This window comes from Mustela lutreola, chromosome 8, assembly GCF_030435805.1.
Source record: "Mustela lutreola isolate mMusLut2 chromosome 8, mMusLut2.pri, whole genome shotgun sequence".
Lineage (NCBI taxonomy): Eukaryota > Metazoa > Chordata > Mammalia > Carnivora > Mustelidae > Mustela > Mustela lutreola.
Genome location: NC_081297.1, coordinates 122,435,863 through 122,580,041, shown reverse-complemented (window position 1 = coordinate 122,580,041; position 144,179 = coordinate 122,435,863). Strand labels below are relative to the sequence as shown.

The following is a 144,179-nucleotide window of genomic DNA, read 5'->3' as shown; positions in this document are numbered from 1 at the left end:
AAAACGGAAAGTGAACAACAACAGTAAGAGATATTTACTCAATATCTAAAACAGCATTCTTGTTACACACAGCTCATGAATTTTATGTCATGAATGAGGATTAGAGCCATTAGCAACTAAACTGACCGGTATGTAAAGTTTACTAAAAGTTTTGTTTCTATTACCTTCTGTGAACCTGTCCTTAGTAAAATTGCAAATGGTAGAACATTAGAAGCAATGGAAAAAAAAAAAAAAAAAGATTAAGGCTCATCAGTACAATTGTCCTGAGAAGTGGGAGAGGAAAAAAGCAGCAATCAAAATCATTTCTACCTGGGAGACAGCTTGGAATCATTAGGTGTAGGCGAAGACAACCTTTCATCCCTCAGTAACTCCTAAGGGCATTATCATCTGACATTCTTAGATGATAAGTTCAAATGACCCATAGTGCACTCTGTCTACATATTCAGGAAAGTGAGTATTGTAAACTTCTAATGTCAACACAGGTGTAATCAATGTTCTGTGACATTAATTTAACATTATTTAATAAAGATCATAAAATGAAAGTTAGACTTTTTAAAAATGAACAACAAATCTGGGAGTTTTATATTTCATGCCCTGTTAATAATATAATATTCCTTTTTTTTCTAATATTTTTATTTGAAAGAGAGAGAGAGCGTGAGCCAGGAGAAGGGCAGGGGGTGAGAGAGAATCCCCAGAGGTCTACCCTGCCCCCTGAGTGTGGAGCCCACTCTGGGCTTAATTCCATAACCCTGAGATCATGACTCAAGCCAAAACCAAGAGTTGGTTGTTCAACCAACTGAGCCACCCAGGCACCCCATTAACATGCATTTCTAAAAATGTGACTCTCTCTAAGAGCACCTGGGTGGCTCAGATGGTTAAGTGTCTGCCTTCAGCTCAGGTCCTGATCTCCAGGTTCTGGGATCCAGCCCCATGTGGAACTCCCAGCTCAGTGAGGAAACTGTTTCTCCCTCTCCCTCTGCCTCTTCCCTTGCTTGTGCTTTCTCTGTCTCTCAAATAAATAAATAAATTTTTTAAAAAATATTAAAAAAATAAAATATGACTCTGCCAAGTCCAACAATACCCTCAGACAGCAGCTGTTTTCATGTTAAAATAAGTTCATCATACTTTGATAAATTGGTAATGTAATTCCTGATTGGAGAAGAGAAAACAGTATCATTTAGACAACAGACTAGAATACGCTCATTCAAGCAACCAGACAATATTGGGTATTGTATAGATCTGTTTGATATCCTAAGTGGATATCCAAAGTTTTTGAGATGAGACCACTGCATATCCTTAAACCAATCAAAACCCAGTATCAAATATTAACATTCAGAAAAGAACTATCATATAAGATAATTAGATAGGATTTTTGATTAAAAGGATATCAGTTTATATCAGAGTTCAGTGAACATCTAAATATAAATGTGATTTAGAGATGTTTGGAATATAGACAAATGTCAAACCATTCTATGCTTTATTCCACAATTTATTTTCTCAGGGGAAAGAACTTATAATACTAGTATGTGAATTTAAAACTTTTTACATTGAGAGTCTTCTTACCCATCAATAAACAAATGGATGAAAACTTTGAACACAAAAATTGCTAGTACTTAATTTATAATCACTTAATTTACAGTGGATTATTACTCTGAAATGTCTGGTTTGGATTTTTAATACTTGATACAGCTAGTTATAATCACACACACACTCGAACACACACATACACCCTCTGTCACTAGCACACTACATGTCTAACCTTGCCATTTTATTCTATTATTAAAAGGTGTTCTTTGAATAATTACTTGGACATTTGAATAAAGACATAAAAAGAGTATTTAATCCCATTGGAGACATTAGCACAGTATATAGCTAAGAAGCAATGTAATTATAATTACCCAAAATATTCTTAAGCATATAAAACAAATAGCATTACCATTTTTATAATTATCCCATTATTAAAAATATATATGGCTATTTTTGCAAAAAGCATATTTGTGGGTACATCCTCTTTGTTTCATGAATTATGACTCCTAAAAAAAGAGGTTAAAAATTCAAGAATGTTTCAATAACTCGTTATGCTAACCAAAATGTTAAAGATATTTCTATTTAGTGGTAAATTTTGCTTGAAGAGTTGGCAAAACTTCCATTTTCTAAAAATATTTTAGGGATTTGCCAATATATATAATGATATCTGGAGGCTATATAAACATAATAATAGTAACTCTATAATAGACAAGGTAGTCTTTTCAACAATTATGAGGGAATAAACGTATAAACCATGCTACCTTGTTCAAAGTTAGCATTTCCTAACAAAAGCTTTTTTGATTACAAGTAAGTCGGGTTTTTACTCTACCTTAACCTTTACCCAAAAACTGGCTCTATTATTAGTTACAGTTAATGAAAAGCCTACATAATTCTTACATGCTTCCCATACTTTTCTAATTGGATTGTCCCTTATGTTCTTTAATTAGGTAGTTCCTTGAATTTTCATCACTAAAGGCATTTCTTTGGATTGAAGTGTTGTTTGAAGAGTTCTGTTAAAACCAACAAAAGTCCAGTCAAATTCCAGGAAGTGTTTTAGAACTGTTCAAGCTAATGAAAAAAATATATATGAAAAGCAAAAGAGTTAGAACAGCTAATACAATTTAAAAAAAAGATAAATGAAGTTGGAGGATTCATCTGATTTTGGGACTTATATAAGGCTACAATAATCAAGACTGTGGTATTGGCATAAAAATAGTCGAATAGATCAATGTAGCAGAAAATAGAGTACAGAATTTATATGGTCATAATAGAAAGTTATTCACAATTTATATGGTCAATTTAACCTCTTGGAAATCTGTATGTAAATAAGTAAAACTTAACTTTTACTTCATAACACATAAAATGGAACTCAAGATATAGCATAGGCTTAAATCTAGGAGATAAAACTATAAAACTTTTGGAAGAAAAAAGAAAAAAATATTTGTGACCTTGGGCTAGGCAAAGATTTCTTAGAGCACAAAAAGCAAAACCATAAGGAAAAAAAATAGATAAAAGTGATTTCATCAAAATTCAATCTTCTGCTCTTGGAAAATACTGGTAAGAGAATAAAAAGGCAAGCCACAGACCATGAGAAAATATTTGCAAAAAAAGTCTGTCTCAAAAAAAAAAAAAAAAGTGGATCTGAAAAATGTAGGAACTTTAAATTTTTTTCTTTATTATTGAGATATTGACATAAAATGTTATATTAGTTTCAGGTATATAACATAGTGATTCCACAATTGTGTACATTGTCCAATAGTGAGTATAGTTACCATCTGTCACCATACAATGTTATTATAGCACTAGTGACTATATATCCCTATGCTGTGCTTTTTATCTCTGTAACTAATTTGTTTGATACCTGGTCATTTGTACTTCCTATATGCAACCTTCACCTACCTCCCTAACTACCTACCCTCTGGCAACCACCAATGTGTTCTCTGAATTTGAGAGTTTGTTTGGTTTTTATTATGGCTTATTTTTGTTTGTTTACTGTTTGTTTTATAGATTCCATATATAAGTGAAATCGTATGGCATTTGTCGTTCTCTTATTTCATTTAGCAAGATACCCTCTAGGTCCATCCATATTGCCACAAATGGCAAGACTTAATTCTTTTTCATGGCTGAGTAATATGCCACATCTCCTTTATTTATTCATCTATTGATGAACACATGAGTTGCTTCTGTAGCTTGGCTATTGTAAATAATGCATCCATAAGTGTAGGGTGTGTATATCTTTTCAAATTAGTGTTTTCATTTTCTTTGGACAAATATCCAATAGTGCCAATAGTGGAATTATTGGATCATAGGGTATTTCTATTTTCAATTTTTTTGAAAGCTTTCCTATTGTCTTCCACAGTGGTTGCACAAGTTGACATTCCCACCAATAGGGCATAAGGATTACCTTTTCTCCAAGTCCTCACTACCACTTGTTATTTCTTGTCTTTTTTTTTTTTTTCATGTTCCAACAGATATTTTATTTTATTTTTGTTTGTTTGTTTGTTTTTATTTTTTTAATTAAATTTATTTATTTTCAGCATAACAGTATTCATTATTTTTTCACCACACCCAGTGCTCCATGCAATCTGTGCCCTCTATAATACCCACCACCTGGTACCCCAACCTCCCACCCCCCCACCACTTCAAACCCCTCAGATTGTTTTTCAGAGTCCATAGTCTCTCATGGTTCACCTCCCCTTCCAATTTCCCCCAACTCCCTTGTCTTTTTAATAGTAGCCATTCTAGGGACAGCTGGGTGGTTCAGTCAGTTAAGCATCTGCTTTTGGCTCAAGTCATGATTCTGGGGTCTTGGGATTGAGTCCCACATTGGGCTCCCTGCTCAGTGGGGTGTCTCTTTCTTCCTCTCCCTCTGCTTGTGCTATCAAATAAATAAATAAAATTTTCAAAAAATAGTAGCCATTCTGACTAGTGTGGTTTTGATTTGCATTTTCCTGATGATTAGTGATGTTGAGCATGTGTCTGTTAGACATTTGTATGTCTTCTTTGAAAAATAATCTATCTACGGCCATACCACCCTGAACGCGCCCGACCTCATCTGAAATATAATCTATTTAGGTCTTTTGCCCACTTTTTAATCAGATTGATTGATTGTTTGTTTGTTTGTTTGTTTGGTGTTTAGTTGTATAAGTTCTTTATATATTTTGGATATTAACCCTTTATCAGATATATCATTTGCAAATATCTGTTACCATTCAGGAGGCTGCCTTTTTTGCTTTGTTGATTGCTTCCTTTGCTGTGCAAAAGAAAATATAGGAAGTTTTCAAATTTAACCATAAGAATACAAAAAATACAACCAAAAATGGGCAGAAATATATCAACAGGGAATTCTTGAGAGAAGGTATATGGATTATAAATGGCAAGAAGAGATCCTCAGTATCACTAGTCATTCGTAAAATAAAAACAGATAAAACCACAAATAAATGCTCTTACAAGCACACTAGAAAGCCTTAAACAAATGAACAAGCAAGCAAACTATGTGACAATAGCAAGTATTTTTAAGGATGTGGAGCAACTAGATACTCATACATTACTGAAGGAAATCCAGAATGACATAGCCAAAATGATACGGCCAATTAATATATAAACTGCCAAGGAGCAGTTTGGCAATTTCTTGTGAAGGTCTAAAAATACTTAAAATGCAGCCCAATTCAGGACCTTGAGATCATGACCCAAGCCGAAGGCAGAGGCTCAAACCACTGAGCCACCCAGGTGCCCCTGTTCTTCTTTTAAGTCAAGTCCTGAGCTACTAAAATGATTGTGGAAAGTAACTGAACAGTCATTTGAAAAATATTTTAGTCAACTGAAAATATGTCAGCTAAACTAGTAAAATGACTCAAAAGGCTGATTTGTTGAGAGAGGAAAACAAGCTTTGTTCTAGGTTATCCAGAATTTATTACTGACTATGAAATTTTATTGTATTATTATCTAATTAAATGGGGTCTCTCTCTCTCTCTCATGCACAAGATATTTCTAATTATTGAAATAAAATACATGAACCTTAACTGTATTTTTAACATAATACTTGAGAGAGTGTGAGAACAGATAATAATATATTGTAAACATGAGATAGTCCTTCATAACTTGGCAGTAATAATCCTTGGGTTTTCTTTGCTATTGTCTGTTTTTACAAAGTCAAACTTTTATGATGTTATAGAATAATAGTAACTCTGGAAATGTAGCAGTTTATATTAAAACTGTGGTATTATATACCTTTCTCTACAGATATGTAGCTCTAGAAATAGAAATAGGTATTCTATGTTTTGTCTGTAGCAAGTTATGCTCAGGGACTGAGATTGACTTTGCCAATACTTTATTTAACACAGGTTGACTGTTGGAATTATAATTCATAAAAGTAATATTTCACAAGCCAATAGTATACAAGATAATGTCTCTTAATAAACCAAGAAAGATATAACATACTCCAAACCAGTGATAGATCAGTTACACTATTATTCTAGGAAAAGGGGAGATGAAAGCAATAAACTTCAAATTTAGGTGAGGTGTAACGTTCCATGAACTGATTTGCAGAAGAGTTGGCTCAGCCAACCAAGAGCTGACACCATGAATCGGAAATGCCTGTTGCTAGAGCAGGGTGCTAATGGAACGAAGGTGCTAAAGATGGCAGGAAAGATAATCTCCTTCATGGGGCTGCTACATGGTTTTCACTGTCCACAAAGAGTAGCCTTGCCACAGTGAGAGCTAATATCCCAAGGTCTTCAGAGAGCCATTCAGATCAGCAAAGAGTTGCTGTGCCCAGACTGAATGCTCTTAAGTCCTCACAAATTCATGGTATTTAAAGTTTAAATGTTCGTTATGTCCTAGTCACTCCTTTTTATGTTCGTGTTGATAAGCACTTTGCAGCACAATTTCAATGACATCATTCTGAGATGGTCTACAATGTAAACAAATGTACTCTTGGATCAAAACAACTTCATTTAAACCACAGACAAGTGGATTTGAAATAAAAACAAATACACAACACACTGCATCTAAATTAATGGGTGCTCTATAGTTAGTTTCTTGTTGTTTTATTTTAATATGTCTTTAATAATGAATACATAAGAAGGCATGAACTGTAAACTGAAGTCAGTGAGGGCTTATTTCCCTATTTGCCTTCATATACTTGTGCTCCTTTCCCAGCAGAACTCCAATCTGACCCTGGCCATCATGGTAATTCCCGTATTTTCAGCCTGACGTCTTCCTAACTGAATTCAGCGTATTTGATCTTTTCTTCTCTCGTCTCCTGCCCGCCTGTTCTCCTCCCTTCCTCCCTCCCTTCCTTCCTTCCTTTTGCTCTTTTCTTTCTCCCTTTCTTTCTAAGCCTCATCCAACAACTGTTCAATGAACACTAAACTGTGTGCTATGAACCTCATTAGGCCTGTGTATTTATTTTCAGTTATTTTAATATTAATGATGCATGATTTTATTTAATATTTAAAATGTTACTTAGTGGGCCAGCTGGGTGGCTTGGTCCACTAAGTACCCAACTCTTGGTTTTGGCTCAGGTCATGATCTCAAGGGTCATGGGACTGAGCCCCATGTGGAACTTCCCTCTCAGCAGGGACTCTGCCTGAAGTTTCTCCTCCCCTGCCCCTCCCCCCACACCTGCATAAGCACGCACCTGTGCGCTCTCTCTAAAATAAATAAGTAAATCTTATTTATTTTATTCATATGAAATGTTATTTTATTCATATGAAATGTTACTTAGTAACAAGGGACTTTTCCTCCCCTTTCTTTCCATTTTTCCTTCTCTCTTTCTCTCTTTTTTTTCTTTCTCATCTCAAACTCAAATAAACAAAGAGGCAATTTCTACATACCGCATATTCTCCTATCACTAATGAGAGTCTAGGCTTGGAAGATCCAGGCTATTAAGGGCTTAATTCAGGTTTTGTAGGTCTTGAAATTTAACTTTGAGGGCCTTTAAGAACAAGAATACAAAGGGCTCTTGGGTGGCTTAATCAGTTATGCCTCTGATTTAATTTCAGCTCAACTTGTGATCTCAGGGTTGTAAGATTGAGCCCCATATTGGGCTCCTTGTCCAGCAGTAAGTCTGCTTGAGATTCTTTCTCTCTTCCTCTGCCCCTCTCCACCCCATTTGCGCTCTTTTTCTCTAAAAATAAAAAAAAAAAGAAAAAAGAGAAACACAGAGAAAGAAAGAAGAAAAATTTTTAAAAGAAAGAAAAAGAATACAAAATTATGAATTCAAAATGAAATATGAAAACAAACATTTGCTTAGAATAAGGAAGGAAGGAAATTACAATAGATTATAAATCTTACAGAAAAAAGATCATAAAATCTATAAAAAATGCTTAATTTATTGCCTATGATACTTTTTGTCTCTTTATCTTTTGGTTGTTTACTCTTTGATCACCTTTTTCACAGAACAATGATTTTACAATATTATCTATAGAGATTTATTCCTATAGGAAGGCTTGTCAAAGTGGATTTTTCTTTATAATTGATAATATAGAAAAGTTTCATCTCAATTCTGTTGACTGACCTATGAAATCATGCTGCAAACCACATAGATACACGGTACTCCACCAAACTTCTCTCCCCTTAACCAGATTTCCAAAACCCCCTCCACTACTCCCAGTGCCCCTCTACCCATGCTTCCCACCCCACTCCTATATTCCACACTAGAAGACAATCTACCTCAAAGTCAGAAAGGAAAGAGATGGTCGCCTAACTAATTGTGAATAACATCCCATAATTCTCCTTGCTGGCCTTGGCTTGCATGATTTTTGTAACAAAATAGCTATGAATGAAAAAAGAAAACAGGAGATTATAATTAAGAAGGTGATGGCTAATATTATGACTGATATTATTAACTAAAGGTATTTAGAAAATTAAATGAGGTAGGGAAAGCTTTTTTATTAATTAAATTAAATCAAGTGGGGAAAGATTTTTTGAATAAATCATTTACTTATTCAAAAAACATTATTGAATTAGAATGAGTACATAACCATGAAAGATATGTAACAGTATTTCTAAATGTGATTATATTCTCAAAATTAACATACATTAAAATTGACTTGTTTTTGTTTTTGTTTTTTGCATTTGACATGAAATTATATGAGTTTTAACACATGCATAGCTTCATGTAAATACTACCACAATCCGCGTACGTGATTGTTCCATCACTCCAGGCTCTACATCGGATCTCCAGAACTTATTCATCCATAACTAGAAGTTTGTCCCTTTGACCAACATCTCCTCATCCCCAGGACCCCTAAATCCTAGCCCCCAGCAACCACCCATTCACTCCCTACATCTATGAGTTCAGTTTTTTTAGATTCCACTTACATATAGCTGAAATCATACAGAATTTGTCTTATTTATTTATTTATTTATTATTTCCTTTGGCATAACGCCCTCAAGTTTCATCCCTGTCTTTGTAAATGGTATATTTGGATGCCTTCCATCAGGTTTATTTCTAGGGTGTTGAATTCTTGGTTTTGGTTTCTATAACTGGATATTGAATTTTGTTAAATGCCTTCCTTGTATAAGTTGATAAGATCATATTTTTTTTCCTTTAGTCTATGAACAGGGTGAATTACATTGAATAATTTTTCACATATTGAACCAATCTAGAATTTTCAAGATAAATGGTGCTTGATTATGGTGTATTATTCCTTTTTTTAGGTTCCTGGATTTGATGTTAGTATTATGTTGAGGATTATTTGAATCTACGTTCACAAGGAATATTTGTCTATGGTTGTCTTTTTTCATGCTTTTCATGCTAGAATTATAATATCAGGATATTTCTGGCCTCATAAAATGAGTTGTATTCACTCTTATTCTATTATTTGGAAGAGATTATATAGCATTGGCATTATCTCTTATGTGTTTCATGGAACTTTTCAGTGAAACTATCGAGCTACAAATGATGTTTTTCAGAAGATTTTGAATCACAAATTAAATTTATTTGTTTTATAACTATTCAGCTTATCTCTTTCTTCATGGGTCAATTTTCATACCTTGAGACTTTCAAAGAATTGCCTTATTTCATATTAGTTGTTGTATTTATGTGTTTAAGTTCTTCACATTTTTGTTTTTCATTTATTATCTGTAAGATCGGTGGTGATATCCCTCTTTCATTTCAGTTGTTGGTGGTTGGTGTCTTTTCCATTTTTAATTTGTCAGTCTAGTTAAAAATTTATCAATTTTATTAATAATTGGAAACATAAATATATAGAGTATGTATTGCAAATAATATAAATGTTTCTATATAATTTTATGGTCAGTGCATATATTCATACATTTATTTATATTTGTATAGATAAATATATGTAGATGTAAATATAGATAATTTAATAGATGGACATGATTGGGGCAAAACATGAATAATTGGTGAATCTGATCCTTGTACTACTTTTGTAACTTTTCCTTAAATTTAAAATCATTATAAAGATAAAAAGTAACAAAATAAGGTAGCAAAAACACTAAATATTGAGAAGCAAGAGGAAGAGAATCAGATTACTCTACCATCACCAGAGCATTTTAGATTTTATGGAGGAATGGTAGAGGGTGGGATTTATTCAGCTGTGCATTGTGAACCCTTACATACAGTGCTAGATGTTAATTAATATTAGTTAATTAATATTAAATAATTAATTAATATATAGAAAAACTGAAATTAAAAAATTTAAATTCCTAAGTATATTTTAAAAGAATTGGGAAAAGCAGACTGTGTGCTTTGCTTGTGTGAGACTCCGCAAGTCTCTTCTTGCTTTGCTGTGTTTGGCAGTTTGTCCTCTGCCATTGCTTAGGTCAGTCAGGGTCAGGGCCACCATACCTACTTTCAGAAATGAAGGTGGGATATCTGTCTGTAGCCCTTATCCTAATTTTACCATTCCACCATTTTATTTTATTTATTTATTTTTAAAGATTTTATTAATTTATTGACAAAGGAAGAAATCACAAGTAGGCAGAGAAGCAGGCAAAGAGAGAGGGGGAAGCAGGCTCCCCGCTGAGGAGAGAGTTCAATCCCAGGACCTTGAGATCATGACCTGAGCCGAAGGCAGAGGCTTTAACCCACTGAGTCACCCAAGCGTCCTCCATTCCACCATTTTAAATTGCATTCTAGAAAGGTGGTGAGGTTTTATAATACCTTCAGTAATGTACCGAATTAGCCAGATTCCCATGTCCTCATTTGAAATAATATTAAAAACATTTAGACCTTTCTGTTTGTTTACAAGATCTATAAGCGAGAATAGCTAACTGAAATCTAGTCACCCCAACCTGACTGACACCAGTGACTTTAATGCAGTTGAATGAATCTCTCTTTGCCTTTTCTCTGTCCCTGTTTGTCTCTATCTCTGACTCTCTCCCTCTCTCTCATCTATCCATGTATCTGCTATCTGTTCACTACATACTGTGGCATACATACGGATGCCACATGTTTTCTTAAGGAAAGAATCAGTGACTTCTGTGATGTAACTATTACCTGGGTTGCTAAATTATTCTAGTCCAAATATATGTCTAATCATAACTCAATGTATCAGTAAAAAATGTTGCATTTTAAATGTTCACCTGTGCACTAAAAGAGAGATGTGAGGTCTGTTTTTGTTAAATGTGTTACCAACACCAGTAATTTCTCTTAGTTTCAAATATACAAGGTTTTTTTTTTTAATACTGATTTAAGCAACTGTACTGTACCTACCAAATTTCACTAAAATATGTAATTTTGTTCAGACTCATTCATATGCTTCCTACATAGAACAACCCAGTGTATTTAATGCAGCGCCTTCTCCTGAACTCAGAAATGACCTCAGATACTATTTTACATTGATTATCAACCTATGACACTGGTATGCATAAAAAATTTAAATTCATAATGATTTATTTTAATTACTAAATATTGAAGTTCAGTTTAGACAACATGGAAAGATACATGGTCCCACACTGAGAATACATTAGCAGTTTTAATGTTAAAGGTAGTAAAAAGTGACATGGGCACTGTCCTTGCTTATAGCTATGGCTGGAAATTAACTTTTGTATGTGACAAAATTTGCTAAGATGTAGAATATACGAGAAGAATCCTAAATAACTCATTAAAAAAAACTCATTTGAAGTTTTTATTTTTTCTCCCCAGAATAAATGCATATGTGTCTTGTCAAAAAAGAGACTAATTAGTTTTGAGCTATTGCTTTGAAGATACCAGGCACTCTTTCAGGAGAATGATGGTGAAATTTTATCTTACATCTCATAGGCAAATGTATTCGGATGGTGAGGATTAATGGCTTCTTGTCATTGAAGCTTAGAAAATTAACCATTTCTATCTAGAAACGAATGAACTGGAATATTTTGGTGACACTATATCTCACATGCGAATGCCCTTTATTTACAAAATAAGTACTCCTTACAAAAATTCATGTTTATGTTTGGGAAGCATTAAAATGTGCCCTTTAAAAATATTATTTGCCTCAAGTCTATCAAGCTTAATGACTGTGACACATATCGAAGAAAAAACAAAATATTTCAACAGATTTTTTTCTTCCCCCTAATGCTATATAAGCAGTTTTCCCACTTGTTAAAAACTGTTTTGTCCTCCTAAAGTTTACTTGTCAGAAACAATAAAGAACAAAAAATGATCTTATACTTTAAATTATGCTAGCCTTAGGCAAAATATCTTTGAAAGCCTACTGCCTCCTTCTTTCCTATTTCTAAAGATTACTGGCAATCTGGAGATACATTAAAAAGCCACTTCCACAATATTGCAGAAATTGGGGTAGAAGATGCACAAAGAAAGTAATATGTATATTAAGTCAAATTTATAAATCAAGGGAGAAGTGTGCTTGCATAGGGTAGCAACAGAGAGAGGCAGAGTGGAGGAAGTCGAGCAACATTGAATGTAAGAGCAACTGTGAGAGAGAGAAGGATCTTTAGGATGATATTCTTTTCTTCAACAAAACCCAAATGTGCTCAAACAATGATCTTCAGGTTTCTGTATCATCAAAGAAAGAGGTCAACACATAGTTGAAAATGCCTACTGACCACCCACTGGCTTTGACAGTTCGACCCTAATTATTTCATTCTCTGTTCCCAGGTGAGAGTGAGACCCTGGCAGTAAGGTAGGTTGGATGAAGTGAGCCTGATACCTATAAATCAAGCCACTATAGGATGTCGGTTTTACCTACAGATACAGGTGTTGTTGGCATTGAGACAATGTATGATATCAAGAATAAAGCTAAGAGTGGTGCAAATGTATTATTTGGTGTGTAAAGGACCACCCAAAGTAATATGTGATGTCTCAAAGTTTGTTTTGATCGTCAATAGTACTTAGTACCACAGGGATCATTTACCTGAACCAGAACTAAATACCAGCAAAAGCTGGTATAGCGATTTAGGAAGTGGACACCTGGATCACACTGTGGTAAACAGACTTTCCTGCTGTTTGGGAAAATCTGCTTTGAAGGTTTAAAACCAAGGATTGGGAAAGGCCATTCCTGAGGCAGCAGGAAGCAGGGTTGTAGAGGATGGAAGGCTGAGAGAAGACAAAAGCTTAGAAATTTCACTAACTTTTCTGTTACTGTTCTTGAGGAGCTCAGGGTAGGGAGATGGAGCGTGAGGGGGGTTGACAACATTCATGGAGCCCCAAGAATCACTGAATATCCTTGAACGCTCTGGGGTTTTTAAACAGGACAGCTGATATCATGTAGATATCTTGTTGAGGAGGGAATTTCTCCTGACTTTTAGGACACACTGGTACACATTTTCTAGAGCTGGGCAGCAGCGATGACATGTACCCAGATAGGGATGGATGAGAGATTAATCAAGTACATTCAAATGAAACTTCCATTCTGGAGATTATATATGAGTCCAATCATTATTCCTAATCTGAGTTACATGAATGATTTTCTAGAAAGAAGCACCTATAATCTCTCAAAGGATGCCTTAGGAAATGTCTCTACAGTGTTAATAATTGAATTTTAAAGAGAAATAAAGTGACTACCAGTTGGTATAACTAATATATTTTTAACATTTAAGGACATATAACTGGAATAAAGGAGCATGAAGAAATAGTTCTTAAAAAAAATTAAACCTCATAATCATTGCATTCAATTAAATTACAGGCTAGTGTGTTCTACTTTTGTAGCTAAATCAGGGATGCATGTACTATTTTGGGAAGCTGGGTTATAAGCTTAATACGCTGGTGTTTACGGGGTAGCATAGTCCTGAAAAGCCTTGTGCATTACCTTTATTGCCCTGTAATTATCCATTTAAGTGTTTATATGTTGTCCACTTTTCAAGACATCTTGCAATTAAGGCACATATTTTAATATCTTAATCATTTTATGGACCAACATCAGCCTAGACCTTTCCTATTCACTTAACTAAGTGGGCAATCAATACATTTTATTAAATGCATCAGAGTATGACTCAGCTAAACTTACTGGTGTACTTCCTAGTGAAAGATCACGTGACAATAGCTCACTCACACTGAAGAAAAATACTCAGGTAAAAATAACGAAAGCTCTTTGTTCTTAAATTTGACAAGGCAAACCTATAAATTGAAGGCAAATTTCATATGTAGTTATGTCCTTAAATGTTGTAATAAATGGCACAGGTGGAAGGAAATTAGTAACAGGAGCTACATATTGGAAGTCAAATGAGATGCAGAAAATGTTAAGGTCAAGCTTGACTAAAAGATGATGAGGTGCACATAATGTACAGGGATATGGCTAGATATGTAAATGAAGTCGGGTAATGGGTTACATTAAAAGAGAAGTAAGGGGCGCCTGGGTGGCTCAATGGGTTAAAGCCTCTGCCTTAGGCTCAGGTCATGATCCCAGGGTCCTGTATCAAGCCCCTCATTTGGGCTCTCTGCTCAGCAGGGAGCCTGCTTCCCTTCCTCTCTCTCTGCCTGCCTCTCTGCCTACTTGTGATCTCTGTTTGTCAAATAAATAAATAAAATCTTTTAAAAAAGAGAGAGAGAGAAGTAATTGGAGCACCATATATAAGCATTATAATGAGATGCCTAAGCCTTAGAAAGTTAGATTTTAAGAAAGAAAGCAGCAGCCAGGCATAGAAAAGCACATTTTGATCCTTGTGATCTTATGTAATCACTGGAAGAGGCTCTTCCCACCCTCAGAGTCCCAAGCATGCTTCTTGCCCTGTCCCCAAAAAATCACTTTATGATTTTCTTATTGTGGAAAATTGCTTATAGTTCTCTAATAGCACCTACCAGTAGAAAAAGTTGATTTGGTCAAAAGGTGGCTGATGTGATTGAATTAATTAAAACTGCACTTTGACTAAGGTAATTTTGTGTGGATTTTTTTTTTTTTTTTTTGCATTTAAATGACAAATGTTATGGCCAATAATGGAAAACAAAAATAAAAACACTAAGCTCCTTCTATTGAATCAAATTAATACTGAGACTTTTATCTTAACAAAAAGTACTTTAAAAGATTCCAGTAGCAGAACTTAGAATGATGAGACACAAATTAGTTCAATAGAGTACTTAAATCTAATTTATCAACTTTAAAACTATAATATTTTTAATTTGGAAAATAAGTAAATTTATAGAGTAAGTACTGTTTCCAATTCTCTTTTCTCAGCTAGTTCAAGTAAATAAAAATAACTTATCCTTACGTGTGTAATAAATACATGCTGTGTAAGGGAAGCAAAACTCTATTTCTGCCCCCTCTGGGGTTTTCAACTGGGACTCTTACACAAAAAGACAGATTACCAAGAGAAAAACAAATGATTTATTAATGTGTCCAGTGCACATCACATGGGAGAAACCTAAACCAAAAGTAACTCAAATTGTAGCTTAGAATTCCAGTTTATATAACATCTTCAACAAAGAATAATACATTTGTAGAGGATTGGCAGGACAGAGGAAAGCAAAGTTAAGCTTCCAGGGACAGCAAACTATGGCAACATAAATATATGGGGGGAAGTAATGGAATGAGATTTGTTTTCAGATTCCTCTGGTGCCATCTCGGGGAATGATAAGTTTGTCTCCTGTTAAAGGAAAGACCTGGGAAGATGTACACCCCCCCTTTCCGCAGGAAAGAGGGAGATTTTTCTACATTTGCTGCTTCCGAATTGTCTTTAACTCAAAATGATTTTTATGTTAGAGAGCATATTTTGGGGTGACATATTCTGGTTTCTTTCAAGAAAAGAAAAAAAAACAATTAAAAAGAGGGAAATGAAAACCATATTCAATTTCAACAAAGAAAATGTCTGTTAAAACTTTGGCATATATCTTTAACTTGATACAAGTTCATTTCCTGGATATTTGTAATATTAACTCCATTGCACTGCTCTATTAAATGAATCATATTATTTGAAATGCTTGGAGGCAAAGGCTTTGGTGTCAGAATGAAGTTCAAATCTTGAAGTAGTTATATAGCTTCAGATTATTACTTGGCTTTGTGGCTGTTGTCATTTGCATGTTAGTTTATTTCCTGTGTGGCAGATCGAAATGTGTTTTTATTAAAAATTTGATTTGATACTGTAATTTTTCATTCTAGAATTTCCATTTGATACTTTCATTATACTTTCTATTTTTCAGATGAGATTTTCTGTCATTTCATTCATTACAAATGTATTTTTTAAATCTAGTTCAGCATGGTTAAAATAAATGTTTTAAAATCCTTGTCTGATAATTTCAACATCTGTAGCAACTTGGAGTTGTCCCCATTGATTATTTTATATCTTGAGAATAGGTTACATTTTCTTGGTTGCTCATATGTCAAGTGATTTTGCACTGAACACTAATTTTAAATGTTATATTGTGGAGACTCTGGATCCTGTTGGATTATTTTCAAGGCTGTTGAATTTTTTTTTTTTAAAGCAGGAAATTAATTTGATTTGATTCAAACTACAAACTGACTCTTGGGTGGCAGCTTAGGCCACAGCTCAGTTCTTCCTTCTCACCAGGTCATAGCTAGGCATTTTTTTTTTTTTTTTCAACTGCCTCATGCTTAGGTGGCTAAAGATTTAGCCAAAGTGTTAGAAAGAATTTATACAAAGAATTTGGGGCACCTCCTCTTTTGGATTTTTTTTTTCCTTTACTCTCCAACACATGTGATTGTTTTGAAATCCTTTTCTTCTTCAAGTCAGAAAAAATGACTTATCAGAGTTTTAGCCACATCTGAGGCAGCACGACTTCCTACCTTTAGGCTAAACTTAGAAAACACACACACATACACAGAGAGAAAACTCACACTTTGTGTTTCTTGTGTTTCCTTCTTTCAAGTGTCAAATTTCCTTTAGAATTTGCCTGACTTTTTTCACTCTCCAGAGCCTTCAAGTTTTTATTTTGATTTTTATTATCTCATCAGAGTTTATAGCTATTATTTTTGATATTGTCAGTTGGTTAAGAATTTACTTGCCTGCATAAATATATATATATATAATTTTTTTTTTTAACTGTCAGGGAGAGAGAGAGTGAGAGAGGTTGCAGGGGGGATGGAGGGAGGGGGTGGGAGGAGAGGGATCTGGGCTGGTTACTATGAATAGTATGTTGTTTAAAGACTGCTTTCCTAGAAAATGTATAATTGAAGATGCCGAGTATCAGATACTCAAAATCCATTAGGAAAATATATGCATTACTAAATTTGCATTGGTGTCTTAGAGATCCTTAATGATATAGAAAACACTAGAAAGAGGGAGAGAGAGAAGGAGAGCAAAAGTATAGTGTAGGCTATACTGAGTAGCCACAGTTTGGTTTAAGAATCTGGTTTCTTTTGCTGTGCAGAAGCTTTTGATTTTGATGAAGTCCCAAAAGTTTATTTTCGCTTTTGTTTCCTTTGCCTTTGGAGACATATCTTGAAAGAAGTTGCTGTGGCTGATATCGAAGAGATTACTGCCTATGTTCTCTTCTAGGATTCTGATGGATTACTGTCTCATGTTGAGGTCTTTTATCCATTTTGAGTTGATCTTTGTGTACGGTGTAAGAGAATGGTCGAGTTTCATTCTTCTACATATAGCTGTCCAGTTTTCCCAGCACCATTAAAAAAATAAAGAGGCAACCCACGGAATGGGAGAAGATATTTGCAAATGACAGTACAGACAAAAGGTTGATATCCAGAATCTATAATGAACTCCTCAAACTCAACACACACGAAACAGGCAAACATATCAAAAAATGGGAGAAGATATGAACAGACACTTCTCCAATCAAGACATACAAATGGCTCTCAGACACATGAAAAACTGTTCATCATCATTAGCCCTCAGGGAGATTCAAATCAAAACCACATTGAGATATCACCTTATACCAGTTAGAATGGCCAAAATTAACAAAACAGGAAACAACATGTGTTGGAGAGGATGTGGAGAAAGGGGAACCCTCTTACACTGTTGTTGGGAATGCAAGTTGGTGCAGCCTCTTTGGAGAACAGTGTGGAGATTCCTCAAGAAATTAAAAATAGAACTTCCCTATGACCCTGCAATTGCACTCCTGGGTATTTACCCCAAAGATACAGATGTAGTGAAAAGAAGGGCCATCTGTACCCCAATGTTTATAGAAGCAATGGCCATGGTTGCCAAACTGTGGAAAGAACAAAGATGACCTTCAACGGACGAATGGATAAGGAAGATGTGGTCCATATACACTATGGAGTATTATGCCTCCATCAGAAAGGATGAATACCCAACTTTTGTAGCAACATGGACGGGGCAAGAAGAGATTATGCTGAGTGAAATAAGTCAAGCAGAGAGAGTCAATTATCATATGGTTTCACTTATTTGTGGAGCATAACAAATAACATGGAGGACATGGGAGTTAGAGAGGAGAAAGGAGTTGGGGGAAATTGGAAGGGAAGGTGAATCATGAGAGACTATGGACTCTGAAAAACAATCTGAGGGGTTTGAAGTGGCGGGGGTGTGGGAGGTTGGGGTACCAGGTGGTGGGTATTACAGAGGGCACGGATTGCATGGAACACTGGGTGTGGTGAAAAAATAATGAATACTGTTTTTCTGAAAATAAATAAATTGAAAACAAACAAACAAACAAAGCCTCTCTGGAAAAAAAAAAAAAAAGAAAAAAAAAGAATCTGGTTTCTTAGGCACTGGAAAATGAACTGTTCCAGTAACTGCTGATAACTTGTAAAAACTGTAGCTAGCTGCCAAAATGGATATTGGGATGGTCAAGCTTCTTCTTAACTGTATTCAACTTTTATGGTGGATCAGCAAATTCCATAAGATTTCACCATGCTCCTCAGTTGCACAGACTGTGAAAAGGGCCATTGGAACCCATTTTGGTCTAACTTTCTTTGGAGGAGTCCCAAATGTGATTCCTCCTCTCAAAGGCAACTGGCCCAAGGGATCCAGCTGGCCCAGGCCCAGTCTGGCTAATTCAGTCCCTGAGGAAATCAGTGTAGCTTGGCTCTGGCTACTCTAAATATTTAAATGTTTGTCATGGGGAAAGTCCTATTCTTTTTTCCTTTCTCTTTTACTTTTTCTTCCTGGATGACTTCACCCATTCCCACAACTCTATTGCCTCCATATGCTAATGACAACCAAATTTATATCAGTAACCCTCATTTCTCCCATGAGTTCCAAATTGGAACATCCAACTGCCTAATTTACATCTATTTTAAATATCTCACAGATATCTCAAATTTAACATGTCAAAAATTAAACTCTTAATTTCTACCTCCCTCCTCCTCAAATCTTCATCTTCTCTAAACTTTCTCTAATGAGTTGTTCAAGTCAAAGACCTAGACTAGTCTCATTCCAATTTTAAAAACTTCTAGAAATCTATGGGAAAAAGAGACAACCTATTAGACAATGAGGCAAAGAATATGAACAGATAGTTCACAGGACAAATACATAAAAACATAAAAATTTACTTTTATTAAGAAAAACACACTTATTTTAAAATATCATTTGTCACATATCCAATGGAAAAAAATTCTAAAATTCTGAAAATTACCATAATTGTGAAGTCAGCACACAAATGATGGGGCATCTCTGAAAGAGGTAAATATCTGGCAGTGTCTACCAAAATTACTGATGTGCTTAATCCTTTAACCCAGAAAACCTACCTCATGTAACCTAAATAATAAATAGGGTATTATAATATACAGATACAGTTGCTATAAGGGGGTGTGGCTTTCTTCAGAACCAATTAGAAACAATGTGAATATCCAACAATAAGGATCTGGTTAAAGAAACTTTTCTCTTTTATCCTGAAGAGAAAGTCACAGTTAAAAAAACAATCAGGGAACTTCCAAGTACAGATAGGGAACAATTTTTAGGATATTTTTGGAAAAAGAAAGTAAAAAGAGTACATAACCACGTATATGTTATGCCACTATATAAAAAAGATAGGAAGGTGATATGTATAAACATACTCGTTTTTATTAACTTAAAAACTGAAAGAACAAATGAGAAACTAATAAAAATGGTGAAATGAGGTGAAGGGACAGAGAGGGGAGTGAGGTTTCTTGGTATACATACCAAGAAACCTCACCAAAAAAAAAAAAAAAAAAAAAATATATATATATATATATATATATATATATACATATATATAGCAGGCTCCCTGCTGAGCAGAGAGCTCAATGTGGAGCTTGATCCCAGGAACCTGGGATCATGACCTCAGCTGAAGGCAGAGGCTTTAGCCCACTGAGCCACCCAGATGCCCCACTTGGCATATATTTTTAAAATAATTCTGTCTTTAAGTCATATAATACATTAACGGATCACAAACTTTATGTAAGTTAAATTACTAAAACTCAACAGAATAATAGAAAAAAAGTAACAATACATTGGAATCTAGAAAAGCTCATCTAGGATTCATTTAACATTAGAAATCTAATCTAATCTAATTCTCAACACTAATGTTTTTTTGGGAAAATTTATATTATCATTGTTAAAGTTTTAAAAATAAAGAATGGTGTTTTAGAATTTGATATTCATTTTCAAAACACATCTCTTACCATTTTCTCTTCTATATTATCCCAAGAATTCACACAGTATGGTTTTCCAACTCCCATAAATTAACAATCAAGCAACCAGTACTTGATGAAAACCATACCTGTTAGTTTAGCAAAGTTAGTACTGAAAAGTAACAGTCATTAGTAGCTATTTGTAAGAATTCCTGATATCCTCTGAATGGTCATTTTCTTAATCAGTGCTCTAATTATATTAAGAGATATAAAAATGACTGACCATGAGTTAGAAATCTTAGAAATTAAGGAATAGATGCTAAAGAACAGACGATAGGACTTATACAACAATAAGCCTGCATATGAATAAACAGGAAGACTTGTTAAAACACCAATTCCTGGCCTTGCCCTCAAAGATTCTGATCCCGTGGGCTTGGAGTGGGGCCTGAGATTGGTGTTTCCAGTATACTATCCAATAATCTGTTGATGCCTGTTAGAGAGTATTTTGAGTCAGACTGAACTGTATCATAGCACTAAAACTCTACAAAGATGAATAGACAGAGGACACTGGGAAAAGAGAAGATGAATTATAAGTGACAGAGAAATTTATGGGGTGTCTGGATAGCTCACTCAGTTAAGTGTCTGCTTTTGGCTCAGGTCATGATCTCAGGGTCCTGGGATGGAGCCCATGTCAGGTTCCTCACTCAGCAGGGAGTCTGCTTCTCTCTCGCCCTCTGCCCCTCCCCCTCATGTGTTGTTCTCTCTTTCTTTCTCTCAAAAAAATAAATAAAAGCTTACAAGAAGAGAAAATTCTTAATTGGTTAGGTATACATCAGACTTAATGATCCATATTACAGCAATACAAAAGTAGTTGGAGATCTCTTAAATTGCCATATATATATTTTAACTTCTTGCATTCTTGCACTTCATAGACTTCTCCATGTGATAGGACATCTTCTATCTGCCAAAATTATTAAAGGTTTTATGGACAATGTGAATGTGCCTTGAGTTTATTCTGTGGAGACTGGGGACTCATCGAAGAATTCTAAATAGAACACTATGTGAGCAAAAAAAAGCTCTTCCCTCTGCCTTCTCAGTTTCTGTGACTGGCGTAAGACAGATTGATGAGAGAAAAACGCACAAATTTTATTTAATAATTTTGCTTGCACATGAGATTCTTCAAAGGGAAAATGAAGACCCAAAGAAGCCTTTAGGCCCCCGAAGTTGTGTATCTGTTTGAACAACAGATGATAGAGTATGGAGATGTGACAAGTCTAAAGGGTTTGGGATAAAGGAAGTAAATTGTGGGGCAGTGACTGGGAGATACATTAGGGTGAAGGGCAACCCATGAACTGTAAGGTTTATTTTAATAAGTTTGTTTGTACAGGTCCATTCCAGTGTCAACTCCCCGTCTCTGGTGATAAACATGTTCTTTCCTTCTTGGTACAAGGCACCTTACTCATGGGAAATTTTATGACCTGCTTTTAGGTAGAGAGGAGGAGGTCAGAAAGCCTTTCCTGCATCTGCTGTTTTTCAAGTACCTGCAGCACAAAATAATCAACATGCCAAAGTAGTATATTTTGGAGTGGCATGTTCTTGAACCTTTCACATGATAACATTGTATTTTACTTGGATCAGTATGACAGCAGTGTGGAAGACGGGTTGTTAAATTTAAGTCAGAAAATGCACTTATAAATCACAAATGATAGAGCATACTTAAGTGGTCAGTTAATTTTTGACAAAAGTGTCAATGTAATATATTATGAAAAAAATTGTCTTTTCAGAAAATGAGTCTAGAACACTTAGATTTCTGTGTGGTAAAAAAAATAAAAAATAAAAAATGAGCCCAGACCCTGACTTAACATCACATGTAGAAATTAACTTGAAGTAGAGCATAGACCTATCATAAAACTCAAAACTATTAAATTCTTAAAAGAAAACATGGTATAAAATATTTGTGCTGTTGAGTAGGGCACAAATTTCTTACATAGGACATTAAAAAGCACAAAATGTAAGTGAAAACATTTGATAAGATGGACTTCATTAAGGTTAAAAACTTAAAACTTACACTTTTCAGAAGATACAGTTAAGAAAGTGAAAATATATGCCAGTGATTACAAAAAAATGTAAAAATAAATAAAATACATATTTGACAGATGGTTTGTATCCAGAATACATTTTAAAAGAACCTCATACAACAAAACAAACATCTCATTTAAAACAGGTCAAATGATTTGAATAAGCACTTTACTAAGAAGATATCTGAATGGCCAATATGCTCATGAAAAGATACCGAACATCACTGGTCATCAGGGACATGCAAACTGAGACCACAATGAGATCCTCCTCCCCACCCATAGGAATTGCTAAAGTTAAAACAAAAACAGTTAATAAGGGCATGCTAGAGCATGTAAAACTTACATGCTTGGTGAAACATTAAGCATACAGCCACTTGGGAAAATAATTTGATAGTGTCTTTTAAAGTTATACATATACTTTCCATATGACTTAGGCACACTCTCACTCTTTTCCCAATAGGAAGGGGAAAATATGCCCAAATAAAGACTTGTATGCAAACATTAATAGCAGGATTGTGAATAATAGCCAAGACTGGAGAAAAAAAAAATCAGTCCTTCAGCAGATAAACAAAGAAAATATGCAGATATCTATACTATGGAATACTTCTTTGTGATTGTAAGGAGTTAGAGGGGCATAGGGGTTTATCAAGGGAAAGAAATATGACCACACAAGCTTGTAAGACACAGCAAGCTTTTCTGAGTGGCTTTTAGACAGGATTGCCAGAGAAGAAAGTCCTTCACAGGATGAGACTGTTTCTGAGGTTTACAGCAAAGGGGCTACCATACAGGAGGGCAGGAGTACAAGGGACTATAGCGGGAGGTTAGAGAGGAAACGTACATGTCTAGCTGATATGTTTCAGCACCATAGTGGGGAGTCTCTAAATCAGTGACCAGTCACCTTTCAATGGCAATAGCAGCTCTGGATTTTATAACCCTAAGGCTCTATCTTAATAATGACCAGCAGATACTGGGTGTAATTTCTCAAGAGATGTAAAGCAAGCAAATCCTAAATACCTAAAAATCTGTTTGTCTGTTATTGGAAAAAAATTGGATGTGTAAAAATAGGAGTTTGGTGCCAGCAGACTACTGAGGTAATATATTTCAGGCTTCCATGAAGAAACGAACAAACTTAGGGTCCAAAAAACTTAGGGTCCATCTTTGGCTCATATATATAATGGTAACAAGAAAGGAGAAATGGTAATACATTTGACATCATGCACATCTCAAAAATATTATTATAAGTAAAATAAGTTAAATGCAAAAGAACATGTATTGGTTAATTATGTGACATACTAGAAAAGATGAGGCTAATAGCAGAAAACATATTTGTGGGCTCAAGTCCAGAAGAGCGGACAGACAGTAAAGGAGAGAGAGAACTTTGGAGAGAGAGAGGACTTATCTTTATGTCAATCAGGGTGGTGCTTACACAATTACATGGCATCACTCATACTCATAAAACTCCATTTAAGCAGGAAAGTCTTCTTGTTTGTAAATAGGGAAATAAGAATAATTAATGATGAAATTGATTTTAAATAAGAATGCTGACTCTAGCAGAAACATGAATTCAAGTTCATTTTTGGCCATTTTCCTATTTTGATCCTTTCCAGTGGTAAGAATTGCTAGCCCTGAAGACACAGACAAAATATGTTCATTGATTAGTGCCTCAAGAGAAAGCATGTTCTTCAAAAGGAGATGTGAGACAGGTAAATTTCAAAAAGGTAGACAGGAAAAGTATTTTTATAGGTTATTTATAGTAAAGTTTCCTTTGTTCAGGCGTGATAACAGGTATCCTGGGTAAGCAGCAAAACTAGTCATTTCCGGGAGGATGCACATGGTGCTTTGTTGGATTGCTTCTGAATGAGCAGTACAACATACCTCAGATTAAACAATAAATTAAGTGGGAAGTTGTAGAATACCAGAAAGTAAGTTCTTAGTTTACAACCTGCACCTGACCTTTCTGGTGGAACAGTTTACTTCTTATTGCTCCTCTCTGCACTATGAGGCTTCTGGGAGACTGGGTGATACTCATCGCAGATGCTTTTAAAATCCTCCGCATTATCTTTGGAATGCAACTTTTAGTCCAATTTGCTTATTTAAGAAATTTGGTTCTACTAAAATTAGGAGATTACATGTATTTAAAAAATCAAGAGCCACTGTGATCTCTTCTTATCCAGAAATGTATGCACAGTGCCTTCTATGCAGTCTCAGCTCACTTTAGCACAGATATAGCCTAGCTTAGGTTTTCCAAAATTTCTCTGGAGCAGGACATTGTTTAATTGTGTGGCTTCAAGGAGTATCCTCAGAAACAAACAAAATAAGACTTCATATATTCTGAGATATGAACACGATTAGTAGTTATATTCCATAGATTTACTGCATTCCTAATCCATTTTAGAAGGTATTCTAAAAGAACAGATAATTGTGTAGAATGAAGCAGCTATGAAAACGTAAAAAGACCTTTTGAAGGTATGTGGTATATAGAGTATTCAAAAAGTATAAAATGGGGGTGCCTGGGTGGCTCAGTGGGTTAAAGCCTCTGCCTTCAGCTCAGGTCATGATCCCAGGGTCCTGGAATGGAGCTCCACATTGAGCTCTCTGCTCAGCGGGGAGCCTGCTTCCCCCCTCTCTCTCTGCTTGCCTCTCCGCCTATTTGTAATCTGTCAAATAAATAAATAAAATATTTTTTTAAAAAAACTTAAGTCTTATCTGCAAAGATATATTTCATATTATTTTGAATGTCTTCTTTCTCTACTGTGAATTAAGGATGGATAGTTCACCTTATTTCATGGTAGACATCTTAATTTCCATAAATGATAGATAAAATCAACCATAAGGTCACTCTATGTTTTGCTATTCATGAAGTCAGGAGATTTGGGTTCTGGTCTAATTTTATATCATCTCAAGTTAGTCTCTTTAGCTCTGAAAACCAATGCCCTCATATCTAAAATGAGACCAATGATATCAGCTCTGTCTGCCTCATGGTGAGGTTATGAATAGCAAGTGCCTTCGAGAGAGCTTTCAAACACTGTAAAGCCATCTATAAACAGCAGTGCTTAGCTCTAAAGTGCCATAATAGTAAACATACCATACCAGCTCATTTTGATTCATTCATGTATTCAATAATTCAGTTCTTCTTCTTTTCCCCTACTAAATAAATACTGAGTATCTCCAGTGTCCCAGGGATTATCCTATGCCCTGAAGATAAAGAGATGTAAAGGACACAGAGTTAATCTTTCGGGTACCCAAAGGGCATCTAGGGTGGGAGACAGACACATAAGCAGCTTATCAAAATACAAAGTCATAATTGCCTTACTAGACATAATAACAGAATAATAAAAAAAAATAGGAGTCCAATAACTCTGCCCAAGAGAAATGTTTCATAACAAAAATAAGTAGGGGTGAATTTTGGTAGATAGATGCAATTAGAAGTTTGATTTCTGGTTAGAGAATACAGGTAGAGATTAAGACTCAGGTTAGAGTAGAAGGTCCGGGAAACCAGTTTTTTTTTTTTTAAAAAAAAGGTTTTATTTATTTATTTGATGGAGAGGGAGAGAGTGATCACAAGTAGGCAGAGAGGCAGGCAGAGGGAAAGGGGAAGCAGGCTCCCCACTGAGCAGAGAGCCGGATGCAGGGCTCGATCCCAGGACCCTGAGATCATGACCTGAGCGGAAGGCAGAAGTTTAACCCACTGAGCCACCCAGGCACCCCGGGAAACCATTTTTTACTGAGGTTTTGCATGAAGGATATGTACTTTAGTCAAGATTGCTACAAAGGCTCTAAGCTGAATAAACAGTCATCAATGATAGGCCTCTGAATGGTTTAGATTAACGAATTCAACCATATAATTTTACGCCTTTAGTAGATGATTGACAGCCAGCCTCACCCTAGCAGCCATAGGAAATAGCATTCTGGGGCTACTGCAATGATAAATGTATGTGTGGTTCATCAACAGGGATTTTCATGCTTAATCGCAAAGGCTTACAAAAACCCCAACTGAATCTGAGAATTGATATGGAATAATAAAGACCAAGTATAAGTATAAAACTTCCTGAATGATCTAAGTGAAGGGATTTAGACCATGCCAAAATATACCTCTTTGGCATTTTGATTATTTTGAAGATGCTTGAGAAACAGCAGATGCAGGAACCTAATGTTTTCAATCTAACAGTAGGACATAAAATTTCCCATGAGAAAGGTGCCCTCCGTGTATCAGGAAGGGCAAAATAATCTTATCACCAGAGACTGGGAGTCCAATGGACCTGTGCAAACAAACTTACGAAAGTAACACTTATCATTCATTAATTCTACCCCCTCATCGATTTCCTAGTCACTGAACCACAATTTACTGCCCCTCACTCAAGCCCTTTTGTCTTGTCACTTTCCCATGACTTACTCTTCCTTGTGTAAAAAGGTACACAAGTACACAAACATTTGAGATTTTTAGGTTTCATTTTCGCTCTGAAGACTTGTATACACATAAAAATCAATGACTGGATGAATGAATGAGTAAATAAATAAATAAATAAATTTTAAAATGTGTATGTTTTCTTTCCAACTAATCTGTCTTACGCCAGTTTAATTCTTAGGCCAGCCACAGAAGCTAAGAAGGTAAATGGAAGTTTTCCTTCCCTCAGAGGTAGTGGGGTAGTCTACAGATTTCCTTAAGTTATCCAAATGTAGTCGACTATGGAAGTGCTTTGCAGTCTATTCCTTCCAACTTAAACCAAAGTGGGGAAGTAAGAGTTTTATTTTCCGATGTATTAGCATTTCTGAACTCAAATGCTCTGAGTTCTGAAAGATCTTAACAAGCCAAGTGAGCTGAGCACTAATGTTTGATAAAGATCTTAGATTTTACCTTACAGGCAATGAGGACATTTGCAGAAAAAAAGTGACAGCTCAATTAAGTTTTTGCAAATGCTTATTCTGGAAGCATCAAGGTCAAAAGATAGAAATGGGGGTGAGGCTGAAGTTGACAGGAGAAACGTAGAACAGTTAAAAAGAAACTTGCTGACTTTGAAGTGAGATCATCCACGGAGGGAGGGGTAGAAATGGTGGTAAAAGAGGGATCTGATTATGAGAAAATACTGTCCTCACAAGTACTTCTAAACAGGATGTGATGAGACTGGTGTGGAGAAGGATGAAGAGGAGGAGTTAGACTCTGGTTTTGGAATCTATGCAGTTCACAGTACCACTAACTAAGAAAGCCCCATACAAACCTGGGAAGAGGTGGGGTATGGCAGCAGAAGATAATGAGTAGTTTGAATGTGCTCATTTTCAAGGCATTTGTGGGATATTCAAGTTTAGATGCCACCATGATAGTTATAAATATGATTCTGATGCCCAAGAGAAACATCTAACTGGAAATATGTATTTGCAACCATCAACTTGGTTCAGGTCATGCAAGAAAATGGAATGATTTTATTTTATTTTTTTTTAAGATTTTATTTATTTATTTGACAGAGAGAGAGATCACAAGTAGGTAGAGAGGCAGGCAGAGAGAGAGAGAAAGAGAGAGAGAAGCAGGCTCCCTGCTTAGCAGAGAGCCTGATGCGGGGCTCGATCCCAGGACCCTGGGATCATGACCTGAGCCGAAGGCAGAGGCTTTAACCCACTGAGCCACCCAGGCGCCCCTGGAATGATTTTAAAAAGATTATTTTAGGGGTGACCGGGTGGTTCAGTCTGTTAAGCAGCTGCCTTCAGCTCAGATCATGATCCCAGGGTCCTGGGATCAAGCCCCACATTGGGGCCCCTGCTTAGTGGAAAGCCTGCTTTTCCCTCTCTCTCTGCCTGTGGCTCTATCTACTTGTGCTCTCTCTCTCTCTGTCAAGTAAATAAATGACAATCTTTAAAAAAAGAATAAAATAAAATAAAAAAGATTATTTTAATTGATAAGAGGACAGCAGTAAGAGCTAACCTAAAGATGAGACACCAACAAAGGATTCTGAGAAAGAAACTTACAGAAAAAAAGGAAAGTAGTGAGAGAATTAATAAAAAGAAAGTTTTAAGAAGGAGGAGGGGGAAGATGGGTATAGATAAAGAGCCAAATGTTCCAGTGATACTAATAGATGAAAAAAAATGAAAAAGATTTCCAAAGTACAAAAATCAAGGACACTGTAGCCTTGACATAATATTTTGGTATTATAGTTGAAGCAAAATTCAAGTTTTAATTGGCTAAGTAGTAAACAGATGCTGAGAAAGAGTACAGAAAATATACATAAATATAAAGATAATACATAAATATAAAGATAATAGCTTGAGAGGGAACTCGAGTAAAGTGAAAAAGACTTCTGTAATTGATTAATCAATCATGAATTGACTTCATTTTATGGCGGGGAGAATATTGGTAATAATAGAGGACATTATGACTGGATTCTGGATCTATTTTTTCTATTGCTGAAGAAGGCAGTATATAATAGTTAAAGGTATGATTTTGGAGTTCCGCATCTTGTGTTCAAATATCACTTAACTACTTTGTGCTTTAGTTCATTTATATATACAGTGACAAAAAATGATTATTCCTGTCTCATAGGTTTGTTGTGGCTGGCACATTTTAAGTATTTAATGTGTCTTACTTATTGTATTATTAGATTATTATTACAGATTTCTTTTTAAGTAAGCATAGAGTACTTTTAAAGAATATATATGTGTTTATTACATAAGAATTTGGCTCCCAATCAATTCTTGCTCATGATTTTATGCAAATGCCAATACTGTTCTCTTTCTACATAAGGAAATTGCTTTCTCTATGATTAGTGAAAGCCTGTTAGAACATGGAGTTGTCAATCAAGCCTTCTTTAGTGCCAGAAACAAGTTTTATCCATGTTAATATCAGACTATCACTGGGGATCTCTTCTCAGTGATATACACAGGCTCTAAGCATAGAGTACTTACCCTCAGGAAGAACAAGTATTCTTCCAGTTTGAGGTCTCTGCATGAGTTTGCTGCCCCTAATCTTATTCCCTAGATATATTTTCATTTAAAATGGAAAAACTATACTAGATACTCAATTTAAAAGAGAGAGAGAGAGAGTAATGATGACCCAAATCCCAACATTCTTAATCAGGTACCTATAAAGCAGAGCATAGAGGCTAAACATGGAGGTTCCGTAATCAAACCTATTAGCTCAGATTTGGCTCTAACTATGGATAGAAAATGTGAGTAGGACAACAGAGTTGAGTCAAAGGTATTTTCTTGAGTAATTTTAGGTGATCTGATACATATTTTCTTTCCCAGGGGCCTATCCTAGTCCTACTTAGCAGCTTTTTAAAGGCAAGTATATAATTTCAATCAGGAGAAGACACAAGACGTACATTGTCACAGCAGTTGAAAGCAAAGTATAACAACCGTAATAGGGGACTTGGAAAAGCCCTACTTCAATAAGAAAGAGAAGCGATAGAAGAAGGAGATGTAGAGAAGGAGGGGAAGTGGGAAAGGGGGAGGAGGAGAAGCAAGTGGGGAGGGAAGACAAGAATGAGAGAGAGCAGGGGAAGAGGAGAGCGGCAATGCCACCATACCACTACCCAAAGACAGCACCTGCATGAGGAGCACATTGTTCAATCCTGCATTCCTAAAAAGACATCCTACTTAGCACCACAGTCTAAGTGAGTGTGCCTGATAACTCTAGTTTGTTCTCACCCACACCAATAACCCTCCTGCTTAGAGACTGAGTGAGGGTCAAGAGAAACCTCAAATAACACACTGGGAATGAAGCAGCTATAACCAAAACAGTAGTTCAGATGATATAAGTGGAAGGTAAAAAGCCATAAAATAAAGAGAGATCAAAAATAATATAAAAAATATGGTATGGTATGGAAAGAAAGGAGACTCCTTCTAGAGTTAAGAGAAGAAAGTCTTGATGCACACATGAGCATTGAGAGAAGCTGACCTTTTCGTGGCTCCAACTCTGAAATATGTGAGGCATCCTTATCTGCTGTGAGTGAAAGGGCTTGAGGAGATTCATAACTGTTGCAACGAACCTTGGAGAATCCCAGGGGTAGAGTGATGTAAAAGAATTGCTGACAGCATTGCAAAATGGACTGAGATAATTGGAATCACAGGGCTCCTATAGTTCTCACTAACTCTTCATTTCTTCAGAGGAAGAGAAGGGGTCCAATCATCTTTGGAAATTCAGTGCCTAGAATATTGCAGTGAGGAAAGTAGAATGCATGTGAGAACATTTTGTAAATTACTACATTTTAGTATCAGTTCAAGTTTCCATTGCATTTTTAAACTACATCTGTATACTTTATAAAATCTCACCACTTTTTAAAACTGGTACGAAGGAGCAGTGGGAATGTTTTAAAAAAGGAAATTGTTGGAAGTAATGAACTATTTTTATTATTACATTTTAAATTTTTTCTTAGAAGTATAAAGTCCTTTTTATTAATTTAAAGTATAAGTGATGAACTAAATAACTTCATATGCTCATAAAATTATCCTGTGTGATATGTGATATATTAAATGGTATATTATAATTTGTATCATTAACTAAAAACTTATTTGTTAAGTGACTGAAATATTGAAAAATTCAATATTTTAGCAAAACAAAGAAAATCACATATTTTATTAATAAATTTCCCCGAAAGTGGCAAGCAGGTATCAAAACACCCTTTTATTTACTTTTAAAATATTTATTTATTGGAGGGAGAGAGAGAGAGATTGAGCATGCAAGTGTGGGTAGGGGCAGAGGGAGAGGGAGAGAATCCTCAAGCACTCTGAACTGAATGTGGAGCCCAATGCACGACTTGATGTCACGACTTAGGGATCATGACCTGAGCTGAAATCAAGAGTTGGATGCTCAACCGACTGAGTCACCCAGGCACCCTAAAACACTCACTTTTAGAGAAAAGGACTATGAATGAACCCAAACTTCACAAATCTGCATGAAATTTTTTCTAATCAGTTATGCTTGGAAATACATATTTCATGTTACAGATTTTGTACATAGCTTTCCCCCAATCCCTAGGATAGCAAGAAAGAGACATGCTTTCATGAGCTACAAGATAGTTTCCTCATTTTTCTGAGTGATTATTGGGGATGGGGGTGGGAAGTGAGGAGGATCTCAGCAGTGACAAGGGACAGAAGTTGAAGAAGGGGTGGAAAAAAAATACCCCTCGCCAATTAGTATTAGGTTAAAATCAAATTTCATTTTTCTAAGTCTCAATCCACTTATGCTGTGTTGATTTTGCCAGAAAGCATTAAACTAAAATAGGACTTTAATTATTTTTTTTACTATTCACATCACTAAAAAATGTGCCAAGGCTGCTAATATTTAATTTAATAGTTTAAGTTCTGATAATTGATCATTTGTCCCCTTAATGAAAAGCATATTTTCAGCTGCTCTGATAATGTCAAAGCCAAAAGGCTAGAAGGAATCAGGATTATAACCACTTTTCAACCTAGAAATCCTTAAAGACTTCATGTCCTTTCTCTATAGCTTTTTTAAAAATTATTATTTTTTGTCTTGTTTTAAGAAGAAGTAGAGTTAACACTAACCTCTAATCTTGACAGAACTAACAGGGATGCTGTTCTCTTTACTCTAGTCTGTTTTTAAAGACATAGTAGAGGGGAAAGGCACATGTCTTCTAATTTTAAGCTATTGGGAAGGGGGAAGAAAAAAAGTATTTTACCAGTTTGGGTTCTTCGGCTGCTCTAAAAATCAAATTAACATAAGACATATTAAATAGAGAAAAACAATTTGTCACTATACAAGGGCCCTATAATAAGAGACCCAAGGACAAGTTGGACAATTAATGTTTGTATGCCATCTTCAGCTAAGGAATAGGATAAAGGCTGGTGCTTCAAAAGGGAGGAGGGTGATTCATAGGACAACAAGAGCAGATGTTTGATAATTAGATGTTTGCCCTGCTTACAGATAGGTCATTCAGATAAAAAAGTTATCCTGTGGTAATAGCCTTCTTTCTGAGCCAGGCTCCCGACCTAAATGATTTTAGGTGGTTTAAGGAAAGGTAATAATTTTTCTTAAATCCTCTGGGTCTTGATTACCTTCAGCTCAAAATAGTGGACATGCTTATATGACACATTTTGGGTAAATTTGTTCTAAATCCCTTCAGAATTCAAAAGTCAGTTATAATTAAGCCTGTAGCATAAAGTATATGGAATACATCATTTCTCATAGGAAAATTGCATTTGTTCCTTCAAGTTGAAGTGCAGTTTATTCTTAAGGTGCTGGATATGGTTTAATATAAAGTTTTACCTATGATATTCTGAAAATAATTGGAAATGTTCCTAAAATGGAATCAGGAGATTTGGGCAGTGAGAACTCTGATACCCTGCCACTCCTAGTCTGATGCAGACCAAACAGGAAGAGATGGGCTTGACTTTATACAGACTTGACCTTGCCTGTGTATACCACTCTACTATTCCAGCTGGAGGAAGAGAGGATTCCCTGACTTCCATGGGCTACAGATGAACCAATGAAAAGCCACCCTACTTCAAACCCCCTATTCCAACAGACTTTCAGTTTACAACAGCCTTACCAGCTCACCTCTTTTCTCCTCAAAAAAAAAAAAAAAAAAAAAAAAAAAAAGCCTCTCCTCTGTTTATCAGATTTACCTATGGTTTTGCTGTAGCCTCTTTGTCTCAGATTGCAATTCTTTTTATTCCTGAATAAACCACTCTTTGCTGGCAAAATAACTGGCAGGTTTTTTTTTTTTTTTTAAGGTTAACAATCTAGTTTTTAGAAAATAACATTTTTGTGGTACAATGTTTAATACATTATCTGAAGTATTTTATTGATAAAGTGATGTAATCCCTGTCCCTATTAGTGTTCTTTATGGTGAGCAGAAGAATAGCTCTAGAGGTTACTTAGGCTCAAAATAAAGATTCATTAGAAGAGCTGATGGTAGTCCAGGTAACATAGAAAAATCTAACTAATGGAAAACCAAGTGTCAGAAAGATATGAAATAGGACGGCTCCATGGGCTCAGGTAGCAGGAAATAAGGGAGAGTCAAATCACCATACTCATCCCTATTTCTCTTTTTCTTTTTGTTCTGTTTCTTTTTTCTTTTTAACCAGGCTGTTTCATTTTATTTGCAGTTATTTTCTTTGAAAATCGTATTAATGGGGTGGAAAAAATTTTATTCATCCTTGCTCAGTTCTTTGGCTGGTCTAACAGTCAAATTAACATAAAACAGATTAACAGGAAAAAAATTTAGTTTTGTGTATGGGTACCTCACATACATGAGAGGTTCAAAGGCAGAAAGGTAAAATAAGGTATATGTGCCATTCTGAGCTAAAGAATGAAATGGGTACCTGGAGCTTCAAAGGAAAAAAGGGCACATCACAGAGCAAGAGGAAGAGAAGTAAATGTTTGGAAATTAGATGTTTGCCTTGCCCTATAGATGGGTCATTCAGATAAAGTTTATCTCTGGTAATAATTCTCTTTCTGGAAAAGACTCCAATTTAGATTCTTCTAGGTAGTTAAGGGAGGGGGAAAATTTTTCTCTTGAGCCCACAAGATCTCAGTTACCTTCAGCTCAAATTAGTTCAAATACCAAAGTGGCACATTTTGGGGAAACTTGTTCTGAACCCCTTCAGTATAAATCAGGGGAAAAAAACACCATAATTTTTCAATTTGGTCTTTTTACATGATACTAAAAATGTAACCTTATTCTAGTTTAAATTAAATTCCAGTTGAAAGCTATATCTGGGAGGGAAGAACGAAAGGCATAGTCATGCTAAATGATACTTCATATAAATAATGGATAGAAGGGAATATAGGAGAGGAAAAATAATTTTCTCTCTACCCTTCTAGGACCTTGGCTATGACATTCCCTTTAAAGACAAAGAAAAAGAAACAGAAGCTTAATAACATGTATACCTCCTGTATTTATGCGAGATATCCAGGAAAACTCAAAGTAGTCCAACGTCATCATAAATACCATCTTCATGGCCAATAGACGCACAAAAAGATGTTCAACATTACTCATCATCAAGGAAATACAAATCAAAACTACAATGAGATACCACCTCATACCTATCGGAATGGCTAAACTTAACAACACAGGAAACAACAGGTGTTGATGAGGATGTGGAGAAAAGGGAACCCTCCAACATTGTCAGTGGGAATGCAAACTGTTGCAGCCACTCTGAACAGTATGGAGGTTCTTCAGAAAGTTAAAAACAAAACTACCCTACAACCCAGCAACTGCACTACTAGGCATTTACCCAAAGGGCACAAAACTACTAGTTCGAAGTGATACATGCACCCCAATGTTTATAGGCAGCATTTTCGACAATAGCCAAACTATGGACAGAGCCCAAATGTCCATCAACTGATGACTGGAAAAGGAGTTGTGGCATTCCATTTTATACATAGAATAGTACTCAATAATGAAAAAGAATGAAATCCTGCCGTTTGCAAACAACATGGAGCTAGAAAATATTATGTTAAGCAAAGAAAGTCAGAGAAAGAAAAATACCATATGCTTTTACTCATATGTGGAATTTAAGAAACAAAATAAATGAACATAGGGAGTAAAAAAGAGAGGCAAACCAAGAAACAGACTCTTAAGTATGAAGAACAAACTGAGGGGTGTGGATACAGGAGGTGGGTGGGGGTTGGGGGTGGGGGATGTGGTAAACAGGTGATGAGTATTGTACCTAAGGGTTGAATTACTAAATGCTATACCTGAAACTAATATTCCACTGTTAAGTTCACTAACTGGAATTTAAATAAAAACTTGAAGAAAAATTAACAATTCAATTACCATCTTCAGCTAATGACAAAAGAGAGATACTAAGGGTAGGAATGTCAGTTGTGGGAAGTTCTCAGGCAAAGCACAGTAAACAAGGGTGTGACTGATATGCAGATTTAAGTCCGTTCTTCTTTATTTAGGTCTCCAGAGATTTAATTATATTTCCCTCTTGGCACAGAGAAAGAAACACAAATGATTCTTACAAAAAGGTAAATTCTCTATCTTCAGAAGTTTTCAGAAATTCTCCCATATCTGTTGTGTTAAAAAAATAATAATAACAAGTTCAAAATAATCCTTATGCCAAAGAGGCATACTTTGGAATAGTATTGTAAGGGCCTGTTTAGCCGGAGCGGCCCCATAAACAACCATTTTGTTGTTTATGCAGTAAAACTTAAATTGACCCTGCCGTCCCCCGCCCCCCAGGGGAACTTATTTAAAAGCAAGTCTGGGAAACCAGTCCCAGGTAACAAAACCCCAATACAAGGGTGGGTCAGGTTAGGTAGAGATAACAGCCCAAACTCAGGGATGAGTCCGGTCAGGTGGAGACATCCAATCAGTAAAGGGAGCATACTGTCTCCCTAGCTACCAAGGAGTGTGGGCCCCGCCTTTTGGGTGCCAATTCTGACCAAGGTGATAGGCTAGTTCAAATGTCTACTATAGGGAAAATTGTAATTCAATTGGTCACTTATATGTGACCTAGCATGATTGTGCAGCTTTCTCTGTGTGTTACAATCTCATTCGCCACCTGTGTGTGGCCAGGCCAACCACATGGCCTTTGCTCTATAAAGGTTAGTCTGTGAGGCAGGGAGGGGTGGCGCTCTCTGTAAGAGGCGTGGCCCGGGCCAGTCAGTTTGATTCTCGATGCTTGGCGCGAAATAAAGCTTTGCTTGAGCTTCGCTGTGTATCAGTCTCACTCCTTTAACCACGGACCCATTACTGGGGTCCCAACACTGGGGACCCAACAGTATTTTCTGCTCCTTTTGAGGAGTAAACATTTCTGATTTTGCCTAAGAACTGGGAACTGTCCAATAGGATTTATCTAGCAAATGAGAAATGAAAAAGAAAAAGCATGTGTGCATGGCAATTTTTTGAGAGAAAGAGAAATGTTCTGTCTTACAAAAGCATTCCTCTTTTTAGCTTTGATACGCAGGAGACAAAAACTTCCTTGGACACGTCTGACTAGTTAATAACTGTGTTAGTAATATAAGCTAAATAAAAATAAGGGACTTCTGTTTGTTTGCCATGCTCATGTAATACTGTTGGGGTCGATTTCACGTTAAAACATGTTAACCCCCTAGGGCCTGCCTGGGCCTACTTAGCCATAGTGACTCCATGTTGCCTAGGTAGACATTTTGTTGTCTAGAAAAGTTACTGCTCTCGGTTCCAGGTAACTTACTAAAACACAACACCTAAAACAAGGTAACTGTTATTAAAACACACACCTAAAACAAGGCCAGTTCCAGGTAACTATTACTAAAACACATACCTAAAACGAGGCCATTGGTAACCATTACTAAAACACACAGGTAGGAGACATCCAATCAGCCAAAGCCACAAATGGTCAACAAATGCAGATGTCTGTGATTGTGCCCTATAAAAATTAGCCTGTAAGACCAAGGGGCGTCACTCTCTTCGGAGGCAGCCCTGGCCGGTCAGTCTGACTTCTAATGCTTGGCATAGAATAAAGCTTTACATAACTTTCACTTTGTCTCAGCCTCATTTCCCTGGCCGGTCAGCCTAACTTCTAATGCTTGGCATAGAATAAGGCTTTGCGTAACTTTGTCTCAGTCTCATTCCTTTGATAACGGACCCAACAATACCACTCAAAATGTCTATGACTCTAAAATATTGAAAGTTTATTATATAGTTAGAAAATTACATTTTCTTTCTGCTGAAATATGTTAAGTTCAAACAATGTGCATTTCTAAGTGAGTTTATGTTAAGTTACTGTTATTTGTTTAGCACATAAACCGATGTGTCTTCCATTGTGAGACTCTGGTTCTTCCTATAAAAGAGATAATACCGAAAAATGAAAAATAAACAAACAACATCTTGGTTGGGAAATTTGGTTAAGATTCAGTTTTGCTCTGTTACCTTGAGCATTGAATCCATGTCTTTCTTTCTGCCTCCTAAATATTTGAGTATCTAGCCTAACTCTCTGTAAGATATAATATACACTTTATAATTGTGTCATATTCTGATGATCACTCTGACAATTTCAATGCAAAAGTCCTTCGGGCTATTAAAGCAAATGATGAAGTTTTAGAATATAGGTGAGGTTCAGTGGGGTGGAGTCTGGAGCCGATGACCAAGAAAGAATTCTTGAGACATCTTTGGTGCAAAACGGTGGCTTATTAAAGCAAGGGGACAGGACCCTGGGCAGAAAGAGCTGCTGCCCTGAGGTTGTTAACAGTAGCAGGTTACCTAAGATGGGGAGGGGGGGGTGAGGAAAAAGGGAGGCTTCAAAAAAACTTTCATATGCTAAAGAGGACTTACAAGATACCAGAGACCTTGAGGCCTTGTCATAGTCAAGTTTTTTTTTTCCCTCTAGCAAGGTATTAACATTAAGATAAGTGGGAGATTCCTAAAGACTGTCACATATATCCTAGCCAGGAGTGGGGGTGGGGAAAGTGGGTGTCAGCCTTTTGCTTTGTTCTCAGCCAGCCTTCTGTTCCCTCATCACAATGGCAAGGGTTCTGAAGGACCAGAGCTAATTTTTCCTATAAGACTGAACTTGAAGGAAATAAAAACAAGCACCATTTTCAGTCACTTTGCAAATCTTTTGTACTTAAGCTCGCTCTTTCTTCTTCATCAATCATTAGCATGTAGGCATCAATACACTCATATGTGTTCATGGTTGCTTTCCATCCTCAAGGTATTTCTGCTTTGAGAAGTATCTTTGGGAATGAATGCTTAATGTTTTATGAGATAAACAACTGAAAATAGTAACATTGCTGACAAGAATTTTCAAATTAATAGGCCTGCTCAGCATGTTTTTATTAAGGATTAGCTGAAAAATCAAATTATATTTATGCCTTTACATGTGTTTCAATGCATATGCATAAGAAAAATGACTTGAAAAAAAGGAAGAAACCAAAATATTGGCAAATGCTGGAATTCATGGATTTTGACTTTTGTCTTTATGCCCTTCTACATTTCCAGATCGCCTGTAGCAAAGACTTCTGCAAGACTCCAACCGGATTTGTAAAAGAGAAAGTCTGGGTGTTTCTAATGGAATGTTTTGATAAGTTAATAGACCTGAAAGTGCTCTGGAGGGTCTGTCTTCCTCATTCCTGATTTTGGAAAGATGAATTTTTGAAAGGTCAAGACAGTAAGGGAATTCTTTCAAGTGTAGAAAGAAATAATTTTCAGTATAAGCAGATATAAAAATAAAAATTGGGTGAGTGGAAAACAAGTTTCACTTCCTGTTATTGCATTTAGAATATATTTTTGCCTTTAGGTCATCTAATATTAGTATCTTCATCTGCTATTGAAAGACCCGCGGATCCCCTTACCCAAGAATCCAACACTGCCACTGGATGCAATCAGCAAGAGGTTCTTTATTGTTACGCAGGCGCCTGCGGGTGGTCAGCAGCTCCTGCTAGCTGAGCACACCCAGCTGGGGTGGTGCCGGGTTTTTATAGACAGGTACAAACAAGTTTTGGGTGGGGCGCAACTGATTGGTTGACAGTTAGAACTTTTGAAAAAGGCCTTAGTGGAGTTTGCTGATTGGCTTTGGGGACCCGCGCGCGCGAAGAGAGAGGCGGGAAGGGGGAACAAGCTGATTGGTTCTGAGGGCCCACGCGCGGGAGGAGAGAGGCAGGGAGGGGGAACAAGAAGGGGGAAGGTAGGAGTGCCATCATGGCGTCTTCTATTATTTCTATAAGCCAAGCAGTTACAGAAGGGCAAGAGAGCAATTAATCACGCAATTAATAACCTAATCTACGCCTAAAAGCCAGCGGTTCACAGAAAAGCAAACAAGCGGTTAGTTATCCTATCTATCTTCTAGGGGAGGGGTCTTTCACTATCATTTGTTTGGTGATTCAGTTTTAAGATTTTCTCCAATTCAGCTCCCCCCCATCACCCCGTGTAACTTCTTTTAAAAACAGAAAATTACATTAACATACTTACAAAATAACATTAGTTTAACACCAGTAATGGAGTGACTTTAAAGTACACAATAACTAACTCTTCCACTGTCCTTGGAATTAGGCAAAACGTCTTCATTTATCATGTAAAGATTCATTGTAATTGATTCTTTAAAAATCCTTTTCAGATGGCAAAATGTGGCTCTTGGACAAACAAAAAGATCAAAGGTTTACAAAGTAATACAAGCTAGATTTTAGATCCAAGAATGCCAACTAATCAACTTCCAACAATTTTTTATAAAGGCATATCCTAGGCAATTGTTTCTTGCCATAGAATCAGTTACGTCCTACCTCCTTCCTTCCTTCTTTCCTTCCTTCATCAAGGTAAAAAAAGTATTTGAAGCAACTGTGTCTCCCCATGTAAAAGAGAGATGGAGTTGCTTTGGTTAAAACGGGGGTTGCTTACCAGTCTCTCTGATGAGGGAGCAGGAGGCTGGCTGAGAACAAAGCAAATGCTGGCACCTTGCACCCCCTCTCCACCAGCTCCCCTCAGTATTGTGTGTGACATTCCTCAGGCACCCCTGGCTGCCCTAAAGGAAAAGCAAATAGTTAACTCACAGAGATCACGATCCTGCAGGACAGGAGTCTCCCTCGGTTTACAAATGTCCTAGAGATGTACAAAGAAAGAAGTCACCTTATCAATAGCACAATTTCCAGAGGCAAAAAACTCAGTTCTCAAACCCTAATGTCACCCTCCCCTCCATAAACAAATCTGAAGGAAGCTAAGGTAAAAGGAAATGTAAATATAGTTAAATCTTTTCTGAACCTAAATCTCACTAACAAAGACGCTTGATAGCAGGATTGTGACATCCCATCAGGAATCTCCCAACTATCTTGATGTTAATGGCTGGCCAAAAGACAACATTGATCAAGCCGCAAGGCCTCGGGGTAAACGGGCACCCTGTAGGCCCTCTTTAGCATATGAAAACTCCGTTGAAAGCTCCCTTCCCTTCACCTTCGCCCAACTGCAAGGTACATAACCTGCCACCCCTCACAACCCGGGCAGCAGCTCTTTCTGCCCAGGGTCCTGTCCCTGTGCTTTAATAAACCACCATTTTGCACCAAAGATGTCTCAAGAATTCTTTCTTGGTCATCGGCTCCGGACCTCAGTTCACCGAACCTCACCTAGGTTCTAGAATTTCATCATCTCGGTTCCTGCTTTTCCTACCTATGCTGCAAATACGGGGTCCAATTAGAAAATGCATTCGTAAGCTAAGATTTATCACAGTTTCCTAGTGTTATCCACATGGCATGTGTTTTGTGTTTAGTGTGGGTGTGGTTGGGAAGAAGCAACTGAGAAAGAGAAGCAGCAACTGAGAAAGGGAAGCACCTAGTCAGGCTGTAACATTCACATTTGCCTCACTCATGAGTTATTCTAAGTTCTCCATGTCATTCTAATAGACATCAAAAATGCTACTTTGTAAGTTAGCAATACCTGATAGAATGGGATCCATCCGCAAAATCACATTGTTACTCTTAAAGCAAATTAATAAATTAGTTAATTTAAGCACAAATTCTCCTTTCAAGAAGAGGCTTTGTGGAGGCCGAGAAAATTAAGGCCATCCCACCCCAGGTTTAGCATTAGCACAAGTACAGCCATCTTAGCTTTGGCAGTCATCTCAGGCCCAAGGGCTGAACTTTCCCCTACTTTATTTTAGTTCCAAGAAAGTACCCCACCCTGCAACACCCCCGCAACAGCTAATCAGCTTACTGCAGAAAACTCTGAAACTTCTCCTCCCCCCACCCAAGCTTCTTGTAATGACCCATAAAAACCCCTGCCTTAACTAGCCTTGGGGTGCAAGTCTCTACTCCGCTGCCTTGGGTATACTTGGACCCAAGCTTGAGCTTGTCAAATAAACCCTCTTGTGATTGCATCAGTGCTTGGCTCCTTGGTGGTTTCTGGGACATGAAAACTTGGGCATAACAGCTTTTGTTGAAACTGTTAATTTGGCAGTTAACCAACGGAGCAGACCATGACTTTAAGCTGAAATTGACAGTATTTAAGTATATTTTAAATGCAAAAAACACTGGAACTATTTTCACTTTATGGAAGACACAGGGGAATAGGATGGGATATCTCAAGTATCAATAAATATTATTATAATTTGAAACTTGATCCCAAAGTAAAAAATTTTTAGAGCTGCCATGTAAGTGTGGGCTCAACAAAAATGGGAATAATCAGAGTATTATTCTATATGAGACCATCTGTTGTCACTACTTCCTAAGGATGGAGCCAGTGGCATTAGGTTTAATGTCTAGAATGATCATGAACTTCATTTAGAACCAGCTTATTGTTGCAATGTGAAATTCTCTATATTTAAATGATATAGAGGGTCTGTATAAAGCCCTGTTTGGGGGACCTCAGCAATTTGTAGCATTTGTGTAAAACTTATTGACAACCACCAACCTTCACTATTCTATGCTAAGAAACCGATTACAACTCCACATTCTCATTTCTTGAACAACCGAAGTGTATTTGTGTATATTTTTTTTCAAGATTGGAGTGGTTGAGGACATGTTTCTTGTTCATAAGGGTAACACCAGGAAGAAGTTATATGAAAAGTGGTATTGATATGAGTACTACTTTTTAAAAAATGGACTGCTTAGAAAAAAAAATATATATATTGATCCTCTTGTTTGAAAACCAATTTCACAAATGAGGAGAAAAGATGCCATTTAATGTTATTGCTAGAGAAATTGTATCATTCAAGTCCCCAAAGTCGAAATACATGTCTAACACTAAGGGAAATGTTTGTTCTGTGTTTTCTGTGTATTTAAGTGTCTCAATTATAATCAAAGAGAAAGATGCACTAACTTTATCCGTTTTTGCTTAAAATTTCTCTTTCCATATTTTAGATCCAGTAATCAGAATAGCATATGTTCAGAGAATGTTGCAATAAATGATAAGTCTCCACATTGTATTCATGTTTTTGTTTTTGTTTTCGTTTTTGTTTCCAATGAGAGTTGATCCCATTTCTAGTTCTGAACGGTTACATGGACTTGTTCATTTTTTATGTTGATAATAGACTCTTACTTTTAAAAATATTAAATCAACCTTTATTCAAGAGCAGTTTTATTTACTTCATAAAACCAGTATCAGCATTATTAAGAGACACCTTCAACATTTTTCACACGAAAAGGTAAGTTTCCTATTGAAGGTAAGTTTCCTACTGAACAGCCATGTGCTTGCTTACCATTTACAGAAATAATCTCAGTAAATTCTCTTGAGATTTTATCCACTTAAGAAAGGGCTTTTTAAAGGTTCTGGACTTGGGAGGCAAAACAATCGGCATTGTCCATTAGGCTTAGATAAATGTTTGTACTTTATAGCAGTTTCCTAGCATTCTCTTTTTAAACAATGCCTCATCTCAAAATCAACGTTGTACTCAACGATGCTTCTATTTTTGTTTTCCTTGATCAGTACCAGGGGAAGAAGACTATAATAGGTCCTTCAGAAAGCCTGTTCAGGGTGACATGGAACTCAAGGGAAAGTTAATCATCTAATGGTTTCAAGGCACTTTAAATTCTTGCCACCCAGTTCACTTTTGTAAACAATCGGTGCATGATGAGTGCCTGAAGGGCTGAAACAGATTGCACATTTCTGCTATTTTACAAGAATAAAGCTGTTCACATGTACAAAGCATGTGAGTGGAGAACTACCCCCTGCTTTTGCCACAGCACCACTCCAAAAACAAGACAAATGAAGCAATGTAAAACAGGTAATAAATATGAGTGTATGTGCAACTTTGACTTTCTTTCTTTTTTTTTTTTTTTCCTAAAGATTTTTATTTATTTATTTGACAGAGAGCACAAGTAGGCAGAGAGGCAGGCAGAGAGAGAAAGAGGAGGAAGCAGTCTCCCTGCTGAGCAGAGAGCCTGATGTGAGGCTCTATCCCAGGACCCTGAGATCATGACCGAAGCTAAAGGCAGAATCAGGCTCCCCTGACTTCCTTTTAATATGAGATATCTAAAAGAAAAATATGCAATTGTGCTGAATAAGGACATACTTGAACTATATATATGTGTGTATATATATATATAATATATATATAATATAATACATAAAAAGGATATACATACATACATTCACACACAAAATGGGGATTTGGAATTAATAGTTAATTGGGAAGAAATAGATATTAAAATCATTTCACTTTCATGAAAGTAAATTCATACAGGGAACATCACAAAAAGTAAAAGGAAAACATTGAAAATAAAATGCATTTTTATTTAATAGCATGGTAACTTGGAGGCTGAAAATGCTTCAAATAAAGAGTTATTTATGCAAAATTTTCTTTCTCTCCTAAACTTTTATTAATATTTAAAACTTGAATTTGTTAGTTTTTCACTGATACATTTCAAAATAGAATTACCCATTTCATCGTTTTCTATTCCTTGAACCAAAATAAAATCCCTTAACAAAAAGTCTTTTGGTAATGAATCACTAGCAATGAATAGCCAAGGCCTTGTTTAAAGAACCTCAATAATACCAAAAAGCAGAAGAGGATATGAAAGGAAAGAAAATCTGGACTAAGTATGGCCTAAAAAATTAATTTAAGACATTCTTTTTTCCTCTTGCTTTTTCCAACAAAGTAATAACAGTTGGGAGTCTTTCACGCAGAATTGGCCTCAAGCATTCCATGAAATCCAGAGAATGTAGAGACAGAGAATTGAAGTTGAAATTGTTTCAAAGACCTCAACCTACACTGTCTTCAGTATGCAAATACAAGACTTTAAAAATGGGATTAGGAAAGTCTAGTTTTTGTGGGGGGAGAGATGGAATCCCACATCATTACTCAGACTTAGGACAGAAAACATACTTTAGAATTATGAAATCTAAAATACTTCACCTTATCCCAATGCAAAAATTAAACATATCATTGTGGTAAAAATCATGTATCATTAATAGAATCTCTATTAATGTGACCGTGAATAATGGTCATTTTAAAAAATGTATGTCCTCGGGGTACCTGGGTTGCTCAGTGGTTAAGCATCTGCCTTCAGCTCAGGTCATGATTCCAGAGTCCTGGGATCAAGCTTGGCATCAGGCTCCCTGCTCAGTAAGAAGCCTACTTCTCCTTCTCCCACTCCCTCTGCTTGTATTCCCTCTCTCCCTGTCTCTCTCTGTGTGTCAAAAAAAATAAATAAAATCTTTAAAAATTAAAAAAATAAAATGTATGTACTCATTTAAAAAATTATAATTTTTAAGTTTATCATTTATCTGGACAAAGGAATTACATTATAAGATCCCATTTTATATTGTACTAAAGCTACATACTTTATATGTAAATACATAAACATGGGTTACAGGGCACTCTGGGTGCCTTTGGTTCAGGTCATGATCTCGGAGTTCTGGGATCAAGCCCTACCCACATCGGGCTCCCAGTTCCATGGGGAGTCTGCTTCTCCCTCTGACCTTCTCCCCTCATATACTCTCTCTCACTGTTTCTCTCTCAAATAAATAAATAAAATCTTTAAAAAGAAATATATGGGTTACAAATAAATACAAACATAACATATTCACACTCCAAATCATGTATGATACCACATACAATGTATTGTGTCTGTTTATATATACATATTATATATGTATTATGCATGCATGTGCATATACACATTATATATGCTTATATTATATATATTTGTTATGTGTGTGTATATATATGTTATATAAATCTCTTATATATATGTTTTACTAATAGATACCAACTTCTTTCAGATTAAGACACACAAAAATGATTTTTTAATATAATGGCATAACATAAAAAAAAGGACTAAGGCTATCATGAAAATCAATTAATATAACTAGTCAAAACTTACGGCTAAAAGTAAGATGTCAAGAGCCTCAATCTTAGAATACGTATATATCATTCTCTGAAAGGGTGTTCAGGATCTGTTAGGCCCTACAATCTGTCCCAGAATCTAATTATTTCACTTTGCTTATATGTAAAGATATAAAAATAATAAGTAACCGTTTAAAATAGAACTAAGATTGTGTTATTAAATTATCAAGTGTAAAATAATTTTTGCAGTCCACCGAATACTCCTATTTCTAAAATTCCAAGGAATAATAATAGCAAACATGACATTTGTTATGTGTTCGGCATAAACTTACACTAACTTATTACTCACAATGACCTATGAGGTTTTACAATTGACATCAATAATAGTTTCCACTCTGGGTGACCTGGGTGGTTCAGTAGGTTAAGCGCCCACATTGGGCTCAGTTCGTGATCTCAGGTCCTGGGATGGAGCCCCGTCTTGGACTCCCTGCTCAGGGTGGAGTCTGCTTCTCCCTCTGCCTGACACCCCTCTCCTTCTCATGCTCTCTCTGTCTCCTTCAAATAAATAAATAAAATCTTTAAAAAATAATAATAATTTCCACTTCTTTCAAACTGGATTGGCTGCTGTTGGGAGAGATAGCATGGAGTGCAGTTTGTCATTATTGAGCAATGTCCACTCTCTTCCCAAGGAAAACAATTCCCGAGGGGGAGAAAAAAAAATCTCCCCCCAAAAAAGAGAATAATATATAGGTATAGGCTCTTTATGTTTACAGGTCCAATAAAACTATAAAGCCAAATAGGCTTCCAAGTTAAAACTGAGCATATCAGTTATCAAAGTTTTATTGTTTTGTTCAATGGATAGTTCTTTAAATCTAAAGATGACTATTTTGACAGGTCCTAAAATGTAACAGAAAAAAAAATTGAAGTTATTATTTTATGAAAAATTCTTCCTTAAGACAAGTAAAAATAAGACATACGAATGTTTCTGAGGTAACAAATCACTTTCTTGTTTTAGTAAATAATTTAAAAAATGGATAGGCTGCACTGTATAAACGTCATCCTAACAGGCTTAGAAGCCACTACTAGACTGCAGCTACTTGGTGAGGTCCCTAAGCACCCTGGAATGCTAATCCAATGGTCAGTTGTTAGTCTTGATCTTTTTAACAATAAGCATCGCTCACAGTTGATTACTGCCTTTCCTGAGATATATTTGTTACTTGGTGTTCAGTGTACTATATTCTTCTGGTTTTTCCTCCCACTTCTCCTGCTGCTCTTTTTCATTTTCCTTAGTTGATTTCTCCTAATTTTTCTGACCTCTTATAGTTAGAGCTCTATGGTTCAGTCTTATCTATATTCTTTCCTATATATACCCTCTGTTCTTCCATATTCATGCCATCCTGTGTGCCCCAAGCCTTCTCTTACTCGGATTGTTACAATAGCCTCCTGACTCATTGCTTCTTATCTTGGACCTTCACTATTTATTTTTGACAGTGCAAACAGAGTGATTTTTTTTTTTTTTTAAGATTTTATTTATTTATTCGACAGACAGAGATCACAAGTAGGCATAGAGGCAGGCAGAGAGAGAGAGGAGGAAGCAGGCTCCCCGCCAAGCAGAGAGCCGATATGGGACTTGATCCCAGGATCCTGAGATCATGACCTGAGCCGAAGGTAGAGGCTTTAACCCACTGAGCCACCCAGGCGCCCCCAGAGTGATTCCCCGCCCCAAACATGCAACATCAATTTAATCTTCTGCTCAGAGCCCATCAATGGCTCCTATCACACTCAGAATGAAATGTAATCCTTATGACAGCCTCTTGGCCCCCACCCAATGTGTCCTACTGCTTTCACCTTGGTTATTCTGCCCCAGCATGTTGATTTCCTTGCTATTCCTTGAACACAGCAGGTGGCCAGCAGCTTTGAATTCCCACCTTAGATTGCCTCTCCCAGATGATCTTAGGGCTCATTCAGTTCTACTTTGTTTACTCTTATCAGTTCTTGGATTAAATATCATTGTCTTAATGAGTCTTCCCTGACCATCCTCTTTTAACTTGTATCCCCATAGCCCCCTGCATCTCTTCCCCAGGTCCTGATTTCTTTCTTTTTTTCTCCACCATCACTTACCACCATTTTCCATTCCATGCATTTTAAATACTTACTATTCAGTGTTTGTTTTCCCTCACCAAAAGGCACACTCCATGAGAGAGGTATTTCCATGTGCTTAATTTCCCCTTTCTCTCCAGTGGCTAACAGACCAAACAGCATATTCTGATTAATAAATATTTTGGGGCACCTGGGTGGCTCAATGGGTTAAAGCTTCTGCTTTCAGCTCAGGTCATGATCCTGGGGTCCTGGGATCGAGTCCCGCATTGGGCTCTCTGCTTCGGTGGGGAGCCTGCTTCCTCCTTTCTCTCTCTGCCTGAATCTCTCCTGCTTGTTATCTCTGTCTGTCAGGTAAATGAATAGAATCTTTAAATAAATAAATAAATAAATAAATAAATAAATAAATATTTTGGAAAATAGTGAAGGCAAAATAATATACTCTACTACAATGCTAGGTATGGACCAATTGTTTCTTCTTTCATTAGAAAATGTTGAATTCATGGTATCCATACATATTCCCTCATACAGATTTCTCAGACTCATGAGAATATATCCACAAAATTTAAGCAGGGGAAACACTAGCATACTACTACTAGCATAGATTAATGGCATGGACTTCGGGTTTTACAGACTTGGTTCAAATCCTGGCTCTGACATGTACTAGCTCTGGATCAGCAGGCAGTTCACATAACCTCTCTAAGCCTCCATTTCCTCAAATGCAAAATGGATGTGAAAATCTCATATGATTGCCGTGAGGGTTAAATGAAGCAAATCTTACTTAATATAATTATTTAATTATATTATAGTTTTATGTTTAATGTTACTATTGTAAGACCTCTATGACCAGGATCTTGTGTTCGTAGATGGGAACAGAGATGGTGATTACTTAATTTAGAGTAAACTTGGCTGATCCAAGAGAAACTCAAACCCGTAATAGCCCCCGAGCTTCTCTAACCTTTTGAACAATTGTCTTCCACTGGAAAAATGATGCTACACACTAATTTTAATTCTGTTCCTGCTAAGAGACCATGAGGTAAAAGGAGGCTTCAGAAATAAAGAATCATTTCAACTTCATAATTGGCTGTTCGGTTAGTGCAGTGACTTTTTCAATGAATGCTTCGCAAAATGTGATGTTGTCTAATACAATTCCATGGACACAGACTCTTAATTCACATTAATGTGTAAGAACTACTTAATTAGCATGTAAAGTTTGAAAAAACCTCAAGTTTACATTTGTTCTTTGCAATTGCTTTTTTGGTGCTCCTGAGTGACATGATTGTAAGGTTTTTCAAATAGATCTTGGGACTCTGTTTTTCTTTTCAGCTGGGACTCTGTTTTTCTTTTTAGCTTTACTGATGTATAAGTGACAAATAAAAATTGTAACGTATTTAAAGTAAGCAATGTGGTTATTTGATATATATTGTGAAAAGATTCTCCCCTTTGGAATTAACACACCTATCAGCTCAGATATTTGTTGTGTGTGTGTGTGTACATTTAATTTCTACTCTCAGCAAATTTCAATTATAGAATATAGTGTTATCAACTTAGTGTCCATGTTATAAATTGGACCATCATCCTATTCATCTTATAACAAAGTTCATACCCTGTTCTTTGAGGAGGTCATCAAGAGGAAACAACTGCTGGTTGTCTCAAGAGTTAGACCCAGGCAACAGAAAGCCTGTACCCCCTCCCTTACCCATGGAATGGACACTCTGTTCACCATTCCCATGGTGGGAGCCATTTTAAAAAATGTAGCCTTGAGGGAGCACATGTGTTATTGAGACAACCTGGACAGTATATGTGACTGAACCCAATTAAAGCCTCTATATAGACTTTTAAGATTCTGGCAGGCAATTGTGGCTATCTACTTGTCTTGCAGTCACTGAAGACAAGCCTCAGATGTATGCGAGTTCCTTTACTCATTAAACCTGCCACCTACCAAGCTTGAGTGGTCTGTCTCTTTGCCCTCTCCTTGCCCTTCATATATAGGGGCCATTTTCAGTTTTTGCTTGGACAACTTCTTGAAGCTGCAAACTACCTTTTTCTAGCCTCTATCTATTTCCCCCGCTTCTCAGCCCCTGGCAAACATTTTTCTACTCTCAGTTTCTGTGAGTTCAACTTTTTTTTTTTTTTTTTTTTTTTAAGATTCCACATATAAGTGATCCCAAGCATATATCTGTCTTTCCCTGGTTTATTTATTTATTTTTTTCACCAACATACCCTCTAGGTTAATCCATGAATTTCAAAATGACGGAATTTCCTTCTTTTTCAAGATTGGATAATATATCATAATTTTTGATCTATTTATCCATTGATGGACACTGAGGTTGTTTTCATACCTTGACTATTGTGAATAATGTTGCAATGAACATGGGAATACAGGTATCTCTTTGAGAAAATAGTTCCATCTGCGATTCTATTAAACTAAGGCTTCCCTAACTTCTTTGTGCCTAAAACCCTTAACCTTAAATTAAGCAGGATAACCACATATATCAATTTATTTAACCAAGAATATCTGGAAAGAATCAAGGGTTTCTCTAGTTCACATATTAGATTCATGTATTACAGCAAGGAAATATATTTTCCATTTAAATAACTTTCTTCTGAAAACATCAATAGTAGAAGATTGAACATAAAAAGTTACACAATGGAATATCATATTGATTTGGAAACTTCCTTGACCTACCTATAGATCCTGAGAGATGGCTTCATTGAAGCTAGAAATCCTATTTTCCTCTAATTTGATTTTATTAGTGAGTCATGCCTGAGACAGTCAGCATTTATGACACAGAATTGAACTATTATGAATAAACAAAACATCATCATTACCCAGCATATGGAAGAATTCAAAGTCAAAAATTTTACTAGAGAATTTTATAATGTAGCAATGCTTAAGTCATTTACTCCTCTAGAATTCACAAATTAATGTACTTTCTTTTAACTCCCAAACAATATGTTTTTTTTAAATTTCAACTTTCCTTTACTTCTGAAGCAAGATTTGGCTAACTTGATACTTATTTCCCTCACCTCACTTCAAAATGAGATGGTCCTATTAATGAAATTACTCTCCCCTGTCCTTTTTTACCATTGGATCATACTTTACTACACGGGCTTATGGACTATGGTCCTCATTTACTTATTGTAGTCTATGAGTAAGTATTTCCATAACTTCAATTGCCCTTCAATTCTATTTTCAGACATAGAGCTTCTCAATTCTGTTCTACTATAAAGCATCCATTGAACACTTACATGTGAAGCATGGTACTACAAACAGAGACAGCAAAAGGGAAATTTTATAAATCATATATACATACATATTTATAACATCTTCATTGCCCATAGGATCTCAGGTATGTTACAAAATGCTTATATAATATAAAAGGATAAAAGAATCTTTTAACTTCTCTTTGAAGCAATATAATATAAAAATTATTTTAAAAATTCAGATAGCAAGCAGAAAAATACAACTAAAAGTTCATAGTCCCCTTAAGAATCTCTAAATATTGGGGCCCAAACTGAAGAAATTCCTTTAGTTATTTGTCTTGATAGGGAGAAGGGAAAAAAAAAAATATATATATATATATACATATATATATATATATATATATATATATATATATATATATGTATATATATATATCCCTGAGGACTTTTTAACATTTGGAATTTTCATAGATACTAGATATTTAAGAATTATGGTTTATTTTTAGGATGAGTGCCTGGAAGTTTACTATTCTGGTTTTTAACATTTATTTTTTATTCTGTGTTTCTAATTAAGAACATATCCATGAGTTTTAGTATTCCACCCTTGAGTTAGATTAAGGGCGTTTATAAAATAAAGGAATGATTGGTGGCCTCACTTATATCTCCTTGGAGCCGGGATTACAAAGATAACGAGCCCACAGTGAAATGGGAGAAAAATATAATTCAATACAATAGTACTTCAATACAACCATACTTGAAAATACCTCCAAACTGGATTTATTTATTGAACAGCCATCACTGAATGCCTCCTATGTATCAGGCACAGGGGATGCAAAGAGAAAGTAAAACACTCCCTGCTTCCAGCAAACACAGCATTATGCTCCCTCTTGAAAGCCTCTGTTCCCAACAGCTGTCCCAGGAATAACAGAACAGAGAAATATGACTCATAATGACTCCCACAAGGGGTGATTTTTCTCCTGCAACTTTTACAAAGAAAAGCAAAATCAGAGTCATGTGGACTATCTTTATTCTATTTTAATTTAAAAAAAACTGTCATAAACAATTTTTAAAATCATGATTGCTTGTCTATAATGATACTTAATTAATAAGTCTCCTAATCATTACAGTACATCCTTGGCTAATGAAATCTGAAATTCGAGTGAATGAAGACTTGGAATGCCACTCCCAAAAGGTCACTGGTCATTGATTTAATTGTTCAGTGCTAAGAGCTGTATGTACTATATATATATATATACATGTGTGTATATATATATATATATATATATATATATATATCCTACTACTAATAAAAACCTTTGATAAAAGAAGCATTTCTTTATTCTTAAGAACAAAGAATACTTTCCTCTGTAAGGAAAAATCTCATTAGTAGTTCAAAGATAATAAACTAGTAACTTGATCAAACTGTTCCCAGAAGATAAAGTGTCAAATATATAAATGCTATTCAACTGTGAACACCTTTGTTTTCTCCCTTTGAAAAAAATAGATTCTCTTAATAGATTCTGACAGGGAATAAAAATGGAACACCATGAAAAGCACCATTCATTTAATGAGTTTTTTTTCTTATTGGAAACCCCAGTGTCTCAGAGTTCTGCTGACGTTTGTGCCTTTTGATTTAATGGGGCAGCTTTGTCTTTGGGACAACTTGCTCTGACACAGAACCACTTTATACTTGCCTAATTAGAATTCAGAAGGCAATGAGAAGTTGGAGATCCCTTACACAGTTTGCCAAAATCTCCCATTCATGGCTATAGTTCAAAGTCTTTAATTCAGTGAAAATTTTAGTGAGAATCTTCCAAATCTGACAAATCATGACATAGCAACCAAGAGCACACCATTTTGAAACATAAAGTGTTGCCCAATAATATATATCAATGTGACTATATGTAACAATGTAATAGATGTATAACCATGTAAAATTGGCTGGAGGATAAAAATTTCAAATAGATGTTCACTTGAACCTCTTATAGAGGATCAACTGAAGAAAAATTAATGATAAAAACTGTCTAGTCTTTTAAAATAATTTGTAATAAAAGGCACATCTTAATCAGTATATTCAGGGTCCCTGTTGGTTGTCACTTTGTCTAAGGCTCTTATTTCTCTCACCCCCTCCATTGGTACTGTTCCTGGATCACACCCAAGGCATCTGCTAAACTGTGCTCGAGTCCTTAAATACGATGACACAGCGATTAGTGGGCCAGAATTCTTAGTGCTGAGACTGGACTGTGTAACAGAGTCCAGTGTGGCTTACCCTGGCTCTCCTGCTCATTTGCTAAGCAGATGGTCAGGATTAGGGGCACATCTGTGACCATGAAAGAAATGTGTTTTCAGTGCAACCCCAACTGGCCTAAATAGGGAAATGAACCCCCGGTTCTTGCCTTGTTTAGCTCTTGCTTTAACAAAACAAGATAACTGGTCCAGGTGCTAAGTCAATAAACTAAGGAAATACTAATTATGCCCAAGAAGAAAATAATCAGATTCAGGATGGTATTTGGTTGTGGCAATATTTATTCAGGTCAATGTCTTAGAAAGAAAAAGCTAAACATTTCAAAAGTAAAGAACAGAAGACAAATGAGGTCATACAAAAAGGACTTAACTGCTTTAGGCAGTTATGTGGAATGGTGAAGAGAGGAGAGACACTGTTTGGAAGTCCAGAGGAAGCTGCACATTGATCTTAAATCTAGATAGTCACCATAACTGTGATGTTGAAATTATTCGAAGTGCTAGACACTGTTTGGAAGTCCAGAGGAAGCTCCATGTTGATATTAAATCTAGATAGTCACCATAACTGTGATGTTGAAATTATTCAAAGTGTTATATATTATTCAATTTAATTCTCACAAGATTCTCCAGAGATGATACCTCTCTCTGCATTTTACTGGCTGAGGAATCTGGGATTTAGAGAAGTTGACTCCTTCAAGATAACAAGTATCTCCTAAGATGAACATTCTTCAGAAATGAAAAGAGTATGAAACAAAGAGAGATAAAGTAAAGCCAGCAATTTAAAACAAATAGTATTATTGAAGTGCCAACATTGTAAAAGAATTAAAGAAGAGTCAGGAAAGTATGAGAGTACATTATAAAAGAAGTTGCTGAAGATACAAGGTGAATAGGGCTCCTGGGTGGCTCGGTCTGTTGACTGTCTGCCTTCTGCTCAGGTCATGATCCAGGGTACTGGGTTCGAGCCCCATGTTGGATTCCTTACTTAGCGGGGAGCCTGCTTCTTCCTCTCCACCACCCCACCACCACTCCTGCTCTCTCTTACGCGTACTTTCTCTCTCACTGTCTCAAATAAATAAATAAAATCTTGGGGGGGGGGCGGATACGAGATGGGTTTGGAACAGGTGGACCTGTTCTGCCAAACATTTACATTTATTTACATGTCTCTGCACAGGAGTGACATGTTGGTGTTGGTGTCTGTGGGTGAAAATGTGCAAGGCACCTTCTGCATGTGGGGAACATATGCTAAACCAGTTGGTTCTGAAATCGATGACAGCAAGGGGGGCATTTTGTTGCGTAATAACAATAAAAGCAACAAGAAGTAAAGCTTCAAGATGTTGAGTACGAAGAGCATGATAAAGAGTCAAACTATTGTTGAGATTTGGACACTGTTTCAATTTGGGCAAAAGGCAGAAATGGTTGTTCACACCAGAAGTATTTATATACAGCTAAAGCTAAAGATCCTGGGGCACCTGGGTGGCTCAGTGGGTTGGGGCCTCTTCCTTCCGCTCGGATCATGATCCCAAGTCCTGGGATCGAGCCCTGGTTTGGGCTCTCTGCTCACCGGGGAGCCTGCTTCCCCACCCACTTCCGCCTGTCTTTCTGCCTACTTGTGATCACTGTCTGTCAAATAAATAAGTAAAATCTTAAAAAAAAAAAAAAAAAAAGCTAAAGATCCTAATAAATCTCAGCATTTAGACTAAATTAATGTTATCTAGGTCTAGGTAAATAATGTGCATACCTATATATACATAATATTATTTTATCTCTTTTATCATTTATATAATACATATATATAGCCATATGTACAACTAGCTATCTTATAAATAGAATAAATATACATAGAAGGTTAATGTAGTTATATGTCATTTATGTATAATTATTAACCATACTATAGTTATTCATATATAATTTTAGATGTTGTATATCATATATACTATTTATGATATGATTACCCATTGGAGTTAACAGTTTCTATATTCTCTTTTTTTTTTTAAGATTTTATTTGTTTATTTGACAGATAGAGATCACAAGTAGACAGAAAGGCAGGCAGAGAGAGAGAGAGGGAAGCAGGCTCCCTGCTGAGCAGAGAGCCCTATGCGGAGCTTGATCCCAGGACCCTGGGATCATGACCTGAGCCAAAGGCAACAGCTTAACCCACTGAGCCACCTAGGTGCCCCTTCTATATTCTCTATATCATCTTCTTAGATCAGAGAGGAAAATTATGATTTACTTGCTTTTAATTACTCAATGTAAATACAACCATATTATTTTGCTATTAATACCTGTCTCTCCTACTAGACAGATCCATGTGGTCTGGAATTAGTGAGAATTTTTATGTTCCATTGATCTCTCACAGCGCTGAGGTGCAAATATTATTGAACCTGTAATTTAAAAAAAGAGACCAAACAATTCTTTAGTTATAAATACCTAAAACTAAATAATTGATAATTGATATAATTGATAATTGATGTAAATACCTAGAAGAATTGGGAATTGAGATAATTGATAATTGATATAAATAACTAAAACTAAAGAAATAATTACAAAATAGAGTAAATTCCCGCTTAACAGTTACCAAGAGCTAATAGACCAATGATTTATCAGAAGAAACCCGGCATCAGTGAAGGGAAAAAAATACCTAAAATAGCAAGTTGAAAGTTCGACACAAATTTTAAAATAATACAGTCCTTTTGATTACAAGTAGGACCTCACTTCACAGATATTGAACTTGTGTGTGAAACACCTGTCAGAGTAAGATCTTTTTGAGATAAAGATCTAAAACTAGATAATATAGTTTTGTCTCATGGATGACTGGGAATATTTTCCTAGTCTAATCTACTCTTTCTGAAAACTTGATTTGTGGAGCATTACCAGAATAGCAATGTTTTCATATTTGGAAGTCTATAGCCCATAAATAAACCACACGTAGGAAGCTTAATTAACAGGTTGTCCTGATAGACACTAATATGAAAACCTTAAAGACTGGATATTTAAGAATAAGTCAGATGGGGGCAGGAGGTCGTTCACCTATTATATGCTTAATTTGACATGGTTAACCCAAATATGATGGGCTTTATTATCATATTCTTGGCTCATTCTCACTTTTTTGTGCACTCATCATGATATGTGATGATGAACAAAATAGTTCCTAGACCATTATTTCAATGGTGGGAAAATACATAATTTTTCTTTTGCTGTTTACTTTATGAATCTTCCACAGGAACCATTCTGCTCTGACATCTTCAGTTTTATTACTCTCTTTTGACCTTTCATCAAATGACCCAGCATTTTGTTCTTCAAGAAGATTGACATTTTGTGATATGAATACAGCATTTTTCCTCACCATCAGCCTGGCAACTTTTCTTCTATACCTTTCTCCTTGTTTTTCCTCTTTAGCTCCAGGCAGAAAGGCCTCTTTTAGAACTCATGCTTCATCATATATTTGCTTTCCGTTTCTCCCCCAGTCATACCAATAATAAATTGTACCAATCGTACCAATCACAAAACCCCTTCCTAGCACATATTGTCTTCTGACTACAAATTTTGTTTCTGCTTCTCTCTTTCTCTCTTTCAACTCAGTTTCCCAAGAACTGCACCACCTTTCTGTTATCTCTTAAGTCTTCTCTGGTCCTGCCTAGGGATTGGCTTTAGTGCAGAAGAAGGGTAAAAAGAATTTACTAGATGGAGAAGATTAGCATAATACCATTTTGAGGGAACCCCCCCCCCCACCTGTTGTTCAGATGATTGTTGGAAACTTTGGCCTTCACCTCACTGTTAGCCTGAATCTTTGAGACTCCTTGGGCAATAATACTCTGATCTATCAACAACTGGCTCAAGATCCCAGGTCTATGTCAATAATGACTCCTATCATTTCTGTGGCCTTAACCCACTCTGGTACCTAATAACTTTTCTGCATTCCTAATCTTTAACCAGAGTCTTGAACTCTCACACTCCATTCAATTCCTTTCAGAATGCTTTCAGTATTCCTACTAAATGCCAGGGATTGTGATCTGTCCTGAGAACACCAACCTGAAAAACTATCCATGTCTCTTCAAGGATTGATGCCTTTGTTTCTTGTCTACTCCCCCACTGCCTTAACTGCATGCCAGCTGTCTTCCGTCATCGCTGCTCTGCTGAAATTGTTCTCTCGGAGGTTGCCAATGATTTTCTTGATCCAAAATTAAATCTTTTTAAAAATTTCATATTCTGTTTGTTCTCTTGAAGGTTGCCAATGATCTCCTTGTTCCAACATTGATTTTTTTTTTTTTATTTAATATTCTCTTTCTCCTTGACTTTCCTCCTATTATTGGTTCCATTGAGCATCCATGTGCAACTCTCCTGCCTCATCTTGTCTATTACAATGCATTGGTTGTACTCCAGCCTCTACAACGGCTCCATTTTATGTTCCATGATATTATTTTACTGAACTGCCTGATCAAGTTGGCCTAATATTAAATCCTGATTTTCTATTTTCACTTTGCATGTCTCCCCATAACAAAAAACAACAGAAAATCTAACTTTAAGACTTAAACTAACAAGAAACTATATTTTATTCCCCCTCATTCATTCATTCATTAAACATCTTGAATTTATCTCTAAAACTGTTGTTTTACCTAAACTTTGTACCTAAAAAGTGAGGAGACAGATTAAATTTTTAAGAACACTGACCTTTAAAATTTCTGTGGCAGTGTAAAAGCAAATCCAAATTGTCTTTCAAGTTCCACATTTCAATGGATAGTTGCTTGCTTAACTGCAGCATTTCTACCTCCACTAAAATGTTCCAGCACAAAATTCTCTCAGTGTTAACCCATCTATAGTATAATGAATGGTTTGGCTCTTCTAATTCTGCCTCTTTTTCATATATCCACATTTTGTTACTGATACCTTGAACATAGATCTAAATTCAAAAAGTAAATAAATTGTAAGCCCAAACTTTCTTCAAAACAATGCCATTGTTCTAGTTACTTAGACCTAGGACCCTGGAATGATTTTTTTTTTAAGGGGAAAATATTTAGAATGTTTATTACAAAAGATTCATGTTCAGAATATGTACACATATCTTACAAATTAATAAAAATAAACAAAGCTTCTTCTTAGAAAAAAAAGTGGCAAAGGAAGTAAACAAAAAAATCAAGGCAGAACACAACAACATTAATAAACACATGAGATGATTGTCAGTTGCATTAACAGAGAAAGCAATTCAACAATACAGCTAAATTTTAGAAAGGAAGATCAGTAGGAAACAAGAATTATCATTTATTATTAGTGGTTAGATAAGTAAGACAAACACTTTGGAGAATTATTTAGTATAGGCTTGTTAATTGCAGTCTTATTTGAAATAATTTTTATTTATTTGTTTATTTATTAGTTTGTATTAGTGACATTTTATTTAGTTATCTATTTTTATTTCTTTTCAGCGTAACAGAATTCATTGTTTTTGCACCACACCCAGAGATTATGCTGAGTGAAATAAGTCAAGCAGAGAGAGCCAATTATCATATGGTTTCACTTATTTGCAGAGCATAACAAATAACACAGAGGACTTGAGGAGATGGAGAGGAGAAGGGAGTTGAGGGAAATTGGAGGGGGAGATGAACCATGAGAGACTATGGACTCTGAAAAACAATCTGAGGGGGGCCCCTGGGTGGCTCAGTGGGTTAAAGCCTGTGTCTTCCCCTCAGGTGGTGATCCCAGGGTCCTGCGATCGAGCCCCACAGTGGGCTTTCTGCTCGGTGTCGAACCTGCTTCCCCCTCTCTCTCTGCCTGTCTCTCTGCCTACTTGTGATCTCTGTCTGTCACATAAATAAATAAAATCTTTAAAAAGAAACAAAAAAACAAAAAACAACCTAAGGGTTTTGAAGGGGGGTGGTGGGAGGTTGGGGGAGCCAGGTAGCTGCAATGATTTTTGAGTTTGCTCTTCTTTCCCTTCTAGGTAGAAGGATTTGTCAAATCCTCTTGGTTCACCTTTAGCAATAAAAGCAAGCATGAGGGGCGCCTGGGTGGCTCGGTGGGTTAAAGCCTCTGCCTTCGGCTCAGGTCCTGGTCCCAGGCCCCTGGGATCGAGCCCCACATAGGGCTCTCTGCTCAGCAGGGGGCCTGCTTCCTCCTCTCTCTCTCCCTGCCTCTCTGCCTGCTTGTGATCTCTGTCTGTCAAATAAATAAATAAAATCTTTAAAAAAAAAAAAAAAGCAAGCATGAATAATGCCGGATATTGGAATATAGCTTGGAAGTTTACATTGCCTCCTCCCACACATTTCTCATCAAATGGAGAGGAAATGGAATATGTAAGGAAATAACAGTATTACTTTACATAATCCTGTGGGCTTGGCATAATTGTCCCATTTCCCATATGGTAAGTTGAGGCTGGGTTAAGTGACCCATAATTTAAGATTTACACTAACCCTAATATGCCATACTACACTCCTTCAGAATACACAAATTTGCTTTTTCCTTCCCATATTTACTAATTATATATAGCTTTGGTCCTTTTATCGCCAGCCTAAACTAGTAGATGAGTTTATTTTGTGTCACTACACTTTTACTATGGATACAATTAATTCTGCTCACTGCTATCATTCTTTGTTGTATTCACATTCTATTTAAAATCGTTTTTTTCTGATTACAAAATGAATGAAGAGATTTCAAAAACCCTTAAAGATGTTTTATTTGTTGTCTTTTGGCATTTATTATTGTGGAGTAAAATTTTGAGGTACTTTTCTGTTTCTTTGAAGTATCTTTCAGTGATTTATTTTTTCCTAATTATTATGCTTGTATAGATTCATCTACATTTGCACACACCTATGTCTAATCATTGGACTGTTTTTGTCTATGTTTTCAGTTACAAGTTGTGTTTGTTTATATTATATTTACGTCTCTCCTTCCCAAACTCATGTAACAAATATATTTGAACTCCTGCATTTGTTCGATTTTGCTATTTTTTTATTTTAATTGTGAAAAGGGGGATAAAAAGAAAACAAGGCAAAATAATTTGAAAATTAATCGATACAAATTTCACCTTAAAAAAATCAGAAAAAAATCACAACAACCATAAAGTGAAAGATATAACACAGTACAATTTTGGACAAAACTTAATGAAATAGAAAGGAAAAAAATGGAGCAAAGAGCTTCAACAAAGCCAAAAGTTGGTTCACTGAAAATATGAATAAGATCAACAAACCTGTGGCAAGACTAATAAAGGCAAAGTCACCCTAAATTTTAGGAAACAGATCTCTTGGGAGTGATTTAAATACTCCATTGTTTTTACTAGCTAATGCTTATATTATTTCAATTCTCAAGATGGTATCATTTAACACCTGTTTCTGTTTAATAAAATGTAAATTATTGTGGGATCTAAATTTTTTAAATTTAAAGATAAATTTGAGACTAACAATATGGAAGCAAAATATTATAGAATAAAATCTGCCAAATACATAAAGAAAGAAAAGCTATCTTTCAGTTTCTGCTCCTAAGACTTATTTTTTTTTTAATTGTTTATTTATTTGACAGACAGAGACCACAAGCAGGGAGAGAGGCAGGCAGAGAGAGAGGAGAAGGAAGCAGGCTTCCCGCTGAGCAGAGAGACCGATGTGGGGCTCGATCCCAGGACCCTGAGATCATGATCTGAGCCAAAGGCCGAGGCTTTAACCCACTGAACCACCCAGGTGCCCCCACTCCTAAGACTTTTTAAGCTTAAAGTTGTCTGGAGGAAAATACAGTAATTTGGTTTATCTAGGAGATAAAAAATTACAGCTCAACAAACCTTTGTTGAGTGTACCAGAATACAGTGAAACACTTGAAAGCCTTCTCTCTCAAGTTCTTGAAAAGAGAGAGGTTCTGGTCAAGCTTCAGGAAAGATGTGAAAACATAAGATTTGTACACAAAGGAAGATCCATATGAGAATTCTATGAATCAAAAAACCTAAGAACTATATCAAGAAAAAACTTTAGAGTTGAAGACTTTATATAGTACGTGTGCATGTGTGTGTATCTGTGCTAAAAAGACTAATCCGTGCCATGTATTGGTTCATACAAAGGATGCTGTTGTTTGTAAATCCTCAATTTCTAGATTTAAAAATATATATATTTTATAGAAATTATACATTTAATATAAAATATAAATATATAAATTATATATTATAAATTATATATTTTATATAATATATATATATTCCAGTATGTGTGTGTGTGTGAGAGTGTGTGTGTGTGTGTGTATATATATATATATTATGTTAGTGTTTATTTCTTCATCTCATCAACTACATATATAATACTATCAACTGTATATATATGTCATTTGTTGTTCCTTTCTTCTGTGATGTCTTTGGGACACTCCCTAATGGATTTCATTTAATTAAATTTGGACTTTTTATGGGGAAAACTTTCTAGTAAATCTCTTATTTTCACCATTGATAGTGGCAAACCTAGTTGTTGGTGTGCTTACTATTCATCACAACACAGGAATTAGCATTCATGTGCATCATTAAAGAAGAGAGACGAAAAATGTCTCACATTTATGAGCACCAAGGTCACAGTTTTCAGTTGTCCTAGCACTAATGAAATTCGTGGCTTTTGAGCAGTACCACCTTCTGTACAGGAGGGAAATCCTGCCCATCTATATGTAGACTCCAACTCTACAAAAACAACACTGCACATTTATTTTACTGAGAATTTATTATAATTTGTGTGTACTAACAAAAGATAAGAGCATATTAGATACTATGCAAGTAGACCAACTTTTGCTAAAGCCAAGATCTTTATGGTGTGCCTGTGCATGTGTGAATGTGTGTGTAACAGAGAAAGAGGCAGAGAAAGGTTGAAAGAAACATGGTTGTAAAATGTGTTACCCCTAGCTTATTAACATTCTAGAGTGTGGGTGGTAAATTTAAATGATATTTCAATGCTATTGAAGCATTATCTTGTTAACTGCTAATTTTCTTTAAAGATTATACTTCTGCCATATCAAGTCAGAAATAGCTAATTCCATGAAGGAGGGGAAAGGAAAATAAAAGAGGTTTGGGGATGGTATATTCATGGAGTCCTAAAAATATGATGGTCCACCATTCCCTTTATTTCATGAACCATATGTTCTGCTTCCTATTTAGGGTTAGCTGTAACACAGATGACATCTGGAAGGCTTTAACTGACCTTATTTTTTTGTTTTTTAAATCTCTGTCTTAAATAAACCTGAGGTATTAGAGGTGGTATAGAAATGTATGAGCTACAGGCATGCTTTGTGACTGGCAGCAGTACTAAAATTTCAATGTAAAAGACATTGGTTTTATATTTCGTATCCAATTTACTCAACATAGATGAGTTTTGGAAACAGTGTTTTGACGAGCTCAATTAAATAAGCTAGCAAATATACATTAATTTCTTAAACCAAGACATTTCTTATTTGTAAAACACAAAATAAAGGTAATGCTCATTTTAAACCCCCAAATCAGAAGTGAGGATATAACATAGGAATTCTGAAATAGGAAAATGTGTTTGATAGCTAAATTTGTCATAAATCTTGCTTACATGTTTAATGAACAGTGATTTCAATCAGAAAGCACCCTGGATATCATGACATAATCATGACCCAGATATGTGAGGTTAACTTTTAAATGTCTCCAGCTGTCTCTAATTAATAGACATCCCTAACCTTGGAATTGAAAATAAGCACAACATCAAGGGGTTTCATTAGTGTGAAGAAGTTTAAACACAGCATCATTAAATGGTGTCTGAGGAAAACCAAGCCTAAAAGGCATTTACTTCAAAAAGTTAAAAAAAAAAACAGGGGACTTAGGTGGCTCAGTTAGTTGAGCGTCTGCCTTTGCTTCAGGTCAAGATCCAAGGGTCCTTGGATCAAGCCCCATGTAGGGCTCCCTGCTCAGCAGGGAGTCTGCTGCTCCCTCTCCCTGCTTGTGTTCTCTCTCTCTCTCTCTCAAATAAATAAATAAGTAAATAAAATCTTTTTTAAAAGTTTCGGAAAACCAAATAGTTCTATATATTTCATTTCCTCAAGAAGATATCACCATATATGAGGAACATCATAGAAGTTTTTATAATACATAAATAAAAATTCTTTTTTTTTTAAGATTTTATTTATTTATTTGACAGAGATCACAAGTATGCAGAGAGACAGACAGAGAGGCAGGCAGAGAGAGACAGGAAAGCAGGTTCCCCGCTGAGCAGGTAGCCCCATGCAGGGCTCGATCCCAGGACCCTGAGACCATGACCTGAGCTGAAGGCAGAGGCTTAGCCCTCTGAGCCACCCAGGCACCCCCATAAATAAAAATTCTTAATTTAGAGTCATATTAGAAATTTTTATAATACATAAATATACATAAATACATAAATAAAATAAAATAATAAATACATAAATAAAAAACATAAATACATAAAAATAAATAAATACATAAAAATATGTAAATAAAAATTCTTAATGTCAACTTCCTCCATAAAAGATTTTTATATACCTAATTAATGTTCTAGTATCAATTTTATAATTAAAGTCAAGTTTAAGACAATCTAAATTCAAAATTTGCTTTAAATAATGTGTTGGAGCATGTTTCCCCCCAAAACTTAAAAATAATATCCTATTTCATATTTAATAAGGGTCACTAACTAATAAGTAAAATGTGTTTCTTCCTCAGAGTATATAGAATATTCCACAATTTCCAAAAGAACTGTTTTAACTCAGTGACCACTAACTACATGTAGATATTTAAATTTCAATTAATTAAAATTAAATAAAATTTTAAAATTCAGCCACTAAGTTTCTTGTTACACACATATGGCTAGGGGTTTGCTGTATTGGACAGCACAGATACAGAACATTTGCTTATGGCAAAAAGTTCAATCAGCTAAGGCTGCAAATAAAGCACAGAAAAACTTCAAGGGTAAGCATACAGAACTTTATGAAGTATTAAAAATGGCAGGACTTTTTTTTTTTTTTAAGGCAGAATTATTTCGTTTGGAAAGAAGGAAGAGGTTTAACTTTATGATGGTTTTTAAATGGCAAAAGCAGGCAGCTGTTCCTCATATACTGGCTTGAGATAGGGGGAACTGATTTAAAATATAGTGAAGGGATTTAAGTGAAACTGAAAAAGTGAGGGTTCTTTCAAAGGGGAATGACTTACAGGAATCTTCCCATTCATGGCTTTCTATCAGAAAGCCACATATCTAGTGAAATCTGTGAATATTTATCAAATCAAATGCCTGGGTCTCTTGTCCCAACTCGGAGAGATGGAGTTATTTAATCAATCAGTCTTTATTGGGTAGATACCATGAATCAGGTACTGCACAAGAGGAGAGAAGGTATACAACAGGAGCAAGGAGCACTGAACACCATTTATCTATCTCCTCCCTTAATAATATTACATTCCAGAAATAAGGAAGATAAGGAACATATAAACAACTGAATAAAATAGTTTCAGGGAATAAAAGGGTCTTGAAAAAGAGGAAGTGATGGTGGGTAGTATTTGAATTGGAGAAGTCAAGGAAGGTCCCTCTGAAGAGTTGGTATTTGTGTTGAGAATTTCATAAAGAGAAAAAGGTAATCAGATAATCTAGAGGAAGACTACTACTCCAAGTAAAAAAAATAGGAAGTGCCAAATCCTCAAACCCCAATACTTGCTGGTGGGAGTGGGGGAAGCTACCATGTCTGAAGAATAATGAAGGAGGGGAAGAGTAACCTGAGATGAATTGGAGAAATATGAAGAGGCCAGCTCATGTAGGGCCTGTAGAGATTATGATACGGAGTTTATGTAATTCTGGTTGCAATAGGAAGCCAAAGGAGGATTTAACGAGATTGTCCTGGCTCTTTTTGACAACTGGGATGTGAAGACATGAGCAGAGGGACAGTGCAGTGAGAACAGTCAGTGAAAGATACCATGACAGGACTGCAGATTTAACAGCAGCGATGTCAATAAAATGTCAGATTTCATCTGACATTGGGGTAGAATGGAATGGAATGGAATCCATTAATGGATTGAAAGTGGTGTGTAAGATTTTAAAAAAGAGAAGGAGAGAGAGAAAAAGAAAGAAAAGATTATTCTTAGTGTTTGACCTGAGCAAAGGACAAAGGGATGAATGGTGGGGGAACTTATTGAATTAGTGGAGACTTGGTGGGGGGACATATTTGGGCAAAAGTTTCCTTTGTGAAGTCTGAAATACCTTTTAGACATTAAAGCTGACATATGTAACAGACATTTGGTTATAGGAACCTGTTAATCCAGGGAGGATCCACAAGAAAAAAAAAATAAGTAAGGATTAAGAAAATTTGAACACCTTTGTTAAACAACTTGATCTAATTGACATTATTTGAATAGGACTGCAACAAGTACAAAATGTGTAAACTTTGTGCATGTTCCCCAAGGCAAACTTCTGCTTGGCTATAAAATGAACCTAACTCAAGATTAAAATCTTATAAGTTCTGGGGTGCCTGAGTGGCTCAGTTGTTGAGTGACTGGCTCTTGGTTTTGGCTCATGTCATGATCTCAGGGTCATGAGATCCAGTCCCAGGTAGGGCTCTGCACTCAGCACAGAAGTCCACTCAGGATTCTGTCTCTCCTCCTGCTCCTTTCCTTCTGCCCCTCCCCCAGTTTGTACATGCACACATACTCTTTCTTTCTCAAATAAATAATAAAATCGTTAAAAGACAAATATTACAAATTCTGAACTAAAACTATCATAGAATTAAATTAGGAACCAATAACAGTAACATATCTAGAATTAAACTAGTAACCAATGACAATAAAAGATCTAGACAATATGCAAATATTTGGAAATTAAGTACACTTTTGTAACTAAACTATGAATATTCTAAAAAACCACCAAGAAGTAGGAAAATATTTTCACTGAATAATGATGAAAACATAGCACATTACATTTAGCGGATATAGTAAAAGCATTTCTTAGAAACTTATACTTTTAAATCCCTATATGAAGAAAAAAATAACTAAAGCAATAATTCTAAGTTTTTAAGAAGCAAGGAAAGGAAAAACAAATTAATCCCAGAGTAAAAGTTATTTAAAAATAGTATAAGAGTGGGCGCCTGGGTGGCTCAGTGGTTAGGCCGCTGCCTTCGGCTCAGGTCATGATCTCAGAGTCCTGGGATCGAGTCCCGCATCGGGCTCTCTGCTCAGCAGGGAGCCTGCTTCCCTCTCTCTCTCTCTCTGTCTGCCTCTCCATCTACTTGTGATTTCTCTGTCAAATAAATAAATAAAATCTTAAAAAAAAAAATAGTATAAGAGCAAGCAATGAAATTAAAAAAAAAAATAAGAAAAGCAGTAGATAAAAATTTTAAAAGACAAAACTTAGTTCTCTCTAAAGGTTAAAAAACTTTCCAGATTTACCTACAAAAAAAAAAAAAAAGGAAAACACAAATTACCAAATTGAAGTAGAGATTGAATTAAATGAATTTAAACTGTCTTTATTTATAGTTAATATAATTATTTCCAAAGAAACTCCTAGGAAATCTATAAAAAATATTACTGGAACTAATAAGAAAATTTAGAAATTTCATTTCATACAACATAATATATAGAAATTAATTGTATTTCTATATGTTAATCAAAGCAATTAATAAAATTAAAATATAAACATTTATTTCAGTAACATCAAGAATAAGATAATCAGGGAGAAATTTAACAAATTTAACAGATAAAATGCAAGACCTCTATACTGAACACTGTATCATATTGCAAAGATAAATTGATAATAGAATTTCACTTATCCTCAAACTGATGTATAAACTCCAGGCACCCTTGATCCAAATTTCATCTGTCTTTGTTGTAAATATTAACAAACTGATCCTAAAACTTAAATGGTCATGCAAAGGATCTCCAACAAACTGATAAGAACAGATACTACACTTGATCTTAGCCAAAAGGCCGAGAAGCGATGGATCTCCAACAAACAAAACAATAATGTAAGGTAACAAATTTGGAGGAATTGCATTTCCTGATTTAAAGCCTTACTTTAACATGTGGTTATTAAAATAGAATAGCTAAATCTAGAAATATAGATAAGTGGACCAGAATGGAGAGTTCAAAGATATACTGATACTTACACAGTCAACTGATTTGCAACCAAAGCAACAAACAAAAAAATAAATCCTTTGAACAAATGGTGCACAAACTGTCTTTTGAAATAAAACAAAATATACTTAAACCCATACCTTATAGCAGACACTACCGTTAACTGAAGACAGCTCAAAGATCTCAACATAACTTTTAAATCTACAAAAATTCTAGAAGAAATCATAGGAGAAAACTTTCACAAACTTCACAAACTTAAGGTGGACAAATATTCTTTGGAAAGAATCATAAAGCACTAGTCAAAAAAAAAAAGAAAAAAAGAAAAAAAGAAAATTTGAACTAGACCAAAATTCAAAATATCTTATGAAAAGATTACATTAAAGACATAAGGGGACAAATTACATACAGGGAGGAAAAAAATATATATATATATTTATATTTATATATATTTATGTATGTTCTCTCTTTATATAAATATATATAAAGATTGACAAAAGATTTCTAGTAGATGTAAGATAACTGCTATATAAAATAATTGAAAAGATTAATTAAATATATGCTACCTTAAACAGGCATTTATTAGAAAAATAAAAAACATATGTCCACAAAGACTTATAAGAGAATATTAATAGTATCTTTACTTACAATAGCCAAACACTAGAAACAATCCAAATGTCTAACAATAGGAAAATGTATATACAAATTGTAATGTATTCAGAACATGTACTACCTCTCAATATAAAAGGAATAAATTATTGATACAACACAGTAATAGATTTCAAACTTCTTTTGTCTGGCAAAAGGAAAGAAACCAGACATGAAAATATATACTCTTTGAGTCCATTTACATGTAGTTCATTAACAAGTACTGCTAATTTACTTTTTACAGCAACAGAGGGAATGCTGCTGACCAAGTTTTGGGATTGACTAGAAAGGGGCACAGGTGTAAGTTTCTGTTGGTGACTGAGGCTAATAGAGCTATAAGACATGATAGGACTCATTGTAGACATCATGTCACTTGGTGATTATATACCTGGGGACAGCTGCTATGGCTATAATGGAGAGACTGACACTTGAGCAAGCAGCAGTTGAAGAGTGCAGTGGGCCGGTCCTAAAGATTCAGGCATTGGAATAACTGCGGTAGCCAGGAGCAAGTAGGGATGAAAGACTGATGCTGGAGATCTTGAGAATGAATGGATGAATTTTAATATTTCATTACTTATTCACATAGAAAATGCATTTTTTTTTATCAAGCATATGGTGTTGAATTCCACGTTCTTACATAGGCATTCTAATTCTACCACTTGACAAAAGATTCATTGATAATTTTTTTTTTAATATAATTTTTTATTTTTTATAAACATATATTTTTATCCCCAGGGGTACAGGTCTGTGAATCACCAGGTTTACACACTTCACAGCACTCGCCAAAACACATACCCTCCCCAATGTCCATAATACCACCCCTTTCTCCCAAACCCCCTCCCCCCAGCAACCCTCAGTTTGTTTTGTGAGATTAAGAGTCACTTATGATAATTTTTTTAAAAGTTTTTATTTATTTATTGACAGAGAGATCACAAGTAGGCAGAAGCAGTCAGAGAGAGAGGGGGAAGCAGGCTCTCCGCTGAGCAGAGAACCCGATGCAGGGCTCCATCCCAGGACCCTGAGATCATGACCCTAGCCGAAGGCAGAGGCTTAACCCACTGAGCCACCCAGGTGCCCCACTGATAATTTTTGAGCAACTAGTTTCCTTTTTAATATTGTTGTTAGCACATACTTCCATTATCAGGATCTGTATGTAATTAATCACCTAGAACCATACAAAAGGAGGTTACTATAAATTTAAGCCATTGTGGTTTAGATTAAAATGATGGCCTGTTCAGTGATGTTCTTCTGAAACTTTTCTATAAAACTGTACAACATATCCTAATAATTATGTCTTACTTGTTCTTGTAGCTGCATAAAAGAAATGCATTGAATCACTTAACTACTTTTCCCAAATATCACTAGAGAAGTATTTCATTCATTCATTTATTCATCCCACGAACATTTCTGGGTATTATGTGTCAGGCACTGTGCTAAATGCTGACAGTCTGGTCCAGTTTGGTTTCACAATGAAAGCTGTGTTATGTTAAAAACAATTCAGGATAATAAAAATTCAAATCAATATAATGTATTACTGTGTAGCTATAATAACAGGAAATGCTTTCTCTGTTACTTATAGTCTGTGTATTTCATCTTTAGAGCTTCAGGGCTCCTGTTAGTCCTTAAATAGTCAATGCAAAAATACTCAAGACATTATCTCCAAATGACCGTAGAACCTGGAGCTTAATAATGGACAGGACACGTTCTCTTAAGGAATGTGGGATTCACTTGTCAAAGGATAATTTAATTTCTGTCTTTTAAAGGGAATGAGGGGAATGAAACATTATATGCAAGTTTCTTATATATGCTAACAATTGTCCTAGACAATTTAACATAATTACATAACAAAAAATCTTCACAATTCCTGATTCTTTATCTCTGTTTTCATAGGAAATGGAGATTCGGACATACTGAGAGTTGTCTAACTCCATCTACCCACTGCAGAGTCTAATCTCTTCAGTAAAAGGCCATATACTTTCGTCTCATCTCATTCAGAAGCATTCTGAAGACTTCGTTAGAGTGATTCAAACAGAAATGATCACAGCATCTTTATGGGTACTTTTTGCTTTAGAGTTCGTAAAATGATTTTATATATATATATATATATATATATATATTCTCATGTGTCCCATAAAATGACCCTTGTTCTTGGCATACACATTGATAAAAGCATTTGGAAAGAATGATGCACGAGAAAGATCTTTTTGATGCCTTCTTGGTGGGAGCTAGTTTAATGTAATTAGGTTTATTTCAGAGGCAGAAAAATGAAACATGAATTTCAGAGCTTCATTAAGGAAACACCATTGTGTACACTACCCAAAGTATTTTAGTAAGATATTCTGGACCTGATTATTTTTGAGAGCTAAACACAATAAGGGAATACGCTAGAAGTTTTCTAGGTATGTCATTTCTCTCCTGCATCCAACACGGTTAATTACAGTATTGACAGGGAGGATTGGTAACAGAGAGCCACGTGCTGGAAATGATGAATATGACAAATGCTTCATCACTTCATTTACTAACATGTGGACTAAATGATGCTAGGAGTAAATATTCTAGTATAAAAATTTTCTACCATATTTGGGTTGAAAACAAAACCTTTTTATTCCAAAATAATGTTAAAGTCTACCTGGAAATTGTAAAAATAATACAGAGGTCCATGTGCCCTTTGCCTATTTTCCCTCAATGATAACATTTTACATGACTATAATACAATCATCAAAATCAGGTGGTTGGTACAATACTATAAACTAAATTACAGTCTATATTTATATTTCAACTGTTTAATTTTTAATTTTATTTATCTTAGTGTATTCTTTATCTATTGATACTTTCTTAGGAAAAGTTTTGACTTATGTTTCCATTGAGTTGTCAAAAGGTGTCAATTTTTATATTTACAGGCACAAGTTAGAAATGGAATAGAAAACTTCTTTCTAGGGGATAGAAGAAAATTCTGTAAGTTATCTCAGAGGTAAAAAAAAAAAAAAAGACATCTTGTCTACTTTTTTATGAGAATAGCTAATACAGAAAATTCTTCCTTTAGGGTTTGACTCACCATATTGAAAAGAATAGAAAGAAGGATAAAAGTACAATCTATGTTGAATATAATCTAGTTTACAAAATAATACAATATGTTAAAGTATAAACTATGTATCTTATATTGTCATTAACAAATCAATTAAAGCCTAGCAAGAATTTTTTATGGAAATTAGATTACCTATAAGTTACTGATAAAGGCTCAGTTTAGGCATTGAGACCCAGGTATTCCTTTATTTTATGGGAACTTCATGAAGGGGCTTTTGGAAGGTAAATATCTCTTGGTGATTTTCTTGTTGGAACATTTGGAGCAGAAAGCTCTTAACTGGCACCAGAAGCTTGTGTCACTGCAATTTAAATGTCCAGAATTAACTGTTAAGTCACTCTTTTATCATGATTTCCTGCTAAAATTCCCTTTCCTGTATTTTAAACTTTTGTTTGATTTTAGTTTTGATTATTTTACTTTTGTATTTTTCAATAAAGTAAATTATTTCACTTGCAATATTTAAAGTTCTCTATTATAAAACAACCATTCTAATCATTTCTATTGAAGCTTTTCCGTTCACAACAATATATCCAATAAAAAATAGAACTTTTCGTATATTAAGACATTTCCTGAGTTCTGGTATATAGCAAAGCAATGGTTCATTTCTGGAAAGATAAGATCCATAAAATCCGTATTTGGCCTCATAGGCCTTGGGCCAAATTGTAGTAATTTTCATTAGAAAATCACTTAAATGGGGGTGCCTGTGTGGCTCTGTCATTAAGTATCTGCCTTCTGCTCAGGTCAGAATCCTAGGGTCCTGGGATCAAGCTCCACATTGGGTTCCCTGCTCAGCAGGAAGCCTGCTTCTCTCTCTCCCTCCACTGCTCCCCTGGTTGTGTTCCCTCTCTCGCTGTGTCTCTCTCTATCAAATGAATAAATAAAATCTTTTAAAAAAAAGAAAAGAAAGAAAAAGAAAATCACTTAAAGGCATTGAGAGTGGTAAACTTAGATCTTTACAGTTTGTTTGGTCATCAAAGAAATTACTTTTTAATTAATTAATTAATTAATTAACTTATTTTAGAGAGGGACAGAGAGGGGAGAAAGGGGCAGAGGAAGATGGAGAGAATCCTAAACAGGCTCATGCTTAGAGCCTGATGTGGGGCTCGAACTCACAATCCTGAGATCAAGACCTGAGCTAAAATCAAGAGATGGATGCTTAACAAACTGAGTCACCCAGACATCCCCCCAAATATTACTTTTAAATTTTATTTAGTCTGCATTATTTTAAATTTTATCCCAACTCAGAGAAAGCTGTTTATATTTCTAAATTAGAGAAAAATAACCTTTATAAAGAGTAGACTACATAATAAGAATTACTCTAAGCATTTTACATGAATAATCATTCTAAAATTAAGTATTTTTTATATCCTTATTTTTTCAAATGACTGATAAGACAAAAAGAGATTGAAGAGAGGATTTGCACATTGTTTGAAAGAACTACCCCAAATCATCTAAAGATTCAATACAATTCTTATCAAAATCCCAGTGGGGACTTTTCACATAAATAGAAAACACAGTTCTAAAATTCATATGGAGTCACAAAGACCTTGGCTAGGAAAGCAATCCTGAGAAAGAACAAAGCTGGAAGCATCGCAATTCCTCATTTCAAACTATACTACAAAGATATAGTAAGCAAAGCAATATGGTACTGACATAAAAACAGGCAAAAGAAATAAAAGAATCAAAAACTCAGAAAGACATCTCCATATAAATAGTCAACTGATATTTCACAAGAGAGCCAAGAATCCGCAGAGTGAAAGAGACAGTCTCTTTGATAGATGGTGTTGGGAGTACTGGGGAAGCATATGCAGAAAAATGAAAGTGGACCCCTATTTTACACTCACAAAAATTAACTCAAAATGATTAAAGACTTAAACATAAGACCTGAAACTGTAAAACTCTTACAAGAAAACATAGAAAGCTCTAGACATTGGTCTTGACAACAACTTTTTGGATGTGAAAACAAAAAGACAAGCAACAAAAGCAAAAAGCAATAAGGGGACTACATTAAGTTAAAAAGATTCTGCATAGCAAAGGAAACAATCAATAATATGAGAAAGCAATATTTGCAAACAATAGTTCTGTTAAGGGTTAATGCCCAAATGTACAAAGAACTCTACTGTTCCATAACAAAGAATTTAAAGATTTTTTAAAAATTTATTTTATTTGACAGATAGAGATCACAAGTAGACAGAGAGGCAGGCAGAGAGAGAGGGAGGAGGAAGCAGGCTCCCTGCTGAGCAGAGAGCCCCAGGTGGGGCTGGTTCTGGGCTGGATCCCAGAACGTTGGGATCATGACCTGAGCCGAAGGCAGAGACTTTAACCCACTGAGCCACCCAGGCGCCCAATAACAAAGAATTTAAAGATGGACAGATGGAGCACCTGGCTGGCTCAGTCAGTGGAGCATGCAACTTTTATTCTCCGGGTTATGGGTTCATGCACTACATCAGGTGTAGAGATTACTTAAATAAACAACGTAACCCACTAACTAACTAACTTTAAAAAATGGGCAGATGAATTAAATAAATAATTTTTTCCCGAAAGATACAATAATGGTCAACGGCTACATGAAAAAATGTTCAACATAATTAATCATCAGGGAAATGAATATCAAAACCATGATGAACTATCACCTCATACCTGTGACAATGCCTATCATCAAGAAGATAAGAGACTGGGGCGCCTGGGTGGCTCAGAGGGTTAAGCCTCTGTCTTCTGCTCAGGTCATGATCTCAGGGTCCTGGGATCGAGCCCTGCAGCAGGCTCTCTGCTAAGGTGGGGAGCCTGGTCTCCCCCTCACTCTCTGCATGCTGCTCTGCTTACTTGTGTTCTCTCTGTCAAATAAATAAATAAAATCTTAAAAAAAAAAGAAGAAGAAGAAGATAAGAGATAAGTGTTTGCCAGGATGTAGAGAAAAGGAAACACTTGTACACAGCTGGTGGAATGTAAACTGGTGCAGCCACTTTGGAAAACAGTAGGAAGATTCCTCAACAACTTGAAACAAAAACCCCATGCTAGCAAATGACCCAGTAAACCCACTTCTGGGTATATATTCAAACGAAACAAAGACAATATCTTGAAGAGATATCTACATTCTCATGTTCTTTGCAGCATTATTTACTATAGTCAAGATTTGGAGACAAGCTAACAGTTCACCAACGGATGAATGGATAAAGGTGTGTTGTTACGTACACAATAGAACATTATTCAGACATGAAAAGGAAGTTGAGATGGATGGACTTTGAGGTCACTAGGCTAAGTGAAATAACAAGGAAAAAGACAAATACCATATGACCTCACTTATATGTGGAATCTAAAAAAACTGAACTCACAGAAACAGAAACTAGAATGGTGGTTACCCGGAATGAGGGATAGGGGAAATGCGAGATACTGAACAAATTGTACAAACTTCCAGTGAAAGGATGGCTAAGTTCTGGAAATCTAGTAATACAGCACTGTGAATATAAGTAACAGGACTATGTTACATTCTTGAAAGTCACTAATCGAGTAGATCTTAAATGTCTTCACCTCAAAAAAGAAATGGAGTTATGTGACATTATGTCACTGTTAGCCAAAGCTATGATGGTAACCAATAGTATAAGACATAAATGTATCAAATCAACACAAACTTATACAAGGTTTTATGCCAATTATATCTCAATAAAGATGGGGAAAAACACATATATAAATATTAGATAACTTGCTTTGCAACTCTACTGAAAATGGTTAAAATACTTAAATGAAAATTTGTTAGATTAATATGTGATATGAATTAAATTATATAATTTAATAATTTAACACATACACAAAAAAACCAAAATGACAGACCTAGGTGTCATCCCAACTCTGTTATATCTGCAAGTAATTCACTTACCACTAAGATTTGACATAATATAAATAATATAAACAATGATATAAACCTCAAAGGACTTGCTTTGAGGATGAAAATTAGATGAATGTAAAAAACATGCCTGACAATTAGCAGAGGGTCATCTTATAATCATTACTTTCTTAAAAGAATTTTACTACAGTGGAAACACATTAATGTTGGATTAAACAGACATTTCCAAAATCACATGTGTGGAGAGGAAACACTTGTACAAAGTAACATGAAAAATGAATATAACTGATCCACCCACCTGGGCTTCAATTTATAATTCCACTATTGAATCTCAAAGTTTAAAAATTTCCACTGTCTTTTAAGGATGATTTATTGTTTTATTCCCACTTCTCAATAAGACAAAGAGTTTTCATCTAGAACAGAATACATATTTCTAATCATGCCAATGCTAGCCGATTAAAATTTGCATTTAATCACCATAAAAAGTGCACTTATTTTGAATTCAGCTTCAAATCCAGAAGTGTAGAAAAATGGAAGGCATCCTGTTTTCTAAGACATTCTTCACATATTCTTCCCTTTTATGATAGATTCTGTATTATCCCTTTTATATCTTAAATATTTTCCCTTAGTTCATGATTTATACTCAACAGAAATATGGTGAGAGCAACATTTCAAGGAAATGATGTTCTGCTTAAGGAGGGGAGTCCTGGGGCCCCCTGGGTGGCTCAGTGGGTTAAAGCCTCTTCCTTCAGCTCAGGTCATGATCCCAGGGTCCTGGAATTGAGCCCCGCATCAGGCTCTCCACTCAGCAAGAAGCCTGCTTCCTCCTCTCTCTCTCTGCCTGCCTCTCTGCCTACTTGTAATCTCTGCCTGTCAAATAAATAAATAAAATATTTAAAAAAAAAAAAAAAGGAGGGGAGTTCTGTATAAGGAAAACTGAGGCAGTTTTGTGCACAGGGACACCTCATGGGACCTTTTCTCTGTGTTTTAAACTGTAGAAAGACTGTCTGATTTTTTTTTTTTTTTTTTTTTTTTTTTTTTTTTTTTAGGGAAAGGTTTTATCTAGTAGGCTCTACAAATCAGCCTGGAAAGAATTTAATTTATCCTCCTACATAATATTCAATATTCTAATAAGTAGTTCTAGAGCAGTATTTCAAACCTGGATTTTCTGCAACAAGAGCTTATCTCAGTGTGCTGTCAATGTCTTTGGGTTTTTGTTTTTTTTTAAGTTTGTAGGTTGGTTGCATAATATTTCATATTTTACTTTGTGCTTTCTCATCGAAAAGAATTTCCTTAATGTGTCCTTCTTCAGTTCATTGACATTTTGTAATTTCAGTCTTCAAGATCATTTATTCTTTTCTCATTTTTTGTCAGTCATTACCATGTGTGGGTGCATTCAGTGCGTAGCTCTAGGATGCAAATATTTATGAACCTTTATAATAGTGAGCATTTTTATTTCTGTATTAGAGAAGAAGAAATGGCCATAAATAGTTTTGACTGAACTTGGTTGCTCAGTAAACCAAGGAGAGGACATAAAAATTTGAACATTTCCAAGACAGTGTGGTTTGGTAGAATCATTGCTTAAATAAGAAGCTACATACAAGAATTTTATAAAGGCAGTACAACCTCTGAAGAAGGTGTAATTGGGAACCCCACTGGACTACAAGTTTAGAGAACAAGTTTTATCTCTGGCTGGTACTACTTATGACTTTGCCCAAGTTACCTAAATTTCCTGGGTCTGCTTTATGTCATATAGGAAAGGATGGAATTGAATTCATAGAACTTTAAGAACATTTCCAAAACTGAAATTTATAATATTCTTTGGTTTAATGCTTCATTAATGGACCCTTAAATCACATAGTGCTTTTGCACAGGGAAGGGAAGAGAGAAAGAAAATAAAATGTTGACTTCTGCTACATATTGGTTGATTTGTTTTATTTTCATTGTCAGAGAGATATTTAGAGAAAAGTACCTTATAACTTGCTCAAGCTCACACAGCTAGTAAATGCAAACACTCTTTTTAAGAGTATAAATCATGAACCAAGTGAAAATCAGGAATTCCAAATCAAAAATTGGCTCCCAGTCGCATTCTCCTGCTAGACAGCAGTTACTTTCAGTAGTTAATGTCTATGTTTGTTTTCCAGTAGAAATTCAAATATACTTCAGCATGTTCACCTGTGTTACAGAGATGTATCTGAGTAGTCAGGAGTTAAAAATTAGTATCTCATCTTTACATATTACATTTCTTAAAGATTAGGAAAATATATGCTTATTAGTTAGTAAATTCACTTTGTCTTAAATGGCTTAAACTAGGTCAGCATTAAGACTTTTACTATATATCTCACTTAAAATAATAATCTTTACATTTTAAGAAAGCTTAATAATAGAAATTGCCTTAGGTTCTTGTTATGTGCAGTTGCACAGCAGAATTTTCTAGTATTACTTCTTAGCAAGTTCCTCTATGTTCAGATAATATGGACAGCTCCATATCAAGAACAACTTTACAGGCTTTCAAGGTTTGTTTTTCAAATTTTGGCAAACCAAAATTTGGTTTCTAAAAAATGGTGGTTGAGAGTCTGCCTTGGGCTCAGGTCATGATTTCCAGGTCCTGGGATTGAACCTTGCTTATGGCTTCCAGCTCAGCAGGGAGTCTGTTTCTCTCTTGGCCTCTCCCCCTGTTTGTGCTCTGTCTTCCTCTCCAGAGAATAAATTAAACAACAACAATTTTTTTTTTTTTTTTTTTTTTTTTTTTTTAAAGAACATCATTAGGGCACTTGAATGGCTTGGTCAGATAGGCATCCAATCCTTGGTTTCAGCTCAGGTCATGATTTCAGGGTCCTGAGATCAAGCCCTGTGTTGGGTTTCCTATTCAGAGCCAGTCAGTCCCCAGCCTCCTCTCCCTCTCCCTTCCCCTGCTCAGATGTACACGTGCATGCGCGCTCGCTCTCTCTCTAATAAATAAATACATATACACATAAATAAAATCTTTAAAATTATAAAAAATAAAAAGAACATTATCTTTCTGTATTTTGTCCTCAGGGGGGAAAAAAGAATGTGTTGTAGTTCTAGATGTGAGGTTTTTACATGATGTAAAGATAGTTTCCTTCAGGAACATTTCTGATGAAGGTTACTTTGCGTCATGCCATCCCTTGTTTCTGTATTCCAAACCTTGTTAGGAAATCCCTTTCAGGCAGGCCTGATGACCTGAAGCATTTAACATTTGTAACCTATTTTCTTAGAACTTGCTTTTTATTTTCCGTGCTGAGCAAGCCTGTGAGTTTGACCTTTGATATATAAAAAATGCACTTCGAGAAGTTCGAACAAGGAGAATTATGGTGCTTTGTCATCTTTTATGACATCTTCTTTTTTGAAAAAAGAAGATTTTTAAGAACAGTGTGAGCACGCATACAACTGAGCAAAATACATATTTACTTTCTGTAGCACATTTTCTTCCCCCAGGTATATTTATGGATTAGCTTATACTCAATACCTTATGAATTTTTGTTTTTACTACAAAGACAGATAGTATTACTTTGCCTTCTTCTTGTCTTTATATATTCTTCTAGTCATTACTTAGAAGGCAAGAACAATTAAGTAACTTTGTGCTACATACTTCCAATATATTTAGTTTGCTTTTCAGGCTGAATATGTAAGAGTATGCATTTAAATTTCCTAGGTGAAAATAACTCGTGTCATTTTTAATAGTAAATATGTTTTGTTCATTCGAAATATCCTAAGAAAGCATTCACTCAATCTGCCCAACGTAACAAAATTTCTGGTCACTCATCATCTTCTTTCACATAAAAGTAATAACAACAATAACAAAAATTGAAAGGAAGTATAATTAAGTAGCCATATTTCCTATTCTTCTTTTCCTCCCTTTTTTCATCCTAGTTTTATTTTTCTGTATACAGGTACCATTCAAATTTTTCATTTGCATTTGGTGCAGTTACTCACTTTACTTGGACTGTACTTAGTACTTCTAAGGCAGAACTTATAAAAATTACTTTTATGAATACAGGCTTTAATATTTCACTCATTTGACATATTTATTGTGCATGTGTTAATGCAGAACATTATCCTAGATGTTGGAGATACAATGTGTATGATACTTGGCACTCTCTTTTAAGAAAATAGGCAATTAATTGTGTGGTCTATAATTTATTTGATGGGCGTAAGTACAGGGTGCTGTAGGAGAACATAGGAGGCCCACTGATCTCATTTGGAAGTAATGGAGGAGGAGGCAAAGGGGGAGAAATTGTATTTTAGCTACAACCTGGAGGGTGAGAAGGAATTAGCCAGATGAAGAATTATATTAGGAGAAAAAAAGATTCGAAGGCTTTAAGAGTTTATTCAGATATACCTCAATTTTTCTTTCACACCTCAGTTGATAAATATCAAACTAGAATGTACCTTGGAGAGCATAGCCAACCCCTCATTTTATGGTTGAGACTCATGGTCTTAATATGACTCCTCTCAAGTGATACAATAAATTAATCACATAATCAGAGCTTTGACCCAAGGCTCTTACGAACATCTATTCCCCTGAAGTTTCCCAGTAAATTCCGTCTTCATGAGTCCTCCGGCAATTTCTATAGAAACAGTTAGCAATTTAGATCTAGAATAAGATTACCTAAAAATTTCTTTAAAACACATGGTGTTTAAAGTTGTAATTTAAAAAATATATTATTGGCCTTAATCAGTTTTCTAGATTGCTAGAAAAAATTTAACTAATTTAGTGAATTATTTTTCCCATCTTAATAACTAGGTTGCATTGAACAAACCAAACAATTATATGAGGATGAATGAATGTTATTGCCATATTATAAAAAGAAATGTTCAATTATCCACAGTTTAATTTGGTCATGTCATAATGACAGCCATGAAATGGAAATCAGTTTCAAAATTAAAGAAAGATGCAAAGTATGTTTTGGTTTAATTGCTTGAATTAAATTTCAGTAAGGAACATATATGGAGGAATCCAGGCTGAGGAAATGAGAGTATTAAGCATTGATTGTCTGAAAAATGTGAAAATTATCTTACTATATTTTGTAGTGTTGTCTATTTTGGGAATTAGGATTTTTCTTTTTCCAGAGAGCAATATGATATAGGACTATGTTTTTCAAAACTTATAACATTTTAAAATACTAAAGGGGTGATTTCCAGAGATCCCAAAACATAATCATTTATTACCAGTGTCAGGATAAAAGATTTATTACAAATAAGATTGTTGCAGTCACGGGGAGAAAAATCATAACTGACAGTTTAGCCATTCTCTTAGAAGACAATGATTTCTGCTACATTTTTACTTACTAGGGACATATCCAGATTAAGTAAGATGTCAACAGGTGGTTTGTTATATTGACTCCTCCATTAACAAGTACTACAGATATATTCAGGGTATTATACTGTAGAATTTCCCTAGATAACATATGTCTGTGAAATTGGACACCAAGTATGATGTCAGTAGAAAGCTACCAGCTCCAAATGGAGACCAAAGAATCATTGAGTTATCACCCATAAAACAACAGAATGAACTATGTATCAAATAGTGAGTTATACTAATTTGCTGCCAATCTTAATAGAATAAAGCAAGATGGCATCTATTAGCCAATGGAAGAAAAAGACGGTAAGTTTACTGGACTTCCAATTACCACACCACCCACCTAGAATTGTTGGTCAACCTGAAAATTGCTCTCCTTATATTTCTTTATGGACTGCTTTTTCTTATTTTTTTTCTTTTTAAAGTGCCTTTTATTTTCTTTCACTTCTACATTTTTTAAAGATTTTATTATTTACTTATTTTAGAGAGTGAGAGAGAGAGAGAGTATGAGTAGGGAGAAAAGCAAAGGTGGAGGGAGAGAGAACCTGAAGCAGACTCAGTGCTGAGCTAAACACAGAGCCCAACATGGGGCTCTATCCCAATCTTAAGATCATGACCTAAGCTGAACCCAGGAATCGGTTGTTTAACTGACTGAGCTACGCAGGCGCCTCTCTTTCACTTCCATATTGAGTAGAAGTGTGAAAAAGTAATGATTTCTACAATAGATAAAAAAGAGATTGATAGGGACAAATGTGATACATTTTGGTCTGTAAAAGTTCTTACCAGGAAAGCCTCCTTCTTTGAGAACTGATTACACAAATTGCAACATAAAAACTTGAGTTTTAAAGTTAAGCAACTTAACTTGCCATCTAGTGCCTCAGAAACCCATGTGCTTTAGCATCTGTCCCAGAGTTTTTAGTTTTCAAGGAAATATTACTATTAGTTGTTGTATTGAAATAAGATGGGATGTATCATGTAGACAATTTGTACCTCCAGCTTTGGTCATGATCTAATCTAGTGGTATGAGATACATGTACAGAAAACAGAGTTCTTATTATAACTGTGTAAATTTGAAAGATTTACTTCTATTTACTTCTTTACTAAAGAAACTTTTCTAAGATAGAGGAAAGTGAGGTAACTAACATCTCTTTTTCAAGGACAGTGTTCAGGTGTTAGCTGATAAGTGAAGTGCTCTCAGAGTTAGGTGGCCAGATACAGCTAACTCTTTCCAGTCTAGGTAGGATTAGGAATTCTGTATCCTATTGACCCAGCCCTGTACCAACCAGTTTAGGTGTGGCCTCTGTTACACCCTAGGAGCCACACAAATGTGACTTGGCCACTAGTAGTGGACCTAACGAAATGGGGAAACATACACTTTTGAATTTTAGACAAAATATATGTGGGGATCGGAGGTTGAGCAGTCCTGCCCTATAGCAGAGAAAAATCTTGATGACTTTGCTACAGTGATTTTCTCCAGTCTTCTCGATTTACAAATATTTATTTTTTTGGTTTGGTAACACATTTCTTTACTTTATGGTAAACTCTTAAGGCAACAATGAATGTAAAGTAAACAAAAGTCAATGTCCAGTGAAATGCCTTTGGCATTTTAATATCTCTGGAAAGTTGATGATAAGCATGTACCTTCCACAAGATGTTTGCTGATATTTACCACTTACTATGGGAGCCACAGTGATATACTTGAGCCCACAAAGACCAGAAACTGCCACAAAGTCTTGCCATCTACTACAAAAATTAAGAGTTATTTTAAGAACCTGGTAAGTATGATTACAATTTACTCTGTAAAGTCTGATTTTGCGTTTAGATAGAATTTCTTGCTTTTTAATTCCAGGCTTTCTTGCACACATAAAGAATGTGAAGCAATAGCTGTGATACTAGTTCCCATCCACAGAAGAAGAATTTCAAGAGCATTTAAATACAAATTTTACATGTTATCAGATACTCTAAGTAGAATAACAAAAAAATTAATTCTGATAAATGTGATATTGTTTCATCCAATTCATGTAATCTAAAAAAAGTTTCTTAGCTGAAAGGTGAAATATCTGATGTCTTGAATGCTATTATGTTCAAAATTAAATGTGATTTTTTTGAGGTGACAGTGTGAATCCAGTTTTTGCTAGAGCACATTATGGAGGAAAAACCAGTTCTCACTAATTAGGAAAATTTAAGAAATTGAAATGTTCTTGGAATTGGTTATGACAAACACGTAATTTGTAATAGTGCAGAAACAGCCTGCATTATTATATCAGTCCAAAAAGAATTTGCAGTTTCAAAATGCATAACTACTTTTATACAGACATAGGGAAAGTAACTTTTCTGAAATGAAGCAGATGTTGAATACTTCAGCTTCGCAGTGTTTGCTTTCTAACTTAGATTCCTTTCATCAATTTGATTTTAAAACATATATGAGCTTTTGAAGTCTACTTTGTGAATCAACTGCGTATACTACGATACTTTAAAAATTTTTTGGTATATCAGCCCTTTAAATTTTGTTTACATTTTGTTTAAAATTTCTTTGAAATCTTTCATCAAAGTATTAAATAAATAGAGCCCCAATTAAGTTTGGCTTTTGAAGCTTTTATTGAATCAAAGTTTTATTTAAAATAGAATGAGAAAACAGGAAAACATTAAAATTTATCCCTGTGAAAGCAAGGGAGGAACTGAGCAAATTAGATGATGAGAGTTTACACAGTGTTTAAGATTTAATTTCATAATTGTGCTTTAGAATAGTTCCACTTGTATAAGTCTCTTTTGATTGCATTCCTATTTTTAATTTGATAAATTTACATTCTATAAAGGAACAGAAATTAAGAAGCCTTATGATTTCACAGCACCTAAGTCTGGCAAACCAATAAAAATTCACAAAGATATTATTTGATGAATTTTATCTTGCAAAAACATTTGTCTAAGAAAGGTACTCAATGAGTCAAAAATATAGTACTTGTGAAAACTCATGGGTTAAAATGTTCGCACCTTCAGTTGAGAAAAAACAATTAAGAATTGAGAACTTCCACTTCACAGAACTTAACTCTGATCTTGCTAGATGGTTCAGCACCTGCGAAGTATTTTCATCTATTAAAATGTTGGAATTTTTAGGGAGGAGTCAATTGAAGATGCCAGTTTTATTTCAGCTCTCAACTAGTCATAGTATAGATGGTATGGTTCCCCTACCTAGAATGGACTGTCTATTCAGAAGTCCAGAACATTCCAGCTTTTCCATGGGCAGTTAATGCATATTACACTAGTGGATGTTACAGTGGGAGGCATTAAAAAATTCTACACTGACACTTTTTATTTTCAAGCATTTTTTTAATTGTACACAGAAAAGTACACAAATTATAAGTGTACAGCTAAGTGAATTTTCAAAAAGTGAATATGTCTGTGTAAGCAGTGCTCATCATACACAGAACATGACCAACATCCCAGACACCCCCACACTCCCAGGTCACCTCTCACCTACTACACTCTCACCCTTAGGGGAACCTATATCGTGACTTCTAAAAACAGATATTTTTAATGCATGTTATCATGCATTAAATGCATGATAAATTCATGCATGTTATCAGTTTTGGACTTTCTATGAATGGAATCACACATGCTTTTTACATCTGATTTATTAAATGTTATTTTCATGAGATTCATTCATATTGTCTTAAATATTGGTAATTTTTAATATTTTCATTTCTGTATATTATCCCACTGTAAAATTCACTATAAATCACTTACCTATATTACTCTTGTTGGATATTTGGACTGTTTTTAGTTGGGGCTATCCTGTATAAATGTTATGAATATTCTTATACATGTCTTCCAGTAATTTATGCATTTTCTTAATGTAAACTTTCCAATCCTCATTTTATTTTTAAAATTTATTTTAAATAAATTAAATCTTTTATTAAAACAATTTTTTCCCCCCAGATGAATGACAGAACAGTTTAATGCCCGGAGGAGATCAGAAAACATTTTATACTTTTTACCATAATCTTCTACCATGAGTTTGTTTTTCCTACAATCGTATATTCATTAATTTTATTTTCTGCTCAAACTTGGCATCCAGTGTTAGTCACCTTATAGTTGAAAGGTCATTAAAGGATGTCCTCAATTTTTAATTAATTCTTAATCAAACTTTAACTGACTTTTCATAATCTTACAGAAAAGATCTAATAATCAGTGTAAATCTCAACTATAGTATACTTGATTCTACCTAATTATAGACTTTGTACTTTTGGAACAATGGAGTTATAAATTAATAAATTAGTCATATAAATAAGCTGTCCTTAAATTTATTGACAATACTTTTTCTGCAAATGCCAAGAATAGTTAAAGTAGAAAAATTAAATTGTTTCAAACCTTTTCTGGAGAATCTTCAGGAAAAGCAGTTACTCTTACATAAAATATATAGCAATATAGATTGGATATTAAACACTTGGAATGGAATTAATTCATGACTGGGAGTTTTTTTTTTCTTTCATCTGAGAAGCAGGATATTTTATTGAAATGGGATCAGTTGTTTTGATGGTACATTTTAACATTATCTATTTTTGTACATATTAGCTTTGCAAAATTTGAAATTACTTGATTGAAATCATATGAACTCCTTGAAAAAAATCAAGACTCGAGGAGGAAGTCTGTTTTCTCTAGATACTTCTGTGTTTAAGAGGCATGTTAGAAATGGAAATTAGCAGGGAACTACTAGTAACTAATTAAGTGTAGGGGAAATTCAGCCAATGTAATATCACTTAACTATCAATTTATATGCCTGAGTCACTGAATACTTAGTGATATTATGTTTCTGTTTCTAAATGTTTAGTAAAATAATTTCAACCTCTATATTGCTGAACCAATTTCAGTAAATTCAGACCTATGTAACCAATATAAATATAAGTTATGAAATAAAATGGTGTTAGATAGAATATTAGTTTCTTGATACTGGAACAAAAAATGATGGAGTTCTTCCAAACATTTTTTTTAGAAAGAACTGGAGAAAAAAAAAAACTAACAAATCAAATCAAACAGATTTGGATTCGACTCAGGATAATAAGAACACCACCACCAGTGGCAGCAAAAAATAATAATAATGATAGTCATCCACAGCACTCATTGGGGTTGAGTGTGAGCTGGGCCTCGTTTTAGCCCTGCTTTTTCAATGACTCATTTTATCCCAGCAAAAACTGAGACGTAGGGAAGTTTGGTACTTGCACCATGTTGCGGAGCTGGTAAATGGGAGACCTAGAGCCGGAGCCAAGGCGATCTAATTTCAGTGTCTGTTCTTTCAGCCCCTCTAATGGTTTTCACTGGAATCAAGAGGGATGGATCTTTAGTCGGAAATAATAGACTCGAGGTTGTCATAGCATGATTTTTGTCTTTTTAAAGTACTCCTTCATCTCATAAAGAGCTCATCGTCATCCTGCCAGGAGAGCTCCATGAACGGGTTGTCCTACATGATGGAGCGAATTCCTCATGTCTGCTTCGAGGTGACGGGGTGTGCAGCACCTCTAAGCGGGTGGTGAACACAGTCCAGTGTTGTTTCAATGTGCTTTTGGCTTTCCTGGCCCTACAGTAAATGATCTTTTTAAAACTCAAGGTTTTCGTGGTTTTTTTTTTTTTTTTTCCCCCAAGCTCCTCTCATTTTTATTCCTAAAGCACATTTTTCGCTGCCTTCTCACCGCCCACATCAAGGTCAAATACCTCTCTTTCCCACCGCTGTGCTTTTGCTCTTGCCTACACCATTTCACTCATTCCTCCTACCTGCTTCCCTAATGTCTCCTTTCATTTTAAACGAGTGTGTCTTCCACCTACCTGCATGAAGATCTAAAGATTCCTTTAGCGAATTCTAGCGGCTGGTATATAAATAGGTCCATTTTTCTCTCAGGCAAACTTACTCCAAAGAATGGTACATTTGTTTTTCCAGTAAAATATATGCCCAATACTCTATACATACTCTTCCAAATGCGAGTAATGAAATGAATACACTTCCTTACTTACTGAGTCTTAACAATGAATTACGGATTTTTTTTTCATATGAATTGATAGGAACATGACTTGAGTTTATTATCCTTTATGTTTTTTAAAAAAGATTTTATTTATTTGAGAGAGAGTGCGCACAAGTGAGAGAGCACAAGCAGGGAAAGGTGAAGAGGGAAAGGGAGAAGCAGACTCCCCACTGAGCAGGGAGCCCAAGGCAGGGAGGGCCCTGAAATCAAGACCTGAGCTGAAGGCTGCCATTTAACTGACTGAGCCATCCAGGTGCCCCTGAAAATGTATTATCCTTTATATTAAGAAGAATAATTCTGGGATGCCTGGGTGGCTCTGTCAGTTGAGTGTCTGCCTTTGACTCAGGTCGAGATCCCAGGGTCTTAGGATCAAGTCTCATGTAGGGCTGCTTGCTCAAGCAGGGAGCCTGCTTCTCCCTCTGCCTGCTGCTCCATCCCCCCCCCCCCCACAATACTTGTGTTCTCTCTCTCTCTTTCCCTCTCACAAATAAATAAATAAAATCTTTAAAAAAAAGACTTCTAGTACTATATTTTTATATTAGTAGCTCTCGTGTTTATGACTTTTGCATTACCTTCTTGTTAGCCAGCAATTATGAAATCTTGACTAAGCCATTTTATATTATTTTTGAAATCTAGAGAAATGTTTAATACAAATAAAGATGTTCTATGCAATAGATTTTGTAACTTTGGTTAATTCATTCAATAATGTTATTTGGCGCCTACTACGGGCCAGGCAATACTGTTCCCACAAGGAATACAGTGGTATGAAAGACACTGAAAGTCCCTGTTCTTAGGGAGCCTACACTCTCTCTAAAAGGGTAGATAACAAAAGAGTTAACAAAAAAACAAAGTAAGATATTTAATATCTTAGAAATATTAAAGATTTTTCAGTTACTGATCAGTGGCCCAAGGAGATAAATGAATTGAGGGGAGAGGAGTCTAACAGTACTAGGGTCAGGTACAAGTAATTTCATACTTCCATATGCAATACTTGCAATTGTAGATTTTCAAGGACCTTACAAAACATTGCTATACATGATGTTATCTTCCAGTATTTCAATGTGATCCATCCTGGGTTGCTTACTTTGGAGACTGTGTGTGGCCTTTCAGCACTGGAATGAGAGTGGGGAGAACAGGCTTTCACTCTCATGCACAAAACCTTAGGATGTAAAAAGAGTTTCTTATTCATAAAGTCAGGGTGTTTTTTTTGTTTTGTTTTACTAAGGAAACATAGACTCTTTTTAAAAAAAAATACATTATTTTATTTTAAAGATTTTGTTTATTTATTTGACAGAGAGAGACACAGTGAGAGAGGGAACACAAGCAGGGGGAGTGGGAGAGGGAGAAGCAGGCTTCCCACTGAGCAGAGAGCCCGATGCAGGGCTTGATCCCAGGAACCCGAGACCATGACCTGAGCAGAAGGCAGACGCTTAAGGACTGAGCCACCCAGGCGCCCCAGGAAGCATAGACTCTTAAAGAGTCTTTGGTGTAAAATGGGAACTATGAAATAAAAATGAGAAAAATTTATCTTTATTTATAAAACCTCTAAGTGAAATATTTAGTATTTCCTTCAATAAACTGATAACCATATCATTACTACCTGAGAACTTTTCACCAGCATAAATCAGATCTTTTTGTGTTATATTACAGTTGTTATGGGTACCCAAGTTATCATTTATTACCATCACTATTGAGAAATTATAATTACTAGATACAAAGTATGATCATGTCATTAAATGCAATAAAGAAGTACCAACTTCACTGCATTAAAATTTGCTTTAAATACCATAATAAAATCATTTTAATATAATTTGTGTTCTTTCTAATCCTCTTTTTTGTGAAATAAAAGAAGAGGATGTTATTAGGTGATTTAATGAAATGAAAATATATCAATATAAAAGAGAGCATAAATGCATCTATAAATTTTACTTTAAAATACAACCCAGGAAGGGACTTTGTAGGAAGTGATACTTGAACTGAGAGCTACAGAATGAGGAGCGGTGACTCATATGAAAAGGAAAGGAGGCGACTCCAGGACAAAGGAACAGCACAAACAAAAGTGTCCAACAGGAAAGAACTTGGTGAATGCTATGAAAGGTAGGAAAGGACAATGAGGGTGGTGAAATCTAGAGTTGTGTGTTTTCTCTAGCCATGCTCAGCTGCATGGGAGCATGAGCAAAATTGGTGGGTGATGAATTCGAACCAGGGTTGTGATTTAATCAAGAATTTGATGCATGAGGAGTGGTGAGGATATACGCTAGGTGTTGGTAACAATGGTCACTCGGGAAAATAAGCAAAATAAGACCTATGAACACGTATAGAGGTAGGGAGATGGACGAGGGTAGTGAGAATGAGGATAGTAGGACTAAGTATAGGTTCTAGTGATGTCTGAGGATTATTGGAGTTGGATATTAGAAGGAACAAGTAAGAAGTCTACTTTAGTAAGAGATGACAATCACTGTTGTCTCAATCAGTTTGCACAACTATAACAAATAACATAAACTGGGTGACTTAAACAATAGAAATTTATTTCTGAAAATTCTGGAGGCTGGAGGTCCAAGATCAGAGTGCCAGCAGCATGGTGTTCTGGTGATAGTCCTCTTCCTGGATTGTAGATGGATGTCTTCTTGCTTTACCTTCACATAACAATGAAAGACATCATGCATGTTTCTTCTTCTAAAGGTACTAATCCCATTTGTGATCTCCCCACCTTCATTACCTAATTATATTGCAAAGGTCCTCACCTCTAAATACCCTCAAACTGGGGATTAGGGCTACAACATATGAATGGGGAGGAGGTGGCAACTGTGGAGATGCAAAAAACAGTATATAATTCTGTCATATAATATATATAATATTATATATATTATATATTATATATATAATAGCTATCATTGCTAGGACACTGAAAAGGAAGCTCAGAGGACTTGGGTTTTTTCCTTTGCATGGAGTAGATGAAATGTTAAACTAAGGAAGAGCGGGTGAGAGAAAGGTTTGTGCTTATTTCTTAAATGTGAATATAAAATCATTCATGTTATCATCATCATCTTATCAATAACAGTCTTTCTGAGTACCTGTTCTAGTAGAAATACCACTAGAGGCACAATAAGAAAAAAATATATGAGATACATAATCCCTTCTTTACTAGGGGTAAGAGTGTGTGGGGGATTTAGTTGAAATTTAGATAGGTATGGTAGAAAAGGGCAACAGATTTCTCCCCAGAACAACCCAAACATTTAAAGAAAATGCAGAAATGCTTCTTAATGTCTCCACTAAAAACTGCTTTGAAATATGAATCCCATTCCCAGCTAAACTATCAAGCAAGTGTGAACAAAATAACAACAGTTTTAGAATTCAAAGACGAAGTAAGTCTCCACTTTCTAAAAGGTATCATTTGAAGGTATACTTTAGCAAAGCCAAATATAATTCAAGTAATCAATTAATTATTGAAAAGTCCTTGAGTGCACTTAAAGAAAGTCTCTGGATTATAGAATTACTGAAGTCTAAGAAATCTGCCCAATATTGTCCTTTTAACAAATATATTATTAAACCATGGGTCAACTTAATGATTTGTTGAAGATAATTATTTCTTACTCTATACACAATTGAGAAACAGAAGAAAAGCAAAGGAAATTAGAAATACCAGTAAAAAGAGATAGTGGTGCTAGAAAGATAATAATCCAAATAAGAAGTAAACAAAATGTGACATTACTTTGAGCAAATTAATTAAATAAGGAAAATATAATGCATTTGGTTTGATAAAGTTTTCCTTTTAAGTGATACAAATGTACTAATGTAGATTTCTTTTCCTCTTCAAATCCATTCCCACTAGTTAGGCAGTTATGCAGGATTTCAATATTTTATATACTTGATATTGAAAAATCCATTTATTTTAGTATTAAATAATCAACTTATCCTTAAGCATAAAAGACTCATCCCCCTAAACTGGAGGTTCTGTCTTACTTACTTCTGTATGAATATCACCAAGAACAATGCCTGCTCTCATACCCAGTAGCAGTCAATAAATATATCTTGTAATAATCATGGGACAGAACATATCTGTCATTCACTTTTTTTTTTAGACTTTATTTATTTATTTGACAAAGATCACAAGTAGGCAGAGGCAGGCAGAGAGAGAGGGGAGGAAGCAGGCTCCCCACTGAGCAGAGAGCCCGATGCAGGGCTCGATCCGGGGACCCTGGGATCATGACCTGAGCTGAAGGCAGAGGCTTTAACCCACTGAGCCACACAGGCACCTCGGTCATTCACTTTGATAGAAGTTCAAGGCAAGGGGTGAAGGGAAATGTGAAGAAATAATCTGTTGCAGGTATTCCTTAATAAAATAATAGCAACCATAACAATTATATCTTAAAGAAAATGAAGGAACAGGACACATTCCCTGTCCTCGTGGACTTCAAAGCCCAATTAAATATAAATATTTGAAAAATAAAATATGGCAGTCACTACAATGTCATTAACAAAATATAATAGCAAAAAAAAAAAAAAAAAGTTAGTTTACTTGAGAGAGGCTGAGGGGTCTGAGAAAGGAAGACCCGTGTGCTAAACTTTAACAATGAGTAAGAATTCTCAAGGGGGCAGGGGATGGAAAGTGGCAATGCAAACAGCATGTCAGGAGGAAAACAGAGGTCTCGGTGTAAAGGAGGGCTGGACACAAGACAGGAGAGGTAAATGAAGACTACGTAAGCAACAAGAAGGAGTTTAAATCTATGCTTTGTCCCTTTACACAGATATAGTTAAGACATAACAAAACAGAACCTGTGAACTTCATCATTTAAAAAAATGTTCTCTTGGAAGAAAGGCAACTTGGCAAATGAAGTGAAAGCTTATTTGGAATAAGAGTAAGAATGTAAGAAAGCTATTTAGACAGAGGATCATAAAAGAGGCATCATCTTCTTCAAAATGGTGACTCTAGATGATTTCTCATAGAGTTGGAGTTTTACTATAAAGAGCAGCTTTTCTCCTTTTAGCAAAACACAAACTAAACACCCACATATGTATGAAAAATACAAATTATTTAAGAAGGTTGTTTATGGCCTCCAGTGGTTCTTGAAACTCAATTTTATTTCATGTGTTTTTCTTAAATTTCTCTATAAATAAGAGGTTGTAGTGCATCCATGCCTGTTAGCTGGCTTTGTATTACAAACCTAGAAGCTATCACTAAAGCAAATGAAAGAAGGAAGAAAGAAAGGGAAGAAATAAACAACAAAAGATACAACAAAAGAAGAAAAAAAAATCAAATTGATGAATGTACTAGGAATTCCTGCACATTGCTGTACTTAAGCATTTATTGGCAGAAAAGCAAATATGCATTTTGCTTGCTTTCATTTTCCCAAAGCACAACTTAATTAATGCTGTCATATAGCTTTTGGTAACAGATTCATACTGTAACAGTCCTCCCACGCCACAAGATCAATGGAACCCTAGAAGCTACAACAGAAAGAAATTAGAACGTGCATCAAATTTGTGAAGCTCATAAAGAAAACACATTTGCCCTTCATGTATTTTTAAAGAGATTCTGGCTTCATTATATCTTGTAAATGGTTTCTCTGTTCAGTACAGCAGATAGAATTGAACTTTGGTAGTATTCCATTTTTCAGAAGAAGAGAATGCCGTTCAGTTTTAATAAAGATATTAGTGGTGATATTATTAGGTTTAGGTGCCCAGTTAGTCTAAAGGGGCTTTGTAGTATCTGAGAAAGAACCAGGCATATCCAATCACTAAATGTCTTATTTCCTTCTTTCCTTATCCCTCAGCATTCAAGAATCAAGTCTTATTTCCGACCCTAAAAGATTAACTTTTTGATCAGTTGTAGCTCATACTTTGTTTTCAGTAACATATTGAATTACATAGTAGAAAAAAATAAAAACAATAATTTAGAACACTATTTAGGAATATATATTCATTTAAATCAGTTTTCCTTTAAATCATATAATTTTTAGATGAAAATACTAGTCTTAGAGTCATAACACGTAAGTAATTAATTTAACCCCAGGACCAAACTCCCAATATTGATAGTACCAAATTGTATTTAGAGGAAATACATTCTCCTAGAAGGAAACATAGGCAGTGATTTCTTTTATATCAGCCATAGAAACATTTTCTAAGTATGTCTCCTCAGGCAAGGGAAACAAAAGCAAAAAATAAACCACTGGGACTACCCCAAAATGAAAAGCTTTTTGTACTGCAAAGGAAACCATCAGCAAAATGACAATGCAACCTATTGAATGGGAGAAGATATTTGCAAACGATATATCCAATTAGGGGTTAACCTTCAAGACATATAAATAATTCACACAACTCAACACCAAGAACCCCCAAATAATCTGGTTTAAAAATTGGCAGAGGACCTGAGTAGACGACTTCCCAGAGATGATATACAAATGGTCAACAAATGAAAAGATGCTCAACATAACTGATCATTGGGGAAGTGCCAATCAAATCAAAACCACAGGGAGATATCACCTTCTACCTGTCAGAATGGCTAGACTAGAAAGACAAGAAATAATGGGTGTTAGCGAGGTAGTGGAGAAAAAGCAACCTTCTTGCGCTGCTAATGGGCATGAAAATTGGTGGAAAACAATATGGAAATTCCTAAAAAAATTACAAGTAAAATGACCGTATGACCCAATAATTCTACTACTGGTTATTTACCCAAAGAAAATGTGAGGGCTAAATTGAAAAGATATAGGCACCCCTATGTTTATTGCAACATTATTTATAATGGTCAAGATATGAAAGCCACCCAAGTGACCATCAATAAATGGATAAAGAAAATATGGTATATATACACAATGGGATATACTCAGCCATAAAAAAGAATGAGATCTTGCCATTTGCGACAACATGGATGGACTTAGAGGGCATTATGCTAAAGGAAATAAGTCAGAAAGACAAATACCCCATGATTTTGCTCATGTGGAATTTAAGGAACAACACAAGGAAAAAGAGAGATAAGTGAAAAAGCTGACTGTTAAATACAGAGGACAAACTGGTGGTTGCCAGAGGGAAGGTGAATGGGGGGATGGATGAAATAGATACAGGGGATTAAGAGGTTAAATTTTTTTTTTTTTTTTTTTTTTTTGACAGACATCACAAGTAGGCAGAGAGGCAGGCAGAGAGAGAGAGAGGAGGAAGCAGGCTCCCTGCTGAGCAGAGAGCCCGATGCGGGACTCGATCTCAGGACCCTGAGATCATGACCTGAGCTGAAGGCAGCGGCTTAACCCACTGAGCCACCCAGGTGCCCGAGGTTAAAAATTTTTTGTTACAAAATAAATCTTAGAGATGAAAAGTACAGCATAGGGAATATAGTCAATAACATGTTAATAACTTTGGTGACAGATGGTGACTGCACTTGTGTTGAGCACTAAATACAGTTTAAAATTCTTGAATTGTTATAGTTTCACCTGAAACTACTAAGAATTGTATGTTCATTATGCTTAAATTAAAAAAATACTGTTTCATACAAATTAAAAAAAAATGAATCTCTCTTATTCCATATGTAGTTACTTATTGTACAACATATTCCTTCTGATTTTCTACATTAGGTATTTATTATTTGCTTTTCCAACACTAAGTCATTTCAAAATGAAATAATTAGTTGAAAACTGAATAATTAATTGTAAAAATCTATTTGTTCAATGTTGACTTTAATATGTTATAATATTGACGCAAGCACTATGTAAAAAACAAATTTAACTTATGGTTTATATTTTTGGAATCTTTGAGCACTTGGGTAGCTCAGTCTGTTGCTTGATACACACTCGGTTTTGGCTCAGGTCATGATTTCATGGGTCACAGGAATGGAGCCCAGGCTCTGCACTCACAAGCAGCCTGCTTGTGACTCTGTCTCTCCCTTTTCCCCTGCTTCTCTCCCCATGCACACAGTCGCACTCTCTAAGATAAACCTTTAAAAAAATGTTGGGCCCAATATTCTCAGATTTATTGAAAAAGTTTTTGATTTAAAAAAATGTTTGAGAAAGTATATAACGTTTTTATAGAGTATATAATTTTTTAAATAATTATTGATAGTCCAGCAACTGTTCTGAAAAGTATGATATGCTTTTATATCCATTGTTGTAAGATTTCTTAGGTGGGTCAGATTACATAGCATACATAAATGTTCCTCCAAACATAGTTCAATATTTTGGAGTCACAGGAACAATTGCATTATATGCTTTTTTTTTTTTTTTTTTTACTGTTGTGATCACACCCAGATTTGTAAACCCTGGTTTCCTTATTCAATGACTAATTTTAGCAAGCTATAGGATTTTCAATAATAGATTTTATGGCTTTGTATCTACATATTCTGTGCAGACTATTAAACTAGTTTTAATTCATGCTGGCAGTATAATTTAGAAAGGAAAAGAGGTTCATTAACTTTTTTACTACCAATTTAAGATTTAGTTTCTTTATTTCCCCTCTATTCTAAGTAATGATGCACAACTTCAAGATAGCTAAAGTGATTTTGGTTACTTTGAAACAACATTTTAAGAATTTAATATCATCAATGCATTTGTAATATTTCTAGGATCTCTGTAACATAGATGAAAATATTGACTTTTTTCCTGTAGGAAGTTATAGAAGAATCACTATTAAAAATGATCATAAAATTATGTGATCTTGATTAATACTAGTTACAATTAACTTAATATATGAAAATATTTTGTCAGAGCAATGGAATTCAACTTTTTATAGTTGAGTGTGAATAGGAAAAATGATATCAATAATATAATGAAAAATTATATTGGGTTAAGGCATTGTACAATTGCCTTATTGTATTACTTCATTATTGCATGCAATGAAAAACTGATACTCAAATATCCCAATGGCTAAATTCCTCTGTTTTCTGAAATTGTGTGAATACAATAGACAAAATCCTGATTCTTCTGAGCACAGTAAAGCACATGAAGAAAAAACTTTTTCAGCTAAGTCTTTTTTCCACAATCATAATACATATATATATATATATGCACATACACATACGTACATACACACACTTACACACACATACACACACGGCATATACATATATGTATACATAGAAAGCACGGCTCTTAATGATTTGGAATTATTTAATAGATCTATTTAGAAATATAATATATATACTATAATAATATCAAAATTTAATAAAAAATTTAATGACTATAAGTGCCCATTTTAGATTTTCCTATGTTGTTCCCCAAATCTGTTCATATGATATGTTAACATTTCACTTAAAGACTATCAGGGATAGTCTAAAGGGACTAGTTGCATAGCTGTGAAGTAGAGATTGAATTACTTTGGGCAGGATTAGCTACCCAAAATCTTAGCAATAGATTGAAATTTTATCTGGCAAACTCTTTATCTCTTTAATGAATGTAATTTAGGTGGAGTGCAATTATAGTATTGCTAGCATAGTCCCTTTTCACTGCATATGAAGCCTCTACTATCATTTTCTGTCAATTTAATTTGTGTTTTGCTAAAAGTGCTTCCAAGCACATGCTTGTGAGTGTATGTGTCACCTGCACATGTCAAGGATTTAGATTAGGGATTAACTATTCCCAAGTATTTCATATATACCAAAGAATGTTGCTATAACCTGGACTTTTGCTGCTGTATAGTTAACACAGAAGTTGCATAATAAAATAGAGGGTAGTTTGTAATAACACATAAATGACATTTAATGGATATCTGAATCTCAGTTTGTGCCCAGTTTCAACGGGAAATTCAGAGAGAAGTCTTTCTTGGGAAACCTTGGAATAAATAAAGAAGAAAAGGTTGGAGATGGTACAGACCTAAATTGAGGTGTATTGAACCTGATGATCTATGTTTATTTTACTAATGGAGTCAGCAAGTCCTAATGGCATTTCTTATGTAAACACGTACCGTATTCCAGGCACTTGAATCAACTCCTCACATGCATTACCTCTTTTAATCCTTAAGGCAAACTCACAAGGTAATTTTTATGATTATACCCATTTTATTGAGAATATTGAGACAGAGCAGGTAAGTACCAGCCATTTATAATGCCTGGAAGTGCCATTTGCATTCTTAAGAATAAATATTCCATAGACTGTGAATTTTACCTGTTGGTATTTCACAAAGTGCACTCTACCAAGGTGACAGATGGTAAAATAAAGGAAATGGAGCTGAATCTGTGTAAATGACAGGTTGAGCCTGTGTTCCTAAATATTTCACCCACCCATCCTAGGAAAGAGTGCTATTCTAGGAACACAATTTTACTTTTTTTACTTTTTTCTTTTTTATTAACATGGAATATCTTATTTGTTTCACTTAATTGTTTTTGCCTGGTGGTGGGTATTAAGGAGGGCACATATTGCATGGAACACTGGGTGTGGTGTATAAACAATGAATTTTGGAAGCCTCAAAAAAAAAATCTAAAAAAAAATTTATTGATCATATGCAACCCATCAATGTCAGTATAAATTTGCCAGTGTTAGTAAAAATTACTACAGTTGTTTCTTTCCTAGTACAACCACTGCGATATTGCTAAAGGATCTCAGGGTCTGTCCCTTTGAGCACTAGGCCACTCGATTTATTCTGGTAAATTATAGCTCTTCTTCCATACTATTTTGGGCATTGATTTCATGAAAAAAATTAAATATTGCAAAAATACTGATTATGTTTCCCAGATTTTAGAAAGTTTCTTATAAAACACTGTAGAGATCCATAATTTATAGCTCAATGTATGTGATTCTCATAACCAGTCTTATAATTTGTGCAGCAGACCCTGACCAGGAACAGTGATATCTTTTAAAAATACTATTTCTTGAGGTACCTAGGTGGCTCAGTTGGTTATGTGTCCAACTCTTGATTTCTGCTCAGTTCATGATCTCAGCATCGTAAGACTGAGCCCTGCTTTGGGCTCATTTCTCTTTACCCCTCATTCCCGTTTGCCCCTTCAGCACCTAACCCCACCCCACTCCTCATACATGCACACTCTCTCTCTCAAATAAATCTTTAAAAAAAAATCTGTTTCTTATGTAAAAGAAACTTAAGTGTAATTATTTTTACTTAGGCCTTCTTAAGTAACTCTACCTGCTAAGTTTTTGGGAGTTGATATGCTAGATGATGTCATAAGGACAAAATGAACAGAACTCTTAATGAAAAAAGGTTCTAAATAGTGTTCTAGAAATCTAAATCTGTTCTTGGATACCTCTGTTAACCATTTTTTTTTTCTGTGCTTGTTAATGTATTTAAAAAAATTTTTTTTGAGAGAGAGACCATTGACTAGGGGATAATTCCACCTCACTTTTCCATAAATTCTCACTAGACACTTCAAATTCCACAATAAAATCTTTCATTAAGACATAAATATACACTTACTTGAAAAACAAAGAATTGTTAAGATCTACATACTTTCCAGAAAACATGTCACTATTTTGTTTAAACTCAACTTCCATCAATCACTGGAGGAAAAAAAAAAATTATAGGAGGATAACTTAAAGACAAGTTCTTTTCAAAAGCTGTGAAACATCATAATGTTGTTGTAATATTCTTGTTGGAAAGAACCTCATTTGAAAAATACATTAGTAGCTTACAATATCATTAAAGTTCACTCTGATGTTCATAAGATTTTAATGAATAAACATTAGCATGAGTTGGTTGATTCAGATGTGCCACTCAGTTGACCTAGAAGAACATGACTTATTTATAAGACTGAAAAAATCCCCGTCATTTTACAGTATAATTTATCCACCAGTGAAATTTGAAAAGAGAACAATATTAGTTATTGATAGAGACTTGAATTTAAAAAGAAAAGATCATTAATATTAGAAGACCTATAAAGAGGCCAAATAAAAATTTAGGAAAGCCATTTTATTACTTGAAGCTGACATAAATAATGTAGCTCATTAATTTAGCTACTCTTGACAGTCACTACAAATATCCATTCATATCAACAGCAACACAAGTGTATATGAGACAGATACTTCCAATTGCTCAGTATTTACTGGATACTGGATATTCAGTAATGGATTGAATATTGCTTGATATGTCAATGTCTTGCTTAAAAAATAAAATATTTCCTGACCCCTTTGAAATAAGGGTGGTCATATGTTATATTTCTGGATTAATAAGGCATAAGGTGACTTCTTTTTAAAAAAATTTTAAAGATTTTATTTATTTATTTGACAGGCAGAGATCACACGTAGGCAGGGAAGCAGGCAGAGAGAGGAGGAAGCAGGTTCCCTGCTGAGCAGAGAGCAGGAGGTGGAGCTGGATCCCAGGATTCTGGATCATGACCTGAGTCGAAGGCAGAGGCTTAACCCACTGAGCCACCCAGGCACCCAGGCATGAGGTGATTTATTCGAAGAAAGCACCCCTTCTTCCTGCCTCCTGTATGCCTATGGTTAAGTGGCATGGTTAAAGTTGGAAAACTGTTTTGTGCTCCAAAGGATGACAGTTAGAAGATACAGGAAGCAGAGATGCTCAAAACAGTCCTAACTGACATAGTACCCAGAGGAAAATCAGAAAACAGTAGAGACCTGAGCACATTATATCAACCTGGGGCGTGGTATCAGTGGATTCTGTCTTTGCTGGACTGTGTGATACTGTGGAAATGCTGATTCAGCGTCTTCAGTTCTTCCAGATACAAGTAGTACAACACTTGACAAGATACTGAACTTCTCCAGGACTTTTACTATGTCTAAAATCAACAAAGTAACCTCGATGATTTGTTTTCAACTGAGGAGATGGAAGGTCAAAATTTCAAGGTTGTACTTTTATATTGCATATGTATTACTATGTTTTTATAGCTGCAAAGTTCAATTATGTACACTAAAGCCTGACAGCCTCCATACTAGTTTGAATAGGAAAACATACTTAGTTGCATTGTGATCAGCAATAAAAAGCCACAAATATACCATGGAAAAATTATCAAATTCTTTAAGGGGACATCACATTTGTAAATGTATCAAAAAGAAAATGTGGCTTTTAATAGTACATTGAAACATCATTCTAATTGATTTTTAAGAGGATTTTAAAGTTCTGTCATTTTGTGATTAATAATCAATATCACACTGCAGTTGGTAATGGAGCTGGAAAATCTTTGATTTCAAGCCCAAAGTTATTCATTTGTCTAGTGTATTTATGGATTTATTTATAGTAAACATAACAAATATAGGCCTTTATTTATAATTGGGTTCAGAAAATAATGTGAATATGTATGTGCAAATTTGGAAATCATTCCTTGCAAATTTAAATAAAGATTTTCTCTGATTCTCATTGCCCCTTAAATTTTACAGACCTGGAATGGTATATTTTTGTTTAAGAACTCAGAAGTAGATAGACTAATATAAAAGTTGGGACCCTGAATTCTTTATTGCTATGACCTTGCATTTCTACATGAAAGTGCTTCTTTATGTGTTTTTCAATATAATCACAAAATTTTATAGCCCAATCTAATAACTGTCACAGAAGTCTTAGAGGAAATATGGGTATATATAACCAGCAATCTGGAATAGCTGCTTTGATTTCAGATGAGCTTCAAAACCCTTTAGTTCACATGTAGATATTCTGTAGTGCATGATGGGACTTCTCTCAACTTCACAGTCAGTATCTATGAACACATGCAAAAAGACTAAAATGCCAAAACCAGAAAATAACAGAGTAAGCTGAATGTAAGCAAAAACTATTTGGTAAAGTTGAGAGGTACATTCCTACTTAATGCATTGTCCATGGTCAAGTGTTGAAATACTCAACCTCAGAATACTCACCATGCTTCCATCCTCTGAATTAGAACAGTGCAGGGAACCATCTTTCTCCTTACCGCCCAAGAAAGAAAGAAAGAAAAAAAGAAAGAAAGAAAGAAAGAAGGAAAGAAAGAAAGATGGAAAGAAAATGGAAAGCATCCTAACTTCAGCACTATCTTGTTGCCCTCCTCTCTAACTCCACGACATACAAAATTGTCACTCATATTCCTAAATGCTCAGGGATTATTTTTGGAGACAGGCTTTGTCCTTCTTCTCCACTCCCATTAGCTTTTTTCTGCCTCCTTTCATTCAATGATACGACACCCAGTAGGTGACGTGGCAGGAAGTAGGATATGATATGTAGAAACACATTGTAATGTGTGATGCTAAATTGCTAAAGAAAAAAAAAAAAACTTTATTGTTAGGAAAGATAGGCAGAGCACCAGAAGTGCTATGTGCTTTCCAAGATGCCCTTCAATAGATGGATGGATAAAGAAGATGTGGTCCATATATACAATGGAATATTATGCCTCCGTTAGAAAGGATGAATACCCAACTTTTGCATCAACATGGATGGGACTGGAGGAGATTATGCCAAGTGAAATAAGTCAAGCAGAGAGAGTCAAATATCATATGGTTTCACTTACTTGTGGAGCATAAGGAATAACATGGAGGACATTAGGAGAAAGAAAGAAAAAGTGAACTGAGGGAAATCGGAGGGGAGATGAAACGTAGGAGACTGGACCCTGAGAAACAAACTGAGGGTTTTGGAGGGGAGGTGGGTGAGGGTTGGGTGAGCCGAGTGGTGGGTATTAAGGAGAGAACATATTGCATGGAGCACTGGGTGTGGTGCCTAAACAATGAATCTTGGAACACTGAAGAAATAAAATTAAATTAAAGAAAAAAAAAAAAAAAGAAAGAAGGAGGAGCTGTGCTTTGGGGTAGAGTGTTTCCTATCTTTATTCTTGTAGTGTAAGCCTTGTGTAAGTTGGTTTTTCTTTTTTGTAATCTAAGTGTCTGACTTAATCTTTATTGCTGAGGCATCACTGGCATTGCCAGTCATACAACTACATCGAAAAAGGACCACCAGCACTTGCCTCCCAGGCCCCTTTGTTTTAGAGATCTTGGTTGATTTTGATAACTGACCATTTGGCCTTTCCTTTCCTTTTTTTTTTTTTTTCCTTCCTCTTCTGTGTTTTAAATTCCCTCTCTTATGTTTAAAAATAAAGATTGATCCTGCAAAACCCTAGGCCCTCACCCTTGACACCAATAAAAGCAAAACCACAGTCTTATGCACTGGTCTCTATTTGAGACCTCAGTATGTGGCCCCAGGTGTGTTGTGTAATCTCCAGGACTTGTAAGTAATAAACCATGTCTCTTTTAAAGTTTCTGGCAGTAACTGTTAAGGGCATCTTGCAACCATCATAAGAAACACAAAAGCCAGTCCAGCCACAAAACTGGTTATTGAGAGGCTGGGACTATCACAAAACAATTCTATTGTAAAGGTCACAGAGTTTCCCAGGTCAGAGAACCTGCATGATACTGAACCTCCATTCAGCAGCCCCACTTCAATAAACCACTATTGGATACAACAAAATGAATTAGGATTCTTGTGCATCAACCTGGCTTCTTGGTCTAGATCTGAGTAGGGACATGTATAATAACCTAGAGCAAAACAAATACACAGTGAAGGGGATGTGAGTCTCAGATCGATCAAGTTTTCTCAAAAAACTAAAAATAGAAATACCATACGATCCAGTAATTTCTACTACTGGGTATTGAAAATGAAAACACAAATCCAAAAAGATAGATGCATCTCTACGTTTATTGAAGCCTTATTTATAATAGCCAAGAAATGGAAACAACTGGAGATTGATAGATGGATGGATAAAGAAGATATGCATATTATAATATGCATAATGGAATATTATTCATCCATAAAAAGAATAAGATCTTATTTGTGACAACATGGATAGGCCTAGAGGGTATCAGGGAGAGAAAGAAAAATACCGTATGATTTCATTTATATGTGGAAACTGAAGAAAAAAAAAAAGGAAAAAACAAAAACAGACTCTTAAATATGAAGAACAAACTGGTGGTTGCCAGAGGGGAGGCAGGTGGGAAGGTGGGTGAAATAGACAAACTTCTAGTTACATAATAAGTAAGTCATGTAGATGAGAAGTGTAGCACAGGGCATATAGTGTATAATATTGTAATAATGTTGTATGGTGATAGATGGCAACTCTATGTATTGTGGTGACTACTGAATAGAATTGTCCAGTCAATATGTTGCATACCTGAAACTAAATAAGACAATGTATACTAACTGTATTTCAATATTGCTTTTTAAGAAGAAGAAGAAGGGAGGAAGGGAGAAAAGAAAATCTCCATTCCACCGAATTCTAGGCTCAGATTCATCACCCTTCATTCAAGGGTAGCTGAATTGTCAACAGACAAAGTAAACAAGTGAAATGAAATGAGGTCTTGGAAAAGGCAAGAACTATCATGACAAATGAGAGTAAGAACTGAAGTTTGAAAATTATTTTCTGAAAGAAATAGGACATTCAAAATATCGGTTTAGAACATCAGGTGCATGTTCTTGGCAAGATATGGAAAAGATTGGCATCTATAGAAAGGAAACATGAACAACAGCAGAGACAAGGCTGAAGGTTGGTCACTCAACAGTGAGAACAGAGGGCAAAAAGACATAAAAGACAAGATTAAACAGCCGCAGAGCTGAGATGACGTGCTCGGTTTAGAATACCGGTTTAGCAATCTTTCCAAACATGCAATCCTTTCTTACTTGTTTACTACAAGCCTGTTCAGCAAGATCTTTTGCACATGGAATCTATTTCAATTTGGCTGACTTTTTGAAAGCTAAAAAGTATAAATGAAGAAGAAGGAGAGTAGCATTTAATAGGCAGTGGAGGAAGAAAAAAAAGACTTAACTCTGCCCACCTCTGTTATTTTTTTATTCACTGACAGTTTCCCATTCAGGCAGCTCCGACGTTGTTGTCATACTCAGAAAATTTCAAATGTTATGTCTAATTTGTTTTAGCCCTTGGATCATAAGAACTATTGGTTGAAAAAGTGTGCTTGGCAGTGTACTTACTTCTGATTAATAAAGTCCTTAATATATGCACCATGATTTCTGTCATCCAATTTGAAAGAATTACTTCTAAAGATATATTTCCATACACTCTATTATGACACCAGTGAATGATCTGAAATATAATAAAAACTACAAATGGCCTACCATGGTTTCTTGTGTGTAGTTAATGTTTAATAATCATGTATTTGATTTTCATTTTTATTTTATTTTATTTAGATGAAATGTCTTGTGACATACCCAAGTCACCATTTAAAAAGTGACATCTTGGGGTGCCTGGGTGGCTCAGTGGGTTAAAGCCTCTGCCTTCAGCTCAGGTCATGATCCCAAGGTCCTGGGATCAAGCCCCACATCGAGCTCCACATCGGGCTCTCTGCTCGGCAGGGAGCCTGCTTCTCCCTCTCTCTCTCTCTGCCTGCCTCTCTGCCTATTTATGATCTCTGTCAAATAAATAAATAAAATCTTAAAAAAAAAACCTGGCATCTTTTGGGGGAAACCTAAGGGAAACTAAGAAGAACCTTTAAGAGAGCTCTCTCTATAACCTAAAAGGATGCCTTCAACTCATTCACAGTTTTCCAGATTCAGTGATAAAATGGACCATATATTTTCTGTCTTAAATGTGGGAATAGTAACATATTGTAATTACTGCTAATTTATTTTTTTCATCTCTTTCACCTAATGAAAATCATGGAGTTCTCACATAGGTGATTTGCCATACAGTTTGTCTCTGTGAAAACAATAGATATTAGAATCTTAGAGAGAAAAAAAAAAAAAAAGCAGTTTATCTCTGGTAAGAATGAGAAGAAATTGTCCTTTGTTTCATGATTTTTTTCATAAAAATTTCTGCTCTATACTTGCTCATTCTAATAAAAGAAAATCAACATGCATTGAAATGTATTAAAAGCAATAGTAAAATTGATATTTTTGTTTGTTTCTATTCTCTTATTCCTTAGTTTGCTTTTCTTTTTCTTTTTTTTCTATTTACAAAGAGGATTTTTGCTAAGTAAATAGAAAAGAACAAGTGTTTAATAATTATAGCCAATATTTTCATTGTATTGTGTTTTTTTAAGCTTATAATAATACTTTGCTTTAATAATCCTGGACAACCAAACACTTGAAAATACAACATCTTTTCTCTTAAGAGTGAAGATGATACAAAAATTTCTTTCATGATGAATTAATTTTTAAAAATTAATTTTAAAAAATCTGTAAAAAATTCATTTTAGATGGTATAGTATGATCCCATTTTATAAAATAAAAACTGCTCCCCACATAAACAAGCAAGCATATGCATTCATTTGTATACAAAGACATTTAATTATGCATTTATGATCTATATAACACAGGAAAAATTCCATGAATCACTTTTTACCCTTATCTTAAAAGCCAACATATTCACCTAGTTTTCCTCTTACCTGGTTCCTCATTTTTGTTTTTGTTTGCTTCTTTCTCTACTCCTTCCAGTCCTCTAATCTTCAAGTTCAGTCAAAGATTCATTCTTAAATTTATACTCATTTAATCTAAGATCACTTCCTTGGTGATTTCATCCATTCTTTGTCCTTAAATATACCTATAAGCTGATGACCCTTAGACTTGTATCTGTATTCTGGATCTCTTTCCTGACTCCAAATTCATATCCAACTGCTTACCTACATCTCCACTTAAATGATATATAATCACCTTTAAGTTGACATGTCTAAAATTGGACTTCTTGTTCTTACATCATCCCAAACTTGTTCCTACAATCCCCCATCTCACTTTATGACAACTTTGTCTTTCCTCTTCCTTAAGGTTAACAATTCGGAGGCATTTTTGAATCTAGTCTTTGTTCCATACCCCACATCTAACCCATCGTCAAATCCTGCTGACCTTACCTTCAAATCATACTGAAAATCCAATCACAGTAGTCCCTTGCATTTTCTGTAATTTCCCTCTTCCACAGTTTCCCTGACCAGCAGTCAGTCATAGTTTGGAAGCAGATGGTCCTCCTGATGAATCATCAGAAGGTCAAGAGTGGCCTAAAGCTATGTCACAGTGCCTGCATCATTTACCCCAGTTCATCTCATCATGGAGGCATTTTATCATCTTACATCATCCCAAGAAGGCTGAGTACAGTGCAATAAGATTCTCAGAGAGAGAGAGAGAGAGAGAAAGACCACATTCATAAAATTTTTATTATACTATATTATTGTTAATTATCTTATTTCATTATCAGTTATTGTTGTTCATCTTCTACTGTGCCCAATTTAGAGATTAAACTTCATCATAGCTGTTATATATAGGATTCAGTACTGTCTGGGGTTTCAGGCATCCTTGAGGGTCTTGGAACACATCCCTCCATAGATACAGGGGGAGGGGACTACTGTCTTAGGATTTCTAGGACTACACTAGCACAAACCTATTTCTGAATTATGGCAAGTCTTCCTGAGTCCTGCTTTACCCCTTCAGTCTGTTTTCAACACAACCAGCATGACCCTTTAAAGCCAGACGGAGATTGTTTCAGTCTTTACAAAACAACAACAACAACAAAAAACCTCCAATGTTTTTTTCATCTGCCTCAGAGCAAAAATCAAAGTACTTACTAAGACATACATCCTGGCCCATACCACCTGGTAATAACATCATTTTCTTTTTATCTTTCTTTCTATTTCATTCACAGGAATCTTCTGTCTTCAAACCTTCTAGGCATACTCTCAATTCAGAGCCTTTGCTCTTATTCCTTCTGCCTGGAAGGTTCTTTTCCAGAGGTCTGCATGGTTTGACTTACCAATTCCTCTGTAAAGATTTTGCAGCCATCCAACTAAAAATTTCTGTAGGGACTCCTCCAACACTTCCTAACCCCACCCTACTGTCCATTTTCTCCTTACCATGTGTCATTGTATCTTTTTCCACTTAATTTTTTATGTATGCTTTCCAGTCAAAATGTAAGCTTCATGAAAGAAGATAGATTTGTTGCTTTTCTCTTATGGATTCTGGGTGTCTACAACAGTTCCTGGCACATGGTAGGTGTTCAATGAATAATAATTATTCTCTCCAGGCAATAGATTGGAAAAAGTGAAAGGAAAGACTTTTAGTTCTTTTTTTCATCATTTTAAAAAAACATGATCATGGGTAAATTTTACTTTCCTTTCCACATAGACTTCAAGAATAGTATGATGCAAAACTTCTTTGTGATAAAATTGGAAGTTCTAACAACATTTTTCTCACTGGTTGATAATTTCAAAATTTAGGGTTTAAATAATTATTATACTTGTCAGGTCATATTCTCATTGATCCTAAAATAGGAAGCATTGCTAATTGCTTTCATAGCTAAAACCAGTGCTTATTGTTATACCTCAAGACATCTTGGCAACTTGGCAATTGTGATGATTTATTTATATCAGGCTAAGGAAGTTTCAGGCTGGCTTTCACATCAGGCCACTCCATAAGTGGAGATTCCATTTAAGGAGCAAAGCAGTTAAAGGCTGTATAGGAAGAAGTTCCAAAAAGAGCCATGGATGGAAGAGCCAGGGGTACAATATTCAGAATTGTAGTGAAGTAAGATAAATATTAGATGGAGGAGAATGATGACTATGGATAACAGGGTTTTGCTTAAATTGGGATTTCAGTGAAGGGCTTCTAGATGTTACAGGGATCTTAAAAAGCTATTTGGATTCTCAACTACAACTAGAACATGGTAGAAGCTGGCAACTTACAAAAATCAAAATGTAAAACAGTGACCAAGTTGGAAACCTAAATCTGAGTGACACTCCTAAGAGTGGGGAGAGAGAAGACTCGGGCTATGAAATAAGGCATTAAGGCTATAGTCAGCAAAGGCGGATAAGCTTTTGCTCATGTAGAAACCTAGTAGTCAGCACCGGGATAAACATCTATACTCTATGACCAGAAATTCAATGTAGTAATGCAGCAATCGCTTATGGGGCGCAGAACCAGCCTAGATTCTGGGGCAGGGATTGCCTTGGTTCATTTGTCCTACCTCATGTCTACGTTGCCCTGTGCCTTTGCAGGTGGAGAAGACATGGGATCAAAGAGAGCTAGTAGTGGTTTTGCTTTTTTTTTTTTTTTTTTTTAAGATTTTTTCCATTGTCACAAATTATTTTCATTCATTCATTCATTCATTCAATCAACAGTTATTCGATCATTGTGTCAGGCACTGACAATAGAACAACAAGTAAGACAGATTCAGTCCTTGACCTCATGGAATTTTGCTTTAGTTATAACTTTTTCTTTAATGTATTGTCCTATATGGGAGAAACATTTAAATACTCCTTTTAGTTTTATGTCTTGCTTTATCTTGTAACACTTTTACATTTCAGTCTGAAATGCAATGGCCTTTAGAGAAATATCACAGAGGACTAAAGAACTGCCAAATGGTCAATGGGCTCTTTTCTTTGGTTAATAATAGTCTGGACTGATTCCCAGCCCCAAACTGTCATAGATGCTCATACTTGGAAGGGATGCTAGATGTTTTCTAGACCAATCTCCTCTTTTTTTTTTTTTTTAAGATTTTATTTATTTATTTGACACAGAGGGAGAGATCACAAGTAGGCAGAGCAGCAGGTAGAGAGAGAGGGGGGAAGCAGGCTCCCTGCTGAGCAGAGACCCAGATGCGGGGCTCGATCCCAGGACCCTGAGATCATGACCTGAGCTGAAGGCAGAGGCTTAACCTACGGAGCGACCCAGGAACCTGACCAATCTCCTTTTTATATAAATCTGCAGCCCAGGGAAGACATAATGCATGCCAAAATATGTGTAAAAAATATCAGCTCAGCCAGTACTAGATTGGAAATCTCCTGATACCACAGATGAGTGGATTTTCTTCCATGATTCTACCCACTAAGTATCAAATGAAAGCCGAATTTTAGCATACATTTTAAGTTTGCCAATCAGTACATACCTTGCCATTCCCTTCATATTAGAGGATTCATGTTGTTTCTCTGGGGGAAAAAATGGCTTTCATTTATCTGTCTGTATTTTTCTTCTTTGTAACACATAAAAGGGATTGCTGGAAAAAAATGAAACCTCTGAAAACCATTAAAAATAATGAAAAAAGTTATACCCTAAATTTCAACTTGTTAAATCAAAGTTGGTAAGTTAGTCTTTGAATATTTAAAAAAACGTTAACACTTTAAAAAAAGTTTTTTGTTTTTTTTTTTTAAATTTGAAAGGCTTTGGATAAAAAAAAAAAAACAGTAAAAATATCAACTGTGTTCACAGGTGCATCCTCTATCATTTTTTCCTTTTTGTCTTTATGAGTTAGAAACCTTTATATACACAAGTAAGTTTTGAGAAAAATTGGTATTGGGAAAGGGGAAGGGAGAGGCAGCTCCTCTTTGCTTAACTGGTCTTTGGTACAGTCCTCTGTTAGTTGTTGGTCTTCCTACTGATAACTAGCAACTTGCCATGGGGTAGTTCTACACAGCAGCTGAACTGGCTCTTATTAGGGCACATGAGGGTTCTTCTGATGCCACACTCCCCTGAGGTGACCACCAGTGTCTCTCACTCTCTCATCCACCTGCCTTTATCTCCTTTTCCTTCACATTTCCACCCAGGAGAAATCAGTTCAACTGGAAGCTCAAGGGCAGTCGGGAAGGTAAAGGAGGAAGCAAAATTACAACATACACATATTAATACCCTGCGTGTCTTTTGAGATTTATGTTTTATACAGCACCTTTATTGGTTGTTCCTCAAAATATTCCACTGCCAACCATTCTATGGAGGGAGATACTTGGTATGAAAAAACTCTGCCTCTAAACACCTGAGCAGAGCTGTCTTCCAGACTTATTTGGGCCCCACCACAACCTAGTGTCAGCATTGAAGCCTACGGCCTCCAAATCAGCAGAGGCTACTGTGGATTCCATCACAGGGAAGCATCCTTGGTGGCAGTCAATTGTCTAAGTATTTATGTTTAGAACTCTTGAGGCTCCCAAAAGAATTTTCAGCAAACATCTTTTAGGACTTTTCAATGATGTGCTGATCATGGCATAGATGAATCATATTATCACCTAAATGTTTGGGTTTCAAATTGATTATGCCTAGAACATCAAAACCACCTTTCCCCATTCTTTCTGTTTTATTTTTACTCAACTGCCAACCAAATGCAAACTCAGCTAGCCATCTGTATACACTCTATCATGTGCAGACACTCTTTTAGGTGTTGTGGTTATAGAGGTAACACAAGAGTACATGGAGCATACCTATCATAGGAACAAGATGTAGTTACTGTATTAAGGAATCTCAAATCTTCTATCTGTAGGCAATTGTTAGGAGCATCAAGGAGTAAAAGGTAAAGAGACAACTGTCTCTTTTTGCAACTTGTGTTTGTTTATTGTCACTTTCTTTGCAAATGCTATGTTGTGGCTGGTACCTTCTATATGGCAACCATCCAAATTCTGCCTCTCATATAAGGCCCTGGTATGAGACTTTTACACAATCTTCTGAGGTCTTTGACCATCGTACCCCGTAATGTGGGAGATAATTCTAATGCTACTTCTTTTGTTGCCTCAGCTCACAGTGCCAGTGGTGCACCTCATGGCCTCTCCTGGCTGCTGTCTTGAAACACAGCAAAAGTCCACCGAACTTATGGGGTACCCACTCATGGGAAACATCCACATACCTGCCTCAACTATCAGTAGGATTGCAGATGGGCCCAACGCTGTCTCTTTTTCCCTCTTGTGAAGTCTTTGTCATCCTTAGGTAGGCCCACTGACATAACAGCCTGAGTAGATATACAATGGGGAATGGAATATTGATGCTTCTTTCTTGCAGACACCCCTCATTTCAACTCTTTATCGTACTTGAGTTTGGGGGAGGGATCAATATGAGCACCCTCTTTCTCTGTTCCCCAATCATCTGTATAAGTTCTTTATGGGATGAATCTGTGTTATGGTACTGAGGATAGAGCCAGTTTTGTTTCCTCTGAATAAACCTTGAAGAGAATTTGCTGCCTCTAGTTGTTGATTTCTTTATAGTTATAGTCCTTTACCAAGGAAAAAATACACAGGAATATTTGATATCTCCTATTCTCAACTGCAAACAAGTTGCCAACTCTAGCATGGCAATAAATGCCAATCAACATTCTTTATCAACCCAGTAGTAAACAGGCAAATACCAGATAATAATACATATATGAAAATAAAATAAGGTTATATGTCAGGGCATTTAGCCTGAGAGGTTATAAAAGCTTTCATTAGGAAGACATTTAACTGAGACCTCAATGACCAGAGGGGTCAATGTTATAGTGATCTGGGGGGAGGAAGGCACATATAATTATAAGCAGAAGAAATAATCGGTGAGAAAGCAAAACTTCCAAGATTGAGAATGAACCTAGAATATGTGAAGAAGCAAAATAATAAATCAGTGTGAATGTAGCAAAGTTTCAAAGTAGGATGATATGAAATTGGTTGAACAGGTAGACAAAGAGAGGTAAAGGTGGCTTATAAGAGGGTGTAGAGTTTACTTCATTGAATTGTGACATATATTAAAGTAGAAGTAAAAAAAAAATCACTGATGGATTACATGTAGGTATAGACAGCAAGAGAAAAAGGAAAATTAAAAAAAAAATTAGTCCTTGGTTATTGACTTCAACAGCTTTAAGGATGATGATACCACTTACCTAAATGACTAGAGGAGGAATATATTGTTTTTGCTGTTTGTATCTGTTTGCTAGGGCTGCCATGACAAAGTATCACAGACTGAGTGGCTTAAACAAAAGAAATGTATGTCTCACAGTTCTGGAGAATGGTGGTCTGGGACCAAGGTGTTAGCAAAGTTTGTTTATTCTGAGGCTTCTCTCCTTGGCGCATAGATGGTCATCTCCCTGTGTGTCTGTGACCAAGTTTCTTCTTTTCTTATAAAAACATCAGTCATATGGGACCAGGACCCACCCTAATGATGATTTTAATTATCTCTTTAAAGACCATATCTCCAAATGTAATTACATTTTGAAGTACTGGGGGTTAGGACTTCAACATACAAATTTTTAGGGGACATAATTCAGTCCTTAACATAGTTGTTATTAATATGTATGATGTAGTAGGAGGAAATGAAAGAAATCAAGAACTCCATTTTAAAAATTACTTTAAGATGTTTAGGAAAAGATAAGGCAGTCAACATAATGGTTACTCCATACATCATGTACTGTAAGTAGCATTGGCTTTTCTATTTCCCCAAGTGCTACCTCACAATATAACTTCCTCTTCATGGAAAATTCTTCATATGTGGTTTGTGCCCACAGTCAAATATCATCTCCATGTCAATTCCTTCTTATGTTTTTGGTTCATAGTTTTTTTCTCTTCTGAGACCTGTGACACCTGTCTCAATAATGCCTCTCTCCACTTTAATGCCTTCCATCACTTTGGGTGTGACTTCAACACTGATGGAGAAAAGTCTACCAATTTAATAGTCTCCATACTCCTAAACATCTTAGACTATTATGCCCTGAAACTCTACTTCACTTTACCCCTCTCTCTATTTACCACAGCTCTCATCCACTCAGCAGACAGTCATTGACACATACAATGTGCCATCTTCCTGGCAAGTGCTGCAGATCCACAAAGATGAGTAATACCTACTCTCTGCTCTCAAAGGGTTTAGGTCTTGAGAAGGAAGGAAAGAAGTAAAAAAAAAAAAAAAAAAGAAAAAATTGTATTACACAATAAATTTGTTACTTTTTATTTGTTCACTTACTCAACAAAGATTAAATTATAATAGATTAGTACTTTTTTAAAAAAAATTATTTATTTATTTGACATAGAGTGCAAAAGATGAAACAATGCACACAGTAAGAGAAGCAACCTACCCACTAAGCAAGGAGCCTAATGGGGGCTCAATCCCAGGGCCCTTGGATCATGACCCAAGTGGAAGGCAGACACTTAACCAATTGAGCCACCCAGGTGCCCCAACAGCTAATACTCCTGAGTGTTATCATTGCTTTACATGCTTAACAAATATTAACTCATTTTAAGCCTCACAAACATGAGCTAGGACCTTTCATAATTCCTCTGTTACAATTGGAAAAAAGTGAGTATTAAGAAGTCAAATGAGTGTCCAAGGTTACACAGCGTGTAAGTATCAAAGCTGGGACTTGACCCTAAGTAGCCTGGCTTCAGAGTCCATTCAATCAGTCATGCTGCCTTTTCTGTAAATACAATTAAGCTATGACTCTAAATTGACATCCTTAAAATGATTACTGATGTTGCATAGCATAAAGGAACAGCAACCGTGCTACCTAGTCATGCCAGCGTGAGGTCCAAAGCAACACCCTCATTAGCCTGAAAATTTGGCAGTCATTCTTATCCTGCCAATAACAAAACAGAGAGACAAAAAGGATTTCAGGCACCACAAGGGTAAGATTTTGTTTAAGGTGTCAGAATAACATGCAATAAACTTGACTAGAGCTTTAGTGAATCCACCATCTTCTCAAGAAGAGCCCTCTTTTATTATCATCGCCATGCCAGGACTTGCCCCAGAAGTGTTAAAGCACCTGAGTCTGGTGATAAAGGGGACAGGATTACTAGGAAGAAAAAGCCAGAAGAGAAATGGAGTTTGCCATTTCTGGTAACATAACAGGTGCAACTTCAACACAGTTCCCTCTTTTACCTCCCAATTAAAATGGATCCCAATTAAAATGGATTTCTCTTCAAGGAAAATCCCTGCTCTGTCTCTATACTGCTGTTTTCAGCAGCACTACTCGAAGTTAAAACTAAATTTGGAAACTCCTAAGGAAAAAAAAAATTGGACACAGGCCAAGGATAGTCAGAAAGTGAATGAAAATCTTTTTGTAAATTTTGTTGATGATGGAAAATCTGGCACAGGAAATATGTCTGGCAGCAAACCTGTCTTTTGTAACAAGGAATCAAATGTGCATGACAACATTCTTTGCTTTATAACGGATTATTTATGTCTTTACTATTCATGCTTTCAGGAAATACATTTATTAAGAGATAATCAACTTTGTATCTCTACAGTAGGCACTATGGGAATAGGAATGGATTTAGATCTGAGGTATGCATTTGGGGTAGAATAGCTGTGGAGGAGAAGGCATGTGACTCAACGCCTCGAAAGAGGAAGAATATTTAGCTAAGTGACAATGTGATACTTTAAAAGAGGAAACAACATGAACTAAGGCACTGAGAAAAGAATATGTCCGTACTAAGTACCTGGAAGAGTTTGGTTTGATTCATTTAGAGAAAGTTCAGAGGAAGCTTGAGGAGTATTGGGATACTCTGAGGTTTGTAGCATACAGTAGATGGTTAACAACACTGTGTATCACATAACCTTGGATTTGGCTCAGCTTTGCAATGAAAAAGCAAGACTCAAGCTAAGTTAGGTTGCCTCTCACAATCTGTTCCACAATTTTTAAAAAAATTCTTTACCTTTTCTATAAAAAAGATTTTATTTATTTATTTATTTATTTATTTATTTGAGAGAGAGGGAGGGCAAACATATGTGACTGTGGGGAGGGATAGAGGGAAGGGAGAGAGAGAATCTTAAGTGAGCTCCACTTGAACTTGGGGCTCCACCTCACAAGCCTGAGACCATGACATGAGCTGAAATCAAGAGTTGGAAGCCTAACCAACTGAGCCACTCAGAGCACCCTGCTGTTTCCAACCCCCCCCCCTTTCTTTACTTCAAACAATTAAATGAGGTAATTTAACTCATTTAGCAGAATATCTAGCAAAATGTTAGCTTTTATTGTTTTCATCCTCATTATGATTATTTTAAAATTAGTAAGAGCATTTAAAATTAGTAAGAGCATTAATAAGGATTTGAGTAATGTATGAGGCTGGATTTGATACTGTAGACAGTGCTAGATTTTTGAGTATAATAAAGTGATACATTCTGAATAAAGTGATAAGATTTCATCTGATAGCACATTAAAGCTAAATTAGAAAAGGATAATAAGAATATATGACTTCGACTTCTTACCAGGGATAGGCATCTTCATAAAGATAGACTCTCTAATTAAAGATTGAAATAACACTTTTTTTTAAATGAAATACCTTATATAAAAGTATTATGGATGTGAGGTTCAACATGATGACTATAGTTAACACTGCTACATGATAGGAAAGTTGTTAAGAGTTTAGATCCTAAGAGTTCTCATCACCAGGAGATCATTTTTTCCCTTTATTATTTACTTGGTTCTTTTCTTTTTATTGTATTGAAATGAGAAAATGTATTGTGGTAACCATGTCATAATACATGTAAATCAAAGCATGATGCTGTATGCTTCAAGCTCACAAGTGATGTGATATATGTCAATTATTTCTCAATAAAACTGGAAAAAATTCCTAGTTTTTCAATAATCTGGACACTTCAATTGCTCCCCTTTTCCTTTTCTTACTGTTGGGGACCTTCTTATTCATTAAACCATATTCAAAGGCACAATGAAGGGGCTTGGGAAGGAGGTAGAACACAAATTAGATTTTTCTACTTGACTGGAGACGTGTAACACGATTGACCAATTCAGGACTTCTTTATAGTTCTCATTGTATCTTAATACTCCCTTTTCCCCTAAAAGTATTTTATGGATTCCTCCCCCATGCTTTGGAGGAAGGGTCATGGAAGGAAACAACCACACAATGGATAATTGTGCAATTTCAGAGCACAACTCTCTGGTACATATTAAATATTTTCTATTTAATTAGTAGTTTAATAGATCAAATTGCATATTACTCTAATTATGCAAAGCTGTATTGAAAATAAATGATGCATGTATCTCATTCTTTTTATAAGAACACTGCTAATTACTAAATGATGGTTTAATGATTTGCTACTGGGTTAACCACATACATGGCATATTTTAGTATACCAGTTTTATATCAATCCCAAGCAGTAAACAATCAAGCAATCTCAAAATGCATATATTTAATACAGAACCATAATCTACACTAGTTGGAAAATTAGATTGTCTGATTACACTCACTTTTAGTTAAAAAAAAAATTACTACCAGAGTAACGAAATTCTGCTTTAGCCAATTCAAATTTTCTTTGAATTTTTTTCTTATCTTAAATGTTGACTCCTTATTTGCAAAATGTGAAAAACAATCATACCATGAAATTATTTGAGAGTAGGAACTTAATACATGTTTTCTGATACTTGTGAAAAAAAATAATCAAACCTCTAGCCTAATTTAAATGAATCTATTTGTCTTTGCTTTGCTATACTGACATATCAATCTAGCAGGATAGCATTTTTTTCTTAGTAGTTCATTTATTTCTGCAAGATTTATATTCATACCAATGCTGTTGGAGTCAGAGTCATTTTCAGGCTTATTGAAGACTTCCTTCAGGATTCCTTGCAATCTTATTGGTGTCACATTTTCAGTACACACACCAGTTCTATCATTCAAAAATTTTATTGCATTTTAATTTGCACAGATGGAACAAAAAAAGTAAGACAGTGGTTGAAAAATAAAACATTTCTGTTTCTTCAAAGGATTTTAAAAGATTAGAGGAATACAAAGACCAGTAACGATTTTTCTTACCTTTCTCCACTCGGCAGCGTGACATTGGGCATTTATACTCCCAGATGGGATCAGTATAGAATGCGAGCATCTCTTTGAAATCAGATATTTCTGTGGCCTGTAAGATTCTAGGGAGGGTGAAAAAAAAGAGCTGGCTGGGTGAAATGAACATAGTGAAGAATTATGGGAAATGTAGTAAGAAACAGTAACTCAATATCAGTGATAAAAGTAAAGGGGAGAAAACCAATAATGTTTGAAATGTAGAGATCCTGATATTTGAGCTGACTTTGCTGTACCACAGAAATGCTCACCTAGGAGAGTCTAAAACAGGAAACGCAGTAGAAGTTTATAAAGTTATTACATGGAAGCCACTGTCATTATGCCTCAGACACAGCACCTGGGGAATTGGAGTTGAATAGGTTTGTGCATCAGTATGGAATATTTAAACAGCCTGGTCTGAAATGAAGACTTCCGAAAGTACTGTCTCATTTCTGTCAGTCTTGCAAAGAGCATTCAGAGGACAGTAAAATTCTGATGGAAACTCTGTTTCAAACTCCAAATGTGTTATGTTTGGTTCATATATATATTTAAAGCCAACATGTTAAAACTGTGATATGTGATGTAAATATCTGATTTCTCTCTTTTCTTAGAAATTAGTATCATCTTAAAATACACCACCAGATTTCCTTGTTGCCACACTAGATTGAAAGAGAAGCAGAGATCTGAACCAGGGAATCCATTTCCCACAGTACATATTGTTCTCTCTTGTCTCCCTGATACTATGACCAACTATTGATTGGGTTTTTTTTTTTTAATCAACCTTATAGCTTATCTTATAACTTATTTTTAATATTAGAAAATTTTTTTCTTCTCTTCCTGTTATATGTTGTCACTTTCTTAGGAATCCACTAGGAATTTCAATTTGTGACAAATTTCAATTTGGCTCCCCATTGCCCACAGTCCACGATTAAGCCACTCAGCCTGACATACATTTAATGTTCTTGAATTTTGTCACATACATTCATACCTGCCATGGTGTTACATGCTAAAACAGTGGTGATGCCACTACTGGGGGGCATATAATAGTGCAAAAGGTACGCTCCCTGCTCCTAAAGATCCCAGAATATATGAAGACAAAGAGATTTCATGGAATTTTGTGATAAGTGCTCTAACAGAGCATGTTCATCAAATATTGTCACAGAAATACAGGGGACAGCAATATCAATTCAGCCTCCATTGGGACTTCTGGGAAGCTTTTGACAGAGAATATAATGCCTTCTTTGTAGATAAGAATTTAATGCTTGTGAAAATAATAATAATACTCACCATTCTTGATACTCCCTTTAAAAAAAATGTTCTTTTTCCTGGTTACGGAAGAACTGGACATTCTCGGGTCTCCCTATCCCCTCTCCATCCTCATCTTCAGGATAAAATGTCTGGAAGTTCAGCACTCATTCCACCTTCCCACTGCTTCCCAAGAATTCTCAGAGCTCAAAGAGACTCTATGGTCCTCCAGTAATTTTAGTGTATTTATCATGTGAGTAAAATGTTCTTGTGTTGGGCAATCTGGAACAATTTATAATTTGCATGAGTATATGTTTTCTGAGTTATAAGCAAATATCTTGAATAATTTGTTGTATGTGTGTGCTTAGAGGATACAGAAATAAACAATGATAGGACATTCTCTGAACTCTTAGGATAATTTCAGATTTAAGAACACAGACATAGTAAAATCATTTCCTAACATGCAGAGTAATCATTAATAAGTTCTTCTACTGTAGAAACAAACAGTATGCTTTCTCTTATATTTTATTTTTCTGAGACAACTCAAGAATGATTATGTATCTTTACTATAAAGTACAGGACAGAATTAATGCTTCTTGGTTTATTTTAGTTTTAAGTGATCTATTTATAAATCCCCAAAAAACTAGTATTTATAAAACAATTGACAGAAGATGAATGCCAACATTAGAATAAAGTATGATGCATTGCCTGAGAAATAGACTGTTTCTTTTTAAGTTGAAACAAACACTGTTTGTCAAAGTGTAGAGTTATTTATTACATTTGACCAAATATCAAATTACTTTTTTAAAAATATTTATTGATTTTTAGAGATAGAGAAAGAGAGAAGTTGGTTGGGGGAAGGTGTGGGCAGAGGAAGAGAGAAAAACCTCAAGCAAATTCCCAGGAAAGCACAGATTCACAATGAGGGGCTTGATCCCATGACCTTGAGATCATGATCTGAGCTGAAATCAAGCGTCAGATGCTTAACCAACTGAGCCACCCAGATGCCCCCCTAAATATTGAATTATTAAATTCATTATCTGAAAAAGAGTAGTATAATCTTTATATTATATTTATTCTTAAGTAATCAAATAGGATTAAATAAATACATTTTTCAAGTCTCCAAAGATATATGTGAAGTCATGTATATGTGTATGTGTGTGAATACATATATATGTGTGTGTGTATATATATATATATATATATTTATATATGTGTGTATGTGTGTATATATATATATATGTGTATGTGTGTATATATATATATATATATACACACATACACACACATATATAAAATTTTGTGGATTTTATAAAAGATTTATTTATTTATTTGAGAGAAAGAGAGAAGTGTACACAAGCAAGGAGAGGGGCAGAGGAAAAGAGAGAATTTCAAGCAGACTCCACACCATGCATAGAGCCAATGTGGGGCTTGATCTCACCATCCTGAAACTAAGAGTGGGACGCTCAGCCACCTGAGCCACATCGGCATCCCTGGGGTTTTTTGGATATTAGAAAAGAAAACCCTCAAATAAACTGTATGAATGTCTACTTAAAGCAAACCACAAAATAAATAATAGTTTTCCCAAATATCCTTAAATTTAGATATCTTAATACTTTTTATTCTCCCTTTATACATTAGGAAAAGATATCAAGTTATATTCTGATACAAATTAAAAAATTCTGGATACTTAATCTTTAAATAATACTTATTTGAACATCCAGACATTTTAAGCTATGCATTTATGTCTCATTTTCCCCATAACGTAACTTAATTTGATGGCACTAATTAATGAAAATTGATGTACTCTTTGTGAGGCACAAGTAGAACTAATGTACTTGGTCCCAAATCATCATTTGAAAGCTATCAATCAATATATTGGAAGAAGAAGCCTTGGCTCTACTATTTTAAAGTGGGACCAAAACTTAATGCAGGAAGATTGAGTGTACTTTCCACTCAATGTTGGGCTGCTTTTTAAAATACAGTTCACAATTGGCACCAGTGATTTTAGAATTCAGAGAAAAACAGGAAATTCCATTTAGATTGCCGCCTACATTCTTCTGCTGTTCCAATTGAGTTTCTTTGTATTGTTTTTTACTATTATCATGGTTACACTCAATCCCACTCTGTGGTAGAAATGTACAACTTTTAAGTGTCTATTGTTAGAATATGATACAACCTTGGTTGTGAGACATTATTAGTTACTTGAATGAGCAGAGTTGTAGCTGAGGTTAGAAGTAGGAATCTATTGTATAAAACAGTTATGGACGATGAGAAACTGACTGGGTTTAAGAGACTAATTCCAAAAAACTTAGATGGGCTTCTCTGGGCTTATAACATAGTGCCTGGAGTGTCATACAAAGCTCCTGTGGTTCCAGGGTATTCAGAGACATGGGCAGGGTACAGAAGGGGACAATTTAATAGAGCAATGATTATCATCTTGTTATCTGTCTATCCAAACCTTAACTCCAGCTGATAGACTAGGAAAAGGTCATGGAAGTGAATGGCAAGACATAAATAGGGTACAGGAGAAACAGGTACAGGAAGGAGTTTCAAGGCATGTCTTTGATTAGAAACAGTTTACTCATTTGACACATATTGATAGATGATTGCTAGGTACCAAGTATCTGTGAGAACTGGGATTGGAAGTGAATAAGGTGCAGCCTGTTTTCAAGGATCTCATCATTCAGTGAATTATTTAGACAGTTGCACAGATTGTTGTGCACAACGACGTAAAGTCACCAGTTAATGAAGGTACCAGAGATCATGGACATTTTGATGAGAGGCAGCTCATTCATTCTGAGAGGTTGTGGAGTAGGGGAATGAAAGGTGTTCTCGATTAGGAAATGGAATGAGCAACCACTGAATGGAGTATATTTGGGGTGGCAGAAGTGAAAAACAGCACAAAGTGAAAATGTTTATCCAGAATTGAGATTGCTGAAACAGGCAGATGTCAAGTCAGGAGGATTATTTTTCCATTTCTGATGTTTCTATTTCTACCTTGTACATGATAGGAAGTCACTGTAAAGATTTAATCAGGGGAGTTTTATAGGTAAAATTTTCATTTCACTTTGATTATGCCTGCAGCTGTGTGGATGATAGATATGTGGGGTTAAACCAGAGTCAGTTTGGAGGTTATTATACTGATTCTCTTAAGAGATGATGAGACCTAACCCATGAGAATGGATTTAGTTGAGTTGAAAATAGAGGAGGTAACAGATTTGAAATTTACTTAGGAAATAAAGGAGGAAGAAATAATTTGGCATGCAGATAATGCTGTGTGCTTAGCATATCCTGTTGCCCCCCCCCCCCCCAGGCTTGTGGATAGAGTACATTTTCCACCCATTTCATTGCAGTCGAGGAGGCCTTATGACTTCACACTGACCAGTGGAATATAGTTAGAATTATTATTTGTTATCTCTGGTTTGGGGTCATAAAAATCTCTGCAATCTTGCAGTTAGTTATTCCTCTCACTCCTTTGGTTGCCTGGAGTTCTAAGGAGTACTCCAAGAGCCCAGGGGAGGGCATAACACTTGACAGAAGGAGTCTGTATCCCTAAGTGACTCTAGGGAAAAAAACCCTCACTACTGACCCATGTTGCACTTTATTGTATCTACTCAGGCCTTTGTTTGTTATAACAATGACTTGCCTTAAAAAGTGAAAAAAAAAAAAAAATGAGCCAGAATGAACATGTTTCAATGGGAATGTACCATTTCAGTTTTGACAGGATGAATTTGAGGTACTTATGAAGTGATTACCAAGAAGGTGAAACCCTAAGTAGATAATGTCATTCAGGAGAATGGTTGACTAAAGAAAATAGTAAATAAAGAAAGAAATTCTGGGAGCACCAAAAGTTAGGAGTCACAACCGTAAGAAAAACAAGGATCTGAAGCTGGAGAGAGAGTCAGGATAAAATCAGGAGGGATGTGACTTACCCTTTTAAGGTTGTAAAAATTTACTTTTGAGATGATGGAAAGTCTCCAACTGATTTAATCAAAGGAGTGCTATGATAAGATTCTCATTTCAGTTCCATGACTCTTGTAGCTCAGATGACATGTGTGGGCCTAAAGTGTTAGGGAGGAGGTGAGAGGCTACCACAGGAGCCTCATGGCTAAGGTGAAGCTGTCTTGGAAAAAAGTGAAGTTCTGAGGGAAGAAAATACATCTAACGCAGAGAATGATCAAAAATGTCAAGTACAAGAGAATGTTTCATTTTTATAACATTGTGTTCAGCAATATGGCAGTCAACAGGGGCATTAGCCATCTTGTGGTGAGAGTGAAGCATGACCAGAAGTGGGGAGAGACTGCCAAGGTAGACATGCCTTGATGGAAGGCAGTGGAAAACACTGGATTGTAGTCAGAGCTATGTAGTTAGGGTTGAGTGATTTTTATTGTTGATTTTTGTTAAGAAGGAAAAGATACAAACATGTTTACATACTAAACAAAAAAGTCAGAAGAGAAACAGAGAGAGCTTGAAGATTACACAAGTAGAAGAGAAAAGTGAGATAGTGAAGTCTCAGGGTACGTGTGGCACCAAAGTCCAAATTGGTGGTGGAAAGCACTAGAATAGAGCATGAGAAGAACATCATCAGAAACTAGAGGAAAAGAAGTGAGAGCTCCCACATTAATGTCTATATGTGTGGATGGCTGAAAGATGGGACGGTTCATACTCTACTTCCTCTACCTTCTCTAGAAGAGATGAGCAAGCATATTGAACAAGGTGGTAGGAAATACATTAGATGATCACTGAGAGCACCGAAACATTAAAACCAAGGACAAATAAAAATATCTATGCATGATAGTAGAAGATATTTATTTTTATCAAAAAATTTTGAGGCCAAGGATAATGATTGCTGTGAAGTTGCAAGTTTTCATTATCATGGGTAATTCAAGTATTAGATTTCAGTTTCTGAAACCAATTCTTTTGCAGTGATTTTGGGCTTTAAAATGCAGTGATATTGTATGAACACTGTCATTGTTGAGCTACCTTTTCTATTGACCATGAATATAAACACATTTACCATATAATTAAAAAATGATTGGTCACCTAGGTGGCTCAGTCAGTTAAGTGTCTGCCTTTGGCTCAGGTCCTGATCCCAGGGTCCTGGGATTGAGTCCCACATTAGGCTCCCTGCTTATCTCTCTCCTGCTCCCCTGCTTGTGCTCTCTCTTTACCTCTCTGTCAAAAAGTAAAGAAAATCTTTAAAATAAAAATAAAATAACATTAACTGTCTAGTTACATGGGGCCCTTTACCCATCTTCATCTGGACTTCCCAGATGAAGCCCATCTGGGAACACAAGTAGACAGGAGTTCGTTCCATCAGTGCTTCTACTCACTTAGCATCCTAAAGCAAGAGCATAAGACAAGAAAAAAAAAAAATCCACCTGAAGTGGAAATCAAAGGGTATCACCTCTTTTTTCATGGGAGAATTTTACGAAATGAACATTTCCTATGAAATAAGCCACATGTGGTATTGATGACAAAATCAATACCATTATGGAAATGTCAAACACCACTACTTCTGAGAGACTTTTCCTTAAACACTCCAGTTAAGTTGGAAGCTTCTTCTTGTCACTCTCTTTTCAAACCAAACATGCCTCTGACATAGCACTCTACACAGGAGAATTAGTGTCCCTTATCTGCCGCCCACAAAAATTTAGTCCCTGAGAACTGTGACTATAGTACATTCGTTATATTTCTAGATATATTCGTTACATTTCTAGATATATAGATATCATAGTTATATTTTTAGAACTTTGTAGACTGTTTAGTACATTGTAGGCAACCAATAACTCTTAATTGAATAATTGCATTAAAAAATAAGTGACTCACTGATTACATTAAGTGGGTGAATACCCTTGTATTCAGAAAAGATAGAGATTTCTCTGGTTTAGTCTCTGTTTTAGTTCTAGACCTCACAGGTAAAGAAAGCTTCTGTTTATTTCCTCAAAACAAAAATGAAATGAAAGAAAAACATAAATTTTTCCATTATTCGTAGTGAGAATATGCAGAACATACATCTCATTTTTGCATACAATAGCTGTTGTGATATCCTTTCCTACTTGTTTAGAAATGCTACAGAAAAATTGGAGAAATAACAAAAAAGCAAAATGCGTGTTATTACATTCAAAAGTAACACTTCATTACACAGTACGATTAGCAAAGACTGCTTTTTGGCCTAGTATTCTATAGCTCAGGAAGAGAAAGTTCAATTAATAGTTAAAGTCCTGATACATTGCAACAGAGATATAAATCACAGAATAAAAAGTGCTCTTCTATTGGCTTTTGGGTTTGCTAAGCAAAGAAGCAAAAAGGAAACCTTTCTGCATATTCTTAAGGGTTACCAAATCTTTACTTTGCATTCTTTAGTTTTTATTTTGAATTCATTTTGGTTTTGTAAGAATAGCTGAGAAAGGCGATCGAATAGTCATTTTTTAGCAAAACCATTATGCCTACAAATAAAATCACTTGATAAAAAACATTGCTTATAGTATTAATAAAGAAAATACTACTTACTTCCACTAATTGTTCCTATTTTACACATTTGAAATCTTATCAAAATGAGTTCATATTGAATAAATTCTTACAAGATTAAATATTCAGAGGCTATGTTCAAATTTGAAAGTTACAAATTTTCAGAATTTGTTTCCTTCCATTATGTTTTTGGGATTTTCTTCACAATTGAAAACATCAATCAATAAACATAATATATGAACACCCCCTGCTTTTGCTCGAAATTTGCTTATTCTCTTTTCCTTAAGCACTAATGATATTACGAGAAAATTAAAGAAAGAAAAGAGGCAGTTACGTACTTCGAACGGAGGCAGTTAGTACTTCTAACTGGCACTTCTAACTCTTCTAGGCTCTTCTGGAGCAAGATTAGAAGATACCTGATTTCCTATTGGGTTTAAGAGTGAGAGCTAAAATTTTTCTTTGAGATATTGTCCTTAACCTTGTGAAGATGATTAAATAAATCTAAAACTATATCACCTCATTACTCATTTGCTTGAAGAAGACCTGAGTTAGTAAAATAATTCAACTATAGGTGTTTCAGATCAGTAAATTTGCCATTTTACATGATGATGTTGATAGCTCGCTTCACTGGTAGAAAGGGGACTGTCTGAAGAGATTACTCTCATGCAAACTTACTTTGTTTTATTTTGCCTGTGCCTTATGATTACTTTTATTTTTGATTTATCAGTAAAGGTTGATACTGAGACTGACCTCTGATCCACATGAGATGACTGAACAATCTGATCCTTTGTATTATCTAAGGGCCTCCTGGCGGGCTACTGTAAGGATTTTGGCTCTTTCTCAAATGAAATGTGGTCATCAGAAAGTTTTAACAAACAGGGTAACATCATATGACTTGATTTCAGATGGGAGAATACATCGTAGAGGAACAAATTCAGAAGCAGGGAAAGAATATTGGCAAAGCGGGGTGAGGTCTGGGACACAACTCTCCGTGTCCTCTCTCCCTGCATCAGGATTTGCTCTGGTGCAGAGTAACATATGAAAGCTCCAAGTAGGGGCGCCTGGGTGGCTCAGTGGGTTAAGCCGCTGCCTTCGGCTCGGGTCATGATCTCAGGGTCCTGGGGTCGAGTCCCGCGTCGGGCTCTCTGCTCAGCGGGGAGCCTGCTTCCCCTCTCTCTCTCTGTCTGCCTCTCCGTCTACTTGTGATTTCTCTCTATCAAATAAATAAAATCTTTAAAAAAAAAAAAAAATAAGAAGATTCTCTCTCTCCCTCTTCCTCTACGCCTCCTTTAAAAAAAAAAAAAAAAAAAAAAAAGAAAGCTCCAAGTAATATATGCACCTTATTACTACTTACTCAAAGGATTCTGTTTGGTTAGTGAAAATATCTCTATTTTATTCTCAGGTTTGTGACATTTTTCTTAGAATGAGGTCCTATGAACCCATCAATTCTAAGTTTATCACATGTAGTCCCAGATAGATGACCAGGTGTATCCAGCTGACAGCACTCCAGAAACAAGTATTCTCTGGCTAGCAAATGCTGATTGTTGGTTTGCAGAAAGCTTGTTATGGGTATGTTGACAATCATACGTGATTGGCTCATTTTTTTTCTTTCCCTCAGGTATGTTCCCTTCTAAGGATTACAGGCCTGCTCCTTACCCCCTTTTTCCCCCAGACCCTCATCAGATTTGGCTTTCATTTTCATGATGGGTTCATCTCCCACATATCTTACCCTACTTCATTCCAGCTTGGTCATTTCAGTCTCCTTTCTTGTCCTCAATGATATCATATTTCTGTTCCAGGACTTTCACATTTGCTAATCTTTACCCCTGATAGGTGTCCCCAGATATTTGTACAGCTATCTTTCTCTTTTTGGTTCAGATTTACTCACAAGCCTTTTTGCTCCAAACCTCCTATGCATATTAGAATCACCTTTTCCCTCCAACACTCCCTATACCCTTCTGCTTTATTTCTCTCCGTATCAACTCTCATGATTTAATGTACAGATATTTTACTTATACATGGTTGTATTATACATTTCTCACCATTAGAATTAAGACCTGAGATTGATTGATTGATGGCTAATTTAGATATATTCATATAATATTCTTCATATATATTTATATATTTTTAAATATCTGTGTGATCTTGAGTAGGTATTTCAGTTTCTCTGTGTCTAGATCTCTTCATATATTTATATTATTTATATTTATATTTGTTTATTTATATATTTTTTAATATTTATTTTATTTTTGCTACTTCATCCATTGTTATACACCCAGTATTCTGAGTGATGTCTGGGACTAAGCAGTCCTTCAGTTAAATGTTTGCTAGATGAATGAATGAATGAAATAAAATAAACATCACTTCACATTATATGGTGAGCCACATCAGCCATAACTTTTATCTAATTCTCCTCTCATATCTATGAATGAGGGAATGTCAAATCCATTTCACAGAGTATTTATATTATACAACAATACATGCTCTGGTATTCATTCACTTGGACTTTTTTCTCCCAAATGCCTCTTTCCTCTAGTTAACAGACTGTTTCTTTTTTTTTTTTAAATCATGAAATTTGCATATTTTTTTTCTACCCATTTTCCCTCCTTTAGAGTCCATTCACGATGAGGCAAGACAGCCCTTGCTATGATTTCTATAACCTAAGATATACCCAGGTTGTCCCTCCACCTAACTGGAACACCTTGCAATCGCTAAAACCTGAATTATGTGTCTCGTTAGCTTATCTATTCCTAGCTTTTGATAATATGACATAAAAACGTTATATGCCCAAAGGAGATATCATGGAAAATGTCAGTTTCTTCCTCTAATTTTGTTTCTCAAAGCTGTATTGGTCCCAAGGGTCATGATTCATTAAATTATGAGCCAATTATATAACCAGGACTATCATGAAGTACCTTACAATTACCAGGCATTTAATGATATTCTGGAATTCACAGCTGGAAAAAGTATGGTTATCTGCACCACCTTATACAGATACTATACTCATTCAGTTTAATGATACTGATGCCAAGTTTCAGACACTTACACCATTCAGCTTTAGTGTTACATTTGCAATATGTACAGAATTGCTATGAGAGCTCAAAGGAAGAAGAACCTGTTTTGCTTCAACTGATTATTTCTGTTTCGTTTTTAGAATAAATTAGAAATAATAGGTGGAGTCCTTCTTACAAGTTGTTTCATTTACACTTTTCTTTCTTTTTTTTTTTTTTTAAAGATTTTATTTATTTATTTGACCGACAGAGATCAGAAGTAGGGAGAGAGGCAGGCAGAGAGAGAAGGGAAGAAGCAGGCTCCCTGCCAAGCAGAGAGCCCTATGGGGGGCTCGATCCCAGAACCCTGAGATCATGACCTGAGCCAAAGGCAGAGGCTTTAACCCACTGAGCCACCCAGGTGCCCCTCATTTATACTTTTCTAATTTCCATGTGGGCACAGAATGATGGATGTATCTCTCATGGTTATTCTGTGAGAACACAGGATTTGTAGCCTATCTAGCTTGCTTTCTAACATGAAAAAGAGGGCCCGTATTCAATTTTGTCATCTATAACATAATGATAGCAATGTGCAATTAGTAGCATTGTGAGCATTAGATAAAAGTATATGATAGGAATGTGAAACATAATGTCTGGCTAAGAAGGGTGGCTTTAGGAACCCGTGCAGCCCTGTGAATAACTGTTCAGGCTTTGGAGTCAGATATTCCTAGTTCAAATTCATGCTCTACTACGTATTATCTGTGTGATCTTGAGCAGGTGGTTCAATCTCTCTGTGCCTAGACTTCTTCACGTATAAAATTAGGATGATAACCACACCTAGTTCACAAAAATGCTTGAAGAGTAAATATGACCATTACATGTAAATCACCAAGAAAAGTGTTTGACATAGTAGCAAAGATGTCCAACATTACTCTTTACTATTCTTCTCTTTCTTTGCTACACTTATTTTAAGGGGCATTATGAAAATAATGATCAATGACAATACTACCTAACAGTACAGTGTGAATAGGCTGCCACTATATACAGATACTCTGTTTTTGTTCTGCTTTTGGCTTATAAACACCTTTACTGACTAATGTTTAATCTTCCCACCTCATCCATATGTGTTTGCCCTTTTTATTTTCATCTCATCTCCCGCAATATAATTTAACTCAACATTACATTCATTCTGTAATTTTTGTGTGTGTGCTTTCCTGTCTGCTTATTGGGTTGTCTGTGAACAAATATCAATTAACATTTCCAAATATAAATGTAAGCATTGAAATTATTTAAAAAAGTGAAAGATGCCCCAAATAAAGAGCATAATACTGCCGTATATTTTCATTAAAACAAATATATTCTATTTGAAATTTTATTTATAGCATTAAATCATTATTGTTTAGTACTGCATTCTATTTCCACTTTTTGAAGGACTGTATAAGCATAGGCTTAATGTATGTCCAACATTACCTAATCCTGTCTCCTTCCTAATATAACTGATATAGTTTCATAGGATGTCAGAAAAAAAACAAGGACATCCTAACAAATACTCCTTAGGTAAATAAAGGTGGCCTTTGACCAAGGACATCCTAACAAATACTCCTTAGATAAATAGAACATGGCCTTTGGGATGTTTAAATAATTTCATATTTTTATTGAGGTGAGGCATCAAATGATGATGGAAATAGTTTTATGGGCAGCACTAAATGTTCAATCTGGCTAGAATACATTAGTTTCAAACTTATTGAGAATTATCTCACAGGAAAATCCTTGTCTTCCCAGAGTATATGCTAAGCGCCTTCCATCCACTGTATTTTCTGGTTTACCCTGGTTATCAAGAATCTCAAAAGCAAACATGCAGTTTAGTCTCAGCAAGTGGGTTGCTTTTGAAAAATTGTGTTCACGTTTATTTATAACCTGTGATTTTTAAATTTTTTTAATTTAAATTCAATTAGCTAACATATGGTACATCATGAGTTTTTGATGTGATGTTCAATGATTCATTAGTTGTATGTAACAAACAGTGCTCATCACATCACATGCCCTCCTTTGTGCTCATCACCCAGTTACACTATTCCCCCACCCACCTAGCTTTCCGTAGCCCTCAGTTTGTTTCCCAGAGTCAAGAGTTTCTCATGGTTCATCTCCCTCCCTGATTTCTTCTCCTTCAGTTTTCCCTCCCTTCCCCTATTGTCCTCTGTACTATTCTTTATATTCCACATATGAGTAAAGCTATATGATAATTGTATTTCTCTGTTTGACTTATTTCACTTAGCATAATCCCCTCTAGTTCCAACCATGTCAATGTAAATGGTAGGCACTCATCCTTTCTAATGGCTGAGTAATATTCCATTGTATATATGAACCACATCTCTATTATCAATTCATCTCTAGGATATCTCAGCTCCTTCCACAGTTTGGCTATTGTGGACATTGCTGCTATGAACACTGGGGTGCATTAGCCCCTTCTTTTCATTACATCTGTATCTTTGGGGTAAATGCCCAGTAATGAAATTGCTGGGTAATAAGTTAAATTTATACCTGTGATTTTTTTTTTTAAGTACAATGTTTTTTTACATTAACCTTATTGTTATACATTGCTATAAAGTAACTCAATTCTTTGGAGAGGGAAAGGATTAGTATATTCAGTACATTAACAGTATCACCAAGATCTGGAAAATATAACAAGTAAAGATATTTAAGTCTCTTTTCCCACATCAATAAACTAATAGCTCCTGTTGATACCAATGAAAATTACAGGTGAGATAATGGAACCACATTTGTATACTACAATAATACAAAATTTCTTCATACTCCCACATTAAGCTGCTGATTGTTAATTACATTTTGAAAGGAAAATTTGACTCAGGTCTATAGAACAAATTACTCTGGCATGCATACTCTCAGAAGGAAAAAATGATATACTAATAATGCTTTCCTTTTGACATATATGAAAATTCCTGTGAATTTCTTTTTCACTTCAGTTATTTATTTCAGAGAAGTCCAACATTATATTTCTAGGAATAAGACTGCCACACCAATGGAGTATGAATCAGTGCCATTCACTGACATGAAAATTTTATTATATCCAATAATGTAGGCTAGAGCTGTGCTAAACAGGTAAAGATACCTGTAACTAGAATCCAACTGATAACCAAATCCCCCAGAACATTCACACAAGATATCCTTTCTCAACATTCCCCTTTCATTTATCATCAGAAGTAAAGCAGCAAAGCAATTAACTAGAAGACAACATGTGCAACTCTTAAGGCAACCAAGGTATGCTGATATACCTACCTACACATCTGCATAATTATAAGAAAAAATCCAATTTAAAAATAAAAATAAGACAGAATTTTTACAGAAGAAAACATGTGAATGTGGAAGATGAAATTGAATAACTAATAAACTATGGTCAACATCATCCAAATTATTCTTTCTTTTTTTTTTTATTTCAATTCAATGAATTAACATGTAATATATTATTGGTTTCAGAGGTAGGCATCAGTGATGCATCAGTCTTATGTAATACCCAGCACCCACTGCATCATGTGTCCTCCTTAAAATTTTAAAAATGAGATGTCTATACCTTTTTATTCAGGTTGTCAAAATTGAAAATATCACAAAGAATTAGAATATCCTCATAACATCGTTTATGGCAACATGAATTTCTACATTTGGAGGAAGATACTTTTTAATCCCTTTTAAAACTGAAAGAATATAATTTGACTCCACAATTCCAAATCTGGTGATCAGTGATGCAATATAACAGTATCAATACATTGTATACATAAACAAGAATGCTTACTGCAATATTGTTTATATAATGAAGAATAAAATTCAAAAACTGGATGGCTGATCTGCTTTTTGAAAATCAGTGCCATTCTCCATTCTTCTTACTGGTTTGATGACTGGGGTGGATGATCTGTGAGAATTCCATCAGGGATTTCTTACATTCTGACACACTTCCACTCAGATCTGGATTGTGAGGAGAAGGAAGAGAGGGGTGTAAGTCTGGGGTTTTATTCCACAGCCTCATTCCCTGCTAGGTTTCCATGGATTTGTTAAGTCCCTTGACCAGAGGCCACAACTCCTGTCAGGAATTAATCTTCTGGAGGCTCTCTCTGAATTCTAGTATCTACTCTCTTCTCTTGTCCATTCACGTTTTGGGTTTGATTGTTGTTGTTGTTGTTTTTAAGTGTTAGTGGTTCCCTGGTATTACGAGCTCTTTCTTGTTGTTTGTTGTTATCGTTTTTCCCAACTGCTTTTTAAATAGTCACTTAACTAAATTATCTTCAGCTTGAATATGCCATTTGGTTCCAACTGGAATATTGACGGATTCATCTATCAATAAGAGAATGATTCAGTAAATTTACATTGCTATACCCAGAAAGTGCATTAAATCTACGTGTTTTGGCTTAGAAGAATATGTATAAGATAGAGAGAGAAACTCAATTTAATAGCAAAATATGCCATTAACAAAAAGAAAGGACAAGACACTAAGAAAAGATATATGTAACACAGATAACTGAATGTATATTACTATCCGAATTATATAAGAAATCTCATAAATCAATTAGAAAAGGACAACCACCCCAGTTTTAAAAACATGTGGCAAGTAATAAGAATGAATAATTTGCATAAGAAAAACATCAATAAACTAACATGCTAAATATATACATTACAAACATATGTATGAAAATGTTCTATTTTACTTATAATAGAGCAATATAAATGAAAAGAAATGCCATGTCACTGACATTAGATTTTTAATATGAATTTTTTAATATGTTGGAGATGATACAGAGCAAATGTAGTACCAGTAAGTTGAAAACTGTATAATATATATTTGATGAGTATGTGCATATGCTTTGATGTAGCAATTTCACACCTAGATATAGTCTCTCAAGTAGGAGTCAGCAAATTTAGCTTGCATCAAAATCAGCTGGAGATCATGTTAAAACACAGATTGCTGTCCCTACCACCAGAGTTTCTAATTCAGTAGGGCTGGGGTGGGCCCTAAGAATTTCCATTTCTGAAAAGTTCTCAAGGGATACTGATGCTGCTGGTCTAAGGCCCACACCCCGAGAATGAATATTGTAGAGAAACTCTTATCCATGCACACAATTAGATATGTAAAAGACTGTCCATTGTAGCACTGTTTCCAGTAGTAAAAATTGGGAACAAATTTAAAGTTCACTTACAGAATAGATGTATAATTTGGAGTATACTTACATCATGAAATATATATATATAACTAGGAGGATACTTATACAACTAAACAAAAACTACTTGTATATCAGTTAAAACTGATAATATAATACTGAATAAAAAAAAACTATTTGCAGAAGAATAAATTTGCTATGTTATTCATATACATTTTTATAACAGGTAAAACAATAAAAGTTGTTATTTGTGGCTAAACATTTATATGTTGCAATTAATTTTAAAAATGTGTGGGAATGGAAATTCTAAGTATAAAATAGTGATAAACTTTGAGAAAGGATAAAATAGGATTTGGAAGAAATATATCATGAGATGCAGCTGAATCTGTAAAATACTGTATCTTAAGCTGAGTTGGAGGGTTACATGGGTATTCATTATATTAGTCTCCACAACATTTTATGCATGAAGGTCTTTTTTAAAATTAAATTTAATTAGTTAACATACAGTGCAATATTGGTTTCTGGAGTAGAATTCAGTGATTGGTCACTTACATACAACACCCAGGGCTCATCCCAAGTGCCCTCTTTAATACCCATCACTTATCTAGCCCATCCCCCTCCCACCTTCCTGTATCACACCTCATTTTGTTCTCTATTATTAAGAGTTTCATGGTTTGTTTCCTTCACTCCTTTTGTTCATCTGTTTTCTTTCTTTTTTTAAATGTGTTTTCTTTCTTAAATTCCACTTATGAGTGAGATTATATGACATCTGTCTTTCTCTGACTGATTTCACTAAAAATAATATGCTCTAGTTCCACATTGTTGAAAATGACAAGATTTCATTTTTTTTTTTTTGATGGCTGAGTAATATCTATATCTATCTATCTATATCACATCTTCTTTTTTTCCAGTCATCAGTCAATGGACATTTGGGCTCTCTCCATAGTTTGGCTACTGTTGTATTGATAACACTGCTATAAACATCGGGGTGCATGAACCTCTTTGATTTTACATTTTTGTACCCTTTGGGTAAATACCTAGTAGTGCAATTGCTAGTTCCTAGGGTAGTTCTATTTTTAACTTTTTGAGGAACCTTCATATTCTTCAGGGTGGCACACCAGTTGCGTTCCCACCAACAGGGCAAGAGTGTTCCCTTTTCTCCATATCCTTGCCAATCCCTGTTGCTTCTTGTGTTAATTTTAACACAATTCTGACAGGTGTGAGATGGTATCTCACCATGGTTTTGGCTTGTATTTCCCTGATGCCGAGTGATGTTAAACCTATTTTCATGTGTCTGTCAGGCATCTGTATGTCTTCTTTGGAGAAGTGTCTGCTCATGTCTTCTGTCCATTTCTTAACTGGATTATTTCTTATCCCATGGATAAGTCCGTCATAAATTTTGGATACTTACTCTTCATAAGGTTTGTTGTTTGCAAATATCTTCTTCCATTCCATAAGCTACCTCTTAGTTTTGTAGTGTTTCCTTCACTGTGCAGGAAGAACTGCACTTTATCTTGATGAAATCCCAATAGTTCATTTTTGCTTTTGTTTCCTTGCCTTTGGCAATGTATCTAGTAAGAAGTTGATACAGCTGCAGTCAATGAGGTTTCTGCCTGGGTTCACCTCTTGGATTTTGATGGTTTCCTATCTCACATTCAGGACTTTCATCCGTTTTGAATTTATTTTGTGTGTGGCATAAGAAAGTGTTCTAGATTCATTCTTCTGCATTTGCTGTCCAGTTTTCCCAACACCATTTGTTGAAGAGACTGTTTTTTCATTTAATATTCTTTCCTGATTTGTTGAAGATTTGTTGACCATACAGTTGTGGGTCCATTCCTGGGTTCTCTATTCTGTTTCATTGTTCTGTATGTCTGCTCTTGTGCCAGTACCATACTATCTTGATGACTACAGTTTAGTAATATATCTTAAAATCCAAAATTGTGATGCCTCCAGTTTTTTTTTTTTTTTAATTTTTTAGAATTGCTTTGGCTATTTGGAGCTTTTTGTGGTTCTACACAAATTTTAGGATTATTTTGTTCTAGCTTTGTGAAAAATGGTGGTGGTACTTTGAGAAGGATTGTGTTAAATGTGTAGGTTGCTTTGGGTAGTATTCTTGTTCTTTCAATCCATGAGCATGAAATGTTTCCATTTCTTTGTGTCCTCTTCAGTTTGTTTCATAAGTGTTTTTTTGTTTGTTTATTTTGTTTTGTTTTGATTTTAGATTTCATTTACTTGTTTGAGAGAAAGAGAGAGCACATGAGAGGGAAGAGGGTCAGAGTCAGAAGCAGACTCCCTGCTGAGCTGGGAGCCAGATGCAGGAGTTAATGCCAAACTCAGTCCTGGGACTCTGGGATCACGACCTGAGCCAAAGGCAGTCATTCAACCAACTGAGCTACTCAGGCACCACTCATAAGTGTTCTGTAGTCTTCAGTGTACAGATCCTTTACCTCTTTGTTTCAGTTTATTCCTAGGTATCTTACTGTTTTTAGTGCAATTGTAAATGGGGTCAATTCCTTGATTTGCACTGAAATCTATTAAAATTGTATTGAAATGCAACAGGCATTGATTTTATATCCTACAACTTTGCTGAATTCTTGTATGAGTTGCAGCAATTTCTTGGTGCAGTATTGTGAGTTTTCTACATAGAGTATCATATAATCTGCAATTGGTGAAAATTCGAATTCTTCCTTGCCAATTTGGATGCCTTTTATTTAGTTTTGTTGTCCGATTGCCTAGGCTAAGACTTCATTACTATAGTAAAGGTGAGAGTAGACATCCTTATCTTCCTCCTGCCCACAGGGGAAAGGCTCTCAGGTTTTCCCCATTGGGAATAATATTAGCTGTAGCTCTTTCATTTATAACCTTCATGATGTAGAGGTTTGTTCCATTTATCATTACTTTTTGAGGGTTTTTATCAAGAAAGTATGCTGCTTTTTGTCAAACACCTTCTCTATACATGATGTTCTTAAGAAAAAACAAGTTATGGGGTAACATGCATTTTGTCATACTTGTGCCACTGCTCTCCACTGGCTTATAGAAATACAGATAGGTAGGTATATGGAAATAGAATTGACTTTATACCTTGAAATTGTATCCTATAACCTTGATACATTTACTTATTAGTTCTGGGAAGCTTGAGGTTTTTTGTTTGTTTGTTTGTTTTTATTTTTGTTTTTCCCAGATTCTTTGGGATAGTTTTATTTCTTAATGTGTAATCTACAAATCTTTTTTTTTTCCCTTTGTTTTCTTTTTCTTTCTGTCTTCCTTCCTTCCTTCCTTCCTCCATCTCTTCTTCCCTTTCATTCTTTCCTTCCTACCTTCCTTCCTCTCTCTGTTTTTTGACCATATTGAATTGGCTAGAACTTCCAGTGTGATATTGAATAAAGAATGGTGAGAGGGGGCATTCCTGTCTTCTTATGATCCTCAGGGGTGGGGATGGGAGACAAAAAGCATTCCATCTCTCACTATAAAAAATGTTACCTACAATTTTTTAAAGATTTCCTTATTAGGCTGGGAAACTGCCCTTCTTTTCCTAGTTTGCTGAGGGTTCTTAATCACAAATCTGTCAAATTTTTTTCTCTACCTACATTGGGATGATTATGAAGTTTTTATTATTTGGCTGTTAATATGGTGAATTACACTAATTTTAATTTTCAGATGTTGAACAATAGTTTCCTTGGGCTGCTGTAACAAATCACAAATGGAGTTGCTTGATACCACAGAAATTCTTGCACGGTGGAAGTCCAAAACTAAAGTGTCAGAGCTGGTCTCCCTGTGAAGGCTTTGTCTTTTCCTGTCTTAATTATGACTATCCAGCAATTCCTGGTATTCTTTGGCTTATATCAAGTTTCATCACTCCAGTTTCTGCCTCTGTCTCCACATGTGCCTCTTCCCTCTGTGTGTGTTGGCATCTTTGCCTGGCCTTCTTATAAGGATATTAGTCATTGGATTTAAGACCCATCCTAATCCAGTTTCACCTTATCTGAATTTAATTAATTATCTGCAGAGACCCTATTTCTCAATAAAGTTCCATGTGCACAGGAATTTTGAGACATGTCATTCAACCTGGTAAACTTTCTGTTTATTTTTTCTTTTTTTTTTTCTTTTTTTAAAGATTTTATTTATTTATTTGACAGAGAGATCACAAGTAGTCAGAGAGGCAGGCCAGAGAGAGAGGCAGAAGCAGGCTCCCTGCTGAGCAGAGAGCCCGATGTGGGGCTCTATCCCAGGACCCTAGGATCATGACCCGAGCTGAAGGCAGAGGCTTTAACCCACTGAGCCACCCAGGCACCCCAAACTTTCTGTTTCTTATATAAACTCATTTTAGCTATGTTATATTTTCTTTTTTATGTAATGCTGAATTCTATTTGCTAATACCTTTGCTAGGGGTTTTTGCATCTGTGATCATTAGTGATCACAAATTTCTTTTTTAATGATTTCATTGTCTTGTTTTATTATTAAGCTAATTCCAGTTTCATTGAGTCAATATTAAGAAGCTCTATTCTTTAAAGGATGTTGTTAAGATTAAAAGATAAACCCAAGATAAATTCCAAAATATGTATATGATAAGAACATCCAATTACCTTTAAAAACTCAATAATAAGAAAGCAACCCACTAAAAAATAGGCAAAAAGCTTTGGACAAACACTTCACCAGAGAAGAAGATAGTGAACACATGAAATTATGTTCAACATAATTATTCATTGTGAAAATTCAAATAAGAACCGCAATGAGACAACTCTGTATATCTATTGGAATAGTTAAAATTAAAGCTTACATTAAGTACTGGCAAAGATAAAGAACAGATAGAACTCTCTTACATTATAAATGAGAGTGTGAAATTGCATAGCCCCTTTGTAAAATAGACTGACTTTTTATTAAAAAGTGAAATATTCACTTACTTATGACCCAAACATTTGAAATACTGGTATTTAAACAAGAGAAATAAAAGCATATGTCCATTCAAGGATTTATATGTGAATATTTATAGTGGCTTTATTTATAGTAGGCAAAACTGGAAAAGAACAAATATCTACCAAGAGTTGAATGGGTAAACAATTTGTGTTACATTCCTACAATGGGAATATGAATTAGGAATAAAATAGCTGAACTCTCAAGACATGTTAAAACAATGATAAGTATCAAAAACCTTATGTTACGTGAATGAAGCCACACATGAAGTAGTATATATGGTGTGAATTTATATAAAATATTATAAAATGCAGATTATTGTCTGGAGAAGAGGGAGGAATCTGGAGAGGGGTAGAAAGAAGAGGTTACAAGAAGTCTCAGGGAACTTCTGCGTATGATGGATATGTTGTTCCTTTTTATTGTGATAATGGTATCACTGGTGTACACAGATGTCAAAACTTTTCAAATTGTACAATTTAATATATGCCATTAATTGTATGTCAATTACAAACTACTAAGTAAACATAGCAAGGTCATAGGATACAAATTCAATATATGAAAGTCAATTTTATACTTATGTACATATAGAAATAGCTAAATTTCTAGAAACCAGTTAAGAGTGGTGACATGAACATGGCAAAATACACACGAATCTGTCATTTCTTTTTACTTACGAAGTATTTTATTGTTCTAATAAGTCTATCCTTTGGATCACATAATTCTGCTTTCTAAGTGTAAAGGTCTTTCAAATGGGTACTTTACCTTATAAGGTGAGTCCATCTTTGGTAGTGATTATCTCATCCATAATTCTGGGATTTGTGAATTCACTGATGTATAATCTTTTGGTAACCACAAGAAATTGAGTTTAGTATTGTGTATTTTTTGGAAACTATGTACAAAGTGAAGGGGCTGGGACTAAGGATAAACCTGGAAGATGAGCCATGCTACAGCAGTGGCAATTTTTTCAGTGAAACCTTGGGGAAGGTTATGGAAGACAGGAGAAAGCACTGATGTTTCAATGATGCTCTATTCATGGGCCCAACATGCTTCCTCTGCCCACTCGGCCACCTGATGATGTTCTATTCATGTCTGTCAGGGAGAAAGGTTGATGAGAAATGTAGAAAGGAGTTGACTGCTTGTGCCTTGATGCAATTTTTACACGGAGATCTAAAATCTTTCTGGCTTAGCAGGAACAGTGGATTGCTTACTTCAGTGGTCCTATACCCTAAGGCCATTCACCCAAAGTAATGCAAGCTTGATTCAGAGTCCAGGACTATTAACAACTGAAAGGCAAAATAGCATATGATAAGGAATCAAACACAAAAACAATGTGCCTGTTACTGTTAAATGTATAAATGATTTGCTTGCTATTGCTTTAATAAAAACTAGGGAAGAGATATTTGGAAATTTTCTAATGAAGACGGTAGCAACTGAAAATAATGGCACAGTATCTAGTTATAGTAATTCGAGAGGGAAATGATGCATTTATTTAATATACACATTTATAATTTTATTTTGGTGTTTGTAAAAAAATAAAATAAAATAGAGGTTTCTGTACATTCACTCTAGGCATTGGCTCATCTCAACATTATTTTACATATTAAAGCTTAATATCTTCAATTTCAACTTTTTCCCTCAAAATTTCTCAGAAACCTCTGAATCTGGGGAGTAATAAAAATATATATATATACTTGTATCTCTACCCAGGTGCCTCACTTGTAGGATTTGCACATGTAGCTATTTGTAAAATAAGTGAAATAACAATCAATATGTAGGTGAATTAATGACTGTAATGTCTTAATTCTTTTAATACTGTTTTTAAGGTCTTTTTAAAGGTGCTACAAATTTAGTGCAAGAAAGTTTGCATTATTAGTTTAGCCACAGTTGAGCTACCCAGTTGTGCCAAATCCTCTTTGTTAATTATAAAACAGAATTTATTTTAAGAAAGAAGCACAAAAGATCTATTTGTTAAGCACAAAGTTATTAAGTTTTCATATTTCTTTTGCCAGATAAGTCTTTAAAATTTTCATTTAGAAGTTATATATTTTGAAGGATACTTACCCAGTGGTTATTATACACCAAACAAAAGCATTTTATTTTTATATTGTATAATGTACCTTGCAACAATTGTTCCTTAAAGTCACCATGCCCATATGTAGGCAGTGATAAGTATGGCAGATGGCCAATATCTTCTTTGTTCATTCTTGAAAATATCTGTAAGAAAACTGCTGCATCTGATTTAAGGAGACCTTATTTTCTACACAAGATATTTGGTTTGCAAATCTACTTCCAGTAAGAGACTGACAGGTAACATAAATTAAGGGATTGCAGTGTTAACAACATGGCATGGTGCGAACTATGGCAAACTGAGTTACATATTCCTTTTCTCAAAGTGAAATCCTTAATGGGCGTTAGCAGATGGTTATTAGATCTCCTGAATTTTCATGGAAAATCTTAAATCTAAATATTTTTAATGTTAAATCTCAAAGCTTTGAAATGTTGGCAATTAATTAAAATTATTTTATAACCCCTGCAAGCCAAGCAAAATATAATTATAGGTTATATTCAACTCAAGTGCTGTCAAGGTCTTACTTTTGTAAGGTAATTTCTATATAGATCAGGTCTTATTCAAAATTTCAGATTTGTTTTTAAATTATGTTCTCACCGGTAGCTTAATAGCTCGCCTAGATAAAGTAACAGATTTATATGAAGGAGCCACGAGTAGTTTTTGAGTCACAGATTTTCAAAATTAAAGGAATCTCAGGAATAACGTTAACTCGTGTATCAAGTAAGTGAGTAGCATCATATACAAAAATTATCAGATAAATTGAATGAGTTTTTTAAGGTCATAAGTTAGGTGAAAACAGACCTGGAAAGGACCTGGTATCCCACCTTTTAGGTCAGAGCTCTTTCCATTATCTCATGGAATCATTTATTTCTTGGCAACATACACATGGAGATATTATATCAAAAATGTAAGATTAGAATAAGAAGCTAAGTATGAGTTCTTAGTCACATCTATCATTTGAAATCCGTTGTTGGTAGGATCTCAGTGTAGGGAAGAATTATGAATTTAAGAGTAATCATGAAGACTATTTCTAATGAATGTCATTCGTTTTCTTAATTATCTTGACTGAGTAGCGACTGAATGCAGTAAACACATGAAAGGACACATAACATGCTATAGAAATGTAAGGGATTGTTTAATAACAATAATGCTAATAAAACTGTAAGACTAAAAAACTACTTGGGCCAGCACTATTGTAATGCAAAGATGTACACAATTAAAATTCATGACATAAGTGGGAGGAAGTCCTCAATAATCTACAAATAAGAAGAAATCTTTCCAAAATTATTGACTACTAATGAGCTCTTTGTTTTCCTTTTATTTAATTACTCTTAAGGCTTTTCTTCCGTATAGTTTTAGGGTTTGTCTGGGGCAGGGGTTTGTTTTCTGTTGCTTACTTCCTTCACTGGTTTCCATTAAATTCATTTCAATTAGCAATTTTTCCATTTTGGTGTAACACATACTGTTTTAAATCCTACTAATAAGAACAGAGAACACTAGCCTTCTGTCTCAAATTAAATCAACTTTTAATTTTGTTTAATGGATAACTCTAACATGTCTCCATGAAATGCATTTAGCAAAAAGAGTTAAAGTGATGAGTTGTCGGTTGTCTTGTGTTTTTTGATTCAATGTGTCATTAGAGACAATCATCTTGCAATATGCCTTCAAGAGTTGAGTTTTATGCATTATTATTTCCATCCAGATTTACAGAGCACTGGAGACTTGATCCAAATACAGGATCATAACATAGGAAAGAAAGCAAGCTCTTTATGTGTGAAGACACTGAAAGATTTTTGGTTTTTCATTAGTGAAATACGTAAATATTTGATGATATTTTTAAAAAAGCACAGGCATCTAGTGTGCATTGAGTATAAAGAAAGAATGTCTCTTTGAAAAAAGACACTTGTTTCCAAATTTAATGTTATGAATAAAATTTAGGACATACATTAACTAACAGTAAACATTAAAAGTAGCAAGGTCTGGAGCCCCTGGATGGCTTAGTCAGTTGAACATCAGACTCTTGATTTCCACTCCAGTGGCAATCTCAGGGTTGATGGGTGTGAACCTGGAGATCCCCAGAGCCCCACGTCTGGCTCCATGCTCAGTGGGGAGTTGGCTTCTCTTCTGCCTCTCCCCCACTGCTGCTCAAACTGTTCACTTTTTTTCTCTCTCTCTCTAAAATAAATAAAATCTTAAAAAAAAAAAAGTAGAAAGGTCTTCCTACTGGGCTTCATCTCATTCTACTCCAAGAAGACCAATTTGTTCACTTTACTTAGAGATGTCTAAGAAAAGTCATTTAGAATTTGTTTGCCAACACTTCCCTTGAGTACCATTTTCTCAAGCTGGCCTTATAAAAATACACAGATTTTTTTCCCCCTTGTATTTCAAAGCAGGTGATGTTCAGAATAAAGTTCTTTAGCATTCCTTCTCTTAACAGTCTTGTTCTAATTTTGTCTTTCACAATTACCAAAAACAATTAAAAGGCTCAAATTCCATTATTTTAAAATATTTGTCCTCAACCCTGTGGGATAAAGATGTTTCAGGACATTTTTTTAAATAATTATATTGGGCATTTAGTGCCGTTAGTTCTACGTAAATGTGGCTTTAATTAGTGTAATTATATAAATCATAGCAAAGCATATTAGAGCTACTTAGATTAACAAGCTAATTGTAATTTACTACTTCTCAAGAACTGTTTCCTGGCAATCAAGCCAGACAATACACCTAACAATGAACATTCAACAGTGCTTTGTTCAACATAGTTCAGTTGTTCATTTTTATTTTAAATGTTCTTCACTCTATGGCAATGGCCTTTCCCCTTTAGCATTGAATAAAGAGATTAACGATAATTATTTTTAAGTGAAGGTACTATGTCTCACTACACTTAGCAGTTAATAAGACAGTATATTCCTGAGTCACCAATTAAATATGATTAGTACATCAGCATACAAAACGAGAATAAATCCACCAGGTTATGTGACATGGCCATTAATCATATGAATGACGTATTCTACCAAAAATCCCAGAAGGAGGGTATTACTAATATAATATAATTTGAAATATATTTTGAATATATATATTTGAATATAATTGACTTGATATATTATATCAAATATATTTGATATATCAAATCAATTATATTATATATAAATATATATTTTATTTTGTTATATATAACATATAATATATAATATAAATAAATTATATTATATAAATATAATATAATTTGATTATAAATTTAATATAATTTGAATATAATTCAAATATATATATTTGAATATAATTTGAATCCAATACTTATTATTCAGGATGATCAGTTCTGTATAGAACTTTCTGACTCAATGACATACGAAAGACTTTTTTAAAAAAAGAAAACAGACTTGTTAGAGTATTTTTTGAGATAATCAAATAAAAATAACTAACAATATCCAAGAGGGAATTTAAAAATTTGCATGCACTCAACAACGCTTGATAACTTCCCTTGTACATGCTTTGACGGCACTTACATAATATTTTTCATAACATATACTGGTCTTTATAACCAGAGAAATATACCTGGGTTTTGATCCAAAGACTACTTTAGCAAAAGATAAAGAACAGAGTTGAATTGTTCCCCAGTTGACTGCTTCTTCATTTTTTTATTAATATTTTTGTTTTTATCATGCTTGTAATACCAATGTTAAAAATGACAACAGCCTGCTACTCAAAATCCTGTGGAAAGCTGACATCAGCACCTCTGTTTAGTGATACACGGGAGCATTACAACATCTACCTGGATTAACCGATGTATAGTAGCTAAGAGCAACTTCCCATTTACACAGTAACTACTTAAAAACAAAAAATTATCAAACAAAGAAATAGCTAGAGTCATTAGAATCCTATGTTGTTAAGTCTCTTATGTAAACTAATCTGCAGAAACTGATCCTCTTTATTCCTTCTTTATACACCAGGAGATGGCTATTCATCCATTCCCATCTGTAACTATACCGTGATGTCAAGAATGTCAACAATACTGTTGACAGACACTAACAGATTATCTCTGCCCACCAGAGGACACTTAGTCACTAATATATTCCTCTTGCTACAAATGTCTGTTGTAATACATCCCCTCCTGTTGAGGTTAAAGACAAATAAAGGTGTTCCTGATTAGAACATGGTTTTCTACATGGCAACAAGAGATTCAAGTTATCTTCTGCATTATGGCTCTAACTTCATTTAAGGCCCCAGAATCCTCTGCAATCAGCCAATGAATAGAACCAAGATCCTCAAATCTTTTGTCAGAATCACCCAGAGGGTATGTTAAAACAAAGATTATTCAGTCCACACTGAAGGATTTCCAACTCAACAGAGTGGGGTGAGGACCAAGGATTTGTATTTTTAACAATATCCTTGGTGATGCTACTGCTCATCTGGGAACCCCAATTTGAAAATCACTGAAGTTGAGAATAAACACAGTGGTCACACTTGAAAGAATTTTATGGATCAGGCCTGGAAATCGCACATGACACTTCCACTCATCCCAGTAACTATTGCTCAGGAGAAAGGTCTCATCTATTTGCAAGGGAGGCTGAGAAAGGTGGTTTAATTTTATGTCTTATGAGAAGAAATGGATTTTTATAAGTACTGACCTATTTCTGCCACAGGTGACAATTAGTTCATATTGTTATTTTTGCTTTCCGCAGGCAATAATTAATCATCTATTTATATATTTGAATTTAATTCCTTTTTATCCAGTCGACAACCAAAAAGGAGTCATAAAGGAAAAAGTAGTATAACTTGAGAGAAACTTTTTATTTTTTTTTCCAAGTTTTTTTATTTTTCAGAGAGAGAGAGAGAGAGAGAGCACAAGCAGAGAGAGCGACAGGCAGAGCAGGCAGAGGGACAAGCAGGCTTTCTGCTGAGTAGGGAGCCTGATATTGGACTGGATCCCAGGACCCTGGGATCATGACCTGAGCCGAAGGTAGCCGCTTAACCCACGGAGCCACCCAGGTGTCCCAAGAGAAAATTAATAAACAGACAAAAACAAGCTATCTTCATTACCTTTGGAATGTATTCTCAATTTCTAATAAAACTCATCAAATCCCCCAAATTTGAAGGCTTGTCATGCTAAAGATATCTTAGAAAAATGCAAAACAAAGTGTGTTCAATGTTATCTGTAAAGCATTATTTAGAGATATTAAAACCTGAAAACAAAGCAAAGCCTATCAATTATGGTTGGATCAATTATGGTAAAGAAAGAAATGTAGGCCAAAAATTTCTGAAAATCTCTATTGGGATAAGAAGCTTTGAATTAATAACTCTCTAGAGAAGGTGAGGGGCCAGTGGGAGCAACTGTCCAGTCACATGATAGCATAATGATGGGACATGCAACTTGGCTCCTTGCACTCCCCTAGGCAGATTCATAAACGGTGTTTAACTACTTTCCATGGTACATGTGAGTTGGAGACGTTGATTTACAGTCCTTAAAACTGAAGTGTGTAACCAGAATGCCAAGTAAGTATTTTATAATATGTAATCTTCTTAGAGGATAAGATGTTTGGATCAGCTCAACTATTACATCTCCTCTTGAGAGCCACAGAATATTAGGATTTTTCTGAATTAAAATTTGCAAAAAGATTTGTTCATATCATTATCTTTTGCCTATTTGTATGATGGACTATCCCCCAGCATTACTATTTTTCTGTTCCGTTCCTGTATTTCTATTAATTTTGGTCTATGTGATTCAAAGACATACTATTTACACTGAAAAGGTCTCTGGCAATTCTTCCTCTCTTGTGACTTTTACCCCTTATTTTTGTAGATAGGAAATGTCAAAATAGGAGAATATATTATCAGATCTTGTAATTTATGACATCAGTATGGTCAGGATAATTGCTTAATGCAATGCCTCACCAGCAAGTGAAAAATGGCACATGATAATGTTTTGATGGCTTAGAGTAACTACAGACCTTCTAGAAACATAAATCTGTTAAGAATACGCCTGTGCTTGTCTAACCTAGTTTCTAACTTAACATCTAGTGACATCCAGTTTAGCAGTGACCCTATCGCTGTAGTTAAGAGCACTTGATGGTGTGCCATTGTACAGAGTGTATCCTGCAAGATATACCACACAATAAACCCAGGGAAGAATCAGGCTAATACAATCAAGTGTGGGTACATTCCCTAAATCCCAAGGTTTTTCTATATCCCTGATAACCTTAAAAGAAAAAGTGTTCACCCTAAACATGTTCACCGTGAGTGAAATGCAGAGTTGTGCAGGAAGCATACTAAAAGAAGCCTTTTTCATTATAAATAATGTTTTTAATTCTTTACAGTAATTTGTTACTGTAGTATTTGTATCATGTAAAATTAATATTATGTAATATGCATTATACAAAGGTTAAATCTCTACTGTTTAGC

At 35.3% G+C, this 144,179-nt stretch overlaps 2 long non-coding RNA genes and 1 pseudogene across 2 annotated transcripts; all 3 read right to left on the bottom strand.

The window, feature by feature from the left end:
• Positions 1-25,586: 25,586 nt before the first annotated feature.
• LOC131837998 (uncharacterized) lies at positions 25,587-37,782 on the bottom strand. Its single transcript, XR_009356403.1, has 3 exons — positions 37,693-37,782; positions 30,363-30,611; positions 25,587-25,672 (listed from the first exon to the last, which is right to left on the bottom strand). It is a non-coding gene; the product is annotated as an uncharacterized LOC131837998 (long non-coding RNA).
• A 28,571-nt stretch (positions 37,783-66,353) lies between these two features.
• LOC131840102 (U2 spliceosomal RNA) lies at positions 66,354-66,560 on the bottom strand (annotated as a pseudogene).
• A 20,992-nt stretch (positions 66,561-87,552) lies between these two features.
• Positions 87,553-115,004, bottom strand: LOC131837996 (uncharacterized). The gene is made up of 3 exons (XR_009356402.1): positions 114,910-115,004; positions 99,334-99,381; positions 87,553-88,233 (listed from the first exon to the last, which is right to left on the bottom strand). It is a non-coding gene; the product is annotated as an uncharacterized LOC131837996 (long non-coding RNA).
• Between the last annotated feature and the right edge of the window lie 29,175 nt (positions 115,005-144,179).